The sequence below is a fragment of the Marmota monax genome, unplaced genomic scaffold (genome assembly GCF_021218885.2).
Source record: "Marmota monax isolate L192 unplaced genomic scaffold, Marmota_monax_Labrador192_F-V1.1 WCK01_AAM20220418_F8-fsc00212, whole genome shotgun sequence".
NCBI lineage: Eukaryota > Metazoa > Chordata > Mammalia > Rodentia > Sciuridae > Marmota > Marmota monax.
This window is the reverse complement of record NW_026692413.1, coordinates 840,209-984,387: the sequence shown is the minus strand read 5'-3', so window position 1 is coordinate 984,387 and position 144,179 is coordinate 840,209. Positions and strand designations below refer to the sequence as shown.

At 33.6% G+C, this 144,179-nt stretch overlaps 1 protein-coding gene, 1 non-coding gene and 1 pseudogene across 2 annotated transcripts; 1 reads left to right on the top strand and 2 right to left on the bottom strand.

Moving 5' to 3' along the window:
• Nucleotides 1-12,262: 12,262 nt before the first annotated feature.
• On the top strand, nucleotides 12,263-17,239 carry LOC124091539 (translationally-controlled tumor protein-like; annotated as a pseudogene).
• Nucleotides 17,240-50,896: 33,657 nt separating this feature from the next.
• LOC124091538 (sodium/hydrogen exchanger 2-like) lies at nucleotides 50,897-114,074 on the bottom strand. The gene is made up of 8 exons (XM_046442612.1): nucleotides 113,822-114,074; nucleotides 110,343-110,806; nucleotides 109,570-109,820; nucleotides 92,129-92,346; nucleotides 88,125-88,321; nucleotides 58,628-58,717; nucleotides 55,388-55,458; nucleotides 50,897-51,065 (listed from the first exon to the last, which is right to left on the bottom strand). The coding sequence occupies exons 1-8, from the start codon at nucleotides 114,072-114,074 to the stop codon at nucleotides 50,897-50,899; spliced, it is 1,713 nt and encodes a 570-aa protein (XP_046298568.1).
• On the bottom strand, nucleotides 51,282-51,354 carry Trnaa-ugc (transfer RNA alanine (anticodon UGC)). Its single transcript has one exon. It is a non-coding gene; the product is annotated as a tRNA-Ala (tRNA).
• Nucleotides 114,075-144,179: the final 30,105 nt, after the last annotated feature.

Sequence of the window (144,179 nt, the reverse complement as noted above, 5' to 3'; positions counted from 1 at the left end):
AGTGTCAGCATTTAATTAGCACCTTTTATGACACTGGCAGAAAGGAAAACAATGAAATGAGATGTACTGAGTATGAAATGGGAACACAATGATGACATCTGAAAGCAATATTGAATTGGAAGGTCAACCAACAAGGGATTGAAAATAACTTTGGAACATATGTGTTGGTATGGAAAAAAGTGTCCTTCATTTGAGGTTCTTAAGCTCAGTTAAACTGCACATTATAGCTCTCTCAACTCATTAAAGCAAGCCCATATCTTGTAGATGCCACAATTTTGTGGAGCTCCAACATTCCATATTTATTCCCAACTCACAGGTAATGTTTCAATTTCAGACTCCTAACTATGTAGCACATTTATTAACTCATTGAGCATCTAATATGTGTTGGCAATGTATAAGGCACTGAAGATGATAAATTAGACAGTCATATTCTCTGATTTAATATTTTTTATAATTATAGAAGCCATATGCATGTGTGCACGCACACACACACATAATTTAATTACAAATTACTAGTACTGTGAAGGAAAAGAAATACAAAATAATTTTATATGTGATAGATCTAACTTGGTCTATGAAGTAAGAAAGATTTTTATCAGAGGATAATAAAACAATTGATTAACCAAATATAAGGGAAAATTTTGCCACGTCATGGTAATAGTATGTACAAAAACTTTGAGATATGACAAAACAAATTTAAAAAATAAATATGAAAATTAGAAAGCAGAACAATGTGGTTGGACCTCAACAAGTAAATGAGAGATTAAAGCAAGATAGAGTATACATTGAGGGAGTATGGGATAAATTATATCAACCTTGGTTAAAAATTGTTGCCCTTGGAAGTAGAACAAAATTGAGCTAAGTTCCTCTGGCAAGCTTTCCCCACAGACAAACCAACTTAAACAGCTATTCACAAATAAAATTAGTAGCACAAGAGCTAAGTAAATCAGGTGAGAAACCATAGGGTCTTTTTTATAAAATTAAAGAGACATTAAAGAAGGCAGGAAAAAAAGGAGTTTTATACATCAACCCTCCCCCAACTGTAAGCAGCCCAGAATTGAGAGAGGTGCCTCCATTTGGTAGAATGAGGGAGAATTAAGTCCAAGCCTTAAAGTTGAAACTGAGTGCTGGGCTGGTCATGGTGAAACCCAGTTCCAGAAAAAAGCCTCATGATCCCTACAGCCAGGCCTGTACCTACATGCTGAGCATCTGAAAAGTATTCATCCACCACTCCTCCCCTAACTTCAGACAGCAGACTGGGGAGCAAGGTTCTAATCCTTGGAGAGTAGGGCACAAACATTTGTGCAGGGTTTTGTATTAGAGACCTGAACCACCTTTGTGGGATCAAGCACCCAGTAAAAACAGAAGGCAACATTTCGTACACCAGAGCTCATAGGGTCTCTAAGCCAGGTCCTGCATCAAGCAGAGACAGGTAGACCTGCAGACCAGACAGGAGTTTCAGATGTATCAGATTCAGAATTGGAGAGGATCCAGGGAAGATATCTTCCTCTTCAATACTGTAGAGGCTCCAGAAACTCAAGTGTGACCTGGCTTACACCAGCCTTGGAGTCCAAGGGACTGTTTCCTCAATCCATCTCCCAAAAGTAGGAAGCAGAATTATCACCAGGCTAGTGCTCACAGATATAAACTTATAATGGTCCCAGCAACAACAGAGACATGCACCCCAATGAGACATGTTCCTGCTTCCACCTCCATTACTGCCACCTATAGTGTGAGCCTCAGTGTACAACTGACAATGAGCAGAGCTTTACAGTTGGGAGACATGGGTATGACCCAGCTTAGCAACAACTAAATTGGGTAAATGGTGTGCCTTCCCACAAAATTATCCCAACCTCAGGCAACATGAGATAGCACAAGACCCTATTTACTGTGTTAGGGTAAAGTAGTACTCTTGTTACTTTGCCCTGGAACTTAGTGCTGGGTTGATTCAACCTAACCAACACAAAACAAAAAATAAAAGTAAAAATGTAAAACCTTTGGAAATTTTACAAACACATGAAAATTAAATATTTTACATTTAAATAATCAATGGATCAAGGAAAAATCAAGAAATGAATTTAATAAAAATTTCCTCGAAGCAAAAGTAAAAGGAGACAGCACACTAATACCTATGAAATAAAAAAAAAGCAGAATTAAGAATGAAGTTTATAGCAATCAATGGTCAACTGAAAAAATTAGCAAGATTACAGATAAAAAAGCGTATCACTACATCCAAGGAACTTGAAGTAAAAGGAGCAAACTAAAACTAAAATAAGTAGAATGAGAAAAATAATAAATATCAAAGCTGAAATAAATTAAATAGAGCAAAATAGACAGTATCTAAGTTATGGAACAAACCTAGATACCACTGAACAGATGAATGGATAAATAAAATGTGGTATATAGACACAATGGGATATAACTCAGCCATCAAAAAAGAATTAATTTATGACATTTGCTGGTAAATGGATGGATCCAGTGACCATCATGCTAAGTGAAATAGACCAATTCCCCCCCCCAAAAAAAAACAATGTTTGAATGTTCTCTCTGATATGTGGATGCTTGTAGGGATTCTCACCATGGAAATATATAAGGAAGCATTCCTCTGGTGAGCAAACTCCCTGGGGATAACAGGCACTCTTTTTCCCACTTTTAGAGTACCCTGAAGTTTCTCCTAAGAACTAGTAAGATAAGATAACTAATACATGTGCAATGCCTGGCTGTGCTGTAACAATGCCCTTCAATAGGAATCTCTTTATTAGTCTTATCAGCCTCAATCTTGATCTCAGGCACACAGCTCCTGGGAATAAAGGAACTCTCTTGTTAGACAACCACAATGTTTCACTAAGCCTAAATCTGTCCACATAACAGTAACTTTATACAATGGGCTTTCTTTAGAGCTATACAAAGATCCTAATATTGCACATTTCAACTTAGTAACTGAGGAATAAGCTGCATGATGTTGCTAAGTCTGTAACCTGCCCAATACTACAGTGAACAATATGTACTAATGATGCCAATGACCTAAAGTAACCTATTGATATAAATAAAGTTTGGCAGCTTGGCCTCTCTGCCATTCTGTCATCTTTCCTGCCTCTGCATCTTGTCTCTGTGTCTCCTTTTACTTACCCTTACAGATGCTAACACACAGCAAGGGTGGAGGGAATAGAATTTCAGTGTATTAGACAAAAGGGAATTAAGGAAGTGGGAATATAAATAGTAAAGACAGTGGAATGCATCTGACACACCTTTCCCATGTACATATATGAATACAGCACAATGAATCTTCTTCCTCCTAAATTATTCCAACCTCAGGCAAGAGATTATCCCAAGACTGGGATACTAATTAGAATAATATATACCCCATTTTTTTAATAAATGTGTCAAAATATACTGTACTGTCATATATATCTAAAAAGAAGAAATAAAATTTAAAAAATAAATATTGAGGGGCCTCTTTGAAAATATAAACAAATAGTCAAACCCTTGGCTAAACTATGAAAGAAAATAGATGAGGCCAATAAGTAATATCAAAGATGTAAGTGAAATATTATAACTGAAAGCACAGAAATATAAAAGACCACTGGAGATTATTATAAATAACTACAAGCCAATAAGTTTGATAATCTGAAAAGAATGGATAAATTCAGAGACACATATACCTTATCAAGAATGAATCATAAAGAAAGAGAAAACCTGAACAGACCAATTCTTCCATCAAGTAACAGCCCAGGGTTAGAATTCACTGCTGAATTCTACCAGTATTTTGAGGAAAATAAAATACCAATTCTCTTTATGTCATTACAAAAAAAAAAAAGGAGAGAAAGGAATTATTCCAAACACATCCTATGAAGCTGATATTACCCTGATATCCAAATCAGATAAAAAGAGAAGGAAGGAAGGAAGGGAGGGAGGGAGGGAGGGAAGAAGGAAAAAGAAAAGAAAGGAAAGGAAAAGAAAAGAACAAACCAAACTATGGTTCAATATCCTTGATAAACAATAGGGGCAAAAATATCATCAGCAAACTAGAAAGATTATTCACCATGATCAAGTAGGATTTAATCCAGGAATGCAATAAAGTTTCAATGTATGCAAATCAACAAATGTGATACCCCATATCAAGAGAATGAAGAATAAAAAATACATGGGAATCAGATGATATAGAAAAGGCATTTGATATCATTCAACATCCCTTCATGATAAAAACACTAAGCAACTTAAGCATTCAAGAAATGTACCTCAATGTAATGAAGGTCATTTATAATACACAAACAGCTAACACCACACTGAATGAATAAAAGCTGAGAGTTTTCTCTAAGATCTGAAACAACATGGATGTTCCTTTCTGGGACTTTTGATGGCCCGATAGGTATCTTACCAAACAATCAAGCAGGAGAAATAAATGAGGGGTATCCAATTTAGAAAGAAGTTGAACTGTCACAGAATATTACATGATCATATATAGAGAAAATTCTAATGATTCCACCAAAAAATATTGGAACTAACAAATGAATTCAAATACTTTTAAGAAACAAAATCATCATACAAAAATAATTAGCGTGGCTATATACTAACAGCAAATTATTTCAAATTAAAATTTTAAAAGCAATAACACAATACTATACACAATAAAGCAACAAGGAATAAGTTCAAGAAATGAAGGTTCAGAATTCCAAAATAAAGATATTGAAACAGTAATGAAAGAAATTAAAGAAAACAGAAAATAATGGAAAGACATACCATGTTAACGTAACATAAGAATCAGTATTGTTAAAATGTCTATGATGCCCAATGTAGTCTACAGAGTTAATGTAATCTCTATCAAAATATAAATGACATTCTCCACTGGACTTTAAAAATAACCATAAGGTTTGCATACAATGACAAAAATCACTAAGTAGCTAAAGTCATCTTGAGCATGAAAAAAAAAAAAGTCATTACAATACCAGATTTCAAAGTGTACTACAAAGCTGTAGTAAACAAAGCAGTATGGTATTGGCATAAAAAAAGCCACATGGAACACAATGGAGAGCTTAGCACTAAACCCATATATATATATACAACCAACTGATACACACACACACACACACACACACACACACACACACACTAGGGATTGAACCCAGGGGCACTCACTCAACCGCTTAGCAATATTTCCAGTCCTTTAGACATTTTATTTTGAAACACAGTCTTGCTAAATTGCTGAGGGCCTTGCTAAGTTCTGAAGCTGGCTTTGAACTTGCAATCTTATGACAAAGTTGCTAGGAACATTCATTGAACAAAAGAAAGTATGTTCACAAAAATTAACTAAAATAGTTAAAAAGGTGGCAGACTGGAGGCAATCAGCAATCAGCAATATGTGTGGCTCTATGAGAACAAGTCAAAACAACAGGGTGAGATGCTTTATGAATAGTAGGGTAGAAAGCATTGAAGAGTAAACTTTAAGAGTAGGTGACCAAGTGGAACACAGAGATGTTGTTTTATAGAGTGTTTGGAGAAATAAAAGGCAACAACTGTAAGTGCTTGGCAGGTGGCAAGGAATATTACATGTTCTCTAAGCAGACTGAAATTTGGAAAATTATTTATAACAATCTCCAGGAGTTCAGAGTCTACCCCTGGGCAAACACACATGCTAAGTGTTGTTTGGAGTTCTGTATATAAAGCTGGCATGAGAGAAGGGTTTCTCTGCACAGTGCAGTATATTCCTATGGGGCCATGGAGGAAGAGAGACATCTTAAGAAGGTCCATTGTCTCTACCCAATGAGAAACCAGAAGTCCCTATAATTTATATATATGCATATATACAATATGTATACATATATATGTATATATGTATATATATATACACAATGTATATATAAATTCTGTATATATATATATATATATATATATATATTCTGTATATATATATACATATAAATTAAATATATATCCAAGATCCAATGGCCTCTTCTCTTCAACAGACCAACAGACTCAATAGACATATACCACATGTCACTCTGGTCCCATGGAATTGAAGGTGACACAAATTATCTCGGAAATATATCCAGTAGACACTATAATCTGTGAGGTGAGGGAAGTAGAAGGCATTTTAATTTAAAATTGATGGTTTTACTTCTGTGAAAAAAGTGAGACAGTTTGTATGTGAATTTGCAAGGGGGATCATAATGGAAGTGCCATGAATGGAAACGAATTATTGCTTTGTTCTTTCAACTCCTACCCCAGCACAGTTCCATCAGCTTAGTTGCTTCCTTCATGTTCAGAGATACTCAGGTGATTCACTGTTAGAGCCTAGATATTTGTGACATCCCTTAATGTAGTACCTTAAGACCAAGGGTTTCCCAGTCCCATTGCTCCACAGGCTTGGCAGGTGAGAGGAGCTAGTAGGCTATTTCGACTCTCATCATATGTCTATCCTCGGGTGCAAGGATGAAAGTCTTAGGAGTAAATTACTCATACTGTAGACATCCTTTCTTTGGCTCACATAATAGGACAAATATGGACATAGTTCAATCTAAAATTATAATAACTAGTTTATTCTGTTTAAGCTTCAAGAGATAAAGAAAACACCAGGCTGCAGCTCACTTCTTACCCCCCAACATATGGTGGATTCCCAAATTAGTGGTCCTGAAAATACGTGTTTTTATTTTTAAAACCTCAACAAAAAAGAATTTTTTACTCATTTTGGTTGTTTTTTGCTTGTTTCTTTTTCTTTTGTCTTGTTTTGTTTCACCTCATTATTTTTTGATAATTTTATGAATTTTTATTTATTTTAAAAATTCTTCAGTTTTCTCTTTTCTTCTTAAGCATTCTAATTCCATTTTCTATAATATTGTATTATTACTTTCAAGTTCTCATATTAGTTTATCCCCTTACATTTAAAAAATATTATTAATTTTACTTTATTAATGTCTAACTGTTATCGTTTGGATCTGGAATGTGCCCCACAAAGCTCATATCTTAAATACTTTGTCCATAATTCATCAGGGTCCAGATATGAAAAGTCATGGAAGAGGTTGTAACATTAACAGGTTCAACTTCATCACTATTAATCCATTCATAGCAGAATGCACTAATGGAAATTGAAAGAAACCGTAGGAGGTGGTACCTAATTGAAGGAGTGGTTATGAGTTCAAAGCCAGCCTCAGCAAAAGTGAGGCACTAACCAACCTGATGAGACCCTGTCTCTAAATAAAATGCAAAAAAGGGCTGGGAATGTGGCTCAGTGGTCAAGTGCCCCTGAGTTCAATCCCAGATTACCTTCCTCCCCTCCAAAAAAAAAAAAAAAGGAAACTCAGTGAATCAACTCTGGGTTTAAAAAAAATATATATATATATATATATATATATATATATATATATGAGAGAGAGAGAGAGAGAGAGAGAGAGAGAGAGAGAGAGAGAGAAAATTATTTCCTGAATGGGACTCTGATGAAAAGTAATCCAATTAATATATGGAGAAACTATATGAACAGACAATACTCAAAAGAATACAAATGGCCAATAATTAAATGTAAAAGATGTTTGACAATTTCACTCATCTAGAAAATGCAAATCAAGCTTACTTTTGTATTCCATCTCATCTTAGTCAGAATGACTATTATCAAAGAAAACAAGTGCTGGCAAGGATGCAGGGGGAATGAATTCTTATGTACTACTGTTTGGAATGTAAATTAATGTGGCCACTATGGAAAACAGTATGGAGGTTCCTCAGAAAACTAAAAATAAATGTATCACATGTTCTATCTATGCCACTCCTGGGTATATACAAAGGTATCAGAGTCACATCACTGTAAGGACACTTTCATACACATGTTTATTGCAGCAATATTCACAATATCCACATTATGGAATCAGTCTTAATGGCTGTTATGGTTTATTAATTTATGGTTTTATTAATTTACATTCCATAACTGTGTTCCATGGTTCCCTTTTCTCTACATCTTCACAAGCACCTGTTACCTCTAACCTTTTGATATTAGATACAAGATGTCCTCCAAAAGCTCATGTGTAAAATAATACATGAATTTTCAAAGGTGAAAAGATTAGATTATGAGAGGTATAACTCAATCATTGGATTACTACACTGACATGGATTTATTGGGCAGTAACTGTAAGTAGGTGAGATGTGACTAGGGGAGGTCCGTCACTAGAAGCACTTCGGAGCTTATATTTCGTCCCTGGTGAGCAGAGACAGCTCCTTCTTCTTCTTCCAGACCCCACCATGAACTAACCACTTTACTAACCCTAGACCTTTTCCCCATAACATTCTGCCTCATCTTGGGCCCAGAGCTATGGAATCAGCTGACCATAGATTGAACCTATGAAACCATAAGCAAAAAAAAAAAAAAAAAAATTTTCTCCTCTACATTGTTTTTGTCAGGACTTATGGTCACAGGTATGAAAAATCTGACTAAAACAATGGCCTTCAGTGGACAAATGACCAAAGAAAATGTGGTATACATACACAATGGCGGAGAATTTATCATCCAGAAAAAGAACAAAATCATATTATTTTCAGAAAACTTGATAGCACTGGAGACCATACTAATAAGTGAAATCAATCACATTCAGAAAGACAAGTGTCACATGTTTTCTATAATATGTGGCATCTAGGAAGAAAAAAAACACAATGGATGACAGGAAAGTAGAAAGAGAAGTATTAGGAAAAAGATAGGGAACTGAGGGAAGGGGAGAAGGGAATAAAGAGGAAAATAGGGAGAGTACATACAACCAAAGTACATTATATGCATGTATAAAATTGTTACCATGGAAGTCATTGTTTTGTACAATTAATATGCACTAATAATCATAAAAATGGATTCAAAAATTAATGTATGATCTAAAAATATGAAAGTGATAGAAGACCATAAAGGAAATGTTTCAGGACCTGGTATGAGTATATATTTTTATTGGAAAAGATTTCAAAAGCACAGGAAACCAAAGCAGAAATTGACAAATGGGATTACATCAAACTAAAAAGTGTCTGCCCAGCAAATGAAACAGTCAATGGAGGGAAAAATGCAATGAATAAAATGAGGTAAAATAATTGCAATATATGCATTGGGAAGGGTTTGACATCCAGCATATATAAGAACTCCAAAAATTCAATAGCAAAAAGAAAAAAAACCTGAATCAAAATGGGCAATAAAATATTTCTCAAAAGAATTTCTACAAATAATTATTACATGCAAGAAAAAAATGTTCAATATCACTTATCATCAATAAATAAAAATCAAATTCACAATAAGATGTCATCTTACCCCTGTAAGAATGACTAATATCAAAAAGGCTAGAGGTAACAGGTGCTTGTGAAGATGTAGAGAAAAGGGAACCATGGAACATAGTTATGGAATGTAAATTAATATACACATTATGGAAAAGAGCATGGATCTCCTCAAAAAATAAAAATAGAATCACGATAAGATCTAGCAATCTCATTACCGGATAAATATTAAAATTAAATTAATTCAGTATGTTCAGTATGTCAAAGATATGTATATACATATATACATACACACACACGTACTTCTATGTTCATTGTAGTAATATTCACAATAGCAAAAATATATAAACAACTTAAGTGTCCACTAGTAGATAAAGACCTGTAGTCCATACATACAATGAAATACTATTCAACCATAAAAAAACTAGATTCATTCATTTGCAACCACAAATATGGAACTGAAGATCATTATGCTAAACGAAATAAGTCAAGCAAAGAAATATAAGTACAGCATGATCTCATTTATACATGAAATATAATATTTTTCCTCAGAAAAATTGAGACTAGAGTGGTGGTTACCAGAACTCAGAAGGGTAGGTTGGAGGGGGCAATAGGGAAATGTTGATTAGTGGGCACTTAGTTACAGTACAATCTTACTATAGTAAGAACTTCTTGTGGTTTGTTGCACAGCAGAGTAAATATATACAATGACATTGTAGTGTATAATACTGTATATTTCAAAAGCTAGAGGAAAATTTTCTGAATAACTTTTCCCCCAAAAAGATAAATGTTTGAGGAGATGGATAATTTCATTTCAATTTTAGCACTACACAATATATACATGCACCAACCTATCACATTGTAACCCTTAAATATGTACAAATTATGATTTTATGTATTAGTCAAAATAAATTCAATTTAAAGTTTAATAAAAATAAAAGAATTTGGAATAAATAATAAGTGGAAAGTTAGTATTATCAAAGGATTAAGAATGGCAAGGGAAAACCAGAAGAGGGTCTAAAAGTCATGAGATTTGAAAAATGGAAAGTTATTACTGTTTGTTTTTAAAATAGCACATTCTACTTGATAGACACACATTAAACTTTTTAAAAATATTTTGTGGTTGTATATAGACAGCATGCCTTTATTTTATTTGTTTCATTTTTATGTGGTGCTAAGGATAGAACCCAGTGCCTCACACATGTTCAGCAAGTGCTCTGCCACTGAGCTACAGCCCCAGCCCACACATTAAATATTTTTGAATGACAAAAGATAAAAGAAGAAAACATAAAAGACATAATCTTATTGAGAAATATCAGTGCAGTACAGGAAGAGTATTGAGGAGGAGAGAGGGGGGATGGGAGAATGGGGGAACAGTGGAATGGATCTGACCTAACTTTTCTATGTACATATATGAATATACCACAGTGAATTTCATCATTATATGTATTCGAAAGAAATCAATTTTTAAAAAAAAAACTTTAAAATTTTTAAGTATATAGCAGAAAGATCAGTAAAGCAGAGGGGAGTGTAAAGGGAAAAGGGATAAAGGAAGTTCTGGGTACTAAATAGAGCAAATTATATTCCATGCTTTCATAATTATGTCAAAATGAATCTTAAGGTTATGTATAACTAAAAAGAACCAACTAAAATCATTAAATTATATTAAAGCATTTAATAGTATCTTCAGTAATGTGATTAAATAATTTTCACTTCAAATTCATTTAAAAGAGATAGCTTTTTAGCTTTCCTGGATTTTCCTATGATGAAATTTGTCATAATAAATAAGGTCCCATTTTTCAAGATTTAAGATTTTTCTCATTTGGATGTCATGGTAATAAACAAAATGAAGCATAGAGTACCAACTCCAAAGACCCCTATTGTAAGATTAGCAATAAATGTGTTCAATTTTTAAAAAGTAGTAAATATTTATTTCATATAGAGTAATATCAATCTTTCCTAAAAATTTCCTGAAAAGCATTTATGCTCTCATTTTAGGATAGGAAGCATACACATAGATTATGTAAAGTCTAAATATTTTCTTTTTAAATAAATACATGGTAAATTTAATAAAATTGAAAATTGTATAAATTCTCACGCCTTGACTTCAAATTATTATTATTTTTTTGTCCTTCTGTTCAATCTGAATTCTAGTGGCTCCATCTTGTGGTGATAATAAGAATAGGTTATCTGTATTATGTGCTTTATTTTTTGTTTTGTTTATAAAAATATCTAAAATAAAACAACTGTAAAAAAAGTAAAGAAACTTAGTTATTACCGATATGTTTAAATATCTTTTCCTTGCCTTAAAACTTCATAGGTAGTAAGAAAAAAAGGCAACACAGGCAGACATTCCAATATGCTATGATTGGTATGAAAAGATAGATTTGCACAAGGGGCAGTTGCTGCAGAAAAGATTTTTATCAACTCTTGGGAAGGTCAGGTAGAAAATGATAATATGTGATTTAACTTTGAGAATTTGGGTTACATGCTGAACTATTGTTACATGTCAGGAGCCAGGTATATCTTTTGGAGGCAGAATGATAAATTTTAATTCCTGAAATTAGGGACAACAGAATGATGCAAATATCATGAGTCAAATTTGAGAGGTAGACAGCCATCAGATATCTTGAGATGATCCCAAAGAAGAGAAATAGGTAGAAATACCCAAAAGGGATTAGTACAGTGAAATGGTAATTGGAAAGAAAACAGAGGGTATACACTTCTAATCCAGATGCTATTATAAGTTCATCCTTTGAGGCACTATTTTGAACCACATATACAGGAATGTTAGGTAAAATGGTAAAAACAAAAATATATTCAGGTAACAAAGGGAAATATTTTCTGTGAATCATAAATAAAAGAGAAATGCATACTAATCAGTAAAACTAAACAATGACCTGCTGCTCTCTGAGCTCAAAACTGAGTAGTACATGTAGGAATTAATCTCCAACATGATCCTAGGAGTTGAAAGTGCTCAATATATGTAAACTGGAACTAGGAACCCCTATATGTCACATGGTCACTAATAGGAATAATGAATGGTTCTGGAAAACAAGGAATAGTAGCAGGAGTAGCCCCACTTATCGTTATGCCAAATGACCCAGTACAGTACTTTGTGTCAAATCCTACAAATCTAGGCTCATTGGATTAGGATTTCTGGATCCTACTTTATGTACTTTTGCCTGGGATTGCAGAAATCATCCCAATGAACTATAACCCACAGCTGTGACACGGCTCTTTGAGCTACTTGTGTCCAGAGAACCCCAAAATTAACCCAAGTGTGTATGATCAACTAATCTTTGAAAGGGTTCCAAGAATACACAATGGGGGAAATATAATTTCTTTAACAAATAGTATTAAGTAAAGATATATTCAGAGGTTGGGGATTTAACTAAGTGGCAGAATGCTTGCCTAGCATATTCAAGGCTCTGAGTTCAGTCCTCCACCCTAGAAAAAGAAAGAAAGAAATAGGATACATGCACACACACACACACAAAAAAAAAAAAGAAACTGACTCTTATCTTACACTAAACACAAAAATCAACACAAAATGAACCACATATCTAAACGTAAGAGCTAAAACTATAAAGCTTCAAAACAGAATCATAAAAGGAAAACTCTCTAGTATTAATCTTGGCAATCATTTCTTTTATTTAACACCAAAAGCACAAGAAATAAAAACAAAAATTGAAAAATAAGACCACATAAAACTCAAAAATTTCTGTACATGAAAGGAAATAATGAACAGAGTGAAAATTCAACTTATGTATAATGGAATAAAATTTATACAAACTGAATATATGATAAAGTGTTGGTATCCAGAAGATATAAAAATTCAAAGAACTCAATAGCAAAAATAACCTGATTTTATAATGACAGAGGACATACATTATCATACCTCCAAAAGAGATATGTGGTATATAAAAAGTCACAATATCACTAGTCATCAGGGGAATGAAAATCAAAACCTAAATAAGGTATCACTTCTAACCTGTTAGAGTGGATGTTATAAAAATGAAAGATAACATGTACTTGTAAGTATGTGGAAAAATTGGAACATTTGCATACTGCTTTGGGGAACATAAAATGGTGGAGCTTCTATGGAAACAGTATGGAGATGTTCAAAAAAGTTACAAAATAAGACTACCATATAATACAGTAATCCAAATCCCAAGTATATGTCCAAAATACTAGAAATCAGGACACTGTGTTGGTAAATTATAATTATACATAGAAGCGAGATTCATTAGGCAATATTTGTACATGCACATAATGTTATTTCATCTAATTTTCAAGTACCTTTCCTTTCCCTCCCATTCTCCCTTCCCTCAATCCACTTTCTCTACTCTACTGATAGAAAGCAGGATCTTTAAAAATATCTGCAATTCTCTGCTTATTGCAGCAGTTTTACAGTAGCCAAGAAATGGCCATATGTCCATCAATGGATAAAGTAAACATGATATACAAACACATACTGGAATATTATGATAGCAAATTTTAGATGTCAACTGTATTATGAAATACACAGAAAACTGGTGAAGTGTTATTTCTGGGTTGTATTGTGAAACTGTTTCTGGAGGAAATTGAAGTGTGATTTGTTGATCTGAGTGGGGAAGATGTTTCTTCAGTATAGTTTGTCATCTAGAGACCCAGAAAGAACAAAAAATAAAAAAAAGGAAAGGTGATTTTCTGTCTTTACTACAGCAAGAACACTCTTCTCCTGCCTTTGGACATCAGAACTACAGACTTTCTAGTCTCTGGGCTGAGGAATGATACCAGGATTTCCATGGGTTCCTAATACTTTTTCCTTGGATTATTATACCATCAGATTTCCTGTTTCTGAGACCTTCAAATTTTGACTGATCCATACTAACAAAATCCCAGGGTTTGAAGCTTACAAAAATCCTGTCATGGATATATCAGTGCCCATCATCATATGAACCTAATTCCCTAATAAATCCTCATTTTATCTATACATCAAAGCAGATATATTTCATTGATTCAGTCTATCTGCAGAACCCTGACTAAATAAAATATTATGAAACTTTTTTAAAAGAGAGAGAGAATATTTTAATATATATATTTTTTAGTTTTCAGTGGATACAACATCTTTATTTTATTTTTTTATGTGGTGCTGAGTATTATAACCCAGCGCCCCGCACATGCCAGGAGAACGCATTACCACTTTGAGCCACATCCCCAGCCCTTACGAAACTTTTTAAAAGGAAAAAATTCTGACACATGTTACACATGTTATATGAACCTGGAAGACATTATACTAATTGAAATAGACCAATCACACTTGAACAAATTCTACATGATTCTATATGTGATATCTAAAACAGTCAAATTCAGAGAAATAGAGAGTACAATGGTGTTTGACAGGGGATGGGGAGGAAAAAACAAGACACAACTGTATGTTTGTGTGAGAGATTCATCTTAAAGGCAAATATTCACATGCTTGATGTGAAAGAATTTAAAAAGATACTCACCAAAACATACTCTGATAGCAAGCAGGTGTTCCTACTCTCATATCCAACAAACCAAAATTCAAACCAAAATCAATCAGAAGAGACAAAGAGTGTCATGTCATACTGGTAAAGGGAACAATCCAACAAGGCAATAAAATGATATTAAATACTTATGCTCCAAATGCCGGTCACCTATTTATGTACAATAAACACTACCCAACATTACAAGTGAGACAAAACCCATTACAATAATACTGGGAGATTTCAACACCTCTATCACCAGCAGATGTCATCAAGACAAAAATCAGTTAAGACTCTTTACACATTAAAAAATGCTATCAAAGAAAAGGACCTAACAGATATCTATAAAATATTTCATCCAACTACAGCCAACTTCACTTTCTTCTCAGCTGCTAACAGAACCATCTAGAAATCTGATCACATTTTGGAATATAAGTCAAGTGTCAGCTATAAAAAATGGATATAAATTTTTGAACTTATCAGATCACAATGAATTGAAATTCTAAGTTAACTGCAAGAAAATCATAATGATTAGCTAAAACCATGGATACTATAAACAATCTGATTTTGATAACCATTCAAACATATCATAGAGGAAATTCAGAGAGAAATTAAGCTAATATAAAATGGTGATAGGTTGAAAATATATCTGAATATCTGGGACACCATGAAGGCAGTTATAAGAGGAAAGTTTGCAGTTATGAGTGTGAAAGTTAAAATAATAAGATCCCAAATAAACAATCTAGTGCTTCATCTCAAGGTTCTAATAAAGAAGAACAAACCATTTCCAAAAGAAGTAAAAGGCAGGAAATAATTAAGAACTGAAATTAATGAAATAAAAATAATAAGAAGAATCAATTAAAGAGAGAATTGGTCCTTCAAATACATAAACTTGATTGATAATGCCTTAATCAATCTAAACAAAAATGAAAATACTCAATAAAAAATTATATACTTAGTGAACAATGTAATGCTTTGACATATGAATGTATAGTTAAATGAAATGATTACCACAAGAAAGCTAATCTATGCATCACTTCAGTTACATTTTCTGAGAGAGAGAGAGAGAGAGAGAGTGATCATGAGCACACATGGTGAGAATACTTAAGATGTTCTTAGCAAAATTCAGATATACAATGCAATATTATTAACTAAAATCACCATGCTGTTACTTTTGGCAAATGATACAATCCTATACTTAGAAGTCCCAAAGAACTCCACCAAAGGACTTCTGGAATTGATAGATTCAGCAAAGTAGGAGAATTCAAAACCAACCTAATAAAACATTATTATGTAAACTAATAATGAATCCACTGCAAAAGAAATCAGGAAAGCAACTCCATTTACAGTAACCCCCCAAAACATAAGTTCCTAAGAATAAATCCAACCAAAGAAGAGTAAGATCTATACAATTAAAATTACAGAACAATGTATTAAAAAATTAAAGAAAACCTTAGAAGATGGAAAGACCTTCAAAGTTCCTAGATAGGCAGAATTTATATAATCAATATGGCCATAGTAACAACAGCAATCAAATGGTTCAATGCAATCCCCATCAAAATTCAGTGACATTCTACATTAAACTAAAAAAATAAAAATAAAAAACAGTCCTACAATTCATATGGAGGACCCAAAATAACCAAAGAAGTTCTAAGCAGATAAAAAGCAATGCTAGAGGCATCAAAATACCTGATCTCAAATTATACCACAAAGTTATAGAAAAAAAAAATAAAACAAAAACGTGTCATTGGCATAAAACAGAAATAAAGAACAATGTAACAGAAGTCACAAATACAAACCCACATAGAGATACATTCATATGTTCCTGCAAAACGATGCCAAAAATGCATAATGGAGAAAAGATAACTCTTTTCAAAAATGGTGCTGGAGCTCTTTTTACTGTCCGCTCCCCCCTCACCCCGACTGCTTGCTCGGGCTGCACCATGCTTGCTCTGAGCTCCAGGTTCCTACTAAGCTAGGCCACCACCATTTCACTCCAGTCACCATCATTATTATCTACCTGGACCTCATTAGCCATGATGAAATGTTCTCCCACATTTACAAGATCCAGGAGATCGTGGATGGGCTGTGCCTGGAGGTGGAGGGCAAGATGTTCATTGGACAGAGGGTAACATTGATGACTCGCTCATTGTTGGAAATGATGCACTGAAGGACTCGAGAGCCAAGGTACCAAAAGCACAGTAATCCCTGGTGTTGGTATTGTCATAACCATCACTTGCCAGAAACTAGCTTCATAAATAATCATACAAGAAGTACATCAAAAATTACATGAAATCAATCAAAGGCAAATTTGAAGAACAGAGAACAGAGTAAAACCTTTTATGACAGGGCCTGCAGAACAAATCAAGCCCATCCTTGCTAATTTCAAAAACTATCAGTTCTTTATTGGTGAAAACATGAATCCAGATGGTCTGGTCACTTTCCTGAACTACCTTGAGGATGATGTGACCCCACATGTGATTTTCTTTAAAGATGGTTTAGAAGTTGGAAAATGCTAACAAATTAGGCAGTTACTTTGGATCTATCATCTGTCATCATAACTAGTTGTTGCTTGTCATTTACATAACACCAGGACTTAAGACAAATGGAACTGATGTCATCTTCAGCACATTTATTTTTAACTGTGCTTTATTTGGAGTGGAGTCATTGTTTTGTTGTTGTTGTTGTTGTTGTTGTTGTTGTTGTTTAAGAATAATGTCATGTGGGTGGTCTAAAAATAAAGTACATTTAAACTAAAAAAAAAAAGATGTTAGGAAAATTGGATGCTCATATGTAGAAGAATGCAACTACATCCTTTTCTCTCACCCTGCACAAAACTCAACTCAAATTGCATCAACACATAGGAGTTAAACCAGAAACTTTTTGCAACTGTTACAAAAACGCATAGGGTCAACACTCTTACATTTGTTGCAGGCACTGACTTCTTTAATAAGACTTAAGAAATAAAATAATAAGAATAAGAAATAAGCATAATAAAGCTCAAGAAATAATATTAAGAATCAATGAATGGGATAACATCAAATTTAAAAAGTTGTACAGAGCAAAGTAAAGAAGAGCATGATGAGAGTACTTACAGAATGGAAGAAAACCTTTGCCAGCTAGTCCTCAAAAAAAAAAGGATTCATATGCAGAATACATAAAGAGCAAAAATCTTAATTTGTAATAATAATAATAATAATAATAATAATAATAATAATAATAAATGGGGAAATGATCTAAGTAGATATTTCTAAAAGGAAGAAATACCAATGGCCAACAAATACATAAAATAAAATGTTCCACATCTTTAGTAATCATGGAAATGCAAGAAAAACTACACTGAGATTTCCTCTCACTCTAGGTAAAATAGCAATTATTAAGAATACAATTTATAATAGTTGTTGGTGAGTATGTGGGGAAAACATATAGTTACATAATATTAATAAAAACTGCAAATTAGCAAAACCACTGTGGAAAGCATTATGGTGCTTCCTCAAAAAACTAGGAATGGAGCTGGGTGTACTCACGTACACCAGTAATCCCATTGCCTCTGGAAGCTGAACCAGGTGGATCAAGATTTCATATCCATCCTCAGCAAAAGTGAGGCACTAAGCAACTCAGTGAGACCTTGTCTCTAAATAAAATACAAAGTAAGGCTGGGGATGTGGCTCTGTAGTTGATTGTCCTTGAGTCCAAACCCTGGTACCCACCCTCAAACAAACAAAAAAAAAAAAAAACTAGGAATGGAAACACAATAGGGCCCAGGTATCCTACTCTTTGGTATTAATCTAAAAGAATTAAAAACAGCAAACTATAGTGATACATGCAGACCAATATTTATAGCAACACAAATCACACAAGCCAAGATACAGGTACAGCATATAGGTACCCAACAACAAAAAAATGGATACTGTAAACACGGTACATATAAACAATGGAGTTTTAATAAACCACAAAGAGTAAAATTCTGACATTTGCCAGTAAATGGGTGGATCTGTATAACATCAAGCTAAATGAAATAAGCCAGACTCAGAAAGTCAAAGATCAAATGTTTTCTCTTGCATCTGGAAACTAGAGAGAGGAAATAGGGGAAAATTAAAATTAAAGAATGTCTCACAAGAATAAAAAGAAGACCAATAGAGTAGAGGATGGGGATTGAAGGAGAAGGAGGTCGAGAGAGCATGAGAAAGTACTGGAGGAAAAAATCTAACAAATTTTGCTATGTGAATGTATGAATACAACACAATGAATCATATGTATATTTAATTATATATATGCACACATATGTGTATATGTGTGTGTAAATAAACAACCTTTATTTACATGTACAAATATGGCATAATGAATTCCACAATTATGAATAATTTATTGCTTCAAATGAAAATGAAAAAAAACTTAGTATCAGAAAAATAGATAACTGATTAAGTAAATGGGAATTTGAACTATATAGATATTTCTCAAAAGAATAAATACAAATGTTCAATATATTAAAAAATGTTGAATATCTCTAGCAACTAGAAAGATGCAAGTCGAAACTACATTAAGATTTCGTCTCACTCCAGTCAGAAGAGTAATTATCAAGAATAAAATAACAGGGCTGGGGTTGTCTCTCAGTGGTACAGCGCTCCCCTAGCATGTGTGAGGTCCTGGGTTCGAACCTCAGCACCACATAAAGATAAATAAATGAAGGTATTTAAAAAAAGAATACAAACAATAATACTTGTGTGGATGTAAGAAAAATGTACACATATACATTAGTGGGATTTCAAATTTGAAAAACCACATTTGAAATTAGTATGGAGATTCCTCAAAAGACTAGAAATGGAAACAGCACATGACCCAGTTATTCCATTCCTTATTATTTATTCAAAGAATGGAAATCAGCATACTATAGTGATACATGCATAACAATGTATATAGCACTGAAATTCACACTAACCACCTTATGGAAAGCCTAGATGCCTGTCAACAGATGACTGTATAAAGAAAATATGGTATACATACACGATAAAATTTTACTCAGCCATAAAGAAAACAACTATGTCACTTGCTGGTAAATTGATAGAACTGGATACTAAGAGAAATAAACCAGACACAGAAAGTCAAGGGTCAAGTGTTTTCTCTCAAATGTGGAAGCTAAAAAGAAAAATAATGAATAATAAAGAATCTTATAAAGTTAGAAGAACAACAGAGAAAAGTTAAGGGATTGTGATGGAGGGAGGAGGGTTTGGCATCGAGAAGTAATGGAGAATAAAATCCACCAAAATATGTTATGGACATGTACAAACATACCACAATGAAACCACTTTTATACATATTTATTATGCATTAATTAAAATAACAATAGAAAGTAGGACAGTAGAATAGAGAAATGTGTTCAGGGGGCAGGAGGAGGAGAGGTTAAGTGGAGGTGCTGGGGAATGAGACTGATCTAATTGACGTTATGTGCCGGTATAAATATAGCATAATCAATTCCATTTTCATGCATCATTCTAATGCATCAATGAAAAAAACACACCCTGGCAAGCTATCTTTGTCTAGTGAATCTAATGGGTCTGAGGAAAAAAAGACTATGAAGAGGTACAAATTAAGTCAAGTACAAAGGTATTGTAACTACATCTATATTAACATTTCTCTTAGGCTAGCCTATTCTACAAACAGTAAATTTGGGCACAGAAGAAAAATGATGTGAATGTGGGTGGCAAGGATGGAAGTATAGAAAATTATATAGCAAAATATTATTCTTTCTTTTCAAAAGTTAAAGATCCAATAATAATATGGACAAACAATAGAGAGACAAACAATCTTGCTCTTCAACTTCATACCACAAGATTCACATGACAATCAAAATTCTTTTACTTTTTTGCAGGATTGAGGATTGATTCCAGGGCTTCACAGATACTAGGCAAGTGCTCATCCACTGACCTATACCTCAGCCTACCATCATATAATTTTTATATTGTAAATTAAGAAACAATGCTTCTGACATTTCTAGGTCTGTCATTTAACAACATATTTCTTTTAGGGATTTGGATTTAAGACTCATAACTACCAACCCAACTCATAGTAAATTGATAAATAAAACTATCTAATATCTCACGGAAGTGAGTAAAATATGGCTCAAAGATTCCATAAGGTGAATGAAGTTTCAGAAATAGATTACTAAAAATTAATAAAAGTTTAATTTTCAGAGCAATGCTATATGTACAGTAATAATAATAGCAAAAATGCATTGAGTGCTAATTATGTATCAGAAATTAATTGTGTTACATATATTATCATATGTAATGATAAAACAATTATTGCAAGAAAAATTATTATTCCTATTTTTCAGATAAATAAACTAGATTAAAATTAAGAAAGACATTATTCAAAATCACAAATATAAAACCTGAGAGAACTTGGACTTAAACTCAGTCTAAACCTAGATTATATATGCTTAAGTACAATGCTGTACTGGCACTTATTTAAATCTTCATTAACAATTTAATGATGCAACAAGTGCACAAGGAGAGCACTGATTTATTTCTTGCTTATATATGTCCTATATTGACTGGTTTGTTTTTATCTCCTTAAAATAATCAATATGAATATTTTAGTCTATAATAGAATATTGTTCCATAAACACAAAAACTATCTATCAAACCTGTCCTGAACCTTTAATCTCACTTCTAGGCTCTGTTATCTTGTTCTGATTTGGACTTCAGGCTGCAGTTTGCCCTTAACTTTATGTTCAAACTCAACTGAGCTAGCACCTGAGCACCATCTTTATTAATAGTTTTACAAGAGTAGTTTCCTTGGGATATTGAGTACTCCAGAATTAGATACATATTTAATATTTCCAAATATGTAAGCTTGACTTTGGCTCAAGACAGCTGCCTAATTTGCTGATTTATAAGTTGGTTCAAAATATGCATAATTCTTCATAACTTCCATGCCCAGACCCATCATCTAACAATTGTTTCATACAGTTACATAATGCATTCAGTACTGTTCACAGCCCAACTTGAAACTATATTCTATTGAAGTTTGGTGTTCAACATTTACACTGGCTAATGAATGTCTGAGGTTATCAGTATGAGCAAGTCACCAACTGTGGTAGTTGTATCTATAATACAGGCTACGTTATTAGATATGCTAACTTAGCAACACCATTATTACTGCTCTAAAATGGCTTAATCCAAATAAAATGGTAATGATGTAAGAATATCCCCCTAGACCATAACATTCAGATTTATAGCTAAAAGGAAGTTTGTCTTTGTCCCCAGAGTGGCACTTACTCTACACAAATCTGTATCATAATATATTGTAATATATCAGGTAATGTAAAAAACCAAGCCCTGTTCAACATGCCTGAGAACCAATGATTCAATGCCATGATGGTATAGAGTATGACCTGCTAAATCACTTCTCACTCATATAAATGTTTTTCATCATAGATTTATTGAGCATCTATATTGAATATTATTTGAATCCTGAGTCTTTGGATAATGACCTCACTTCCTTAGCCCCAGTTTTTTCATCTGTGAAATGGGCATAATAATAGTTATGTCAAACTGAATTGTAAGGGTTACGTAATATAAAATGCTCAGAATATTGACTGAAAAATAAATGTCACTTATCACAATATCATCATCGTTACTATGTGTTAGGCAGTATTGCCAGGTGCTGGAGATAGAGTAGTAAAAAAAGACAATCATAATAACCTATCTTATGGAATTTAATATGTAGCCCACATGGACTGTACATTAAGGCCAATGAAATACTGCCTGACATTTCTCCTGGTTTCCATCCTCTACTGGGTTGAGACTAATATCTTGACTTTTACTTAAGAAACCTAAATCTTGAACTTCACCTCCAGGTTTTGCCATTGACATTTCTTGAGAACCTTTCAGGCTCCTGCTCAACTTATCTTCCTCTCTTATGTGCATCCAAAATCAATATGGTATCTGGGCATGGTGGTACATACCTTTAATCCCAGCATATCCGGAGGTTGAGGCAGGAGGATTGCAGGTTGAAAGTCAATCTCAACAATTTATCAAGGCACTAAGCAGTTCAGCAAGACCCTTCCTCTAAATAAAATATTAGGGGCCTGCAGAAGATGTCAGCACAGAGAGATCACTTCCCTGGATGCTCCATGGTGTGCAACCAAGCAGACAAGCAGCTTCTCAGCAAGGTGGGTAAATGGAACAAAATTCAAGGAGACTTTGCTGGAATTTAGCATGGACACTCAAAACAGATCAGGAACTCAGGAGATCACACATAATAGGGAAGGAATTCCCTGTAGCAACAGCCAGAGGCACAAGCCAGAACAATCCCTCTGCAAAAGCAATAAAGTGATAAGGGGATCAAAGGAACCCATATTTGGGGGAGTACTGAGGCATGTCTGGGTATGGAGAGTTTAGTGATTAAAGACACTGCCTGGACCACTGCACAATATCCTTGTACAGGAAAGAAACTACATCTCTCCCACTGGCATTCAGAGGACAAAGGAAAGAACCATTTTGCAGCCTCAGCACAGCCCTCAAGCCAACTCAGGGAGCCAATTTCTGGCAGATCTAAGTCTGCCATGGAAAACAAGCCTTGCAAACCAATTCCGCATGACAAAGAGCAGGCCAAAGTGTCAAGGACTAAAGCAAGAATGGAGAGAGGTTTACACAGAGGACATCTGGTCCTGGAAACCCATCAGATTTCCCCTTCCCCCTCCAAACCAGCTGCTTGCAGGACCAGCTGAGAGAGAAGCACCTGACTTGAAATTCAAAAGGTCAGGGACAGGAGAGATTGCATTTGGAGACTAAACCTGTGACCCAGGATCATGGGTTCTGCAGGCGACATAGAGAAATAAGAATTGGCTATTGTACCACAGGAGTGGAATCCAAAGGAGATCCCTGGGATATGTAGCCTTCTAGCATGGATGTGCAATTGGTCAGTCCTAGAGGTTTGCTGATTTAAGATCTCCATACCAACTGGCATTCAATGAAGAGTGTGAGGAATAACTAAGCCTAAACTTCACCTCCAGGAGTTCCACGTCCAGGATTAACCCTCTCACCCTAGCAACCCCACCCAGAGGGTGGAGCAAACATCATACTCCATGTTGCAGAGGAAAGGGAAGCTAAAATCTTTAACCTCCAACAAAAGCAATTTCCCTAACTTTTCATTGAGTTTTTTGTTTTTACTTTTATTCCCTCTCACATTTCTACCATTATTGAAAGCAATTATTTTTTCATGAATCAGCTTATTGAGGACAAAGATGTCTGATTAGTAAATTTCAGTTTTGTTTGTGCTCTTTTATTTTTAATTTTTCCTTTTCTTTTTTCTATTTTTAATTTTTTAAAATTTTTACTTTATATATAATTTTGTCTCACATGGTTACCTTGATTCTCTCTCTTTTCTCCTGCTAAGAACCAACCTCTATTGCTCCCTTTTCCACTCTTTCTTTATTTTTTTACTTCTATCTTCTCTTTTCTTTATTTATAATCATCGCATCCTTCACAACTTCTGTTCTCTCCTTGTCCTACATTCTAAATTGTAAACCCACTAGCAAACTTACTGTGTTTATGATAGGCAGTAACTGTACATATCATTTCTGTTTATTGTGACAAAAATAGCAGGGGCTACTTGATTTAAGGCTGTATATTATTTGAATTGACTGCTGTTATTATTTGACTCCACCTTTACAGAGAGGTAATAGAAACCATCAGGGACACAATACGTCCACATGATAGAAACTGTGTTGCCTCAGAAAGAAAGTAAAGAAGACCTTATTAGATGGAAAGAACTACCTTGTTCTTGGATAGGCAGAATTAATGAATTAATATTGTCAAAATGACAATACTACCAAAAGCACTATACAAACATAATGCAATTCAAATCAAAACCCCATTGAAATTCCTTATAGAAATAGAAAAAGCAGTCATGAAATTAATCTAGAAAAATAAGAGACTCAGAATAGCTGAAGCAATCCTTAGCAACAAGAGTGAAACTGGTGGCATTACTATACCAGACCTTAAACTATACTACAGAGCAATAGAAATAAAAGCATGGTATTGGCACCAAAATAGAGTTTTAGACCAATGGTACAGAATAGAGGACACAGAGACTAACCCACATAATTACAGTTAGCTTATATTGGACAAAGGTGCCAAGAACATATATTGGAGAAAGGATAGCCTTTTCAACAAATGGTGCTGAGAAAACTGGAAATCCATATGCAACAAAATGAAACTAAACCCCTATCTATCACCATGCACAAAACTCAACTCAAAGAGGATCAAGAACCTAGGAATTAAACCAGAGACACTGCATCTAATAGAAGAAAAATTAGGCCCAAATAAATCTCCATCATGTTGGATTAGGCCCCAACTTCCTAAATAAGACTCCTATAGCACATGAATTAATATTAAGAATAAATAAATGGGATGGATTCAAACTAAAAATCTTCTTCCCAGCAAAAAAAAAAAAAATCAGTGAGGTGAATCAAGAACCTACTAATTGGTAATAAAAGTTTTACCACATGCACGTCAGATACAGCACTAATCTCTAGGATGTATAAAAAACTTAAAAATCTTAACACCAAAAATAACAAATATTCCAATCAATAAATGGGCCAAGGAACTCAGCACACACTTCTAGAATGAGATATACAATCAATCAACAAATATATGAAAAAAAAGTGTTCATCATTTCTAGCAATTAAAGAAATGCAAATGAAAACTTCTCTAAGAATTCATCTCACTCCAGGCAGTATGGTAGCTATTGAGAATACTAACAATAAGTGTTGGCGAGGATGTGGGGAAAAAGGCACTTTCATACATTGCTGATGGGACTGCAATTGGTGCAGCCAACATGAAAAGCAGTATGGAGAATCCTTGGAAAACAGGGAATGGAACCACCATTTGACCCAGCTATTCCACTGCTTGATCTATACCCAAAAGACTTAAAAACAGCATACTACAGGGACACAACCACATCAATGTTTATAGCAGCACAATTCACAATAGCTAAACTGTGGAACCAACCTAGATATCCTTCAATAGTTGAATGGATAAAGAAAATGTGGTATATATACACAATGGAATATTATTCAGTATTAAAAGAGAATAAAATCATGGCATTTGAGGGCAAATGGATGGAGCTGAAGAATATAATCCTAAGTGAAATTAGCTAGTCCCAAAAAACCAAATGCAGAATGATTTTTTCTGATTTAAGGATGCTGATTCATAATATGCTGTGGGGGAGTTAAATAAACAATAGATAGGGCAAAATGGAAAAGGGTAGGGAGGGAAAGGCAGGTGCCAAAGCAGTAGTAATACAGTGGAATGTGATGGTCATCATTACCCTAGGTACATATGACAACACTAATGATGTGACTCTACTTTGTGTACAAACAGAGATATGAAAAATTGTGCTCTATATGTGTAATATGAATAGTAATGCATTCTGTTGTCATATATAACAAATTAAAATTATTTAAAAATGTAAATTAAAAGAATAAAATGGGAAAAAGCAAAAAAATATTTTCATACAGTTCTGGCAAATCACATACAAAAACATACTAAAAAGATCATGCACCAAGATCAAGTGTAGTTCATCCCAGGGATGCAAGGTGGGTTCAACATATGAAAACCAACAAACATTATTCATCACATCTAGACAAATGTCATATGATTATGATCTCAATGGATGCATAAAAATCATTTCACAAAATTCAGCACCCACTCAGTTCAAAACACTAGTAAAACTAGGCATAGTACAGCCATACCTCAACATTGTAAAAACTATATATGCTAAACCCAAGGCCAATATAATTCTTAAATGGAGAAAAATTGAAAGCATTCCCTCTAAAAACGGGAACAAGATAAGGATGCATTGTTTCACAACTTCTATTCAACATTGTCCTTGAAACTTTAGCCAAAGAAATTAAAAGGGTACACATAAGAAGAGAAAAACTCAAACTATTTCTATTTGCCAATGACCCAATTCCATAAGTCCCAAAGAACTCTATCATAAAAATTCTTGAGCTCATAAATGAATTCAGCAAAGTACCAGGATATCAAATTATTATACAAAAATCAATTGTGTTCCTATACATCAATGATGAATCAACTGAAAGAGAAATTAGGGAAAATACCCCATTGACAATAGTTTCAAAAAAATACTTATTTGGGTATCAATCTAACAAAGTAGGTGAGAGATCTCTAACATGAAAACTACAGAACACTAAATAAAGAAGTTGAATTGGTTTGGCTATTCTAGGATGCTTATTTTTTCCAAATGAATTTCATGATTGCATTTTCTATTTCTATAAGGAATGGCATTGGGATTTTAATTGGAATCACATTGGATCTGTATGGCGCTTTGGGTAGTATGGCCATTTTGACAATATTAATTTTGCCTATCCAAGAGCATGGGAGAATTTTTCATTTTATAAGGTCTTCTTCAATTTCTTTCTTTAGTGTTCTGTAGTTTTCATTGTAGAGGTTTTCACCTCTTTTTAAAAATGAATTCTTAAGTATTTTATTGTGGTTTCCAGTTATTGTGAATGGGGTAGTTTTCCTAATTTATCTTTCAGAGGATTCATCACTGATGTATAGAAATGCATTTGATTTATGGGTATTTACTTTATATCCTGCTACTTTGGTGAATTCATTTATCAATTCTAGATGTTTTCTGGTGGACTTTTTTGAATGCTCTAAATATAGAATTATGTTGTCAGCAAATAATGATAGTTTGAATTCTTCCTTTCATATTCATATCCCTTTAATTTCTTTCATCTGTCTAATTGCTCTTGCTAGAGTTATAAGGAGTATGTTGAATAGAAGTGGTGAGAGAGGGCATCTCTGTCTTGTTCCAGTTTTTAGAGGGAATGCTTCCAATTTTTCTCCATTTATAATGATGTTGGCCTTAAGTAAAAAGAGTGAAGCAGGAAGCATCACAATACCAAACCTAAATCTATACTACAAAGCTATAGTAACAAAAACGGCATGTTATTGGCACCAAAACAGACATGTAGACCAATGGTATAGAATAGCAGTCAAAGAGACAAACCTACATAAAAACAGTTATCTCATAATAAACAAAGGAGCCAAAACATACATTGGAGAAAAGACAGCCTCTTCCTGAAATGGTACTGGAAGAACTGGAAATTCATATACAGCAAAATGAAACTAAACCCCAATCTCTCACCCCTCAGAAAACTCAACTCAAAGTGGACCAAGGACCTAGAAATTAAACTGGAGACCCTTCTCCAAATAAAGCAAAAAGTAGGCCCAAATCTTTATCATGTCGGAATAGGAATTGTCTTCTTTAACAAGACTCCCAAAGTGCAAGTAGTAAAATCAAGAATTAACAAATGGGATGGAATCAAACTAAAAAGCTTCTTCACAGCAAAGGAAACAATCAAGAACATTAATACAGAACCTACAGAATGGGAGAAAATCTTTGCCACCTGCGCCTAAGATACAGCATTAATCTCCAGGATATATAAACAACTCAAAAAATTAACACCAAAAAAAATAAATAAATAAACCACTCAATAACTGGGCAAAGGAAATGAACAGGCACTTCAGAGAAGAAGACATACAATCCGCCAACAAATACATGAAAAAATGTTCAACGTCTATAGCAGTTAGAGAAATGAAAATTAACACTACACTGAGATTCCATCTCACTCTGTCAGAATGGCAATTATCAAGAATTCAAGTAACAATAAATGCTGGGAAGGATGTGCAGAAAAACATATACTCATACATTGATGGTGGATCTGCAAATTGTGGCAACCACTCTAGAAAGCAGTATGGAGATTCCTTAAAAACTTAAAATGGAACCACCATTTGGCCCACTCCTTGGTCTATATCCAAAGGACTTAAAATCAGCATATTACAGTGATGTAGCCTTATTAATGTTTATAACAGTTCAATTCACAATAGCTAAGTTATGGAATAAACCTTAGTGCCCTGCAATAGATGAATGGATAAGGAAAATATGGTATATATATATACAATGGAATATTACTTGGCCATTAAAAAAGAAATTATGGAATTTGCCAGTAAATGTTCAGAACTAGAGACTATCATGCTAAACGAAATAAGCCAATCTCCAAGGTCTTATGTTTTCTCTGATATGTGGACACTAAATCACAATAAGGGGGCTAAGGAAGACTAGAAGTACTTTGGATTAGACAAAGAGGAATGAAGGGAAGGGAAGGAGAAAAGGAATAGGAATGATAGAATGAATCAAACATTACTTTTATGTACATATATGAATACACAATCAGTGTAATTCCACATCATATACAATCAGAAAAAATGGGAAGTTATACTATATATATATATATATATATATATATATATATATATATATAGAGAGAGAGAGAGAGAGAGAGAGAGAGAGAATATGTCAAAATACATTCTATTGTAATGTATAACTAATAAGAATAAATTAAAAAAACAAAATATTAAAAAGGGCAGGGAATGTGGCTCAATGGTAAAACAGCCCTGAGTTCAATCTCTCATGCCAAAAAAAATAAACAATAAATAAATAGATAAATATGTTAGGTAACAGGTAGTGTTTTTAGATGAGGAATTTGAAAATCTCACACAATTATAACTATTAATGGGTTATTTACTTGGTATGAAGAGCCTAAGGTCCTGCTATCTGGTAATATTTATTTCATTGCTGAAACTGATGTCTTCCAGAGCTATGTCAATACAAATTTGTGACTATGATACTTCAGTCTTTCCACTGTGCATGTAAACACCTGCCTACTAGCTGTTTTTTTTAACTAAAATTAATATTATTTGTCTCTCACCAGAATTATAGTTGTAGAACAGAGGAATGAAACTGTCCAATAAGAGAGAGCTACAACAGAAGAACTACAAAAAGATACAATTTTAAATAAAAATATACCTCTTTTTGAGATTTATCAGAGTCACGTCGAGAAAGACTCAGTTGCAAGCTCTTGTGTCGCTGTATGAGAATTTCCTTTACTTGTTCTGCTGCTCCCATTTCTCCTGGAAGGGTGTACCTGTTATATGCTGGAGCCTGGTCAAAATTCATAACAGAGATTTCAGAATTAAAGTGCCAACAATATGAAAAAATTAAACAATTAATTTCTACTTATACATAAATGAAATTGACATCAACCTCTAATGTATGAGATCTATTCGAGTTCTTAAAAGATAAAAGAAGGTATTGATTTCTTTTATTTTTTTATATATTTCTACTGCGCTAAGACATAAGGCATATTTCTCCAGCTAAAATCACTAAAATATCTCTGGTTTAAAAAGTTCATAAATATGTAACTGACAAAATCCCTCCATATTAAATATACTCATTTTATCATTACATGGTACATTTAGAGATTTTGTGTGGTATTTTTGAAACTCTGTATACAACAAAATTTTGATGAATGGATTAGATTAAGGTTAAAAATTAATGATTATTTTATTATCTTTTCATAAAGAAAAAAATCAAAATGTGAACAACAGACTAATTAAAAATATTACTTCTAGATGGAAAGAAGAAATAGGGTGGAAGGAAAAAGAGATGAGAGCTACAAGTTTCTAAATTATCTGATATTTTACTTCAACTGCAAAACCAAATCACTATTTTATATAATAAAAGAAAATATAAAGGAAAAAAAAGACTTGAAAACAAACTGAGTTTAAGCAAAGATGAATTAACAGAGATTAATCACATCTAACCTCTCCTCTGAAACAACCAAAACATGGAAAAATATAGGAAACAATGGTTTATAATACAATTAATAAAGAAATTAGGAAAGTGAAAATAGAAAATTGGAAACAGAGGAGGTAAGCCCTACAATTACTCCATCTTTTTGCCTTGGGAATTTTCCCATGCTCTGATGAAGGAAATGAAAGCCCAGCACTAAAATGGGTTATTTTACAATGATGATTAGGTCCATTCATTAAGAAAACATAAGAATATTTAATATGTTTTATGTGTAGACAAAAAGCTTTAAAATATGTAAAGCAAACCCTGAGAGAACCATAAGTAATAATAAACAAATCTAAATAAATTCAGATTTTATAATGCTCTCCCTTCTCCTCCTCTTCCTCCTCCTCCTCCTCCTCCTCCTCCTCCTTATTTCTCTCTCTCTCTCTCTCTCTCTCTCTCTCTCTCTCTCTCTCTCTCTCTCTCTCTCTCAACATCTGATGCACTGGATAACCAGAAAATCAACAATTGAGAAAATCTGAATTCCACTATTAGTTACTTTGACCTAATTGACATATGTAGGTCACTCCATCCAACAAAAACATAATACACTTTCCTTAATGAAGTACATAGAACATTTACCAAGATACATCATATTTTAAGCCATTAATAAAATTTCAATAAATTAAAAGTATCCAAGTAATAATATGTATTCTCAGGTGGCAGTGGAATTAAATTCCAAATTAACAACATAAAAATTATATAACCAAATATTTAGAAATTGAATAGAACACACTAATAAATAAGTAATTCAGGAAATATATGATAAGGGAAAATATAAATTACTTTGAAACAAATTAAATTTAAAACAATATATATAGTGCCATTAAACCATATTCACAGAGAAATTTCTTGCATTAAGCACCTTTAACAGAATAGAAAAAATATCTAAAATGAACCAGTATACATTCTATCATATGAAACTAGGAATCAAGTGACCAACTGAAAATCAAAATACCAAAAAGGGAAAATAAAGACCAGTGTGGAAATTAATTAAATTGAAAATAGAAAAATCAGAGAAAATCAATAAAACCAAAAACTTGCTCTGTGGGGTCATTAAAATTAATAAATCTTTATTCAAGTTTATCAAGGATAAGAGAATACATGACATCACTATAAATTATATAGAAATTATATATTATGTATATTATATATTGTATATATTATATAATTATATAGTAACTAATAATAAGGGAACAGTGTGAACAACTTTGTGCTGAAAAACAGAACAACTTACATAAAGCTGACAGGAAGTTCTAGCCAGTGTAATAAAGACAGAAAAAACAAGTTTGAAATGCATGCAGAAGATGTTAAAAAAATGTGTTAAAATTTTCTCAGTTGTTTGAAGAAGAAATCATCATCTATATAGAATATTTTATGTAATTAAAAATATTCTTTTTAAATAAATAAGTGATCTTAGCAAGATTATAAAATACAATATCAATATTTTTAAAAGTTTTTTTCTATAACTTAGGAAAAAGTAATATGAGGAGATGGGGTTTTGGCTCAGTGATAGAGCGTTCGCCTAGCATTTTTGAGGCACTGGATTCAATTCTCAGTACTATATAAAGTAAAATAAAAGAAAAATAAAGGTATTGTGTCCATCTACAACTAAAAAAATTAAAAATGTTTTTAAAAAGTAATATAAAAATTAAAATTATATCATTTACAAAAGCATCAATATATGTAAAAATTGTACACTGAAAAAATCATTACCAAAATAAAGAAGACATAAAAATAGACAGATATAATATATACCATATTCATGATTTAAGACTCTATTGTTGAGATATCAGTTCTCTCCAAATGATCTGTAGATTTAATGCAATAAAAATGGAAATTCCAACAGATTGAGTGATGTCAGATAATATGCAACAAAGGCAGTTAAATGACATGCACCTCTACAAAGACAGAAAAATCAAGAAAAACTATCCAATTTTACTTTGCAAGAATTCTGGAAATTAGTCGAAGGCTCATTGCCACCAAGCAAATTGTTAATTAAGAAAAGGGCAACTTAAAAATGATAACAAATCTTTGTGACATTTTTACTTGACCTTGTTCCATTCATCTTCACATCTCTGTACTGATCTTAGAGATCAACTGACAATTTCATGGGGAACTCAGTCTTATTACATTTGGTGTTGTTATAAAATGCTAGAGACAGAGTTCTTCATATAAAAAGAAGGTTTATTTAATTCACAGTTCTTGAAGCCCAAGAACTTGGTGCCAGTTTCCTGACTGTGTCAAAACACAGCAGAAAATCATAAAGGGAATTATCCACACTCAGAAAAGCTTAAGTGTTTGGGGTTCTTCTAAGATTATAAAAACATAATCTTCGAAGAACTAATCCATTTCAGAAGACTAGCATTAATTCCATTTTAGGACAGTATCCTCACAATCTAATTATTTTCCACTAGGCCCTGCCTCTCAAAAATTTCACCACTTCTCAACAATAGCACATTGGGGACCAAACTTCAAACAAATGAACCTTTGGGGAACATATTCAAACCACATCCAAATAATATTAGAACCTACATCCTATTTCCAGAGGAAGCAGAAAAGACCTTAATCTCTAAAAATTATGTTTGCATATTCTAGCCTGTTTGGGGTTGTGTTAAGTACTGACAAAATGCAGTTGCTTTTGAATTGCCTAAATGAGAATTACACAGAGTGTAAAAGTGACTCTTCAGAGGTGATTCTCGAAATTATTGCAAGGTGAAAGAAAAAAAAAAACTGTGTCAAAAAATATGGTAGAGGGGCTGGGGTTGTGGCTCATTTGTAGAGCGCTTGCCTAGCATGTGTGAGGCCATGGGTTCAATTCTCAGCACAGCATATAAATAAATAAAATAAAGGTTCATCGAAAACTAATATATATGGTAGAGGCAAAAATTGAACGTATACATCAAAAGTGTAGGAGGGAGAAAAAACTGAGAAGATAGTTTTTGAAAGATTGAGCCATTCAAATAGCATATATTAGAGTATATAGAAAGCCACAGGCATTCACAGGGAAAGATGTATATTCAGAAAAAAACTTCTAAGAAAACACTAAGTGCTTACCTTTAGCTGATGTGTATACTTAGCGCCACAAGAAAGTGAAGGCTAAGGCATATTTATAAACAACCTGAATAAACGTGGGGACAAGTGCATATAGTACTGCATACATGCTATAAGTTAAGGATGCCTGAGTGTCAAACCACTCCCCTCGTGCTAGGCCTGTGAGCAGCAAACCGCTTACCCCATAGGCACAGCCCAGGGTGTAAGACTACTTGTTGCAGTAACAGCACTTGCTCTATGGCCCATTCCTTGATTGGTTGCTGGAAGGACAGTTGGCAAGAAATTGTATTGGTGGCTTTCTATAATCTGTTTAGCTACTGCCTGAGTATATATAAATTAGTAACTACAACCTGCTTCCAACTTGATCTCCAGAGTTCTTGATTAGTGACTCCGCAGCCACATTGTCCTCTACTCTGTTCCATGGACCTCCTCACTGGATGAGAGAGGGCCCACACAACTTAGCAGCAACATTTATATAGTGTTCCAACACAAGACCAATCCATAAACTGTGGCATTTTTCCCTCGTTTAAATTTTTTTCCTTCCTTTTTTCCCATTTATGGCATTCAGTGAAATCTCTGCCTATACACTAGCTAAGCACAGGCTAAATAAACAGAGACTTTAGAAACTACACAAGACAAAGATACCACTTTCAGAGTTAATAAAAAGAAGGAGGAGGAGGAGGCAATGGCAGCTATAACCCATAGGGGGGAAAAAAAAACAACAGTAAAGTTCTGGAGAAGGAGAGGGAAGAATCTTATTTCTAGAATTACTGCATTATAATATTTGAAATGCCAGTTTAAAAAAAGTTATGCAAATAAACAAAGAAGTGTAGGCCAATCACAAAATAAATTATCAGAAACTATTAGAGTGGAAGCATGTATGTTGGACTTAACAGGAGAAGATTTTACATCAACTGTTTTATATATAGTGAAATAGATAAAGGAAACTATGGACAAAGGAATGTTTGAAAATGGCAGAATTATTTAAAACTAGACAGTATTTTCAGAGTTTGAAATTATAAGAAGGAATAAAATAGAAATTCTGGACCTGAAAAAAAAGCTAAAATGGAAAAAAAAAATATTAAAAATGAAGGTTTTATTTTATACTAGGTTTGAGCAGGAAGAAAAATAAACATAAGACTTTAAAAGAAGTCAATTGAAATTTTCAAACCCAAGGGGATAAATAAAAAGAGAATGAGGAATTATAGTAGATTTTAAGTCCTTTGGGTATAAACCATGGAGTGGGATCGCAGAGTCAAATGGTGGTTCCATTCCCAATTTTCTGAGGAATCTCCATACTGTTTCCCATAGTGGGGTTATTCATTGTTTTTGTTTTGTTTTGTTTTGTTTTTGTTTTTGTTTTTGGTGTTAAGTTTTTTGAGTTCTTTATATATCCTAGAGATTCATGATTTATTGGAGGTACATGTGGTAAAGATTTTCTCCCAAACTGTAGGCTCTCTCCTCACATTATTGTTTCCTTTGATAAGAAGAAGCTTTTTAATTTGAATCCATCCCATTTATTGACTCTTGATTTACTTCTTGTGATTTAGGAGTCTTGTTAAGGAAGTCAGATACTAGGCTGACATGATGAAAATTTGTGCCTATTTTTTCTTCTATTAGGATCAGGGTCTCTATTGTAGTGCCTAAGTCTTTGATCCACTTTGAGTTGATTTTTGTGCAGGGTGAGAGATAGAGGCTTAATTTCATTTTGCTACATATAAATTTCCAGTTTTGCCAGGACCACTTGCTGAATAGGCTCTTTTCTCCAGTGAATGTTTTGGGCACCCTTGTCTAGTATGAGATAACCATATTTATGTGGGTTCATCTCTGTGTCCTCTATTCTGTATAATTAGTCTACAAGTCTATTTTGGTGCCAATACTATACCATTTTTGTTACTATAGCTCTGTAGTAGAGTTTAAGGTCTGGTATTTTTATGCCTCCTGCTTCACTTTTCTTGGTAAGGATTGCTTTAGATATTCTGAGTATCTTATTTTTCCAAATAAATTTCATAATTGTATTTTTTGTTTCTATGAAGAATATCATTGGGATTTTAATAGGAATTGCATTAAATCTGTATAGCACTTTTGGTACTTGTCCAATATGATTCTGCAACATGTATACTCAGAAAAATGAGAAATTATATCCCATGTATGTATGATATATCAAAGTGCATAAATGCATTCTACTTGTCATGTTAACTAATTAAAACAAATAAAAAACTTTAAAAAAAGAATTATAGAAGAGCCTAAAATACCTGTTGGACAATATCAAACACACCAACATACATGTAATGTGAGTCTTAGAAAGGAGAAAAAGAAGAGAAGGAAAAAAATATTTGAAGAAATAGTAGATAAAACATATTTGATATAATGAATAAATTTACATATCCATGAAACTGAAAAGGAGAAATTCAAAGACATTCACACTGAAATAGATTATAATCACATTGACAGAGACAGAAATGAAGTGTGAAAATTAAAAGCCACAAGAGAGGTGTGACTCATCGTGTCCAATTAATCCTCAACTATTCATAGTACATAAGTTTTAAAATCAGCCTAGATACCTATCAGCAGAAAAATAGATAAAGAAAATGTGGTATATATACAAAATGACATATTATTCAGCCATACAAAAGAATGAAATCATGTTATTTGCAGAAAAATGAATGGAACAAGAGCTTTCATGATAGGAAAACTAAGGAAGCTTCAGAAAGACAAGTATCATGTGTTTTCTTTCATATATGGAATCCAAAAAAAAAATTAAAAGACATGAAAATAGAAAGGGACTCTTAGTAAAGTTGAAAGGTATGGGGGTTAAAAGAGGGTATTAGGAAATCTGAATATGATTTAAGTACATTATATGCAAGTATGAAATTGTCACACTGAAACCTGTTATTTTATAAAATCAATATATTCTAATAATTATAATTAAATTGTTCAATTGTCAGTTGATTTCTCATCAGAAAACATGGAGGCTAGACTCAATGCTGTGACATTTTTAAATTGCTGAAATAAAATCATCAACCAATAATTCTACATTCTTGTTTATACTTTGGGCTGGGGTTGGGTTGTCGCTTAGTAGTACAGCACTTGCCTAGCACCTGTGAGGAACTAGATTCAATCCTAAGAACCACATAAACAAACGAAAGAAAGAAAGAAAGAAAAGGTATAAAAAACTGAAGAAGAACTTAAGAAATTCCCAGATAAGCAAAAAACTGAGGGACTACCCTGATAATACTCCTGCTCCTTAAGAAAAGCTGAAGGTAACACTTAAGATTGAAATATAAAAATATTAGGCAGGAATTTGAAGCCATAGGAAAAATAAAGAATTCCAGTGAAGGTGAACTACATAGGCAAATACAAAAGCTAATATTCTTACACATTTTTGTTTTATTTTTATTTTTATGTGGTGCTGAGGATAAAACCCAGTGGCTCACACATGCTAGGCAAGCACTCTGCCAGTGAGCTACAGCCCCAGCTCTATTCTTACACTTTTGATTTGCAACACCTCTTTGTTTCCTATATGACTTTAAAGAAAAATGCATAAGACAATCAGTATGAATTAATGTTAATATGTATCATACATTGTATTCAACTATTATTGAATATGTAATGTGTGGCCATAAAAAAAAGAGTTGAGCTATATAGGAACAAAGATTTTCTATGATATTTTAGCTAACTTAATTTTAGTTCAAACTAGAATGTTAAAAATGTAGATGCTAGTGGTAAACCTTATTAAATAACCAAGAAAATATATTTTAATGTGTTTAAAGGAATAAGGGAATAAAATTGGTACCCTACAAAAGAGGCATAAAAGAAGGTGGTAGGGGAGAAAATGAAATAGGAAAAGGTATATAAAGACATATAAAAAAAACAAATAGCACAATGGCCCTTTTTGAAAAAACTTTAATGCAAATGGATTAAGTACTGCAATAAAAAGTCATATAACCCAAATATATGCTCTCTAGTAGTGAATCACTTTGGATCCAAAACAAAGATGGTTTGAAAGCCACTCACAGTGGCACATGCCTGTAATCCTAGTGGCTAAGGATGCTGAGGCAAGAGGATCATGAGTTCAAAGCCAGCCTCAGCAAATTAGGGAGACCCTAAACAACTGAGTGAGACCCTGTCTCTAAATAAAATACAAAATAGGGATGGGGATGTGGCTCAGGAGTAGAGTGCCTTGGAGTCCAATTCCCAGTCCAAAAAAAAAAAAGATGGCTTGAAAGTAAAAGAATGGAAAGAGATAATTCCATTGAAATAGTCACTAAAATATAGCTGGAATAGCTATACTAATATGAAAACAAGATGGCATGCAAATGAAAACATATTGCCATTGTTAAAAATATCAAATAATATAGAAGATAAAAAATTATAAAGTTTTATGCACCAAACCAGGAAATCCCAAAATATATGAGACAAATTTTTACAGAACTGAAACATGAAATAACAATAATCTTGCAGTAATAGTTGAATACATTTGCACCCTGTTTTAACAATGAATATAATATCTGGACTAAATGTCGATAATGAAATACAGGACTTGAGCATGGCTATGAACCAGTTAGACCTAATAGCCATATATATAATATTCTCTACAATTCCTATTTTTTGCATAAGGAATTTTTTCCAAAATAGACTATATGTTACAAACTAAACATTAAAATAAATTTTAACAGATTGAAATTACACAAAATATCTTCCCTGACCATCATATAATGATATTAACAATAAAATAAAGAAAACTGTAAAATTCACAAAAATATGAAAACTAAACAACTCACTCTAAAAAAACTGGGTCCAAATAAAAGCCCAAAAATAAATTAGAACTTAATATGAGACAAAGGACAAAAAGACAAAATAAGCAAATTTATGGTATGCAGTGAAGAGTGCTCACAGAAAGAATTTGAATTGTAAGTGCCTACATTTAAAAACAAAAATGATCTCTAATCAACAACTTTAAACTATAATTAATTAGTAAAATAAGAGTGAACTAAACAGAACTACAAAAAGAATAAAAACAATATAAATTAACATGGAGACAAATGAATTAGAAAATAGAAAAAATAGATCTAAATTTTTTAATGGGTAAACCTGAAAATTATTTAGCTAGAATGAATTATTAAAATATAGAAGATATAATGAACTAACTTTAGAAATAAAAATGTGGAAAATACTAGTATCAATCTTTCTACAGGGGCTAGGGATATAGCTCAGTTGGTAGAACACTTACCTTGCATGCATAAGGCCCTGGGTTTAATTCCCAGCACCACCAAGAAACAACTGTGATAATTTTACCAAATTGGACAATCTAATTGAACACTCTGAATAAAATAACAAAGTTCCTCAAAAATAAATAGTGAAGCTTCAAGAAGATGGCAAAAGGGAGCTAGGCAGTGATTTCAATCTCCTCAAACCATAGAAAGGAGGCAGTGAAGGAAAAGCATAATCGAGAATTTGCTGACAAGATAAATGCTCTAAGACTCAATATTATAAAGTCTGAGACCTGGAGACACTTAAAGATTGGTTACAAGAGTAGAAAATAAGTGCAGACTTCTCTAACTCTGAACCCATCCCAGGACAGAGGAAAGGTGGGAGCTCAACAGAAAAAGAGGGAGCAGGTAAACACTTAAGCTCACTCACTTAAAAACATTTGGAAAGGCATTAAAGCATGATATGAACAGCAGTGTCCCTGAAGCAGATGGGTTTAATACCAAATTGTGAATAGAAATCTGGGCCAGGGTATGCAGCCATTTTGCGGATTCCTCAGCTTACTAGTCATCCCTTAAATCAACCTGGCATCTTCCCTCTTTCAGACAGCTGCGAATTATACCAGAATGAAGACCCCTCCAATAGAATCTCTCAAGAATCCAACTCAAGAAAAGTGCTAGCTACCAGTTGAAAATCAAAAATCTTTGAAATTCCCTTCCCCTCACTGCAAAAAAGTGGAGTGGGGTGGAGCAGAACTTTGAAGGGGAATGAACCTATCCCAGCATTCCACTCAGCCTCTATGAAACACAGGCAGTGGCAGAATGCTGTGTGCTGCCTCTGCAGGACCCTGGCAGAGACATAGTTTCAAGGCAGCTTTGGCCTCAAGTAGATCTGTCAGGTCTGCACTGACTCTAACCACTGATATTTGGGGGAAGCACTGAGGGAAATTGTCAAAGTCCTAAGAAGCCTAGAGGGACTGTCCCCTTTAATCACACCCACAGTCTGAGTGGGACCCATACTGGAGGGAAACTACCTGAATATGCAGTGACAGAGTTCCAGTTTCTGGATGGTGAAAGGAGCCAGCAGAAGGCAGCTAGAAGTTATCTGAGTACCCCAGGAAGATTAAAGTGAAGGTTTCCAGATTGCTGCCATAGCAAAAGGGAGGTAGTTAAGGTGGAAAGTTGCCTGGTTCAAGGCAATAGAGAGCTTTTGCTCCCAGGTTGACCCCTCGAGCTTAACCTGTGATCACAACTGATAAGTGAAACAATATTTTTGGATGCTGTCTGAACCCTGCATCAGTCATAGTCAACAGAGGGAATCAATGCCCACTGATCACAATTTGGGGGAGTAGAAAATAGAACCCAGGTGAACCACTTGAATTCCTTTACTACAGCAGCCCAAAGAGCAACATTGACTAGGGGTAGTATTTCTGCACTACAGAAAACCTGCAGAAAATCCAAAATCACTGGACTTATAGACAACCCCCAGACTCTACACCACCACAATAAGAATCATGTAGAGGGAAGCAGTTACATAGTGAAGCACAGGAACACCCAGAGCCTACATTCTGAATTCCTACACACAATAGAAACAATCAAGACAAAACACTGAGTGCTCCAAACAGCCACAGGGCCCTGAGCTGATAAACTAGAACAGGCTGGTGGGAGGTGCTTAGCAACTAGGTGTCTCTTGTGCCCCAGCAACTCTGGAGGATCCACAGCCAAAGAATAATGGACATATGCTAAATTTCCCAAACTCTAATGAAATTCAAGCAAAGATTTGACAAGAATTTTCTTCACCTTGGCATGGTTTACTATAAATAACTCTAATATCATCTTTTTGTCAGGTCGGTGGTGGTGACTTAGAACATAGCAGCCTGTGCAGGAAAGAAACATTAATCAGGAGCCAATGGAAACACCTGTCAATCAGAGGGATCTCCTGACTAACACCTGTCAATCTGCAGGACCCCCTGGCCAATCCTGGAGTTCAGCCAGCTCCCCGGAACCAACTCCAGTTAGACAAGGGACTCTAAAAACACCTTTTCCTGTCCCCAGCCCTTCCCTTCATGCCTAAGCCCCATAAAATCCCAGTCCGGTTGAGCTCCCACGCGGTTTCTCCTCAGACCCTTCTCTTGTCCACTCTGTTGGTCTGATCCACTTCTGCCCAGGAGTGATGTCTCAAATAAAACCTTGTTCAGCGACTTTTTAAAATCTGCCTCCTTTGGTGGCTGCCCGCCTTGCATGATCTTACACTTTTATATATCATTCTTTAACCTTTTTTGAAAGTTCCTATCCTAATACCCAACGTTGTAACTTCAACCCATTTGAATGTATTTCTTCTCATGGTTTAAGGCATTAATTGGAATCATTCTGTCTTTGTTTTCCTAGCTCTAGTTTATACTTGTCCTTTTACTCCACTATTCCCGGCTATTCATTATCTTCTGCTATCTCAAATACCTACCATCCACCTTTTTCTCCTTTCTACATCGGTGTGTATTATTCTTTTCCTTCTTGACCAGTCTTTCTTCTCCCCCTTTGAACCCCCATTTAACATTATAGCAATTTTGATAAATTCAATAACTAATTTTTCAACCTATTCCAGAACTTTTCTACAAGTTTATACCTGGATTTGAGGAGCTGTGGAGAACAATATGAACTAGTTTTTGTTTTTCATTTTTCATAAATTTGAATAGTAAAAAGCTTGATTCTGAAATGATTATAATAAATAGGATTCAGTGGCATCTATCAATTATGCACAGATACTGGGGTCAGCAGAGGACACACATTTAGTTAAATTATCAATATCTGGAAATTAGACCAACCCAGGGCTCTTAAAAAAAGAAAGCTCACGAAGTAGTCCAATAATTTACTCTACATGTGGTTGAATCACAAAATAATTATGCTGAGTGAAAGAAACCAGGCATATACAATGTGATTTTACTTACATAAAATTCTAGGATATGCAAAAAATGTATAGTGAGAGAAGGCAGAACATCTAATTTCCTTTCATGAGTGTGGGTGAGGCAGAGAAGGAAGGATTCCAAAGGGGAACAAGGTAATATTTAGGATTAGTGGATGTTCATTATTCTAGTTAAGGAGCAGATAGATAAGGGTGGTGGGAATACAAGGTTCTTTAAGAGAACAATTCTATAAAATGGACTCATTATGCTGACCCCCATATGCTTTGTTTGTTCCAAGAAACAATTTACCCAAAACCCTGCCTGGCTTAAGTAAACAGGATATGTCACATTGCTCAGCAAACTACCTGATAACTGCAGGAGAAATACAGGCCCATGATAAAGTTGATGGGAGGAAGCCAGGAGATTTTTGTGACCAGATCCTAAAAATCTGGGAGATAAGGATAGTTCCTCCTAACCATAAAATCGGTAAGAATTATGGTTAAGAATCCAATTAGAACCAGTTGGCAAGTCCCAAGGTGAACTAGAGTTACCATAACAGTGGGTATTTGAAAGTCTGATGTCACCCTGCTGTCCACCAAAAGTCAAGAGGTGTACACTAGGCCAGGAGTCTAACACTGAACTAAATCAACAACCCTACTCCATGTATGCATAATATGTCAAAAATATACTCTACTATCATGTAGATCTAAAAAGAACAAATACAAAAATTGTTTTAAAAAATCAAGATGTGGACTTGGACAAGACTCTCCAGAAACTTCTCTGGGATCCTAATAAAACTCAAATACACATAGGTGAATACACAACCAATGAAAATTCTGTATCATGTAAAACCAGAAAAAGAAGTTTTACTCCATCTATGTATGTCAAAATATATTCTACTATCATATATAACTCAAAAGAACAAATAATTTTTAATGGAATGCAAGAGGGGCACTTTGTCCCTTTCCTTGCTGAGAGGATCCAATTCTCTCCCTTGAGAGTATCTCCTTCTTCTTTTCCTCTCCCTTTAATAAACTCATGCCTGTTACTCTAAGCAACATGTCTGAAATCTTTCTGGACTTGATCACAGGAATCAGGGTTTGAAGAGGTTGTCTTTGGGGTACCTCAGATTCTTGGAAGGCCCCAGCTCCATAATATCCTGAGTGGGTATTTGAAATATATGTATCTATATGTAAAACCTTATAAAATGGTATACTTTAATATGTGCAGTTTATCGTTTGTCATTTGTGCTTAAATAAAACTTTAAAAAATTAACCAAAAGAAATAACCATAACCTAAGCATTTCCAAGAGGGAAAATACTTTAACTGACATGGAAACCATATTTTCATTACATCTCTTCTAAGGACTCAGCAATTATATGTAAATATTAAATTTCATTCATTAGTCTAATTGTAATTAGCAATATTTGTCTGTTACATTAGATAGTGTGAATATATATATATATATATATATATATATATATATATACACACACATATATATATATATATATATAATGTATACACATTTTACAGTTTAGGAGAAGAGATGAAATTATACAATCAAAGTTAGAAGTACTGGAATATCTTATGTTAATTGAAAATACCTGTAAAATCTCAGGAATTTTCTTCTTCTCTGTATGTATAATTTCTTAGATTTACCTACTAAAACTTTCTAAAAGTAATGCTGAACTAGTCATAATGATGCTCAGGTGACAGTCTATAAATGTCATTGTCCACCAAAAGGATTGAGAGCCTTGGGAAAAAAAGCTTGTTTAAAATCTGAATCAGAAATATATCATATGATCCTTGCATATCTTATTATAATAAATAGCTAAAAAGCTATTGAAGACTTATTGGGTCATGTTAGAAACACATCGAGGCCAATTCTGACTAGCACTCACTGACCAAAGATGAGGTTGTTTAAGCATCAATAATCTAAAAATTGAAATATATCAAATATACATCAAATGTAAAAATGCATCAAATATGAAATATCTATTAATTTATAAAAATGCTTAATGCTCTCAAGTCACCTTTGGAGGTTTCTAGTATACCAGCTCACTACTCTAAAATGCTTAAGAAAACTGAAAAAATAAAGCCTGTATCCTAACTTTCCTATAAGGAAACAGGGTTATCAAATACTTGATGAACAGTAATTCTTCTTTATAGAAGAATTCTAGCTAATAAATGTAGAAGAAATGTTATAAATAGGAAGCTACCATTTTGCAACCTTTGATGAAATAAAGAACATGGATGACAGTAATCAAATTTGATTGGAGAACTTTACAATGAGTGGATCAAACTGATAACTCTTGAACCCAATTTTCAAGTGATGATGATACCCAATTCTAGAGGAAATTATATTCCCTCTGATTAAATTCTATATGAAGTAAACATCATTACCTATAAAGTACTCTTAATAAATAATAAATAATTAAATTTGAATCTGTTTGAACATCTAAATCTATTGATTTAATAGAAATCAGAGATTAGAGAAACACGTTACATTACACTGCAAGGTCTCATTCAGCCCAATGTAGAGACTGATAAATTCTACAGGACAAATTATCCACTTTATTCAACAAATAATTGCTTATTAAAAATGTAAAGTGAATCTCTTAGATATTAAAGGAGATGAACTAGGACAACTGTGTGAACTTATTGAGTCTTGTTTCAAACAAAACAAATGCGAAGAAACAGTGAAACAATAAGGGAAAACCGAACATAAACTGTGTACTGATAATGTTAATGAATTATTGTTAATATGAGTATGTGATGATGGTATTGTGGTTTTCATTTATCTGTTAGTATACTGTAATATTTCTGAGTAAATAATATGTCTAAAATTTGCTTTACATCTATTCCAGAAGAAACAATAATTTGGAGTGGGGAAATAAATAAACATGAAATACCAAATAGCTGATAATAATTTATCTGAGTGAAAAATATTTAAAGATTCATTTTATTTTCTATGTTTATGTGTTCAAAAATAAAAATAATAAATTTTAATGATCTGCTGAGCTCATATTCTCATATATAATAGAAAACATTCTTGTCTAGTAGTTATTAAAGACTTATGAATGCATTTTAAATGTGAAAAAACAACTTGATTGAAAATTAACTTGAAAGTCATAATTAATTTGTAAGTCAAAATTAATGTGCAAGTCTCTGGATTCAGACTGTCAGGTATAAAATTTTGGTTTTCCTGCTTATTAACTGTACAACCTTGGGAAATTTATATTGGTTTTCTCAGCACTTTAATGGAAATGATTATGGTATTAACTTCACAAAGGCAAAATAAAATATAGCTAAAATAATTATTATAAACTCTTAGCACAGCACATAGCACATAAAAATGTCCAATAAAGGTTAATTATCTTTAGGCACCGTTTTAAAAGACAAGAAAACTGTTCAATTCGCTGTTTTTTTTTATTTGTAATTTTTTATTTGTTCTAATTAGTTATTCATGACAATAGAATGCATTTTGACATATCATACATAAATGGAGTATAACTTCTCATTCTTCTGGTTGTAGATGATACAGAATCACATCAGTTGTTTAATCATATACATACATAGGGTAATAATGTCCGCTTCATTCTACCATCCTTCTTACCCCCCTCCTCCCTCCTCTCTCTTCGCTCCCCTCTGCCTAATAAAAAGTAACTCTATTTGTAATATCATAGAACTTTGAACCTGTGTATTATTAGCAGAAATCATCTGGTACCTTTAGATATTTGAAGCCCAAATCACCAAAAATAATTATCTATTCATCTGAGAACATAATCTACAAAGATGTCATAAAACCTATTTTCTCTCACCTCAATAATTTGTTTCTCTGTTTTTTCCATCCAGACCCTGCCTTTTTCTCCAAAACCATTATTAGAGTTGAAAAATTGATTAGACAAAGGAGAATAAAGGGAAGGGATGGGAATACAAATAGGAAAGACAATGGAATGAATCTGATATAAATTTTCTATGTACATATATGAATACACAACAATGAATCTCACCATCATGTACATTGACAGGGCTGGGATCCTAATTAGAATAAGAAGACACTTCTCAGAAGAAGATATACATCTGATCAACAAATATATTAAAAAAATGTTCAACATCTCTACTAATTAGAGAAATGCAAATCAAAACTACTCTAAGATTTCATCTCACTCCAGTCAGAATGGCAGCTTTCAAGAATACAGACAAAAATAAATGATGGCAGGGATGTGGGGGAAAAGGCATACTCAAACATTGCTGGGGACTGCAAAGCAGTGTAACCAATCTGGAAAACTGTACGGAGATTCCTTAGAAAACTTGGAATGGAACCACCATCTGACCCAGCTATCCCATTCCTCGGTCTATACCCAAACTACTTAAAATCAGCATAATATAATAATGCAGCTACATCAATGTTCATAGCAGCTCAATTCACAATAGCTAAACTGTGTAACCAACCTAGAAGCCCTTCAATAGATGAATGGATAAAGAAACTTTGGTATATGTATACACAATGGAATATTACTCAGCAATAAAAGAGAATAAAATTATGGCATTTTCAGGTAAATGGATGGAGTTGGAGAATATCATGCTAAGCAAAATAAGCCAATACCAAAAAACCAAAGGCCAAATATTCTCTCTGATAAGTGGATGCTGATTCATAATAGGGAGTGGAGAGGCAAGGGAAAAATAGAGGAACTTTGATTGGGCAAAGGGGAGGGAGAGGAGGGAAGGTTCATGGGGGCAGGAAAGATGGTGGAATGAGATGGACATCATTACCCTTGATACATGTATTATTGCACATATGGTATGACGCTACATCATGTACAACCATAGAAATGTAAAGTGCTGCAATAGTGTACAATGAACCAAAATGCATTCTGCTATCATATATACCTAATTAAAATAAATAAATAAATTTTTAAAAAATAAAAGAAAAAGAAGTGTTCCATACTGGTATAAATATATCAAAATAGATTTTACTATCATGTATAACGAAAAAGAACAGTAAAAATTTAAATATATAAAAGTTGAAAATAAATAAAGAAACCTGGATATATTTTTTTAAAAAAGAATCTGACAATTCAGAATATATACATATATCTTCACAACATTTTGAACATTATAGTTCCTATATTAATGTAAGAAGTAGTATTTATACTGAGTGTGATGACACATGCCTGTGTTTCCAGCTGATTGGGAGGCTGAGGCAGGAGGATCACACGTTTTTAGGCTAGTCTCCGCAACCTTGCAAGGCACTAAACAACTTAGCAACACCCTCAAAATAAAAAAATAAAAAAGGCTGGGGATGTGACTCGGTGGTTAAGCACCCCCGGGGTTCAATCCTTGGTACCAAAAATCAGAAATGAAAACATAATATTTATGGCCATGAAATTCAGAATATAAGCTTATTACATTTTTTATGAGAAAATAATTTCAATTATGTATGAACTGACATAAAAATTATAATCATTCATTATTATTAAATGTTTTTGTTCTAGCTTTTCTCTCAAGAGCTCAAAGTGGTTTTCATATCCAGTCAGCTCTATTTTTAAGACTTTCCATGACAAATTAACTCCATAATCCAGCATACTATCAAAACAATATTTTTGACATTTATGTTAACTGACTCATATTTCTTTGTGTCTAATGCTACAAAATGCATAGAATCAAAAATTGTCCTAACAGCAGCGACCTAAGTATTCCATGCTTAAGTCAAACTTTTTCTAACGTAAATACTAATTTCAAAATAAGTGTGCACTTTACCACTTGAAGATAATTTTTTTCCTGTGAAGAGGGGCAAAATACAGAATTCTGATGTATTGTAATAATTTTCAGATTTCTAAATTATCAAACTAACATTAACTAATGTTCAACTACGAACATATTAAACCTATTTTTCCATGACCTAAATTTTTAAAATGTGGAGTTTGGTGACTCTCTACTAACAAAATCTGCCTTAATACTAAAACACCCACTATTTGTGATTTGAAAATACACTTTACTGTACAAAATTATATATTAAAAAATTCCTTAATCAGCACATAATGCAGTGCATATTCAGTTAAACAGAAATTGTTTAAGCACTTTCCAATGAACGACAAATCTGAATATGACTTAAACACTGATTTGTCATTTTATTTACCATGCCTCTTATTCCTATGACACTCACAGAGACAGAGATTCATTTGGAATTATAAAAAGAAACGTTTCTATATTTCATTGTGTAATTAATAAAGTTATATGCATTAAAAAATAAGTCTTACCACTCTCCTGATTTTATAAAGGTTTGTGGTCAATATTTCTTGAATATTAGCCATAACATCCTGATCAGGAGCTAAGGATGAGATTGGCATGGTTGTTTGATGGCTGTGGCTGGAAATAAAATACCTGGATTACTTATGCTCTTTCAACACACAAATATACAAATTCAAAAAACACATTCAAAAAACCTAATGAATCAATAAGTAGATGTTTTCAAAGATATTTTGAAAGGGTAATTGAGGACAGGGTGGAGAGTGTACAAAAGACACATTAAAAAGCATAAATCTGGGGCTGGGGATGTGGCTCAAGTGGTAGCATGCTCACCTGGCATGCGCAGGGCGCTGGGTTCAATCCTCAGCACCACATAAAAATAAAATAAAGATGTTGTGTCCACTGAAAACTAAAAAATAAATATTAGAAAATTCTCTCTCAAAAAAAAAGCATAAATCTGATCTTTCAATGATAATAAAATCAGATATTTAGGTAATTTCTTCTTTTAACCTTACTTATCTCAACATTTAAAATATACTTACAGTAGATACATGAGCATAATATTTAAAAGGGAAGTTCTTTTGATGTGTGCTAAAATTTTATAATTCAAATAACAGTATAATCTATATACAATGAAATATATAAAATGCTGATAATATGTTCCTCAAAATACCTTTAATAAAGTTGAAGATAAAAACCCTTTGATATTTAGTTTGAATAACTTACTCTTCATGGAAAGAAAATTACAAGTAAGATAAATATGATGACTGAGACCAAACATTAGAATTGTGCTATTTTATACTAGTATTGGAAATATTTTTGGGATTTTATTTTGAGTATGTAACACTGTAATAATACCTAAATTTAATTTATACTACTTGGCCACTTTATAATAATATTTTTATGTTAATCTTGAAATTAATGCCTTATTCTCCAAATTCTGGAACATATTATTATTAATAAGGGATATCAAATCCTAACAATTTACTATATTTCTTATCCTAATATTAATTTCAGATTTATATTATTAAATAAAAGGGAAAATAAGTGATTTATATAGTTACTTCAGATAGTGCCTAATTTAGATAAAATAAAATTCACATTTAGGGTTCTAAATTAATAAGATTTGCTATATATACTTCTCAAGTACATCAAGTTTAAGTTGAGCCTTTGATGTGGTTTTATTTTTATATATCTGGCTTGATAAATACAAATATTAATGATGATACCATTCCTAAATACATCCAAATCCTAAGGTACTCAAGGATTTTCATCATCCACTTATCCACTTATCTTTCCTACTCTATAATAGAGTAGAATATCCAGCTCTTCCACCTGCAGAATATCCAGCTGTGATGATTTATAGTAGAAAAGATTTCAGGAGTTCATCTTGTGTAGCCCACATTAAATAGGCAAGTAAAAAACCCAATAAAAATTTTATTTTTAATTAAAACTCATATAAGATAAAAAGTATTTTGTTAATATATTTTGATATCTTATTCCAGCACTTATTTCATAACTTTCTCTTAAAAAGACATGCTTTAACTTCAGTCAATGATTTAGAATTCACAACTGATACCCAGTCATGAATTTAGGATATTTTTGTTCATTTTTACCTTACATAATGTTTACTTTTAATTCTTATAGTTTCCTCTCCTAAATATATTTTTCAGGTTACAATATTAGTATATGCATACTAACAAAAATACAGAAAATATAAAGAGTAATAAAAAATCAAATAATCTCACTACATAGAGAAAACTATGATTAAAACGTGGTGTATGCATTTCCGGATTTTTTTTTATCCAGACACAGATAAGGGCAGAAAAATTTTATATTCTACAAAAAATAATCATATATATATATATATATATATATATACTTTCTTTTTAAAAATTATTATTCAATTTGATAGTGTACCACAGATAAAGGTTCATATAAATACTTACTTTATACATCTTCATCACTTTAAAAGATGTATGTTGTTCTAACTAATTATTAAATATAAAGAAAAGCTAAGTTTTAGACCTTCATTTCTGGATATTGAATAGAGAAATGAGCTATTTATTGGTTAAATATATTCCTGTAAAATCAAGCATTGATCAGTTGAGAAAGATATATTGAATAATAAGTTAGTTAATTATTTAATCTTTGTTTAAATATGCAGCTGCAGTTACTTTATACCAATTTTTAAAAAAAATATTCTTAAAGGAAAAAAAAATTGTATAATAAATTTAATCAAAAGACCAACCCCTCAAGAAAAATCTCATGATGCAGAAAAACATCAAATTCCTACTGAATCAACACACAAAATGAATAGAGTAATAGCTTTCTATTACTTTTTATTCTTATGTTTTCTCTTTTGAGATCTATCTGCTCTCTCTAAACAGTGGCCTCCAGATCTACAGCCAGGAAATCACCAACTTGTATATTTTTTCTTTATTGTTTATCTCCAACAAAAACAAATTAAACACTTAACACTCAATTAAATTCTTTTTTTAAAAAGAGAAAGAGAGAGAGAGAGAATTTTTAAATATTATTTATTTTTTAGTTTTCGGTGGACACAACATCTTTATTTTTATGTGGTGCTGAGGATCGAACCCAGCACCCCGCGCATGCCAGGAGAGTGTGTTACAGCTTGAACCACCTCCCCAGCCCTCAATTAAATTCTTAATCAACAAAAGCCTACAAAAATATTTAACCTAACATCAATCCTTACCTGAAACAAAAATGCAAAGATAATTCTTCCTTGGAGGTAGATAACCTTTTTTAAACCTTTAAAAGCTAAAAGTTTCATAGACATAATTTATTTCATTAAGCTCCATGTTCAACAAAGCAGCCAGTGATACTCAACCAAACATCCTCAATTTTATCTTAAAATTCTTTGTTTTTCCAAAATGTGATGCAAGGAAAGGCAAATTATATTTTGAAACTAAAATACATGGAAGATCTCTGTAATTATCCTGTGATATCTAATTAAACAGATTAAAACCCACACACAATAACACACTAACATATATACTTACAGCAAAGATGTACTAGATGGTGTGTGTGTTAGCTGGCCTGCTTCTGCCAGCTCAATGGCATGTTTTCTCTCAAGCTTTTCATAAAGAAGCACAATGCTGGATTTGGGCTGGTCATATTCTCTGAGCAAAATTTTCTGCAAATATCTGCTGTTGAAATATTCCAATCTGTTAATGAATCAAATAACACATAAATTCCAGGAATTTAATGCCACTATTTGAGGAGGCTTACACTTTGGAGAAAAAAATCACAAAATTGGTTTACCAACTCCCTAATCCAAACTTACTTCATTAAAATGTAAGTTTAATATGTAGTAGAGGGGGAAAAAACTCACAAGAGATTCTAATTTAATCTCTCATCTTTTTTATTATTTTTATTTTTTATAGTGGTACTGGGGATTGAACCCAGGCCCTTTTGCATGCAAGGCAAGCACTCTACCAACTGAATTATATCCCCAGACCCTCTAATTTAATTTCAAATATGTGTTATGAAAAAAAATTATTCTTTAGGGTTAACCAAATAGAGTCATTGAGGCCATGAAAATCAGAGTATAGGAAAAAAAATAAAACTTTAAGGGCAAAGACAGAAATAATGTTAAAGTAGGGTCTTCATTTCAGAAACAGCCATGAAAAAAGAGGATACTTGAAACAACTTATTTTCAAAGACTGAGAAAAGGAATGAGTCATATTTTTGAAAGCTTTGCATAAGGAGCCTGAGTTTAAACTTACACAGTAAACTCAAAAAATGAAAGAAAAATAGTGTTTATTCTCAACTTCATAACAACTGAATGGAAATGTCTGGCCTTGATTCTAGGCTTAAGAGCTCAATTTCAAATTTCCTTAGGAAGCAGGTGGCAGTATTGAGCTCAGAAAATAATGAAACAACAGGGCTGGGGTTGTAGCTCAGTGGTATAGCACTTGCGTAGCACATGTGAGGCACTATGTTAGATCCTCATCACCACATGAAAATAAATAAATAAAATAAAGATATCATATCCATCTACAATTATAAATATTTTAAAAAGAATAAAGAAACTGTAGAATATAATGATAGCAACTTTAATTGATAAAAATAATTGGACAGGGCTGGGATTGTGGCTCAGGGGTAGAGCGCTGGCTTTGCATGGGTGGGACCTGGGTTCGATCCTCAGCACCACATAAAAATAAAGGCATTGTGTTGTGTCCATCTACATCTAAAAAATAAATAAATATGATAATAATAATAATAATAGTAATAATAATTGGACACATAAATTTGTGGGGGTAGGAAAAGATGCTATTTTAGGAAAGGTGGATATTTATTTATAAAACATAAGAAGGGGAAGAAAATGAAAAGAGATTGCCCACATTTGTGCAACAATGAAGAAAAAAAAAAGCTCACTGTACGAAACCATATAGAGCATACTCAAGCAGACAGTGGAGTAATTAACTCAAACACTTTATTATAAAAAAAATGGTGTTTCTCCAAGTGTGGTCCTAGAAATGTCTATTGCAGGCTTGTCCAGGTCCTTTCTGAAAATTACTGAGATCTATACAAAATGGAGTGAATAATACATATATATATTATAAAGAGATTTTTAGAGATTCTCATGGATGTTGTGTCTTTAGACTAATTGATCAAGGACTCCTTCTCTTCCATTTTGCATCAAATTCAAGTTCAGCCATGTAGCCTTTGTTGGGGGGAATCAAGCATAAGTATGAATGGAATAGTTTCCCCAGAGTAAAGGAAATGGGGATTTGAGGCTGATGCTGGGAAAGAGAGCAGCCTAAGGAGGGATTTATCCAGCTGGGATAAGCTGATGAGGGATGGATCCCATGCACAACAGAGACCAGCACAGCTCTTTAAAAGGTAGCAGGCCATTGATGCAACTGACTCTTGGATACTATAGGACTGATCCCTGTGGCTAGGCTGGAAGTTTGTATAGATGACCTCCGAAAGGGCACTTCTTTGGCTTCCTCTCATAAACAGTGTCCAACAAATGCTCCAATATGGCATCAGAGAAAAAAAGCCATAAATATGATAGAAACCACTGCAGACAAAGACTAGACTGAACTTCACTTTTCTGGTATCATATAAGACTTCAGAGTTTTGCATAATCCACATTCTGATGTATGAATATGGCAGGTAAGTCCTGCAAGCCAAAGGCATGGCTAGCCCTCAGAAAAAAACAAGAAAGTGAAAATACTTCTCAGTCTTGTAAAGAACTAGCAATTGAGCTTCAATGTGAAGAATAAGAGTCAATTTCTTTGTTTACTTATCTTCTGTACGTTTTTCAAATTTTTCTAAGATATAAAGATATATATATATATATGTGTGTGTGTGTGTGTGTGTGTGTGTGTATTTTTCACATCTTGGGTATCAGGATGAGAATCTGTTCTTCTGAACTGACAATAGCTAGGAGCTCACGTCATTAATGGACAAGAAACAGTAAAATTATTAACATGATACAAACTGGACTATTTCATATGAATATGTAAATTATACATACATATTTTCAGATTTTCCTTTTGCAAGTGGTTTCATAAGCTTCTATTTTAACCCTCTATGTTGTATATGTTCATGTATTTATGCCTTGTAGAAAACAACAATTTTCCTCTTCTCATAGAAAATTTTTTGTTTATTTTACTTTCACCTCACAGTATGTATTGAGTCTAATAATGATAATCATTTCTGCCTAAGAAAGGGAGGAATTGAAAAGTACAAAGGAGATAATTAAGCAACGTTCAAAGTTACGACTTTTAAAGTGAATATTGTTTTCTTCTTTTTCTTCCCTTCCAAGAAATGCTTTAAGACATGCATTAGCTGTCCCTAGGAAAAAATTACTTTTGTGAAATATAGAACTTTGATAGCTGAAAAATGTAAAATAATAATGATAAAAATGTGAACAAAAGTCTCTGGGAGGAGAGAGGTACATCCAACAGTTTCATTGTTTTTCTACCAGCACCATAGATAAGAGAGAGGCAGAGAAACCTCAGGAGGAAGATATACTTGTGATTCTGGAAAGATCATTTCTCTCTTTGAACAATTATCTTAGAATGTTTGTGTTATTATGCTATTGATAAAGGAGAAAAAAACATTGTGAATTAAATATAAAATACAACTCATATAAGTAAAAAAAAAATATTGGGGGCTGTAGGTGTATCTCAGTGGTACAGCACTTGCCCAAAATGCACGAGGGGTGGGGGTTGCTGTTTGACTTGTCAGTAAAGGAAAAACAATTAGTGTAAATTCTCCTGAATTCATTGTTTACATCCTTTTCCTGTGATCAAAAATTAACATTAAAATTCAATAAGTGGAAAATATCTATTTTGTTATATCCTTTGCATTTATAATTATAGCAAAGAAATATATTATTTTTAATAGAGTTCACTATAAATTGTTTTAGTACTGGGGAAGATCAGTATAGTAATTTCTCTTGGTTCTCTTACCTTAGCTTCACTTTATAACTATTTTGGACAGTAACATAAAAGGATGCCTACAAATCATCTGGCATCAGGACTTGTGTCATGTATTTGTTGCAAAAATGAAATCTGATATTTTACAAAGTTCCAGTCAGGACTTAACATCAAATCAGGGAATTTTAATATTCACTTCTAAAGCAGCACTTAGAAAGAGATCATAATTAAATATCATTCAAATATTTGGGTTAAACTCTTGGAACAAATTCAGTATAAGCATATAATGTCCCTTTATAGTTCACTGGCACTCATTTATTTATTCAAAAATATTTACTGGCTGCCTACTGAGTAAAAGGATCTCTTCTAAGTGCTGCAGTTACAGAATTTAACAAGATAGACAAAAGTCTCCACTTTCACACAACTGGTATTTTAGTGAAAGAAAAGCATGCAAAATTATGCATTTTATATTAATTATATCATTAAAACCTTTAGAAAATATTTAATAAACATGTTAGAATACCAGAGATTTATATATTTTTCATACAATTACAATACACTGATACAATAGAGAAAAATTGAATGGTGAGGGAAGATGTCTCTGATGAGGCAAAATTTAAATTAAGACTTGAATGGCAAGAAAATATTGGACATGCAAATATTATATAAAAGTGCATTCCAGGCAGAGGAAATAGTATGCACTGACTTTAAGGTAGAAGTATTATGAGTTTACTGGACAGAAGAAATAGAATAACAATATGTCTGCAGTATAGTAAATGGCAGAGAGAATACTATAAGATGGTGTAAGGAAATTTAGTAGTTTCTTTGAAACTATACTTAATATTCCCAAGAGAAAGGGAAGGCCTGTGAATTTTATGACATAAGGTTTAGCTTTACAGTGTGGATTTGGTGTCATTTGTATACATTTCTTGGTTAAAAAAAAGTTCTAACCTTTCTTTTAAGCTGCCATTTTTTATAATATATAGATGAATAAATATCAAAAATACCCAAAAGAACCAGACATAATGAGAAGTTGACTCATTTTGTTTCTTTTTTCAACACAAATACAGATGTAACTTTTGGCAAATTCTCACCTGTCTTTCCAATAATACTGTCCCCAGTGTCCTGATATATCTTCTATGCCCGCCAGCAAATGATCAAAGAACTGAAACAGAATGAAACATGTATCTAAATACAAAGCATATATGAAAAACTTGATCAATCACTACAAAATAAAAGAATCCGTCAAAAGCATCTACAAAATTGTTGACTACTTGCTTATTTCATCCTAAAATCTTTTTTATTTATAGATATACCTGACTGTAGAGTGTATTTTTTCAGTTATCAGTTTCTTTTATTTTTAAAAGATTTGTTCTGTTTCGATATACATGACAGAAGAATTTTTTGTATGTGGTCCTGGGGATAGTAAAGTGTATTCTGATATATTATAAACTCTTTTCAGAGTAAATATAAAAAGAAGCATCAACGCTTATAGGTGACAATGTTTGCAGTATCTCTAGTATATTCATTATAAATGCAGTATTTGAAGTCAAAAGAAGTTCATATCAATTAATACTACATGACAGATTCATTCATCTATCAAGGATCTGGGCTTGGTATTATTAAGTAAACAAAAGAAGCAAAAGGCATGACCCCTACCTTTGAAGGACTTAGAACCAAACTGGAGAGGGAGGCACCACTTAGACAGAGATGAAGGTGAAATTTGGAATGCATTTTTGTATAAATGAAACATAAAAAGACAAACTTAGGAAAGAAGTAGAAAAAAAGTGGAGTTAGAGGAGGTTTATATAAAAATGTGCATTATGAGATTGACCCTGATTAAATGGGGGTATGTATGGAAAAAAAAAGAAATCATACTATGCACTGTGAAAAGCATGAGAAAATAAGGAACTTTAGGGAAGAATCATAAAAATAGAAAGCTGGATAGATATAGGCCAAGGGTTGGGCAAAAGAGAGCAGCTTACAAAATGTTTTGAATATTAAAATTAGAAGTTTAATTTGATATAACATCTCAAAATTGCATAATCTGAATTTATGTATGAGGAAACAATCAATAAATCTGAGTGATAGTCTACAAATACATATTTTGAAAGTGGCAATGTCATCAAAGACAATGAAATGCTGAGAAACAACATTAAAAATATTTTAAAAAATGACAACTAGATATAACTCATGACCTGCATCAGGAGAAAAATACTATAAAAAGCATTATTGGAACAGTTGACAAAATTTTTAATGCAGAATAATTATTTTAGATATCAGTATTGTATCAATTTTGACCTGCCTAAATTGTATAAATTGATCATGATTATATACTAGAAAGTCATTTTTCTTAGAAAATATTAATACTTGATATTTTTAGAGGTGAATTGTCAGGATATCTGCAGCTTAGTTTTAAATGACTCACTAAATGACAATAATAACATACATATATAAACAAAATGGTAAAGCAAAGGTGGCGAAGATATCAATGAACACTGCATTGAACTACGTTTGAAATTCTATAGACTTAATATTTTTAATGTTGGAAAAACAAAATAAATTAAAGTTTGATTTAGTCATATAAATTGCTTAAATGAGTTATGTCCTATATATGTAGTGTATATTATGTCATCATTAAAGTTATTAGCTCATATGGCCAGGAATAAGACAATATCAATATAAATTATCCCTAAATTAATCTAAAATGCCACTCAGTTACAATAAAAAGACCAGAAGGTTTCTTTTTATAACTTGAGCAAGTATCAAAATTGAAGATAAAAATGTAAAGAGTTTAATTAATCATGCTTGTAGAGTCTTAGACACATGAATATTAACAAAACATATATTTGATAAATAGAATGTCATCATCTGCTGAAAATGTGTCTCAAAAAATTATGCACACTGGCCAGGCACAGTGATGCAGGCCTATAATCCTAGCAGCTGGGGAGCCTGAGGCAGGAGGATCACAAGTTCAAAGTCAGCTTCACCAACTTTTTAAGGCCCTAAGCAACTCAGTGAGACCCTGTCTCTCAATAAAATATTTTTTTAAAAAAGGGCTGGGGATGTCAATCAGTGGTTAAACCCCTCTGGGTTCAATCCCCAGTACAAAAAAAAATATATGGACTCTGCCAAATTGATGTTCAAGCAAAGTAGTCTTAGATTTTTTTTGTCAATATTAATAAATTAAAGAGTATCTTGAAATCATTCTTAATATCTTCTATATTTCAGTATTTTTATTTTCATTTTATATTAGTTTATATATGATAATATTTATATTTATATAAGAGAAATGTAAAAATTAAAGTAAAAATGGGAACAAGGAGAGGAAGAAGGGGAAGGAAAGGAGAAGTACTGGGGACTGAATCAGAGCAAATTAAGAGTCCATGCTTGGGGCTGTGGTTGTGGCTCAGAGGTAGAGCACTTGCCTAGCATGTGTAAAGCACTGGGTTCAAACCTCAGCACCACATAAAACTAAATGAATGGAATAAAGGCATCGTGTCCATCTACAACTAAAATATATATTTAAAAGAGTCCATGCTTATATGATTATGTCAAAATGAACCCCAGTATTATGTATATCTATAATGCCTTAAGAGTAAAGAAAGCAAAAGCAATACAAATTTTATGCCATTAAATATCTCTGACCATCTTGTTACTTCTCATGTAGATATGAGGCATTTTATTTTCAACTCGGGGCATTTAATAAGCCCTGTTTCAAAGAATATACTTTACAAGTTGACTGTTAAAATCTTTAACTTCCTCAGACCTCAATAATATAAGAAATTCCACCAAACAAAAAAATGTCCCCCAAAACTTTCCAATTATATATTAATTACACAATTCAGGTTAAATGAAATTGCTCTACAAAACCAAATACAAAGTAAACTAAGCTACTGGATTAATTGGGCATATATTAAAAATTAGTATGATAAAGTAACCAAGAACACTGATACTAAAAATTTTAAGTAAAAATATTTATCTTTCATAATTATTCAACCAGGATGTGTCCCTGGAGATCATGAAAAACACAATATAAATTTACTGAGTAGGAAGCCAAAGTCACAATGATCTTAAAAATCTCCCAACATAATATAGGAATCTGTGTAGTAACAGAGCAAAGGTTGAAGTTCACATTCTCCGTGTTCTTAGTCCATCAAAACTGTTTCTTGACTTTTCAAATTACAGATAAGTAAAAAATAATAAATACCAATTTGAAAGTCAAAAAATTATGTCTCATTTTGTTAGGAGGACAATCCAAGAATAAAAAAGATCTTCATATAAGGGTTAGTTTCATCCAACAAGATCACCTAGATGATATTTAGACAGCTTACCCTAATAAGAATTTGTTCACTCACAGTTGGAGAGGTTTCTCTTCTTCTTGTCACATCTAATAAGTCAACAAGAGGACGAATGGTCATCCCCTATAAAATGACAAACAAAAGGTTACATTCTTTTTGTTAGCTAGCAGTTAGATATATTCAATGGATCTGGGATTTAAGAAAATACTTAGCGCAAAACTAATCAGTTAAGCATCAGCTTTGCTTATGCTGTAAGCACCATAAGGTCTGACAGGATAGCTACTTCATGACCCTTACCTAATTTCCACTCTAAAAATTATTCCTCTTACAAAAGGAGAAAGATAGACTAATTCAGGGGATAAGAACCAGAGGAAAAGGGAATATTAGCTCAAAGGGCCTAACTGCAAAAACCAAGATCCCACAAGATCTTATACCAACAATGCTGACTTAAGTTTAGCTGTCACAAGTTCCTGTGTCTGGTGCTGGAGTTGTAGCTCAGTGGTAGAGTGCTTGCCTAGCATGTGTGAGTGTTTTAATCCACTTTTTCACTGTTGTGACTAAAGGACCCAACCAGCACAACTGTGGAAGAAGAAACTTTTATTTGAGGGTTCATAGTTTCAGAGGTCTTAGTCCATAGAAGGCCTACTCCATTCCTCAAGGCTCAAGGTAAGGCAGAATATCATGGAGGAAGAGTGTGGCAGAAGGAAGCAGCTCACATCATGGTGAGCAGGAAATACAGAGAGAGGTCTCCACTTGTCTGATACAAATATATACACTAAAGCCACACCCCAATTCCCACCTCTTCCAACCACACCATACTACTTCAGTTACCACTCAGTCCCTATCAGGGGACTAAATCAATGATTGGGTTAAGACTCTTACAAGTCAATCATTTCTCCTCTGAACCTTCTTGCATTGTCTAACACATGAGATTTTTGGGGACACCTCACATCCAAACCATAATAGTGAGGCACTGGGTTTCATCCTCAGCACTATATAAACAAACAAGCAAACAAACAAATAAATAAAGGTACTGTGCCCACCTAAAACTAAGAAAATATTAAAAAAAAAAAAACAAGATTGTGTGATTCCTTGGGAAAACAGGATATAAGACCCACAAAGAAAAAAGAATCCAATTATGGTGATCAAGAGTCACCCCTAGCTAAATTGTCATGTATAAATAACCGCCAATAAATACAGTAGGTTGGTCTAGGAGGTGGAGACAAAACAAGAATTTCCTTGATACTATAAACACCTGAGCTCACGAAGAGAGTTGGAGTCAATCTCTGCAATGATCTGGACTCTCCAGTCTAAAGTTGCACTTTATTACTTTCTCTTTGCTAATTAAGGCTCTGTTTGGTGACAGAACTGTGTTACGTCTCATTCAAAATTTTCTCAGCAAGGCCACAAGAATGGAGGAGGGCTTTCCATCAGAATATATATTTGGTGTCATGACTGATCTGCTCCTTCTGAGTAAAAGGTTACTATAGCTCACCTCTTACCAGAGCTGAGTCTGAAATATTTACTACTTCACTCACTCCATTCTGTGCATATTGATAGTTTGGGGGGTTTTCATTTTCCTGATATATTGCTTTTGCCACATACTAGGTCCCTGTGCTCACTGTCAGACTAACTAGTGCTTCGTATGCATGTTTATTAAGGAGGCTCAAAGTACCCCCAGTGAACCAAGAGAATGCTTACCAACTGCCCAATATTTTATGGAGGTTCTATTGTCCTTGTAGTGCCCTAGAAGAGAGAGATATCTAGTACAACACCATAACTATTTGTAGCACATATGTTGGATTGAAGAGAGCATATGTGGGATACAAATAAAGGCAAAGGAGACCATCCTATAGTACATGAATCAAGTATATGATTTCTGAGTGCATATTCTTAAGAGTACGAAAGTAAAGAATCAACAAGTAAAAATAAAAGAGGAGTGTAAAACATATGCACGAATGGTTATAAGTATGAGCATATTTTTGGTAGGGAAGGTTAAAAAAAAGAAAGAAGATATGCTTGTTTAAGAGAGGATTTTGTATAGTGAAATAAGATTTGGTCATAAAGTAAAATGACTGGGTTTACCCAAAATGGAGAAAGTCAAATAAGAAATTTGATTATAGAAAGTCATAGAGTCTAAGTCATAAATTTTGTCAATATTAAAACAGATGGCTCGCTCTCTCTCTCTCTCCCTCCCTCCCTCCCTCCTTCCCTCCCTCCCTCGCCCTCTCCCTCTCTCTCTCTCATCACATTGACCTCCCAAAGCATTAGCTTACAGAATATAGTTATTTGTAGTTTATTTCAAATGGCAGCAGGAGAGGCCAAAGGAAGTTTAGTGTTTGTTCTTCTTGGAGCTAATTTCTTGCTATGTGACATGGCAATTCCACCATAGATGGTTCCTGGCTCACTAAGGAAAAAAAATTAACTCCTTCCCTGCAGTAGCTTTGTATGAATTTCTGTTATCTCATGTTTTTAAGCCCTGGTAGTGGAAATAGACTAAGGCTTCCTACTTCTCAAATTGCTGGCTACTCAGACACCATTTGTTTGAGGATGACAATCCCTAATGCTAGTTTTCAATTTATTCCATTTCTATCTCACTTAAGAGTTATTATTTACTGTCATGGGATACATGACTAGCAAGCTATGAGGAAAAAAATAGCCCCAACTCCTGCTCTTCACCAGCTAGGTCAGCAGGGCCTCCAGGACGGACTGATAGAATTATGAGATAGAGAAAGAGGATGGGTGCCTCATGGCCTAGTTATATGATTTTAGAACATGGAATGGAGGCAATAGTAAGAGTGACCATTAATCTGAACCTCACTTAGGAGACATTGATGGGGATGCCCAGGCTGGTCTCCAACCCAAGAGACACTGAGCTTAATTCAGATATGCCCACTCACCTGAAGATTCTGTGATCACTCTCTCTTTTTTTAGAGAGAGAGAGAGAATTTTAATATTTATTGTTTTAGTTTTCGGCAGACACAACATCTTTGTTTGTATGTGGTGCTGAGGATCGAACCCGGGCCACACGCATGCCAGGCGAGCGCGCTACTGCTTGAGCCACATCCCCAGCCCCACTCTCTCTTTTGACAAATAAAAAATTTCATGTTAGTTCCTCTCATTCTCTACTGAGCTGTATCTTCAATGACTGAAGTAAATTTGACCCTGAGATACTCAAGAAAAAGGGGTTCATTTTTTTATAACAGTGCTTGACATCAACATCAAGCTTGGGAGTCATTAATAATGGCCCCTTAATGTGAACCTTAACACATACACCTTCTTGCAGTTAGACCTTTTCTGCGAACAGGAAGACAAAAAGGGGAAGTACAGATCTTTTCCAAACTGAAGGAAGATAAATAGCTATACCAACAATGCTGGCTTGACCCAGATTTTATGGCAGACCTAAACATGTTCCCTCCAAGACTGAGAGATAAGCCGCCTATGACTCCTCCTCCAGAAAAACCAAAACCTACACCTGCCACTGTCATGGTATGTCCCAATACTATTCTTCCTCACCTAGCCCTCCATACCCAGGAGAGATGGGAATGGAATGGTCAGAAACTGAGTTGATGAAACAAAGAATGTCATAGCCTCTGGTGTGTGGGAATAGCAAAACACCTGTAAAAAGTTGGAAAAGATTTAAATCCTTTCAATTAATTAATTAGTAGCTACAGGAACAGTTACACTATCTAGTAACAGTTATTCTCCAAAATGGAAGATTCCTTAACTGTAAGTCAGGATCACATTTGTCTATATTTTCAAGAAGAATGCTGTTTTTAAAGCATTCAGTCTGGTAAAGGTACATCAAAATATTAATCAGTCTGGTAAAGGTACATCAAAATATTAAAAGGCTAGTGGATAAAGCAGTTAATCAACAGTCCTGCCTCAGTGTCACCACAAAATCTGTCAAAACAGCTATTTCATGACTATTGCCTGATCTCGGTTCTATAAACCATTTCTTGTATCTATTACAAATATTGATAAAGTCAGAGGCTAAGAACCAGGGAACAGGGAAATGTCTGCTTAAAATGGTCTAACTGTTAAAACATCTTGAACAAAACCTTACACTAACAATACTAATCATATGGTGGCCCATGATAAGCTGTCACAAAATTCTGAGCCCCTTGGAAAATAAGATACAAGGCCCTCTAAGGAAAATCAAGCTGATTAGTGACCAAAAGTCACCCCTAGATGATCAGCATATATTAGTAACTGAATAAAATAGAATAAGTGGATCTGGGAGGTAAAGATTGTGGAAAACTTCCTTATCACTCACTACAGCTTAGCTCACAAAGAGACCAGGGGTTAATCTTCTTTGGGGCAACTAGTCTCTCCCATCTGATGGTGCACTTTCATATTTTCTCTTTATTAATTAAAGTTCCATTTCATGTTACTTAAAACTGTGTGTGTCTTGTCTAAATTGTTCCAAAAAAAAAAAAAGACACAAAAACTGAGGACAGGAAAACTTTCCTGTGCAACACTTTGACATAAAATTAGTGCTTGAATATATTCTTGATGTATTTGTGTGTATGTTTATGTGTTCATGTGTGTGCATGGATACACAAGTCTATCTTCTATTTCTGGCCAAAATGAAGGGAATTTAGAATATTAAGAGTAATGATTGTGGGGCGCTGGGGTAGTAGCTTAGCGGTAGAGTGCTTGCATAGCACATGCGAGGCCCTGGGTTCAATCCTCAGCACCACATAAAAATGAATAAATAAATAAAACAAAGGTATTGTGTCCACCTACAACTAAAAAAATAAACAAAAAAAAGAGTAATGATTGGGCCTAAAATAATACCTGAGAGAAAATCAGTGCTTCTTTTTTCACAGAGGTCAATGGGAAATATAGGTCACTTAATAAAATGCAAATATACGTCACTTAATAAAAGGGTTTTATGACCAAAATTGAATTGTTAGATATTGGAGCTGAGAGACACTCTATCATGTCTTTGAATGTGATTATCCCATTGTTGATCACTTATAAAAATAAGCATATTGTGTTCCATTGATCTGTGTGTGTCCATTTTTATATTTATTCCATAATATTTAAGTTATTATAACTTTCTTGTATATTTTGTGATGCCTCCAGCTTTGTTCTTTTTGTTCAAGATTGCTTTAGTTATTTGGCATCTTTGTGGTTCAATAGGAATATTAAGATTTTTTTTCTATTTCCATGAAGAATGACATTTTAGCCCTATTCATGATAGCAAGGGTATTCATTAAATTATATTTCCATCAACAGATGAATGAATAAAGAAAGGTATTACATACATACAATGGAATATTATTCAACCATTAAAATATGTAATCCTGTAATTTATGATAACACAAATAGATATGAAGACAGTTATATTAAGTAAAATAGCAAAACACAGAAAGACTAATACCGCATGATCTCACTCATTTGGAATCTAAAAAAAATTATCACATAGAAATTGAAAATAGAATAGTGGTTACCAGAGACGAGGGAAAGTATCAGAAAGGAGGAATGGAGAGAGGATGATCAACAAATTTAATACTACAGATAGAAGGAATAAACTCTGGTTTTCTATGGCAGAGTAGAGTGAATATACTTAGCAATAATGTATTATTTATCTCAAAACAGCTAGAAGAAATGATTTTGAGTGTATCAACATAATGATTAACTTCAAAAGTGATGGATATGCTAACCACCCTAATTCAATCATTACCCAAAGTATACATCAATCAAAACATCCAATTTTTATGTGTATGAAGGAATATATCAAATGAATTCTACTTTTATATATAATTATAATCCACCATTTAAAACAAATAAATAGAAGTGAGACCAGTAGAGGAGAGGAAGAGGGTCAGGAGAATGGAGGAGAGGAAAGAAGGGAAATATTAGGAAATGAAATGGAGCAAATTCTGTTATTTGCATGGAAGGATATGTAAAATTAACCCCACTATTATGTATGATTATAATTTGCTAACAAAACAGAATAAGTCATCACATTGTACACTATAAGTAACATACAATTGCAATGTGTTAATAAAAATATTCATAGTAAATTAACATATTTCCACCTCTGCCATTAGTAATGATGAAGTAAAGTCCAAAGTTTCAGAAGTCTTATACTTAATATTTTTAAATAATTATACTGATTAGATGATAAGCTTGGAGAAGTTCAGCTCAGTGTTTCCTCTGTCTACTACTGTAGCCCAAGCATTCTGCATGCTACCCAGAAAATAAATGTTAAACAACAAATATTTTTTGAATACATCAAAAATATTAAGCAACATAAATGACAAACTAAAATAGCAGTAAAAGCACTTTACTATTATGCCATACAATTGTGTGTTCTAGTTAAAACAGAAAAATATACTATGAAGAGAACCAATTGGCCACCACTTATAATAAAGATTCATTATGAATCTTCTAATCTGGCTTTTAGAAAACAGAAGTAAATATTTATTTGAATTGCACTTATCCTAATAAGATCTAAGGAAATGGAAAAAAAGTTACACTAACAGCTTATATCTAACAAATATACTTCTACTTCTACCAGAATAGTTTGACAGTCCTTAACTGTCAGAGATTACCATTTAAAAGCAGGGGTAAGGATTGGGCTGATGAATTCTATTTATCCATAATTTATTATTAAGGACATTTCACTCCCTAGTATATCATTTTGAGAGTCCCAATGTGAACATTAACATTGATTCTCAAATCCTTAACTGGATCCATAATCTACATTCACTTAATATCTGATTTTAGGAACATATTAGTGCCTTAATATAGAAATATATTAGATAAAATACCAACTTTGAAGATTTTGAACACATTCATAACAATGCCATTAAATGAACTAACAGCAAGGGTGAGTGATGTTTGCTTCTTCACCTTCCATGTCAAGGATAAAGCAAAAATAAGAATAACAGAGTAAAGAAAGAAAATGGAATGCTAAATATTGTCCAAAACAAAGTTTTTTTTGGTTTCTAAAATCAAATTGTGGTTAAGAAAGAATTGATATTTTCTCCAGAGACTAATGGAGGAACAAGAATTTTAAAGAACAGATATAAAACCCAGTGTCAAAACCCTGAGGTGACTGGGGAAATCGTTGGTAATAGAAAACAAAACCTATTGCTTTCAAATGAGCTTTTGTACTACTTAGTCATTTCCAGTGCATTTTTGAAATGCATCTTCATAAAGTTGCTACTTTCATCTTAAAAACACTGAAAAAATGCAGTAATTTCCATTAATGTTAAGGTTGAATCTTAGATACTTAAGGAGTCCTAGCCCTTTATCAGCTTTTCAGCTCCTTTAAATGACAGAAATACCTTACTGTGCCCCTGTTTTTTTAAAAAAAAGAAATATCACCCAAAGAGCTTCCTTTCTGACTTGGAACTATGAATTTTTTGTTGTTGTTTTGCAATTTGCTTCTGAATTACCCAAAGTCAGGGGATCATCTTATTCATATGGCTTCCATAAGTAATTTAATGTAATTCCTGCTTTTTACATAATCTTTGAGTTCTGGTATTCCACTAATTCATTCTGACATTTGAAAACTTATAGTACAATGGAATTAAAAAAAACACATCCTTTTTAATCATGCTTATTACAGACAAAAAGCTCCTCAATGTAAGTAGATCTGACTATGACCTGGTCTTTTAAAAGGCTGACTTCACATTTGCATTTTTAAACTCATCTACACTACTCTCCATCTTCACTGACCTAACAATTTACACCATTCAGTCTACCAGGAATAGATCAAAATTGATGCTTATGAGCTTATGAATATTAAAATGGTAAACCAACAAGATTTTGAGATCTCCTTATACACCCAACTTAATGCATTTGATATTTTCCATTTGAAACTGTAAACTGCAGCTAAGAACCTATATCATATAAGTATATTTATACATATAATGTATATATATACAAATATACATTCAATACATGAGAATATCTGTAGTAACTAGCAAATCTGACTAAATGGAGTATTTAGAGATCAAGATTATATATATATATATATATATATTATATATATATATATAATATATAATATATATATATATATAATTATGATATGCATTGATATCTTATTTACCCCTGCATATAAACTACATTAACTATTTAAACATTTACTTTTTCACAGATGTTCATGCACATTTCATTTTGTTTAGGCAGTGTATTAGATGCTGAGTATGTAGTATTGAGAAAAGCATAAATATGGTTTGCATTCATGGAATTTACAGTTTAGTAGAGAAGACAAACATCACAAAGAGGAGAAAAAAAGCAAGTAAATATAAGAAGATAGATGGATGGATGGATGGATGGATAGATAGACAGACAGAAACTAGGAAGAAAAAAAACCTGGGGTAAAGTGATACAGAAAAAAGGGAGTTGGGAATCCACTTAGATATAATGGTCTGAGAAGGTTTCTCTGCGGAGGCAAATAATTGCCTAAGGCTTAAAGAATAAGAGGAAACCACACATTCATGGAATTAGGAGAGATTATTCTAGGTGGAGAAATCACATCTCTGATAGACTCAAGACAGGGAAAAAGTTCCTCATGTTTGAAGAAATTAAAGGCTATAAATTACAGTGGATAAGATGGAGAGTTGCTCAAAAACATGAGGTTTCAGAGGTAGAAATGAGTCATACTGGTTCCAATTTAGCCACTAAGAGATTTAGATTTTATTAAAAATTCCAAAAGAAAGAATAAATATACTTTTGGAAGGTAAATAATGAAAATTGTGTTTTGATCCATGGATTGAACTATGAAAGAAATAATGAACATTTTAAGGCAGTTCAGGAAGGAGATGATAAGTAACTTTAGAATGGTGACAATGGGAATGAAAAACAGCATGTGAATATGGATTAAACAAGGAGACACATCACCTGGCACTGGGGGCACATGCCTGTAATCCCATTGTCTCAGGAGGCTGAAGCAGGAGAATCGCAAGCTCAAAGCCAGCCTAAGCAACAGCAAGGCACTGAGCAATTCAGTGAGACCCTGTTTCTGAATAAAATACAAAATAGGACTAGGGATGTGGCTCAGTGGCTGAGTGCCTCTGAGTCAAATCCCTGGTACCAAAAAAAAAAAAAAAGAGAGAGTCACATATAGGGACATTTATGGATGCACCATTTGTAAAAGGAAAAAAAAAAGAAGGAAAGAAATCACAAATACCAATTGAAATGAGAATAAATAAAGTGTTATATAATCACAAAATGCAAAATTATAGAGAAGAGAAAATAAATGAACTACAACAATTCAGAACAATATAAATAAATATCAGTAATATAATGTTAAACCAAAAAATCCAAAAGACAACGTGTAACACACACACACACACACATATGTTTCTATAAAGTTGAAAAACTACACATTATATTATTTATGTATATTTGTCTATGATATTTCAAAATTGGTACTTAAAAGACAAGAAAATGTTAAATGATACATTCAGGATATTGTTCATGTGTGATATGAAGAGGCAAGAGATAGAATAGGGGAAAATCACTTAAGATATTATTATATTCCATTTTTAATGTTGAATGGTAGTTTCACAGCTATTCAAAGTATAATAAGAGTGATGGCAGTGAGATGGCAAATAGGAAGGGCATATCCTCATTCCCCAACAGAAACAGCAATTTAACAATGATATACGAACTGAAATATTCTTATGAGAAGTTCAGAATCCAGTTAAGAATTTACAATATTCTAAACGAGCACAAAACTGAGAATAATCACATGGAAATTGGTAAGAAGAACAATTTGTGTCAACTCTTCCCAAAACTGGCAAAGCTCCACACCAACAGCAGACTTGATCATGTAGAACAATGGATTAGTAAACTAAAAGACAGGTCATTTGAATTTACCTAGACTAACAAAAAAATGAAAAAGAGTAAAGGAAAGTAATGGAATTCATGAGGCATGATCAAGTGGACAATATGAAATTATCAGAATGATATGAGAGACAGAAACAGAAAAAGAGAGAATATGAATGGTGGGTATCTTATTTAAATAATGGCAGACAACATCTCAAATTTAGGGAGGGAAATGGAGATCCAGATGCATTAAACAAAAACAATTCCAAGAGGGATGAACCCACAGAGATCTACACTCACAAATTACAGTCAAATTTTAAAAGTCAAAGTGAGAGAAATTTGAAAACAGGAAGTTACTCATTGTATATAAGGGAGCCCCCATAAGATTATCAGTGGATTCATCAGCAGAGTTTTCACATGCCAGGAGGAGGTAGATGAATGACACAAAGGGCTAAAAGAAAAAAAATAAATAAGCTTCCCACCAATAATACTTTTACCTGGAAAATCTGTCTTTCAAAAATTAAGGAAACACTGGCCAGAGCAATTAGACAGACAAAAGAAATTAAAGGGATACACATAGGAAAAAAATTAAAGGAATACACATAGGAAAAGAAAAACTCAAATTGACACTATTTGCTGAAGATATGATTCTATGCCTAGAAGACCCTAAAAGTTCCACCAGAAAACTTTGAGAACTAGTAAATGAATTTAGCAAAGTAGCAGAATATAAAATCAATACCCATAAATTAAAGGCATTTCTGTATATAAGTGACAAATCCTCAGAAAGAGAAACAAGAAAAACTACCCTATTTACAATAGCCTCAAAAATATTTCAGAATTAATGAAAGAGGTGAAAGATTTATATAATAAAAATTACAGAATATAAAGAAAGAAGTCAAAAAAGATCTTCGAAGATGGAAAGATCTACCTTGCTGTTAGATAAGCTGAATTAATATTATCAAAATGACTATATGACCAAAAGCACTATACAGATTTAATGTAATTCCAATCAAAATCCCAATGACATTCCTCATAGAAATAGAAAAAGCAGTTATAAAATTCATCTGGAAAAATAAGAGACCCAGAATAGCTAAAACAATTCTTAGCAAGAAGAGTGAACCTGGTGGCATCACTATATCAGACTTTAAACTATACTACAGAGCAATAGTAACAAAAACAGCATGGTATTGGCACCAAAACAGATGGGTAGGCCAATGGTATAGAATAGAGGACACAAAGACTAACCCACAAAATTACAATTATCTCATATTAGACAAAGGTTCAAAAAACATGCATTGGAGAAAAGATAGCCTCTTCAACAAATGGTGCTGGGAAAACTGGAAATCCATATGCAACAAAATCAAATTAAATACCTATCTCTCACCATGCAAAAAACTCAACTCAAAATGGATCAAAGACTTAGGAATAAAACCAGAGACCCTGCATCTAATAAGAAAAAGTAGTCCCTAATCTCCATCATGTGGGATTAGGCCCCAAATAAGACTCCTATACCAAAAGAATTAAAATCAAGAATCAATAAATGGGATGGACTCAAACTAAAAAGTTTCTTCTCAGCAAAAGAATCTGTGAGATGAATAGAGAGCCTACATCCTGGGAGCAAATTTTTACCCCTCCCACATCAGATAGAGTACTAATCTCTAGGGTATATAAAGAGCTCAAAAAGCTAAACACCAAAAAAAAAATACTCCAATCAATAAATGGACCAAGAATAATATACAGTCAACAAATATATGAAAAATGTTCATCATCTCTAGCAATTAGAGAAATGCAAATCAAAAATACTCTAATATTTCATCTCACTTTAGTCAGAATGGCAGCTATTACAAAGATAAACAACAGTAAGTGTTGGCGAGGATGTAGGGAAAAAGGTATACTCAGACACTTCTGGTGGAACTGCAAATTGGTGCAGTCAATATGGAAAGCAGCATGGAGATTTCTTGGAAAATTGGAAATGGAACCACCATTTGACCCAGTTATCCCTCTCCTCAGTCTATACCCAAAGGACTAAAAACAGCATACTACAGGGATACAACCACATCAATGTTTATAGCAGCACAATTCACAATAGCTAAACAGTGAAACCAACCTAGATGCCCTTCAATAGATGAATGGATAAAAATAAGTGTGGCACATATACACAATGGAATATTACTCAGCAATAAAAGGAATAAAATTATGGCACTTGCAGGTAAGTGGATGGAATTAGAGAAGATAATGCTAAGTGCAGTTATCCAGTCTCAAAAAAAACAAATGCTCAATGTTTTCTCTGATATAAGGAGGCTGATTCATAGTGGGGTAGGGAGAGGAAGCATGGAAGGAACAAATGAACTTTAGATAGGGCTGAGGGGTGGGAGGTAAGGGAGGGGCCATGGAGTTAGAAATGATGGTGGAATGTGATTGACATTATTATACAAAGTACATATATGGAGACACAAATTGGTGTCAATATTCTTTGTATATAGCCAGAGATATGAAAAATTGTGCTCTATAAGTGTAATAAGAATTATAATGCATTCCACAGTCACATATAAATAAAATAAATAGATAGATAGATAGATAGATAGATAGGGCTGGGATTGTGGCTCAGCGATAGAGCACTTGCCTAGTGCGTGCGAGGCCCTGGGTTTGATTCTCAGCACCACATATAAATAAATAAATAAAAAGAAAGGTATTATTTCTAACTACAACTAAATTTTTTTAAAAAAAATAAGGAGATAAAGACTTTTTCAGAAAAAAAATAATGCAGAGGGAGTTCATCATTATCAGAACAAACTTTAAAAATTTTTTTGAAAAGACATTTTTCAAGTTAAAATTAAAGGAAGCTAAACATCAATATGAAAGCAAATCAAGCATGAAATCTATCACTCTTTAATATTAAATACAAATTTGATAAATTAGACAAAGAAAGAATATACCTCACCACAATAAAGGCCATATATGACAAGTTCATACTTAGTATCATAGTCATTGATGAAAAAACGAAAACTTTTTCTCCACAATTAGTAACTAGGCAGGGATGCCTCTTGTGTTATTTCTATTTAATATAGTACTGCAAATCATTGAGTAATTAAGCTACAGAAAGTAATAGAAGTATCAGAATCAGTAAAATCATAAAAGCAACCCAACTGAAAAAAGGACAGATGTTGAGAGCCACAGCCGAAGGGGCCCCAGCAAACTTCCAGCTGCCAGTAAACTTCCAGAGGGTGTAAGTGTCCAACCAACAGCACCACCTCTACAGGAGACTGCTACTAACACCTTTCTATCACCAGAGGATGTAAGTGTCCAACTAACAAGGCCACCTCCATATGCTGGGAGGTCCCCAACCCCCGCAGTTGATAGTTGGGATCCTGAGACAAGATCTCAAATATTAACATGCCCTGTATTTGAGGCAGGAGGGCAGCGATTTTACCAAGTTTTAAATTTCAAAACAGTGAAGCAGCTAAAAGAGGCTGTAACAACCTATGGTCCTCAAGCACCCTTCACTGTAAGCATGGTCGAATCCATTAACAACTTGAACATGACGCCAGCAGATTGGGCTAATATGTGTAAAGCTGTGCTAAATGGAGGACAGTACCTGTTATGGAAGGTTGCCAATGAGGAATTTTGCAAGGAGACGGCTAGGTGAAATGCAGTAGCTGGTTATCCTCAGAGAAATCTAGATATGTTGTTAGGAAAGGGACCTTATGAGGATCAGCAGCAACAAATTGCATATGATCCTGGCGTATACGCACAAATTGCTGCAGATGCAATTAAGGCATGGAAGACTTTACAAGGACATGGAGGTTTACAAGGTCAATTATCTAAGGTAATACAAGGAGCTAATGAACCTTATGCTGAATTTGTAGATAGGCTTATTCAAACAGCTACCAGAGTTTTTGGGAATACAGAACAAGCAATGCCATTACTAAAACACCTGGCTTATGAGCAAGCGAATCGTTGGTGCAGAGATATCATTAGACCATGGAAACATGAAGATTTAAACACATATATTAAATTATGTAGAGACATTAATGAACAAGAGCAAGTTGTGGCAGCTGCAGTAAAACAGGCTTTAGATGCCAGAGACATTAATGAACAAGGGCAAATTGTGGCAGCTGCAGTAAAACAGGCTTTAGATGCCAGGCCAAGAACATGCTACAATTGTGAACAAACAGGACATTTTAAAAGGAATTGCCCCATTGGAGGAGGGTTTAACAACACTAGGTATCAACGGAGTAGAATACCAGGTATTTGCCCACGATGCCGTAGAGGGAGACATTGGGCTAATGAATGCCGTTCTCAAACCACCATAGAGGGTACTCCATTATTAAAAAACGAACAAGGACCAGGTGTTTATCCACGATATCGTGGAGAAAGGCATCGGGCTCCATTGCCAAAAAATGGACAGGGGGGCCCAATGCTCCGGGGCCCAAAACCACAAATATACGGAGCACTGGAGGAACCCAGCAACCCCATCAGGGTAGTGCCCAGGACACATTGTCCATCAGATCCCTCATCAGACAAACCAGAGGGAGCGCAGGGTTGGACATCTGCGCCTCCGCCAGAGCAGTACTAACTCCAGAGATGGGAGTTCAAATCATTCCCACAGGGGTGAAAGGACCTCTTCCCAAAGGAACAGTAGGCTTATTATTGGGACGCAGCTCTTCTACTCTAAAAGGACTTATGATAAGTCCTGGGGTAATTGATCCCGATTATGAAGGTGAAATAAAAATTATAGCCAGTTCTCCAAAGGGTATATAAGTAATTTCACCAGGAGATAGAATAGCACAGTTACTAATAATACCCAGCCTACATGATAAATTTTCCAGTCATACTGTAGAAAGAGGTTCCAAGGGATTAGGCTCCACAGGTGTAGATTGGGCTATGCTTTCTTTAAATTTAGATTCTCGCCCCATGCTAAAACTAAATATTCAAGGACATGAATTTAATGGGCTACTGGATACAGGTGCAGACCTTAGCATCATCTCTCGTCAAGAATGGCCAAAACATTGGCCATTACAACAAGCCACTCAAACGCTTCGAGGCCTAGGAGTGGCGACTAATCCCCATAGAAGTGCAATGGTATTAGATTGGAAGGATCCTGAAGGATGTGAAGGAACTATACAGCCATATGTATTGGATCATCTTCCTATAAATTTATGGGGACGAGATGTCCCAGATCAATTAGGTTTGACATTAACAAATAACATCAACCAAAATGCACCCACTATTATGACTAGACAAGGTTTTAGGAAAGGAAAAAGTTTAGAAAAACAAGAACAAGGTATAGCAGCACCAATACAAATAGATCAAGGAACAGACAGACATGGGTTGGATTTTCAGAAAGGGCCACTGAGACAATAAAAATTACTTGGAAATCAGAAAGACCAGTATGGGTTCCTCAGTGGCCCCTGACTAAAGAAAAGATACAAGCAGCCCATGACCTGGTCAAACAACAATTAGCAGAAGGACATATACAACCTTCTGTATCTCCCCATAATACTCCCATTTTTGTCATCAAAAAGAAATCTGGTAAATGGAGATTATTGCAAGTTTTAAGAGTCATTAATAATGAGATGGTTATTATGGGACCTGCTCAATCAGGGATTCCTCAGTTGTCTGCTTTGCCAAAAACCTGGTATGTTTTAGTTATAGATATTAAAGATTGTTTTTTTTTTTCAATTCCAATTCATCCTGAGGATAGTCCAAGTTTGGCATTTACTATCCCTGCACTGAATCATGAAGGTCCTGATCAGAGATATGAATGGAAAGTACTCCCTCAAGGGATGGCTAACAGCCCAACTATGTGTCAAATGTATGTTAACAAAGTAATCCAGCCACTTAGAAATCAAAATCCTGAACTACAAATATTTCACTATATGGATGATGTATTATTAGCACACAAAGATAAAAACACATTGCTAGAATGTTATGCCACACTTACAAACTTATTAAAAAATTATAATCTAGAGATAGCAATAGATAAAGTACAATTAAATTTTCCAATTAATTATTTAGGAGTTCTATTATCCTCAACCATGGTCCGTCCACCAAAAATTCAAATACGAGTAGATCAACTCAAATCACTTAATGACTTTCAAAAGTTATTAGGAGACATAAATTGGATAAGGCCTTATTTAGGTATACCAACAGGAGAGTTGGGACCTTTATTTGATATCCTAAAAGGTCCATCAGATCCAAATTCACCCCGCATGTTAACGCCTGAAGCAAGAAAGGCATTAAAAATCATTGAAACATATATGGAAAATATGCATTTGGATAGAATTGATATAAGTTTGCCTTTATTATTCATTGTACTACCAACAAAAAATATTCCTACAGGAGTATTTTGGCAAGAAGGTCCATTATTATGGATACATTTATCTTATTCTCCTAACACTATTCTTACTAGGTATCCTGAGGCTGTAGGACAATTAATACTCAAAGGAATAAAAGCAACAAAGGGAGTGTTTGGAATTTCTCCCAATAAAATTATTACTCCATATACTATGAATCAAATTGATGAGTTAGCTAATGAGTTAAATACTTGGGCAATAATCATGTGCAAATCTAATGTTTCATTTGATAACCACTTACCATCGAATCCTTTATTGTCTTTTTGGTCATTGCATCCTGTAATGTTTCCAAAAATGACAAGAAAAACACCTATCATGAATGCTCCAAATATATTCACTGATGGGTCAAATAATGGTACAGCAGCAGTAGTTACCCCTGATCAAACTTTTACATTTTTAGTACCCAAACAATCAGCTCAAAAGGTAGAGCTTAATGCAGTTTTACAAGCTTTTGTGATGTTTAAAGATTCTGTATTTAACTTATTTTCTGATAGTCAGTATGTAGTTAATACTATAGTATCTCTTGAAGATGCTGGTGGGATTTCCCCTTCTTCTACTGTTTTCTCTTTGCTTTCCACTATACAAAGTCTAATCTGGGACAGAAAAGATCCATTCTTTATAGGACATATCAGGGCACATACAGGATTGCCTGGAGCCCTTAGTTTGGGCAATGATTTAGCAGATAAAACTGCACATGACATACATATTTTCTCTACACTAGAAGAAGCTATAAATTTTCATAAAAAGTTCCATGTCAATGCTAATACTTTACAAAAGCACTTTAAAATAACTAAGGAACAAGCTAGACAAATAATAAAACAATGTCAAAATTGTGTGACCTTTTTACCACAAGTTAATCTTGGAGTCAATCCTAGAGGATTGATACCTAACCATATTTGGCAGATGGACGTCACACACTTGCCAGAATTTGGAAAATTAAAATATTTGCATGTTACAGTTGACACTTCTTCTGGATTTTTGATGGGCTCCCTTCATGCCGGAGAAAAAACTAAAGATGTTATAGCTCATTGCTTACAAAATTTTGCCACTGTGGGTGTTCCAAAACAGTTAAAAACAGATAATGCCCCTGGTTATACTTCTACCTCTTTTAAACAATTTTGCTCAACATTTGGCATTACTCATATAACAGGAATCCCATACAATCCACAGAGACAAGGCATAGTTGAAAGAGCTCATCAAACTATTAAAATGTACTTATTAAAGCAAAAAGAAGGAATTGGGAAGGGGTATATATTCCCCAAAGATAAACTTAAAATAACCCTTTTTACTCTAAACTTTTTAAATTTGGATTCCTCAGGACTTAGTGCTGCGGAAAGGCATATGTGTCCAAAAAATGTACATAAGCCCAAGGTACTTTGGAAGGATATTCTAACAGGACAACGGAAAGGTCCTGACCCAGTAATTGTCTGGAGTCGGGGGTCTGTTTGTGTGTTTCCACAGGGAGAACAGCAGCCGATTTGGATTCCAGAGAGATTAACCAAGGTCCTGACCCAGTGATTGTCTGGAGTCGGGGGTCTGTTTATGTGTTTCCACAGGGAGAACAGCAGCCGATTTGGATTCCAGAAAGATTAACTAAAGCGATTTCTACAGACCAAAAAGAAGATGATTTGGCTCAAATCCATAACAACTGATATCCAAAACTCCAGTTTGGCTATTCTTACATCTGCAACAGAACCAGGATGCTTTTTTCAATATCTATTTTATTATTGCCCTTTGCCATATCATGAAGATCTATTTTGTTTTTTGAGCTCATACAGACCTAGGTTAATGTTTTGCTGATCAGTTCTATTTTTTGACTATAGAGTTTTTAAACATTGCAATGGAGATTTCACCTGTAAAAAGTTATAAGGCCTTTACTATAATGTTATGTGTTGTATGTATTATATTATGTGTGCACACTTGTGTTTTGTGTTATATGTTTGAATGTACGTATGTCCATATATCATATATGATGAGCACTCATGATAAAATGGATCCAAATATTTTGTTTTTTCATGTGATTTGTATGGTTTAATTTAAATTTGGTAAACAACTGTTGAGGATTGTTTTAATATGTAAACAAAAAAGAAGGTTAACAGATCTGTTTGTTTACTTTCACCTTTCCTTTTCATTATATTTAATAATTCTCTTGAAGACAATGTAAATTGTTAAGAAAATTGTTTTCTTTTAGTGCCTTCTGTAATGTTACATAATTTTTTCTTTAGCCATTATTGCCAGAATTCCTATCTTCATCCCAGTGCTGGTGAAGTCAAAGATAAAACCAATCTACAGCTTCTGCAATAGCCATCACTGAACTGCTTGCAGAACTTGCCTGGACACATTGTGAGCTCACCTGTATGCATTGTGAACTATCTGTTGGTGCAGCGACTTGTGGTAGTGTTGGGGTATTTTTGCTGATGATGTCATTGGTGGTACAATTTTTCCAAAAGGAGCCGTCAATTGGCTTGGTGTATCTTCCTCCCTTCTGCTTGTCATGATCGTCCAGCTAAAATTTGGGGGCCAACAGAGGTGAGGCAAAGAACCTCACCCCCCCGCTGGTACAAAGACCTCTCCACAGGTGTGGCTGTATACTGGACCGGTAGTCAGTGACGGGTAAGATCCAATTGCAATGGTACCAACCTAAGGACCATATGTACTATTGGACAACCTAAGGCAGGCACGGTCCCTAAGCCACATGCTTGTTGTTTAAACAGAGAGGGGGAGATGTTGAGAGCCACAGCCGAAGGGGCCCCAGCAAACTTCCAGCTGCCAGCAAACTTCCAGCTGCCGGCTGATGATTGGCTCACAGCGGCCCCAGCAACATCTAGCTGATTGGCTCCTCTGCGGTGATGCTCATTGGGCTGTTTCCCTGCCCTTTCAGACCACGGAGCTGCTCATTGGGGGACTTTTTTGGCTCCGCCCACGTGACCCAGCCAATCGGCCTCAAGAGCAGGAGGATTGTGGGAGGTGGAGAGAAGCTGGTGTGAGAGAGAGAGGCTTGTGGAAAGCCGGTGGTGGCAGTTGAGGCTCTGAGGGTTTTTCCTGAGAGGCTGTTTTGTTTGGCGTGTGTGGTTCTAAAAATAAAGTTAGTTTCTTTTGACAAGTGGCTCCTGATTGTGCCCAGCCAGACTGCGGCAGACAAAACTTGAACAGACATTTCTCCAAAGACATAAAAATGGCCAACTGATATATGAAAATATACTCAACATAACTAATTATCAGGGAAATATATATATATATATATATATATATATATATATATATATATATATATAATATCACTTCATACTGTTATGTTTATTATCAAAATAGTAAAAGACAATGTGAAATTGGAAATTCACATGGAAAAATTGAAACCCTTGTACATACGCTATTGGTGGTAATTGAAATGGCGCAACTTCTATGGGAATTATCATTGTAAATGACTCATAAAATTAAACACTAACACTACCATATAACCCAGAATTCTCCCTTCTGGTTATAGATGCAAAAAGAAATGAAATCAGGATCTCAATGCGATATCTACATTTCCATCTTCATAGCAACATCATTCACAATAACTAACATAGAAAAAACACAAATATCCATCAAAGGATGAATAGATAAAGAAATTGTGGTACTGTGTATACATATATATTAATTTTTTCTGGCCTTAAAATAGAAGGAAATCCTTCCATATCTGATGATACAGAAAAACTGGGAGGGTAATACGCTAAGTGAAATTAGCATAGTCACAGAACAATCAAGACTACTCTACAATATTCAAACTCATGGAAGGAGAGAGCAGAATGGTAGCTATCAGAGACTGGATTGATAAATATATTTCAAAATAAATGAATTCTAGAGATCTGATGTATAAGATTTTGCCTACAATTAACAATACTGTATTAAGTACTTAAACATTTGTTAAGAGGATAGATAATTTTAAGTGTTCTTACCACAATTTGAAAATTGTTGTAAGAATTTATGAGATAATTCTAGCCTCTCATAAATCAAAATTATTAACATAATCTTGTATGCTTGGACATTTTTAAAAATAAAAAAAACATTGAAAATATATTTAAATATTAGAAACCACAGGACACAATGGGAGAAATAAGAAAGGAATGAATCAAAGATGCAACTACATTTCTGACTAGTTACTCAGTGGATGTCAGTGCCATTTGCTGAGAGACAGAGAGAGAATACATATGGATGGAGACATCAAATTCAAGTTGTTTAATAGTAGTATAAGATACATATCTGGACCTCAGCATAGATGTATGGTCCAGAAACAGACATTTGGAAGTTATCAGAATTTATTTTGTGTTTGAAGTTATTAGAATGAATGTCACCTAAAAAAAAAGTGTCTAGTGATAATAGAATAATCAGTACCTAATTCTGGAGAATTCTAACATTTAGAGCTCCAGTAGAGGAGAATCAACTTGCAAAGAAGACTCAAAATTGCCCAGAATGAAAGAATCTCTGCTGTCAAGTTACATAATACTAAGAAAAAAAGAAAGTAACCTAACTTAAAAATACAGAGGTCCGTGGAAGCTTCAGCAGGAATGAATTTGTGAAAGAATAAGAACATAATCCAGACCTCAATTAAGAAAATTTTCTAGAGTTCACTCAGTCACAAGAATAATAAAAATAATAACTTATAAATGTAAAATTCTTTAAAATTTATATTACCATTGTCATTATTTAATCTTTATAATAATGCAACCCTGAAATACAGACCTTGTATAATGTTTCTATTTTGAGGATATTGAATAAACAATGACGTATAAAATTAGAAGACTAGTCAGAAATGAAGTTGTGATTAGAACTCAGCTCTTCTGAGTTAGGGACAAACCTTGCCATGTGCCAAGCCCTGGGTTCAATCACCAGTATTGGGAGGAAAAATAAGCTTCTCTAATTTCAACTCTTGTTCTGTTTCTTACCAGAAGAAGAATCAAGGATAAAATAAATAAATGTTTACAGAGTATTTTCCAATACATCAGAGACAAAAATTCAAAAGAAATATTCTGATGGTGGACTTGGCACTATTAAAGCACATCATGACAATTCATCAAGCACCAATATGTAGAATAAAACACAGAACAAATTTTCTGTTGATGGGCTTTGATTCGTAAACAAAATGAAATTTTCTGCAAATATTTTAACCACTAGATGGTAGTGTAAAGACATGAAAGATTCTCTATTGCACAATGTCTCTTTGATTGCAATCATTATCTACTCAAAACATGTGAACCTCATCAAGTCTTAAAATGAATAAAAGAATTGCCTGCTCAAGTCTTAAAATGAATAAACGAATTATTTTCAGTAATAGGGAAACTGTAAATGTAAACTGATAAGGTAACTGAGAGTGGAATGCATTTGAAATATAAAATTAGAGGAGAATATGAGTGTTATGGACAAATTATAATCAGAGAATTTTGAAAGGTTGGGGAAATGGAAATTAAATCAATAACCTGGCTTTGCATTTTGAAGTGATATTTTACTACCTGACACATTCATTTAATTGAAGGCCAAGTGTTGCCTTAAAAAAATAAGTTTGAGGGTACTAGTTTAATACAAATCATTATTTTAAAATGAGAAAAAATGTTAAGTTTTAAAATATTTACTTAAAAATTGTCCTGTAATCCCAGAAGCTCAGGAGGTTGAGACATGTGGATCACAATTTCAAAGCCAGCCTCAGCAATGGTGAGACACTAAGCAACTCTGTGAGACCCTGTCTTCAATTAAAATATTAATAGGGCTGGGGATGTGTCTCAGTGATTGAGTGGCCCTGAGTTCAATCCCAAGTTCCCTACCAAAACTTTAATAACTAGGAATTTGTTTCATTCATTTTAGAGGAATAATTATTTTTGAAGGGAAGTTGGGTGGACAGAGCAAGATAGCAACTAAGATACTCTGGCAATTGTCTCCAAAGAGACACATCTAGTTGTATTGCAATTTTTATACTAAACTGTCTTCTTAAGAGCTAATTAAATCAGCTGAAAAATCACGGTGCCTGTTTTTTAGTATAATAAAACAGAGAAAATACACATATTGAAGAAAGAAATAAGGCAGGAGTTCCCATATTGCCCCTCACCAAAGTTTAAGTAGCACAACTTAGAGAGGAGAGCTCCCATTTGAGGGAGGGAGAGGGAATTAAGCCAAGGCCTTAGTCTTTAAACCCAGTACCAAACCCTCCAGAGTGAGACCAGCATTGGGTAGAAATCAAAGGTCCTGTACACAGGACATTGTTGATGGATGTCTAGACTGGCCCCGGGATCAGGTGGAGACCTGCTCACTGATGGGACAGACTTGAGTTTTGTCCTACATCATTCATTGCAAGATTTTTAATGGATCTGAAGCATGCACACACACCTTCCCCAATGCTGCAGATCCCTACTGCAGTAAGACTAAAGTACAATTCATCTTAGGATAAGCCTTGGTGGCAAAGCGACCGACTACCACCCATCCCCATTTTGGCAGCACAGCTATTACAGGATTAGTGCTTGCAGATTGAGCTAGAACTATGCCTGCACTAGGCAGAGACCTGTGCCCTAGTGGAATGGACCTAGGTTTTGGCCTATATCACCAGTAGCTGTGTTGTGATCTTTGCTGCACTTCTGAGACAGTGCAGGTCATTGTGGTTGTAAGATTCAAGTTGTATCCAGCCCAGCATCAGCTCATATGGCAAAAGGAATGAATTCACTTATACTATTCCAATATTGAGCATCATTTCATGGTGTTAAGACCCTATTTTCTGGGGGTAGTACAGTGTAGAAAACACAAGATTTTGCCCTGAAACTTAATGTTGGGCTGATGAAACATAACACTGGTCAGAACCCAACAAATCTAATACCAAGGCCTGCCTGTGGATGGAGCCACTAGAATAGCACCTGTGCCAGGTGAAGACGTGTTCCCAATCCATCAGACTTCTATTCTAGTTATCATCACCTGCAGCTGATTGAAGCACTCTTGTGGCTATGAGTTCATTTCAGCATTAGGAAACCCATAGTACTATAGGCCTTGACACTTATCCAGTGCTACACTGGCCTTAGTGTTCTTTGGGATCAAGTTGTGACAAAGTTAGCAGCATGGGGCTGGTCCATCCATGGTGATTCTGTCCAGAATTCCACAGTGCCTGACTAGATGGCTAACTGTGAACTAGATCTTTAGTCCTACTCCAATGCCAGCAAGAGGCAAATGGGGATGAACTACACTTCCTAGAATCTCCCCAGTCTCACCTTAAAAACATATCAACTATGGATTAAAAATAAACCTTTACTTCAGTGGAAAAGATGAAGGGGTATGAAAGTAAGGGAGGGGAGATGGGAACAGGAAAGACAGTAGAATGAATCAGACATAACTTTCCTAGGTTCATATAGAATACATGACCAGTGTAACTCCACAACATGTACAACCACAAGAATGAGATTCTACTTAAAATAAGTTATATTTCATGAATGTATAATATGTCAAAGTACATTCTACTGTCATGTGTATCTGAATAGAACAAATAAAAAAGTAAAACAAGAATAAATCTAGGCTTGGATTACCCTCTAATAATGAGATGGTGAAAACAAACCAAGAGATAATTCCAGTAAAACCTGGACCTGGGAACCTGCACTACTGAAATAGTGGAAGTAAATACAGACTCAGGGAAACTATGCAGCCAACTTAAAATTTCCAGAGAGGCAGGCACAACCAAAGCCAGATTAGGAAGACTGGAACAAATATCTAATCCTTCAAAACCTGAATATCATCGTACACCAAAAAGCCTCAAGAACTTTCAGGAAACCATGACCTCATCTAATCATTAAAATGGCTGACAGAAATTGACCAGATAGAAATATATGGGAGATCTCACAGAGAGTTTAAGACAACTAGTTTAAGGGAACTCAATGAACTTGAGGAAAACATGTAAAAATATTTTAATGTTTAAAAGAGAAATTTAACAGAGAAATCAAATCTATTAGGAAAAAATGTACTCAGATAAATGAAAAACATGATAGAAAGCATTAATAGCAAGATAGATCAAACAGAAGAAAGAATCAGTGAACTTGAGGATGAGATATTCAAACATTCACTGTCAAAGAGGGAAAAAAGAATGGAACATATTGGGAGAGTATTAAAAGAAAATATCTGGGTTGTAGTGTTTCAAGAGTAATTTGAGAATGCAAAAGTGTAAAAATCTTATTAAAAATGATAACAGAGAACTTCCCAAGACTAAATGATATAAATATCCAGAGTCAAGAAGGTTAAAGGTCAATAATCAGATTTAACACTAAAGAGTCGACCCCAAGATAGCTTATAATCTAGCTCTAAAAGATATTTTCAAGGCTACAAAAGTAAAGACACCAACTATCAAAGTCCCTCGGTCCACCTGAGAGAAAACATGTGAAAAGAAGCCTTGTGGGCCAAAAGAGTGGCATGAGATTTTAATAATGCTTAAGGAAAAATAAACCTGCCAAATAATAACACTGTACCCAGCAAAACCATCCTCTAAAAATTAAGAATAGATAAAGACCTTCCTAGCTAAACACAAGCTGAGAGTATCTTTAATATAGCTGTCCTACAAGAAATGCTAAAGGAAATTCTTCAAATGAAAAAAAAATAATAATAATAAAAGAAGAAGAAACAATAATGAGTAAGGAGAAAAAGGTAGAAAACTCAGTGTTAATATTAGTCATATAGGAAATTTCAGAATGTTCTAATATCATGAATATGGTGAATAAGTCAGTATCTATACTAAAAAATCTAAAATAGCAATTAAAATTAATATTACCAAACTTAATATGTGTGCAGGCTTGCTATCCCTGCTACTCTATAAGATGAGGCAGGAGGATACCAAGTTTAAGACCAGCCCTAGGAAATTTATGAGACTCTGTATCAAAGTAAAATAAAAAAGGCTGTGAATGTAGCTCAGTGGTAAAGCATCCCTGGGTTCTGTCACCAGTAATTTTAAGAGATAGATGGATATAGAATGTAAAATGGAATATTAAATATTCAAAGTATGGAAAGAAATGGAGTGTAAGGGTACAGTTTCTTTCTTCCATATGCTTATTAATGCATTATAGTTGTACATATTTTCTTCCCTCCTCAAATGAGATTTGATAGTACATATTTGCACATGTACACAATACAAAATGTAACAGTATAATTTGGCCAGTATCACTCCCAGCACTTCCCCACTCCTTCCCCATCTCCCAACTCTTGGTAAATTTCTTCTACTGATCTGCCTTTGATTTAGATGAGATCCATCTCCACCTTTTTTTTTTTCTATTTTTCTCTCCAGCTTCCACTGAGAATAAACATCCCTGGAATTCTACCCAGCCACAAAAAGAATGAAAACATGACATTTTCTGGCATGGAACTAGAGAAACATAATACTAAGTGAAGTAAGCCAAACTCAGAAAGAAAAGGGTTGAATGTTTCTCACATGCAAAAGATAGAGAAAAATGTGGAATGAAAAAGAGGGGGGATCTCATAAAAATAAAAGGGAGAGGAATTGACTAGGGGAAAGGGATAAAGGGATAGGGAGGAGAGGAGGGAGGGAAAAGGGAAGTGCTGGAGAATTAAATGGAATACATTACATTATGTGCACATATGAATATGTCACAATGAACCCCATTATTAGGTATAATTATAATTCACCAATAGAAGCATTTTTAAAATATATCATTAGAAATAAATGCACTAGAAGCTAAAATCTAACACAAAATATCAATGAAACAAAGGGCTAGCTCTTCAAAAATATAATATTGACCAAGTCTTAGCTAAACTAAGAAAAAGAGAAATGACTCAAAGTCAGAGATGAAATGGAAGACTTAACTAGCACCACAGAAATGCAAAGGATCTTTAAAGAACTATACACCAAAATATGGCAACCTAGAAAAAAATGGACAATTTCCAGGACACCTACACTTTATCAAAATTGAATCGTGAAGAAAGAATTCATCAATGTTGCATGATACAAAATCAATATAACAACATATTAGAAATATTGTTCACCATTATCAAGCAGTATTCATGCTAGGGATGAAAGGATGATTTAGCATATGTAAATCAATAAACATGGTATACTACATCATCATAATGAATAATAAAAACCATATGACCAAAGGGAAGGGGTATGAGGGTAAGAAGATAATAGAATGAATGGCACATTATAATCCTATGTGCATATATAATTACATGACCCATGTAATCCTACATCATGTACAACCATAAGAATGAGAAGTTATACTCCATTTATGTAATTATGTATCAAAATGCATTCTATTGTCATGTATAACTAATTAGAACAAATAATTTTAAAAAAATGATATGACCATCTCAATAGATGAAAAAAATTCAGCTTATAATGTTCATCATCTCTTCATAATAAAATCACTGAACAAATTAGGTGTACTGTTAATGTCTTACTAAATGAAGAAAAATTGAAAGTTGCTTAAAATTGTGACCAAAAAAATGATGCCCACCTTCATCACTTTTATTGAATGCAGTGGCAGAAGTCCTAACCTGAACAATGAGGCAAAAGAAAGAAACTGAGAGCATATAAGTTGGAAAAGAAGTCAAACTATCACTGATTATAGATTATGTTATCCTACATATAGAAAATTCCAACAAACCTACTGAAATTATAACTATTAGAACTAATAAATGAATTCATCAATGTTGCATGATACAAAATTAATATACAAAAATGATAGTGTCGCTATATACCAATCGTAAATTATTTGAAATAGAAACTAATAAACCAATCTCATGTAAAATAGCTACAAAATATAATATTTAGAAATAAATTTAAGCAGAAGTGGAAGTTCTCCATAATAAGTATCATAAGACATTAATGAAAAAAATTGGAAAGAACACAAAAAGGATATCCTTTGTTCATAGATTGGAGGAATAAATATTGATATTAAACACATAAAACCCAAAATGATCTGCATATTTAATGCAATCCCGTGGAAATACTATTTGCATTCTTCACAAAACTAGAAATAACAATCTCAAACATTTATATAGTATTTCAATACACTTCAAATACCCAAAGCCATCCTGAGGAAAAGGTTAAGCAGGAGGCATTATACCACTTGAGTTCAAAATATACTACAAAGTTGTAGTTACTGAAATTACATGATATTGAAATATAGATACATAAACAAAGAGAACAGAGTAAGAATCCAGACATAATCCACAGTGAATTGATTTTCCCCAAAGTTCTAAAAACAGGCATAGGAGAAAGATAATCTTTTCAACAAATGATGCTGGCAAAAAAATTGGACATCCACAATGAAAAGAATAAAACTAGACTTTTATATTTCACTATTTACCTAAATGAACTCAAAATAAATTAAATATTTAAGTGCAAGATCTGAAACTAGAAACCACTAGAAGAAAACAGAAGGGAAACCCTTCAGGGTATATAGTTTGCCAAGATTTTTAGGATAAGACCCCAAAACACAAGAAAAACTACCAAGATTATACAAATTGGATTAATTCAAACTAAAAATCTTAGCACATCAAAGGTAACACTTAAAAGAGTGAAGAGACAAACAATAGAATGGAGAAAATACTTTCAGCCAAGAAGAAATTGACACCTAGATTATAAAAAAGAAGTCCAAAAACTCAATATTGAAAAACCAAATAACCATTTAAAAATGGGAAATAAATGCAAATAGATATTTCCCAAAGTGGGACATATAATTTGGCAATAGGTATATAAAAAGGGGCTCAACATCACTAATCACAGAGACATTTAAATTAAAAAAAAGTGAAATATCACTCTGATTAGCTATTCTCATAACGTCTAAAGGTAACAAATGCTGGTGAGGATATGGAGAAAAGGGTTGGTGGAAATAGAAATTGGTAAAGCTATTATGGAAAATATTATGGAGATTCCTTAATTAATTAAAAAATTAATTAACATGAAATCCCACAATTCCACTACTGAATACACTTCCAAAGGGAATGAAATGTTGTTGAAGAAATATCTCCATCCTGTGGTAATTGCTGCATGATTTACAATAGCCAAGAAATGGAAAAACTCCAATTATTTGTCCATAAATGAACAGATAAAGAAAATGTGGAACATATTTATGATGGAATACTATTTGGCCATAAACAGAATGAAATTTGCAACAACATGGATGGAACCAGAGTTATTGTGTTAACTGAAATAATACAGGTACAGAAATACAGGTGCTATATGATCTCACTCATATGTGGAATCTAGAAATATTTATATCAGGGATGCAAGTTTAGTCCAGTGGTAGAGCAGTTTTTCTACCATCCATGAGACTTTGGGTTCAATCATCAGCACCTTAACATAAATTTAAAAAATAACTAGTTTTTCATAGCAACTGAGAATAGAATGGTAATTATCAGAGGCTGGGGAAAATAGGAGTGTTGAAGTGATTGGGAAAATTTGGCCAATGAGTACTATTTTAGTTCACTAAGAGTAAGAAGTTCTGTTGTGCTATTGCATCAGCTGGGTGACCATAGATAAAAAATAATGTACTTTTTATTTCACAAAGCTGTAAGAAAAGACTTTGAAGATCTTTACCATAAACAAATACTAAATATTTGAGAAATATTTGAGAAAACTTATATGTTTAACTTGATTTAAACATTTCACAATGTATGTATTGAAACCTAACTTGTATGTATGTATGTATATATATATATATATATATATATATATATATATATATATATATATATAGTTTTATATGTATCAACTAAAAAAAAACTTAAAGAAAAATTAAAGGGAAGTCTACTCAACTCAAATTTCCTGACTTGTCTTACCCCTAGCACACATACATGTACACATGGAGAAATATCCACTGTCATTATTCTAGTAAAAATACAATTTGCCAAATAATCATATACAATACCATTTAGTAAATGAATATATTTTTATACATTTTTTCTAAGAATCTTTATAATAATTTTGCAAAACTAAAGTAAATTATATTAGAATTTAAGACAAATGATCATATGCAAATGGCCAAAGGGTAATTTAAGAACAGAATTTTCATAGAATTAAAATCTTAAAATATTTTATTTATATCCCTGTCTGCCCTCAACTCCAATCTTACCATTTTAAGTAGCTAAATATTGGTTGTCATCCACTTGAAAAAAAAAATGCTGCATCCTCCTCTTCCCCTATTGAATTAAAATCAATTTCACTTCAGATTCTGTAAAAGTCCAGCTTTAGTTATGATAGAAGCTATTTCACATATTTTAATTGTCTCTCTTAAATCTATAATACCTAATTTCAAGGTCCTAATAGAGAACGTTGGTTTTGAATTTTTTTGTTTTTTGTTTGTTTGTTTTGTTTTCTTTATCTGAGTGGAAGACTTCAAATTGCACTACTTTAGTAGTTTGTTTACCTGCACAAAAACAGTAAAAAGGATAACAACTGTAGTTGCTGCAATGAAGAGCTTCTTTCTGGAAAATTCTGGAAGCAGGAAAACAAGAGAGAAGCAGATTGCTCCCCTAAGTCCCCCATAGGCTATAATAAACTGGTCCTTTCTGGTCACTGTATTCATATGACATTTGCTCACGAAGAAAGTCAACACAAGAACTCCTAAATGTTTCAATAAAAAGAGGAGAGGAGCTAATTAATCAGCAGAAATAATGTTAAAATTATGTTGTAATAAATTGGTTTTGAACTAGTTTAGAATTCTAAGGGCTTGTGATCAATAATTTAAAATCTTAAACTAATTAAGCAACTTAGAGGTTTAGTTTATAAAATTACATTCAGAGAGTTTACTTTAAATAGTTGCATTTTTGTTTTGATTTATTTTGTTGTTTTTTTTATTCTTATCATTCTTGGTTTTTAGAATTTAAGCCATACTTGTTTTCCTTGGGCCCACAAGGATTCTCTAGGGTACACTTTAAAAGCAATTTCCAGGGGCTGGGGCTGTGTGGCTCAGTGGTAGAGCACTTGCTTGGCATGTGTGAGGCACTGGGTTCGATTCTCAGCACCACATATAAATAAATAAAATAAAAGGTCTATCAACAACTAGAAAATATTTTTCAAAAAAAGCAATCTCCACAAACAAAATGTAACATTTCTATTCAGTCTTATAAATGCTACTGATCAGATACAAGCTTATGAACTAAAAGCTAAAGAATGTGACCTGTGCAATAATTCCATATAGTTCAAGGCTTTCAATAAGGGTGTTTTTTTTTTTAAACAACCACCTAGGATCCAGGGTTCTGAGAACCTCAGCTAAAATTTTTACTTACTCACATTTCATTATCATCTCAAAATCTAACCTTGGCGAAGATAGAAGTATTAGATCATGTACTAATACAATTTGAGACCCAAGTGAATCATATGTCCCACAGATCATATTATACTACTATACTTGAGTTATATTTCACTCCTTTTCCCTCTCCTTTCAATATGCAGTACATCTTGAACATTTTTCTGTAAGTAGGTTTATCAAATAATTTATTTCAAGACCAGAAAGAAAATACAAGATCCCTTGACAGGAGTACTGAAAATCGGGATTATTTTATGCAAATTTTTAATTATTCGTTACATTAATGCATAGTATTGGAGTTCATTCAGACATAATTATACAAGAATGGGATACAATTTGATCCAATTCAGTCCCCAAGAATTCCTCTATCTCTCCCGTCTTCCCACTCCCTGTTAGTGGAAAGCACAGATTCTTACAGAAAATTTGAGCTGAAATAAGTTGTTGGACAGACAGTTCTGACTAAATTGATTTACGTTAAAAAAAATCTCAGATTCTCTGCCTTTGAGTATAGCAATTTAAGGTGCCATAGGGTTGATTTGCAACCATTTGTGGATGATCAAAAAATTTATCTATTTCTATTATTTAAAACATTGGAATTAAATTTAAGTATTTTTTACATGGTGAAATGAAAATATAGTCAAGCCATTAGAATAGATATAATGAAAATAATAACTAAATTCTCTCAAAAGTCCAGAGACTTGAAAAATGTAAATTTTTTTTAAATTGTTGAATTCTTTTTAGCTCTTTTAATTCACTATTTTGTTACTACAAAAGCAGAAGGAACTCTTAGAGAAAAATTAAAATATGCAAAGAAAGAACATAATACTCACAATCTCACCCATTCTAAGAAAACAATTGCTAATACTTTAGAATAAAACTTTCCAAATCCACATGATTATGTTTATATTATTATTTTTCTAGTAGTTTGTTTTAACCACTCCCTTATTTTTGAACATTTAGATATTCCAATAAATGTCTAAATCTATATAATACATTCTTATTCTGTATTGAAATTGACAGTACTCAAATATAATGACACTATAATCATTTTGAACCAAATTACAATTTTATCCAAGTTGACATGTAATCTAGCACACTTTGAGTCAAACTACATTAAGTCAACTTAGTTGATTATCTTCAACTAATCAAAATTGACAGAAATCTGGTGTTTTAGTTTTGATTTTTACTGATCTCATATAGGCACCCAAATCAAAAGGAATAAGAATATTCTGATGTACCAACTACTAATGTGTAATTTCAGAGACTTGAAAAAATAACATTTAACATAGCTAATTTCCAAAGGGAAAAGAGAATATGGCCTACAGCTTACCTCTTCCATTCATTTATAGGCACAGCCTTAAATCAAATTGTGATGCCAGGCTTATGTAATTACAGATTCCTCACTGACTATGTTGTAAGAAGCATTTATGTATTTCCTCATACTAGATGCAGTGATCATCTATATATTATAGTTCAGAAATAAGAAAATATTGGAAACAGGATCTATTTTTTTTCTTCTGAATTTTCACAGAAATCAATTTATACAAACCTATAGAAATATTGACCTTCTTCTCTAGTTGTAGCTTTTTTGCTAGGTGTTAACATTTTTAAAAAAAAAAAAACAAAACATTCTCACTTATCCTTGGTATTAACCTTGGTATCCTCTTTCCTGTGAGTTTTTATCATAGCATATGGACACAAAGTAGATTTTTTAAATCTGATTTTATCTTAAAAGTTGTGTAGGTTTTTTTAAAGAACATTTTAAAACTCTAGTGAGATTTTCCAGTGGGCTAGACTAAGCCATAAATAGCCTTCTATGAACCTGTATGACATTCACCTGATAATTTCACTGTTAATGTCTAACCTACACACATTTTAATGGATAATAAAGCATACCCTGACCTCTCTTATTATTCATCCTTGAAACCCTAAGCAATTTTCCTAATGTGCCTCTCAGTATTGTTAAAGTAAGTTTCATAGCCTCCAACAAAAAGTCTGCAATGATTTTGTTCATTTGTGGAGGAGGAGACATAAATGTCAAGAAAAGATGATAAAGTATAAACTGAATTCCCATGAAGACTGTAAACCATGAGATTAAAGAGAAATCTCAGTTTAATTAGCAATGAAGGTGTGATTTTTTAGAATGAAAAATATACTATACATGCATATTTCACCTTGGTACAAATGGTATTTTTTTACTATAAGAATTGAACTGAGAAATATTTAGTTTCACCCAACAGTAAAGTCATATATCAGGTAGGACTTGGGAGGACACTAGATGTCACTCAGCTTCCACTAGAGTTCGAGTAAAAGATGAAGAATATATATAGACTCAGCATTCCCCAAGCCATAGCCAGTACTTCAATAATACCGATGAAACGATACCAGCGTGCTACATATGTACATGAAAGAATGAAAAGTTAAAACAACAGTGCCGAAAGTTGTAGGTGACTTTATCCTTTCTTTGTAATTTGGGATGAGGCTGGCAGATGTAAACACTCAGAAAAGAATCATAAAAACTGCTCAGCTTTTATCCTAGCAATAGCAGTAGTACTGGGTACAAATTCTTAGTAGTATTTCTTGGAGCATTTGTATTTTGTTATATTATTACATATTATAACATCATTATTACTAATAATATTCAACTTCACTGCTGCAGCTGCAGCAATTGTTAATAGTAGTAAAAAAATACTATTAGTTTTAATTGTTAATAGTAGTAAAAAACTAATAGTAGTAAAAAAACTGAGAGCTTTTAATATACCTGGTTCTTTGCTAACCTCTTTGACTGGATTAGCTCATGTAATTCTTATAATGGCTGGCAGAATTTGTTAGTATCAACACCACTTGCAATTTAAAGTTGAAGAAGCTAAGGCCTAGAATGATTTTATAAATTTGTCAAAGCCACAAGGCTCGAGGGTAAAACTAGGATTTTAATTGAGGTAGTCTATTTCCATAGCCTGTTTCCTAATATTGCTATTAAATTCTTCCTACATAAATGAAAATATATAATAGTCTGCCTATAGAATTATAGAAAATAAGCATATTTAAATATTTAATTCCATGCTTCTAGCACAATCCAAAGTTTAGTCAGCGTAGTTTTATGTAAATAACATTTACCGTACCTGATGCTCTCCATATAAGACAAAAAAAGACAGTGAAACAAATGTAAGGCCAATTCCATTCATGGTTATTTCCAATGGTAGAAACACCAAGGAAGATGAAGATAAGAGTGTCACTAACACTGCTCCACATCTTCATAAAATACTTGACAGTAGTATGGGACTTCTGAGAAATGTTAGCTTCCACATAACGTTTCATGCTCATAGCACAAGTGATAATTCTAAAGAAGGAAAAATAATGTGTGAGAATAGCACTTGCATTTAACTATAATGCAAGGTAATCATACAAACATTATTGAAGAATCAGAATTTCTGTTACTCAAGGTACTTTACTGTGTTACAGAATATGAAAAGCATGCCAGTTTCCAAGTTTTATACAATAACGTTTCTAAGACTATCAAATATTTAGCTTTCAAAATAGGTGACAATTTCTATGTCCTTTTGTGTGCTGAGAGCAAGTTGCCGGCTTTATCATTTTTGACATTGTCTAATCTCTCCTACTCAAATAAGATTACATTGATAGTTTCTAATCATTAGTTGGCAGTAAATCACTAAGAGCTAAATGCTAAGAATAAAAACTTGATCCTTATAGATTCTAAAGTGCTGCAGTGTTATTAATAAAAATAATATTTTATACTCAGGGATGTTTTGACTATTGTATTCTATCCACCACATTTTCAAAATTATGATTTTTCCTCCTGTCTAGTAAGCCTTTCCAGTCATCCTCAAGAGTATTTTAACACACTTTTCCATTCACCAAAATGGTTTCATTCCTACAAGCTTTTATTTCTATTTTTTATCATTGTGGGGAAAGATATTCAGACAACAACTTGGAGAGGAACAGCAAGGGACAGGGATAGAGAGAACATTGTACACAAAATGAACAACAACCAGTTAGTTCCCCATACTAAATTATTTTAAAATAATTCTTTACTGTAGGTGTGGCGAAAAGTGGTAGTCATTCAAATAATCTGCACAGAAGTCAGAATCTACAATAAAAACAGAAATTCTGCCACCTGTAGTAAAACGTTTTTTTTTTCCTAAATGCAGAAATCCTAGAAAATGACTCACATTAAAAACCAGAAGGGTCATAATGCCAAAGGAGAAATGTGGGAATCACACTAACTAACCTGTAGGTCAACTATAGATTTGCACAGGGCCAGTCAACAAACAACTAAATCTTGTAATCTGACACTCTGGGGCATAGAACCATAGGTTCTTAAACCTTAAACTAATTTTCCCTTGAAATGTACCCTGGAAATGAAAAGAAGATTACCCTATATAAAAACAAAAATAGTAGGTGAGGCAGAGATCTGCAAAGAACTGGGTTCAAGTTTCAGCCCTACTAAAATCCACAATCACAAAGGGGAGAGGTTCTGGTTCAATCCCTAGCAACAAATCAAGACACTTCCCCTCCCCTTATTTAATAACAGTAGGAATTTACTGACAATTTTCCTTAAAGTTACTGCAAGTTCTCTGATATTGCTCCACTCAAATTAAACCCATGAAATACACTTAGAGTCTAATGGGCTTAAGGTCATTAATGATTAAAAAATGTCATTCAACAAGCTTAGTTTATAATTTTTACCCACATATATCTATTTATATAAATTATAACTAATATTTCTTCAGTGCTTAATCTTTATAAGTATGTATCCTAATTGTTTTATGTATTTTTCTCAAACTCTCATTTCCACTGTTATGAAACACTTATTATCTCCATGCTAGCGATAAGGGAGTTATGGAGATTAAATAAGCTGCTCAAGACAGTAAGCTGCAGAGCTGTCTCCAGATCTGCCTCTAGACCCCATTCACTTAATCCCCTGGATATATATTTGAAAACACACACAAGGTATTTATTTTACAAATTCTGTTTAATACTTTTCAAGAATGGCACATTCAACCAACATGATATTTTGCTTTTCAATTTCTTGAAAGTTACATTTCCTACCTGATTTGCTTTTCTCTATTTCCTTTCATTAATTGAATTCTGAATTAAGCATCAATTCAATATAAATTCTCCCATTACTACTTTTAAAGAAACATTGGTGGTGAGTGATGGCCTGTAATACCAGTGAACCTGGAGGCTGAGGCAAGATGAGCACAAATTCAAAGCTAGTACTGGGACTTAAGCAGACCCTCAGCAACTCAGCTAAAATAAAAATAAAAAAGGACTAGGGACGTAGTTCAATGGTAAAGCATTATGGGTTCAACCCAGTACCACCCCCCAAAAAATGGTGGCTATCTACTCTGGAAACAACAGAAGGAAGAGAAGAATATAACAAATTTCTCTGATGTTTCCTTTTTCCTCACACCAAATCAAAAAGAAACACTTTCTGGTGATTATATCTATGTTTGAAGGCTTTATTTCAAAGTATTTCCTATACTTAAAATCAAATTGTTACATATATGTGTGTGTGTGTGTATAACATATATGTACATAGGGAAATATATATATAATTTTATCTGTCAAATTGTATCTTCTCTCTAGTCAGCTTAATAATAAAGAACTCTCTCTCCTGCCATTGTTACATAGTGTTGCTTCTTTATTCTCTATCATTTTGGAGCTCCTTCCAGAAACTGAAAGATTTCATTTTGATGTACAATGTTTCAAAATATAATTTTCACATATTTTTAATTTGACTATTTTCATTTTAATCTCAGCTAATAGATAATCTTTTTAAAATACTTTTTTAAATGATTATTTTTTATGCTCTGCTAAGGATCAAAACCAATGCCTCACACATGCTAGGCAAGCACTCTGCCACAGAGCTACAAAGTAGATAATCTTAATCAATTATTAAACAGTATTTTTAAAATGTGATAGCCAAGTATCTACTTTCAATTTGTTACAGAATTATTTTAAGTTGTAGTTCTATGTGCAAATTTTGAAGGTGAGAACTGAGTTCCTGTCACAAATTTGTCTCATGAACAACAATTTTTATTTGTCCAGTGAAACTTTATCTATTTTCATATTTTAAAATTCCTATATCATAAAAATACTTAAAATTAGGTAGGTACCAAAAGTTTTAAATGAATTGTCAAATGCTAATCAATGCCAAGAGAATACATGTTCTTATTATTTTCACTGTTAAATAATCTTTTTATTGATTATTTTTAGCTATACATAACATTAGAATTCAATTTGACTATTATAAAAACATAAAATATAATTTCTCTAATTCAGTCCCTTGTACTTCCCATTTTCCTCCCCTCCTCCCTCTCCCTGTTCCCTTCTCTCTACTCTACTGAACTTTCTGCCATTTACCCATACTTGTTTTTTAATTAATTTCTTGTGAATGTGCATGATGGTGAGATTCACTATAGTGTATCCATATATGTACATAGGAAAGTTAGGTCAGATTCATCCCACTGCACTTTCCTTTTCCCATCAATTCTCCTTCCCCCTCAATCCTCTTCCACTATCTCACTGATCTTTCTTCTATTTTGATGAAATCTCCCCTTCCTTTTTTTCCCTCTTTTTTCTTATTAAACAATACCTTCTAATAAATAGCTTTTGGTGACTTGATATTTATATTCAATTTCTTGTTTTCCTATCTGTTACCAAGTAGGTATTATTTTCATTTTCTATTCTGGAAAAAATTAAAACAGTTCAGCATCTAAAAATGTATTCTCCCTCAGGTCAATTTTTGATTGTTTGAGTAAATGGTATAATAAAATCCTCAGGGAGCATGATGAACATTGATCATCTGCTAAAATTCCTGAAATACTATATGCTTCCTGATGTCTGAGTAAAATATATTTCTTTGTTTTCAGCTTTGAGTGTCTTAAAGATGTTAACTAATTAAAATATTACCAAGACAATATTACTGCCATAATAAATGAACTATGACTGCATACTCACACCTGTTCTTAGGCAATTTCCAATTGCATCAGTTTAATACTTCTTGAGAAATATGGTGTATTGTGTGGTTCCCCTCCCACCATGGTGTGATTCCTGTTTTCAATCACTTTATGATCTAAGGTGACCTGACATCATCCTAAGAGTACATATATCAAGCTAATATATAATTTGCATGTTTGCGGATTGTTTCAAAGATTAGTTATATTTTACTTTCTATTCTGTTTTCTAAGTATAGATATACCACACATGCACACACCTTCAGTTGCCAGATTAAATATGAATAAAGTATCCACTGTTTTGTGTTCCCCATCTTAGGTCATTTCTAATTCATTTATAAAAATGTTACCACAAAAAAAAGGATTAAGAGAGGTGAAGAAGAAAAATCTATTAAGCAAAGATCAGAAATATTATTTGATTGTTTCCTTTAGCCAGGGAAACAACAGCTGATGAAGAAAAATCACATCACCAACACTTGAAACTGCTAATATTTGAATGCCAATTATATTCCAATTACTTTTCATACATTATTACATTAAATTTTCACAATAACCTCACAAGAATGCATGAACCACAAAAACATTAACTGGCCCAGTATAGAACAACTAGTATTTTACACAGCAGTTATTTGAGCGTAGCTTTGATTGAATCCAGAGTTTATCGTCTTTGTGTTGTATGATTTCATTTCATTGAAATAGACAAAATTTTCCCTAAATAGATATTCATATTTTTCAAATTTTAAAAAGTTCTTGCCTGGCATGGTGTCACACACCTGTAATCTCAGCATCTTGGGAGGCTGAGGCAGGAGGATCGCAAGTTCAACACTCAGCAATTTATCAAGACCCTGTCTCAAACAAACAAAAAATAAAATAAAATAAAAAACCTGGCTGGGGATGTGGCTCCGTGGTTAAGTGACTCTGGGTGCAATACCTGGTACCATAATTTTTTTTTTAATTCTTAATAGCATTCCAACAAAAATATGTTACTGTAAGCACCCCAGAAGAAAGATCAAAATGCTTAACACAACAAAATATATGGTAAATATTAGACACAAAATTTTCCTGGTATGTTTTACTTTGTATATTCTGCACATCTTATGATTCGCCTTGACACAATAAACTGTATGCATTACAATGGTAAATTGATATAAAATCCACTTGTAACTATTCGCCTTTCTGGATAATAGCTACAAATTGAACCCATAATTTGAAACACCTATCAAAAAAGGTCTCCTTGTCAATCACCAGTAATTATTAGGTATGGTCATAAAGTTATCCTTCAAAGCAAATGATGTCTGCCTGAGTAAGTCAAATTCAGCTTCTAATACTACTATACTCCCCATGCTCTAATTTGGCAATAATTCTCATCTACTTTACAAGGTTTCTTGTACCTACCTATTTCTTTACTTTCCCCTCTGCTATCACCCAACATTTGCCATTTATAACATGGGAATTCTATTCATCAAATTCAGACATTTGTTTGCCCCTTTTTCTTTTTATTCCTTTTTTATTCACTATGGTATTTGAAAATTTTATTTCAGTATTTTTTTAAAAAAAAAGTAGATTAGTATTATTTTTAAATTAAAGCCACTTAAAAATCAAATTCTTGCCTCGCATGCACAAGGCCCTGGGTTCAATCCCCAGCACCACCAAAAAAAAAAAAAATCAAATTCTAACAAATTTGATTTTTTTAAATGTTATAATTAGGATTTTAAAGAAACTAGGAATTTATTTGTTTTCTTTTTAGACCGTTTATTAGACCATGAGTTTAGACCTTTTATTTACTTCATCATTACTACATAGTGCTAATGTATCAATAAGCTTTCATAGTTAAAAAGGGGGGGCTGTATTTCTGCACATTTTTATGTAACACCAAAAACTATAACTTGGGATAGTAGCCATTTAATCAAGAAACAAGATAATTTTTCTACCAGTCCCCAAAATATTCTTCCAGTCTATTTTTCCCTGTAGGGCACAATAAGACAAATAATACCAATAATAAATGAAATGATAAATAAATAAAACATATGTTCAATAAATAGTTTGACTATAATAAGTGAGTTAATGAATAAAAAAGAAAAATGTGAAAGGTATTATTACTGTCCTACAGGAGTTCACAACTCTGGGGATTGGAGATTCATAAGAAAGTGCTTACCAGTGCAAAGGATTAAAGAATAAAAGTGTTTCTTAGACACTTACTGGAGGATCAAATAAATAGCTAGTCACAAATTTCCATAAATGCCTAAAGTAACTAACATGAATTAGAAGTCTGTAGAATCTAATGACATTGAAGATTAAAATAAGTTGTTATGAAAAGCAAGAGGAACAGGAAGAAAAGTCTACAGCCTCTAGATTTTCAATGTTGAGGGAACCATCCCCTTTACCTTTTCTACTTACCCACTTTTTCCTTTTCCTGAGTAAGTCAAATTTGGCTTCTAATACTACTGTACTCCCCATGCCCCACCACCACCACCACTGCTTCTCCACATGCACTCTCTCACAAGTTCAGACATTAATGTAGTTAAATGTTCTTAGTTGTTATAGACATTGTTTCCTATCCTTCTTTGTTGTCAACCTATAATTCCATGTAATCATGTTTTTACCTCATTAGGTAAATTTTAAAACCTTTGAAAGGAGATCTTGTTTAATGTTTTTTATCTCCTACAAAAGTGAGAATATAGTAGAAGTTCAAAAATGTGTTTACTGTTTGAAATAAAGTGTATTTTGGAAAGATTTAAAAATGATTGGGGCTGGAGTTGTGGCTCAGGGGTAGAGCACTTGCCTAGCACATGTGAGGCCCTGGGTTTGATCCTCAGCACCACATAAAAAATAAATAAATAAAATAAAGGTATTGTGTCCAACTAAAAAATAAATATTAAAAAATGGTTGACTGAAATCCATTCTAATCTCAGTTAATTCCAATCAGTTTGGCTGTTTATACTATGGCCCAAATAAATTCCTAATGATAGAAGTAAAAAAACGAAGCTAAGTGAGAAAATCAGAGTATGCCTTTGGAAAGCTTCTTTGAAGTACTAATTAAAACAACTATACCTAAAAGGTTCCTCTTTGTATATTAATAACCAATCAATACTTGTTTTTCTTAGGTTTCTATAATGGAAAGTTAAGGAATATTTATGAATGATAGTTTCATAATGATGTTAAAATTTATTTTAAAAAACAGAAATTAACTCTTGCATTGGAAATGTGCAAAATTTATTAAACAAAATATTAATTCACATGGACTGTGCAAAGATTTTATCTCTTTAGTATATGAAAAATAAAAGAGATAATGACCTTATTTAACAAATCTTCTATAATTCCTACAACAGTTTATCTTTTACCTTTTAAGTATAATTTTACATAGCATTTGCTAGGATTCCATATTTTCATAAGGCACAAATTTAACAACTCTCATCCATTCTTTACTGCTTTACATCTTAGAGCTGTCATTCCATGAGTACAAAAAAAACTGAGACTTTTATTAAAACAGCATAGGCTTTTAGATTCAAAAAGATGATTTAAAAAGGAAAGGATGGCTGAATGTGAATATACTTAACACTACTGAACTGTATGTTTAAAATGGCTTAGATGGCACATTTTATTTTTTATTTTTTTTTTTTTTTGGCCAGAATTTTTTTTTTTATTAATAACAGCAATTTCAATTTTTTTCTTTACTAATAACAGCAATTTCAAATTGCTTTTTCTTAACTTCTTCCTTTTGGGAGGATGTCCAGAATAAATAACTTAGACTTTATTTTTCCTACTGTCAAGTTGGATTTCTTGAATTAATATTAATGACTTACATAAAATTCTCACCCTTATAAAATTATTAGAACCAGGAAATCAAAGGATTATATTTCCTTACTAAAATTGTTCTAAAATGTAATTCTAATTAATTTTTTAAATCACTACCTAGCTTTTTAAAATAAAACTTTTTGTGGGAGATAATTAGAGAATCACATGTAGTTGTAAGACATACTTCTGAGAAAATTCACCTATTTAATCAAAATAATTTCAATATAAACTGAATATTCATGAAATAATATTGGACAGAAATATATCATGTAGTATACAGCATCATCTCTGTCCATTAGCTGTTTGAACTCCATTTTTATTACTAAGAGACTCTGTGGTTCTGTCACTTCTACTTGAATTCTCTTCTTGATTTTACATGCCATTCCTTGTTTCTGAAAGTCCTAAACACATTACTCAGATTAACTTACATTTTTTTCTATAGGCTCAATACTTGTCTATCATTTTTCCCCAAATTGCTTTCCTTTATATGCATTAGTGGAGATAGGCATTTCCTCCTATTTGTTTCCTTTTTTTTTTTTAATTTTTTTTATTGGTAGATGGCACATTTTATTACATGATTTTTGCAACAACTAAATTTAAAAAAGATGTCTTTATAATGGATTGCTCTACTCTCAGACTCTTTAAAAGTGAAAGACTTTCTTATGTGTTGAAATTACTTTATTATGCTCCTGCATGGAAAAAAATAAATTATGTGATCATTTACACATCTTTCCGGGCATCCATTTCCTCATATGAAAAAATGAGGGGGTTGTGTTGAATGATTCCACAAGTTTCCTTTCAACTATTAGGTTGTACTAATTTTGCACTTCTGCTATTAGTTTTTGAAGAAGAGTAATAAGAAATGTAAAGGGAATAGCCTGGAAAAGCACCAGATTATTATCAGTACACAACTAAAATCAGACAATGGTCTGAATGTATATTCAGTATGCCAACACATTAAAGATAAATGCAGTAATTGATTATTTACAGATAAATCATTGCACAAGTTTAAGAAAAAGAAGGAACTGGGAATTCCTGTGCTTCTATATTAATAAAATTTTAATCTATGGATAAAAAGTCTTTTGGATATATATATATTATTGCTTATAAATTATAATATATATATTATTGCTTATAAATCATAGATAATTCATAAGCACTTCAATTCACCAGTTAAAAAATAAAAATACCAACCAAAAATAAAATTTGCCTAGTAAAAAAATTTATAATGAACCAAGTGTTTTTCAGTGTGAAGAGAAAAATTAAAGCCACCAGTCTCAGGAGCTCAGGAGACTCTTATCAGTCTTTGCATAGACAAGCCACTCAACTGGAGAAAGGTCACTGTGATGCAGTACTTTATGCAAATATATTCATGGTCCCATTGCCTTAAGAAAGGGAAAAGAGGAGGGAAAGGAAAGGAGAGGTACTGGGGGATGCAAGTGACCAACTTATATTACCCTATTGTGTCAAGAGCCATCCCTGGGCTATTTGTGGTCTACATTGGCATCACAGCCTAGTGAATAGGAGAATCTGGTGTCTGGAAATTTCCAGTTGAAATTTCCCAGACACATTGTGAGCCCTATTCAAGCTCTGCCTGGTCCCACAGAGCACTGGAGATAGGGTGATCTGCTGCAACCACACAGCCTCTCAAAGATGGGTGTGACCTGCCAAGATGCATATCAACCTGCTGACTATGAGACATCACAAAGCAAAATTCCACCCCTGAAACCATATTCTTGCTTTTGATGTACCCCCTAAAATAAACCACAGGAGCCATATTTTAATTTTCCAGCTCCAGCTCCTGTGTGGGCTGGATCTATCAGGCGCTCTACTTTAAAACTATAATTTTGATTCTTTGTCTTTTGTTCTTCACTAATTATTTCTGACTTATTTTCTCCAGTGGCTTATAACCTCCTGGGCAGGAAAAAAGACACCCTGGCAAGGTACTAGAAGCCTTTCCATACTATTGTGTGTATGTATGAATACATAACAACGAATCTCACTATTGTTCATAATTATAATGCACCAATTCTAAAAAAAAAAAAAAAGAGCACCAAAAAACTGAACAGTGCCATGTGCTGCTCTGAAATTGATAAGCCTTCTTTTCTGTTTTGTAATGGATTTTTCACCAAGCTTCTTTTATGCTACATAAATATATAGAAAAATTCCTGAAAAGATCTTCAACAAAATATTACTTATAATTTTATCTGTCTGTGTTTGAACATAAATAATTTGTTTTAAAATCTGAATTTTCTGAATATTTTAAAATGAGCATGAGTAAGTAACATATTTAAAAAATGAAAATTCTTTTCAGTTACTTAGTACAACCCATATGTATTTCTCAGCACTGTACATAGACTTAGCATATTGAAAGTCTAGAATAAAGAGAAAATCTGGGAGACAGAAAAGAGTAAGATATCTGTTCATTACATTGAAGAGAATACAAGTATCACATATTATTATAGGTGAAAAGGAAAGAGAAAATAATAATGTACACATTGAGCTATCATAAAGGGTTAGATATTTTGAAGAGTTCTTTATATCTCATTTGATATTCACGACAAGGGCACATAGCTAATAAATAGTAAATATGGGACTTAAAAATCTGTTTAGTTTCAAGTCCTATGGTCTTAACCACTACCCTAATACTACAATTCCTACAGTTTGCTCTTAGTTTAAAAAAAAAAGTTCATCACATTTATAATAAATATAATGTGTAATGTTCTATTTTTTCAAACATAAAACATAAACACAAATTTTTGTGCAATTGTTGTTTCATTTATAGGAAAATATTCTTCAACTCTCCTAATTCTAACATCTCCAGACATATCCAGTTATTGTTTATGGGACTTGACCTCAAGAATACATACTTACATGCATAACGGTGCATAAATTATAGTCAAATCAGTTGACTACAAAGACAACTACTAATTATAATTTATTTATAACACAAAACAATCCATGGTCCTCAGCCACACTTCAGTTTTCTAATGAATTAGATATGAGAAGTTTTAAAATTTTACATTTATTAATGAGATACATTCCAAAGTCTATTATTTAGAATGTGAAAATGCCAATATTATGAATGGTGATTGTACTTCCAAACAGGAAACCTTTTGAACCCAAAACATAGCTAATAAGTCATGCCAGACTAAGCTATACATCCTTTCAACTAGAGTTTTTTTAGTGTTGGATGTGGAAGTTTTGCCTTTGGTTTTATTAAATGAAAAACTAGACTGGAGCAAAACATCAAATGGTTTTGCATCATCAACCAACTTCATCTCCTCTAGACATATTATTTTGTCTTTTTGTATCACACAAATTGAAGATCAATTTGGAAGTAAAGATGACTATTAAATATTTTCCCTTTGATTACACTTGAATAATTGGCTCTAACCTTAAAGATGCATGTGTTTAATCTAACAAATTCACTTTTAAAAGACTTCTACAATCCTTTTTATCTCAGTCTGAGAAAGTTGAAGAATTACTTAAATATTTTATTTATTTATTTATTTAAGTTGGGGGGATTGAACCAAGTAATGCTTAACCACTGAGCAACATCCCTGGCCCTTTTTACTTGTCTTTTATTTTGAGACTGTGGCTCATTAAGTATCTAAGGACCTCACTAAGTTGATGAAGCTGGCCTCAAACTTGGAATCCTTTTGCCTATCAGCCACCTGAGCCCCTGGGATTATAGGTATATGTCACCACACAAGGTTTTCATTAATTTTTTATTGAACTTTTCTTCCCTATGGCATTTTAGCAATATATTTCAAGAAAACTGAAGAGCTAACCACCTAAGGCCAATAAGAATTATAACAATTACAAATTCTTTTTGAGTGGCAGTTTTTATGAAAAGTATTTTTGTAAATAATAACTACTCATAATTTACTGAGTTCCTTTAGGAAATTATAACCTTGAAAATAGTTTCATAAAATCAAGCATTTCTACTTTAAGTAGTCTCTTTCTACCATTCTAGTTGCTCAACTCATTCTTCAACCACCTTAAATGTTTGTGAAGTCTGCATCACTCAGAATTCATTTGCAATTATAATATGACTTTTATAATACCTGTCCTGTTTCATAGTTGTTCATATGGATGCTTCTCATTCTCATTCCCCAAAAAACATTCACTAATATTCATCCTGTATAGTAGGCAGGATTCATGTCACTTTATGGACATTAACTTTCAATCTTTAGAGCAACTGCATCAGTTAGGCATTTATTTAAGCCCATTTTACAAATCAGAGAGATTAAGTAACTTACCTAAAGTTTGAATAAGAATAAGAGCAGGGATTTTCACTTACATCAGTCTGACTACATAACTTAATGATTTAACAACCACACTATAATTTACCACCTACCACCCATTCTTCTCCACTGCATTCATACAGGTCTCCACCTTATTCATTTCTATATGACCAGCTTCTGATATGGTGCCTCATATATTCTAAAAAACTGCCCATATTAAGGTGCCAAATGACTATTTACAAAGCTCATTTTGGTCTAGATAAGGGACTCAAATTATCTGAAATGAAAGGTCAGTTTCTGTTAATAAAAATAAGAATTACTAGAAAAAAGTGGAATAAAAATGAGACATACAAAATACAAGTCCCTATTGATTATTGTGTTTAGCAGAATATTGGACATTGTAAAAATTATCAATTTCTATAGTAACCAACAGTTTATAGACCAGAAGATGTTCATGGGCCACAATTTAAATATCACTGACCTAGATAAAAATGAAGCATTTCACACTGTTAAAACACATTTAATTAGCTTATTAAAATCCCTTTTTGCAAAAGTCACAGCATGGCACAAACTCTAGATCATTCACAGGGGAAGAAGTAGAATCCAAATAAGATTTTAAAAAATAAAAATCATAAACATCTTCTTCTCATAATAGAATTAGTTTTGTTTTTTATGTGCAAGCTTAATTTTTATTATTTTCTTGATGGAAATTTTTCAAGTCTTTAAGCCTAGACACTGAATTTTAATTAAAGTTTCAAGTATTGATTTGCCATAGGAGTAAAAGAGTTTCTCAGTAATTAAATTCCAAAATGAAAGGTCATGTCTGTCATTGACTCATTACAGTTCTCTAAGAAATTCACATTAACTTCTTCCTTAAGTAGAGATTTCTTAAGAATGTCACTACTCACTTCCTAGATATATTTCTCTATAGAGCAAGCTGTGCATGATTCATTGAGGCATGATTAACACAAGTAACTCATTTTACAGAAGTGGTCTCATGATGTCTTATCTAAAATTCCCCTAGTCATTTATGTACTCTTTTTTATAATCTTTCAAAAAGTGACAACTGAGGGTCCACAAGATGTAAGTTGCTACAGCTCTTATTTCCTGTATTATTCTCAGTAAAATGTAGTGATTCTTTCCTGAAAACTGTGTTGGCATTGCAATTCCAGAATTGAGCAAGTTAGGTGAACCACAGAAACTTTCCTGAAGACTCATCCAGCAGAGCTTCTAATCTTGGAAAATTTGAATTAAAAAGGGGAATTGGGGAGGAAGAACAGTTGTATCCAGGGAGCAGGAACAGACTACCTGTTTGTTTGTCCATTGATTAAGTATACAAGTATCTTTCAGCTAGGACAAAGGACTGTAAGATGGCTAGGTTTCATCAATTTCAAAGGAAACAAAAATATTTCATATTCTATAATTCTCTTGATATCTTTAAGAAATAAACTCAAACTTGCTATGCTTATCATTAAAATGAAATATATGCTATAGCTAAAATTTCTGATTTCATTTATTTTGAACAAGGACTTAACTTAAATTTAAGCTTAGTATTTAAGTTTTGAAACTAGTATAGAAAGTACTTATCTGGAAGCTTCAGGTAATGGTGGTAACAGTTGCCAGGTAAAGACATCTATATGTTGGTGGGATAGAAGACAAATTCCTTCCAAATGTGAAAGAGCTCTTAGCTCCACAGACACATAGCATTCCACCATTTCAGCTAAGAAAGTAGAACATCTAGTAGATTCACACAGTTAGAAAGCTAAGCAACGTCATGATAAATTATTGAAATGACATTATATAGGGTGTTTTATAATGCTTTGTATAACTTTCTTGGATAAAATATTATCATATAGTAATACAGATGAATTATGCAATTTACCAACCAATTTAGTTAAAACTCATCATAAATGAGGAGACCTAAGATAGAATATTCTTAAATTCAGGGCTTTGATTTTGTAGTTCACTTTAAATGAACAATAATAACTTCAAAGTGTATTTGTGATATTACAATAATACTGCTTGTCACTACACAAAACATCGTTCTGAATCCTAACGTTCTATTGGATCCTCTTTCTTCCATAACTTATGCATTTTTTTTCTTTTGGTCAGAAGAAGAAAATAAGAATATAAAAAGAGCACCCTTTTGGGATACTGGTGTAGCTCAGTGGTAGAGTACTTACTTAGCACGTATAACGTCCTTGGAATCCATCCTCAGAGCCACAAAATTTTTAAAAAGGAATTAATTTTGAGTATTTTAGCTACAATTAAAAATTCAGTTTTAATTTTAATATAATTTTTTTAAATTCACGAATAGAAATTATAAGATTATTACAAAAAGTAATTTTCTTTAGACACAATAATCATTTATCTATAGATGCTTATGAGAAAACAATATGAGAAATTTGCCTGCTGCTTTCTGTACTATAATTTTTATATAATATTATTTGCAGAGCCAATGAATAGTGTACTTCATTAATTATAGTTTTTAAGGTTTTTATTATTTTTTAATTTATTTTAATTAGTTATACATGAGAGTAGAATGCATTTAAGCACTATGAATAGAAGTGATACCAGACAAGAAGAAGTGTCAACCCAACCTTTAAATAACAATGACGACTATTTTCTGAGAGTCTCAAAAACAATGTTAGACAGAAGTGGTTGTTTGACCCAACCACACTTAATTAACAAACATTGTTCTCCTACCTACACTAGTAGGCAACAATAGCAAAGTAGCAGTTTTCTAAACAAAATACAGACCTATTTGAAACCTGGGAAAGCAAATTCATATTTTTGCCAAGCTTTCAAAAAGGTAACAAAAATATAATGGTGATAAAAAGCATATTTTCAAGTTTCTAAATGAAAATCCAAGCTTGATTGTTAATCTCAAAAAAGTACTAATATAAACAGATGTATATATTCAACAATATAATTTTTATTGTAATAAAACCACAAAATTTTAGCATAAAATTTAAATATAGCAATTAATAGCACTGATGGGTAGAATTTTTATCAGAGAAAGTCCCAAGTAGAAGGTAACTTGTTTTAATAAAATTTATGTTTGAAATATCAGTACCTGTGGACTTATTGACTCCAGAAGTAATGCATTATTGAAAAGGAACAAAATTAGTTCCAAATGGATGCAATATACTACTGTTAAAAGCAGCCATCATTAAGAATGGATACTTTATAGTCTTGGGCTAAAAACAGTGCTCAACCTCACAAATCTCCTACTTGACTTTTAATTACTTTTCATGCATTATGCTTTCTTCCTTTCTTCCACCCTCAACATATTCACACAGAAATCAATGATGTTATTGACCATTCTGAGAACTAATAATCTTTTACGTAGGAACTGATTCATATGCAACTCATTTCTGAAAAAGCAATCAATTCTTGAATGAGTGCAGGTGTTTTCATGCCTCTTTTCCAAATTATTGGACAGTGGAATAAAATAGAAGGAAGAGAAATCTTCCCCAAAGCAACATTATATCTATGATTGCTGCATGCTTAACACAGTAATCCAATCAACAAATAACAATGACAAAAATTATTTTTTTATATTTAAATAGCACTCAGTTAATATAATATATTTATTGCAATCATACTGTAAAATAGATATTATCATCCACATTTAACAGATGAAGGAACTAAAGCTCAGGAAGTTTGGGAGAAGCTTTTCTGTTTCCAACATATAAAAAGATAAAATTTTAATTTTTGAAATATATTTTATTTTTAAATCTATGAATTGACTGTTACTTAAATTATTCAATCTAAATTATGCATTATTATTATTGTATTTAATTGTTTGTTCATCATCATCTATATGCTATGGTCTGTAGGTGACCAGTGCATCAGTGCTCAATTTCTTAACCAGTATTTTCAGCCTAACTAATTTTCAAATTAATAATTTGAAATTAATAATAAAAAATAATGTCTAAGAAAAGCATTTTCTTAAATATTTTAAATCATGTTTGTGCTGTTCTTGTTCAACTACATTCAAAGTAATTACAGTAAATACAGAGATTAATATATAAACGCAATTTGCTTATTTTTAAAAAGGGTATTAATACAACTTTTAAATAAAAATTCACCTAAAGTCCTATGTTAAAATACCTAAATAAAAATTTAAATTATTTAAATGGATTTTATAAACCTATCTCCAAAGAAATTAAGGATAGATCTTTTTTCCATTATCTTTTTCAGTCAAAATAAAAAAAGATTATAAGATCATAGCCCGAAAGGATACTTGTAATCATAACTGAAAATAAAGGTTCTACATTTAAGGAAGTTAAGCTTCAGGATATTTCAAAGGAAGCAAGTAGATTTGGCAACATTGTTTTTCCTAGGATTTATTCTTTCAAGACTCAACGGAAACCTGCCAACAATCTCCATATTGCAAAGTTTTGTGAAAGCCTAGTGGCTCAAAAGAAGGAAGCCACTTTAAAAATACCATTGTAGAATCTCTGAACAATGCCCTGAATTAGAATTAAATTTAAATTGTTTCATTCAATTCCACACATTTCTTAGCTCTTTTTACCTGTCTTTCATAAAGGGTAATGGCAGACAATAAAACAAAAGACAATTGAAAGCCCAAACTACATCTCTTAACAATTTAAGGTAAAACCACCCAGGTCCATGATAGAATTCTTACTTTCAATTTAGAATATTTTCATTTAAAACGAACTAATTCTAGTCACATTACCATGACATTTATTATTCACAGCAAATCCTTTTAAACCCTAGAGTAACCTAGAGGCATTAGTTCTTTGGAAATTAATTTAAATCAATCTTTTCAATTTTTTCTATCTAAGCTTCTGGAAAACCTGTAACATTTTATTTAAGTATTTCATTACTTTTTTTCATAATATTTTAAATGGGTTGATCTATCTAAACCTAATGCAAAAGCACTTATATGCTAATACTGTTCATGTGAGCATTCAGCCTTTGCAAGTTAACTATTAAACATGTAGGATTATCATCACTGGTTAGTGCCAATGATAGATAATGGAAAAACAGCATACACTGTATAGTTTACAAAAGAAGTAATAAAAATATTCTTTGTTATTGCAGAAAGTTCACCTATGCCAGAACAGTAAATGTCAAACTTACTTAAGCGATATGCTGTCTAACTACACCCAGGACTGCTATTATGCTCAGGCACATCAAATCTATTAGGGAAATGATTCACCCGTTCAAAGATAGAGAATTGGCTCAGGGAGCTCCATGTCCATAAAATGAGGGATTCATTTTGGTTTTCCAGCCAACTACTTCAATATAGGTAAAGTAGTTGAGGTGTAGCAATTTAACCTCTAGAAGGAGCCCATAAACTTGGTCCCAAAATAAACTTAGAGTACTGTGACTAAGTGACTCTATTAGAGGTATCAGGAAGAGAATAAAGGGAGCATCCTGTTCCCATATCTAGGAAATGGAATTTTCTCGATTTCTGGTATAAAATGAGACTCAATCCCTAAAAATATAGGTAAATAGATACATAGGCAGACAGACAGACATATCAAGTCTTATCCAGATACTTACGCCACAATCCCTGAGAGATGGAACATTTCTGCTGTCAGGTAGGAGAGATAACTATATAAAAAGACAAAAAGGGGTTCAATGACCCGGATGGTCTTCGTAAAACGTGTGGTAAAGGCAGCAAACATTCCAAACAGGAACCCAATGAAAACTCCTCCTATTCCAACCAAAAAGAATTTTCCCATTGCAGCCAAAATATCCACGAGTTTGATAGATGGCATTTCATTGAAAGACTTGAACAGCTTATATAGTACCTGCATAAGAAAGATTACAGCAAATCTATCAATTAAAAAAATCCCAAATTCTACCCTATCTGCCCTTCTAACTTGTGAGTTACTCAACTTTGAAGTTCTATAACTCCTAATGCCACTGAACATAAGTCATTAACAGGCTTACCCATACCAATATTTCTACAGATCACAGATCACCATCCAACTATACATGATTATGTTTGAAATTTTTCTGATGTTCTGTGAAGACAGCTTTCATGGCTAAGATTTTCTTAGTTGGCATGACTAAAAAGATCATGGCCTGCAGAAGATTTATCTCACTTTTCAACTAGTAAACTAATAGAAGATAAATACAGGGTCAAGGAAGTCTTGTCACTTTCTAAAGCATATTTGTGACTGTTAAAGCATATTCTTTAAATTTGTAGACTTACTTCTAGAATTAACTTTCTCAATTATGGCCTAAATTAGGACTTAATTCTAAATTTCAGGGGTGATCTTAAGGGAACTTAATTCATTGCCCAGAAATTCCATGCCTAAAATACTTACAACAGTAACAGCATCATTTAGGAGGGATTCTCCAAATACCAAAATATGAAGTTTCTCATTCACGTGTATTTCTTCAAATACAGAGAGAACAGCTACAGGATCTACAGCAGCAATCAAACTACCAAACCAAAGATTATGAAGCAATGACACATCTTGAAGGTTGAAGTACTTCACCTGACATAGGCCATAGAGAGAAAGACCAATTCCAAATGCATTCCACATGGTTCCAACTACAGCATACAAGAGAATGGTTCCTATGTTCTCAAAAAAGGGACGACTGGGCATAAAATACCCTGCCTCAAGGACTATTGGTGGGAGTAAGTACAGAAAAAATATATCACTGTCCATTATTGGTGGGGATTGATCATTTAAACTATAAATTAGTCCTCCCATGATGAGACCTACGAATATCAAGAGGCAGCTTTCTGGTACAACAGTGGGCATTTTATTATAGACGTGAAATCCTGGAAAAGAGAGAAAAGATACGAGTATTACAACATCATTATCAATCACCCCCATATGTCCAACGTCCTTCTAGTCAAGCCTCATGATTTCAGGAAAATAGCTTCTTAGTCATTTCACATTTTTCATTTTAATAATGTCTAAAAGGTGCAGATGCATGGACAAAGACATTTATCTCTATAAAGGAAAAATATTTGCTAGTAGAATAATGGCACTCACAGTTAAAAAGAGGACAATAATTCATATGTCTACCAGATCCTTTTCAAATGTAGATGCATATTTTAAAATACACACAAAACGTGTTACCAGCTAGATATGTTCTTCTATTCTTCTCACAATCACAGTGATATACATCAAATTATATATAGTTGAGAACCATAATTTTAAAAATTTGTTAATTGATTAAAAGTAATCTGTTATTTCCATTATGCCATGCTGTTTCCCTATACAGAATGATTTTTTTCTTCTTTATATTGAAATAATTTGAAAGTTCCTCAGAGTACAAATGAAGTCTTAGTTCTACAGCCCATGGACCCACACATAAAATATGCTCAGAAAATATTTGCTGAATTAATTAATTAATGCTAACAATGGAGATTTTTGTTTACTAAACTTATGCCCAAATTATTTTCCTGAAATGGTGCAATACAATCCTATTCAAACAACTGTAGATGGGTTACATAACAGAGAACTAGGAGCTGATTTTTCTAAAAGCACTGACTTGTCATTTGGGACTGCAAATGCCCAGTGGGTAGCTAAAAGCAGAATAATGCTTGACATTTCTGCCTTCATTTTGTACCTGTCTTCAGATTACTGATGGGCTCTGCACATAGTCATGTTAATCATTTAAAGAGGGCTCATCTAAACATTGGTAATACATGGTTTATCAGCCCTAAGTTTACATATCCTACTTCAACCCCTTTTAAGACTGAGGATACCAAGGTAAAAGGTATTTTCAAGATTTGCAGGCACATTCCACTGTCAGCTTTGCAGATCACCTGGATTGGCACCTAGAAGTCTTCAGTCATTGCCCTACATCTTCTAAGAAGATCACAACCTTGCCAATAGCTCACCACATGGTGAGACTGCACCCCTAAACAAGAGCAATCATCTCATGGGAGCCAAATTTCCCTCATCCAGGATCACATGTCTCATAGGTAAACATTTTGAGAATCAAATGGAGATTGCCACCTCAGGTAATAAGTACTTCATCAGAGCAACCTCATAGAACTATAATAATCAGACCACAGTTTAACCAAGACTGCTTAATTATACATATCTTTCATCTCCACCTGACTCAATTCTACTTCTATTTAAAGCTAAAGTTCATGTAAGTATTCCTCAGTCTTTAAAAGGGATGAAGTAGGATAGGTAAACTTAGGGCTGATAAACCATGTATTACCAATGTTTAGATGAGCCCTCTTTAAATGATTAACATAACTATGTGCAGAGCCCATCAGGAATCTGAAGACAGGTACAAAATGAAGGCAGAAATGTCAAGCATTATTCTGCTTTTAGCTGCCCACTGGGCATTTGCAGTCCCAAATGACAAGTCAGTGCTTTTAGAAAAATCAGCTCCTAGTTCTCTGTTATGTAACCCATCTACAGTTGTTTGAATAGGATTGTATTGCACCATTGCAGAAAAATAATTTTGCCAAATGTTTACTTACATGAAAACTTACATAAAATCCTTAATCTCACTTTGCCATCCTGATATAGCTATACTGATTGAAGTTCCTTTCCCACTTTTCACTACTAGTTTATCCATTTGATTTGGGGGGCAAAGGATGAGACCTGATTCATTGGACCCCCAGAGTCAGACATTCAGTTTTAGGTAGTAACATTTGCCCTCTTGTCCTCACATTAATATTTACTTATACATTTTTGCTATCAGTATATCTAGTACTGAAAAATATAAAATATAAAAGACCTTAACTATACACATATGAAAATTATTGTCACCCAAGATAATGAGTATTTCTGATCAAGAAGGCAGCAGATGAGCATTCTAGTTCTGCTCCATAAACATGGCAAATTATCTTTTCTCTCTAGCCTTCAGATATACTATCTATAAAAGAGAATGGATGAAAAAATGGGGCTGGGATAAGAATGACTTCTGAGGTTTTTCCTAGCTTGGGCAATCATGCTATGAGTCTTTGGATCTTGTATATATCATAATCAGTCAATATATTTTGTTAATACTGAAAGTACGTTTATAAAGTAATTTAAACATTGTAATGCTAAACATGATTTATTTGGGAACTAATAAACTTGTTTTAAAATAACAAAATTCTGTAGGATGCCATATTTGGCATTGTTTTTGGTTCTGAGCCTATAAAAAAGAAATAGTTAATAATAAACACTTTGAACTTTTAAAGGGCTCATAATTTTAACATTACCAAGGTAAAAGCCAGATATATTATAAAAGAACATAAAAGAAATAACTGAACTCCACTTAGGAAGTTTATAATACTAGTAATTCAGGGTGTTCCTATAGTTTAAATATGTTAAAAAATTTTTCTGTTCTATTTGCTAGGCTTCTCTTTTGTGATCACCCCCTAAAATGCTAAATGGGGGTAAAAAGGAATTTCTTTTTAAAAAGGAGATAATCTACCTGGAAAATATAACAAGCTTCCTATGAGGGGGGAAAAGGGATACATAAAGACTGAGGCCAGTTACTGTCTAGAATCAAACTAATAACATTCACCTGTTCTTCTTTTAGTGTTATACCATCTCCATATATCCCTTGAACAACTGCAACCCTTTTCATTCTATACCAGGCTGGGCTTATTCCCACCTTCAGCTTGGAGACCACCACCATAATCTGGATATAATCACTTTCAAGTGGGGATTTATCTATAAATAAAAGATCATTCTGGAAGGCAGCAGGAGGCAAATGTTCCAGCTTGCTTTCTCCAGTATTTCAAGCAAAGAGCACCTTTCTTACCATCCAGAAAAGCCCAAAGAGTTCCTATCAGAAAACTTTATGGGAGAGCCTTAGGCAGTCCTTCACTTACCTATCTTTGCCAGAGAGGCTAACATAATCCAAAGTGTGATCTCAAAAGGGACCTGCACATGCTGGTAATCCAGGGAGAAGAGGAGTGTGTGAGCCGACACCACTGAGTCATTATCCTGTGTTTCTTCTGGCTCCCAGCTGCCATTGTCTGTCTGCGGGTCCAGGTGGTGCTGCATACTATTCCCGAAGGTTCCTAGAAGCTGGGAGCAGAGCTGCCCCAGCAGCAGATGCAAGAGCCCTAGCCCACAGGCCATCAACAGCTCTGCGAGCTATGCTTGCTAAAGCAGTTTAATATTATCTCCAGCCTCTCCTTCTCTCAAATGTGGTTTGCTGTCTCTAACCCTTAGACCCACTGCCTAGCACTTAGTAGATCAGTGAACACTCCAGCAGCTCCCTGGAGTCCCTGCAGATAAATGATAGGTTGCAATACCCTGGAATGAGATTAGAGCCAGGAGCCTGCAAAGGGAGGGTGCTGGGGGAAATGATTGATTGACATGGAAAAAAAAATTAACCTCAGTCCTAACTCTCAACTAAGGGAAACCCCTGAAAACTAGATTCTAGCCACTTAAAAATTTATTTTCTTACCATGAGATTTCTTTATTCCCTGTAGATCTGTAAAAAGTATTCAAGTGGAACTCCTATACCTCTTGAGGTCTATCAAGGTGTCTGCACACAAGAAACCTAACTAGCATGCTTTGGGCAGGAAAAACCTAAAAGTAGCTTAGTTTGCTTTAACAGAGAGAGTGGAAGGATTGAAAAACATTAATCAGCTGCTCCTAAAAATTCTAGGAAAAATAATTTTCATTATTCTGAGTATATGGCAATGTACTTAAGAACAGGGCAAAGAATATTATTTTACTATAATTCCTGTAATCCATGTGATGTCTTTTGATAGAGATTTCAAAGCCAAGAAATTTGTGCTCCCACTTTCAACTCATGGGAATTATGCTCCTTTAATTTCCTTGTCAAATTATTCAGTTTTCATTATGACCAACATGAACTGGTTTCATGAATATAAAACTTAGTGATATTTAATCAGTGAGGCTGACCTCTTGAATAGTTGCAAATCTGTATTATCATGACCTTTCCATTTTTCCCAGATTTATTGAGGTTTAGCTGAAAAATAAAAATCGTATATATTCAAGGTATATACTACATGATGTTTTGATATTTATACATTGTGAAATGATTTCCATAATCAAGCTAATTAACATATCCAGACACATACATGCATACACTTATGTACTATGGCATGATAACAGAGATAATGGATTTTGCTTACTACTATTCCAACTTTTACTAAATATTTGTATTTATTTTACATTACTATAACTGTATCTTTAGCTTCTAAACTTAAACCGAATGTTTTGCTTAATGTAAGGATATTTGAAATAAAGCAATGCTTTCTGGAGGTACTCAATGAAAAAAAAAAAAAACACAGGAATTTGTGATGGATATTTTATTTTACTGTAATTCCTGAAAGCTTTGTGTGTGCTTTGAGCACTATGACAATATAAATATATGTGACACCAGGAAATTTATGCTTTCTTATTTTCTGCATGATCAGAACACTGCTAAATTACATGGTAAATATGGGGAAGTATTTTCCTAATTTTTTTTATTTTTAATAAACATAAAATTTACCTTCATCAAGAAAGCTAAAGATGCAGACAGAGAGATAAGGAAGAGGAGGGTAGAAAAGAGGAAAGAAAAAAGGATGAAAGGAAAAAAGGAGGAAGGGAGAAATATCCAAAGTAAGTAAATAAATATTTCATAAAATAAATGCCTTAGTGTTAACAACATGCTTGACTATTCACAGAGAACATGGGTAATTAAAATATGGGAGCCTTAGGCTATTACATAAATCAATGACCCAATTTTTTCTTAGCTGCCTAAATACCATCCAGCCTAACAGCTAATGATAAATCAATGACCCATTTTTCATCAAAGAGGGGAAAATTTGGAGACAAAGACTCACCAATGCATATGGTTTTGATTTGTCCACAGGAAGTCTTCATTGAAAAGTAGTTTAGTTTTTAAAAGTGAGGCATTTTTTTTCAAACCTGAGAACTTAGTATTATATTCTCTATAAACTTTTCAATTTGCAATTTCACTTACCATCAACCCATACCGAACATTGAGCTATTCACTTTAGTTTTAGAACAGACCGCTAATTTGAAACTGACCACTATTCTAAGTAATTATATTCTAAGATTCCATTAGGCCAAATTCTGGAGTAATCACATCAGGCATGGAATATTCAATATTTATGTACCTTTTTATCTAGGTCAAGCCTTTTATGCCAGAATCATATAATGTTATCCTTTTAGGATCTGTGGAAAGTCATCCATGCATGATTAGAAAAATATCTTTCCATTCCTTGTTTTTATAGATGTATAACTTACATTTAATGAATATATAGTTTTACATTGCTCAGTTTGATGAGTTTTTGACAATTAATATGAACCTTTATTAGCTACCACCCAAAAGTAAATATAGAACCTTTATCTCATACTTCTTTTAAACTATTCCTCGCTAACCCCCAGGCAACTACTGTTTTGATTGTGTGCAACATAGATTGTTTTTTTCCAATTCATGAACTTCATATAAATTGAATCATACAGTATGCACTCCTTTGTGTCTAGCTTCTTTTATTCAGCACACTACCTATAGAAATTATCCATATTTTTATGTGTACCACTAGTTTGATTCTTTATGGCTGAGATGGATTCCATTATGGACATATGCAACAATTTGTTCTTACATTCTCAAAATGATGGATATTTCAGTTGTTACTAGTTTGAGGTGATTCTTTAAAAGGATGCTATGAACATTGTTGAATATAATGTGTATGCTTGCATTATTTCATTTTTACAATTTTTATGCTTTATTGAGATAAAATTTATATGACAAAATTGCACACACTTAATGTATGTATTTTGATGAATATGCATATATGTGTATATCCATGATAACATCACCACAATCAAGGTACTGAGATTACCCATCACTTTGAAAATTTTTCTTATATTCTTTGGATGTGTGTGTTTATATTTGTGTATGTGTTTGCATTTGTGTGTGTGTATGCGCATGGTGACAACAATTAACATGGAAAGCACTGTATTAAGATACTTATTAGAGAACAATATCATATTGTTAATTTTATGTCATATGTTGTAGAGCAGATCTCTATAATCTTATATAACTGACACATACCTGTTGAGCAACAACTCAACATAATCTTCTTGCCCAAATGCCTAGAATCATCATTCAATTTTTTGCTTTTACATCTACTTTAAATACCATTTAGAAGTAGTATAATGAAATATTTGGTCTTTGTTACAAAATTATTTTATTTAGCATAATGTCTTCTGGAGGCACCCATGTAATGACAAATGATATTATTTGATGAAAAATAATATTCCATTGTACATATATATCACATTTTCTTTTGATATAATTATAATTAACACATTATTTGTACCAACTAATGGGTTTTACTGTGCCATTTCCATATGTGCGCGTATTGAGTTTTGATCATATCCACCATCTTTTCTTCTATACTGTCTTCCTCTCCTCCTTTTGTCCTCACCCTCAAGCACCCTTCCAACCTTTAATAATTCTTCATCTACTTTCAGTTCATCCTTTTGTTTTGCTTTGATTTTATTTTCTACATGTGAAAGAAACCATGTGATTTCTTTGCTTTGCTGAACATGAGACTTCCACTTAGATCCAGTTTCCAGCAAACAACAGAGTTTCATTTTTCTGATGAGCGAAGCACTATTGTGTATATATACCATATTTTCTTTATCCACTGTCTGTGTGCACTGATTGCTGATTCCATACCTTGACTACTGTGAATACTGTGGCAATAAATACAGGCATGCAAGTATCTCTTTTGTATGCCTACTTCATTTCCTTTAGATATATACCATGGTGTCATATAGTTAGATCACAGATTTGTTCTACTTTTAATTTTTAAGAACTTCCATACTATTTTCTATTTTTTGCAATTATCTTTTAATTTTTTATTGATTTTAAAAAATAAATGACAGTGGAATGCATTACAATTCTTATTACACATATACAGCACATTTTTTCATATCTCTGGTTATATATAAAGTATGTTGACACAAATTCATGTCTTCATACATGTACCTTCGATAATGATGTCTATCACATTCCACCATCCTTGCTAACCCCTGCCCCAACCCTTTCCCTCCCACCCCTCTGCCCTATCTAGAGTTTGTGTATTTCTCCCATGCTCTCCCTCCCTACCCCATTATGAATCAGCCTCCTTATATCAGAGAAAACTTTCAGCATTTGTTTTTTGGGAATGGCTAATTTCACTTAACATTATATTCTCCAGCTTCATCCATTTACCTGCAAATGCCATGATTTTGTTCTCTCTTATTGCTAAGTAAAATTCCATTGTGTATATATGCCACGTTTTTTATCTGTTCATCTACTGAAGGGCATCTAGGTTGGTTCCACAGTTTAGCTATTGTGAATTGTGCTGCTATAAACATTGATGTGGCTGTGTCCCTGTAGTATGCTGATTTTAAGTCCTTTGGGTATAGAACGAGGAGAGGAATACCTGGGTCAAATGGTGGTTCCATTTCGAGATTTCCAAGGAAACTCCTTATTGCTTTCCATATTGGCTGCACCAATTTGCAGTCCCACCAGCAGTGTGTGAGTGTACCTTTTCCCCCCACATCCTCACCAACACTTATTGTTGTTCGTCTTCATACTAACTGCCATTTTGACTGAAGTGAGATGACATCTTAGAAAAGTTTTGATTTACATTTCTCTAATTGCTAGAGATGATGAACATTTTTTCATTTATTTGCTGATTGATTGTATATCCTCTTCTGAGAAGTGTCTGTTCAGGTCCCTAGCCCATTTATTGATTGGGTTATTTGGTTTTTTTGGTGCTTAGTTTTTTTTTAAGTTATTTTAGTTGTCAATGGACTTCTATTTTATTTATTTATATGTGGTGCTGAGAATCAAACCTAGTGCCTCACTCATGCCAGGAAAGTGCTCTACCACTGAGCCACCACCATAGCCCTTGGTGCTTAGCTTTTTGAGTTCTTTATATATACCCTAGAGATTTGTGCTCCATCTGATGTGTGAGGGGTAAAAGTTTGCTCCTAAGATATAGGCTGTCTGTTCACCTCACAGATTGTTTCTTTTGCTGAGATGAAACTTTTTAGTTTGAATCCATCTCATTTGTTGATTCTTGGTTTTAATTCTTGCGCTATAGGAGCCTTATTAAGGAAGTTGGGGGCTAATCCCACATGATGAAGATTAGGGCCTACTTTTTGTTCTATTAGATGCAGAGTCTCTGGTTTAATTTCCAGGTCCTTGATCCACTTTGATTTGAGTTTTGTGCATAGTGAGAGATAGGGATTTAATTTCATTTTATTGCATATGGGTTTCCACTTTTCCTAGCAGTATTTGTTGAAGATGCTATCTTTTCTCCAATGCAGGTTTTTGGCACCTTTGTCTAATATGAGATAATTGTAATTTTGTGGGTTAGTCTCTGTGTCCTCTATTCTGTACCATTGGTCTACCAGTCTATTTTGGTGCCAATACCATGTTGTTTTTGTTTTTGTTACTATTGCTCTGTAGTATAGTTTAAGATCTGGTATAGTGATGCCACCATGCCTTATTTCACTTAATATTTTACCGTTCAGGTTACTGCAAATGACATGATTTCATTCATCTTTATGGCTGAATAAAGTAAAATTCACTGTTGTATACTCATACCTATCTAAGAAAGTTTCATCAGATTCATTTCACCATTCATCCTTTTTCCCATACCTCTCCCCTGCCCCTCAATTCCATTCCTCTACTATTTGATCTCTCTTCTTATTTCATCAGATGCTTCCACACCCACTCCTCACTTTTTTCCCTATAATCCTTGGTTTATTATAGCTTCCACATATGAGAGAAAACATCCAACCCTTTACATTCAGGTTCTTGCTTATTTCACTTAACATGATATTTTCCAGTTTTATTCATTTACCAGAAAATGCTATAATTCCATTCCTCTTTAAGATTGTGTATATATAGCAAGTATTCTTTATCTGCTCATCAATGTTTTTAACACAAGTGGATGCTGAATTTATTTGAAGTCTTTTCTTCTTTTATTTAAATGATCATGTGATTTTGTCCTTAGTTCTATTTATCTGATATTTTATGTTTACTTATTTTCATATATTAAACTAGCCTTGCATCACTGGAAGGAGGATCATGTTGTATGATCTTTTTGGTGTGATGTAAAATTCAGTTTTCAAGTATTTTATTAATAATTTTTGCATCTATGTTCAATAACATTGATCCCTAATATTCTTTCTTTGATTTACTGTGTTTGGTATCAGGGTGATACTGGATTCATAGACTGAGTTTGGAATCATTTCTCCCTTTTAATTTCATGGAATAATTTGAATGGCACTGGTTCTATATCTTCTTTAGAGGTCTGGCAAAATTCAGCTTGGAATCAATACAGACATGGGTTTTTCATTGCTGGGAGGAATTTTTGTTTGTATGTTTGTTTGTTTTGATATCCAAGATTGAATGCAGGGGAAATTAACAACTGAGCCACATCCCCAGCCTGTTTTACTTTTTATTTTGAGACAGGGTCTCACTAAGTTTTCCCAGGGTCTCACTAAGTTCCCCAGAGCCTCGCTAAGTTCTGAGTTTGGCTTTTAACTTGCCACCCTCCTGCCTCAACCTCTTGAGATGCTGGGATTGCAGTTGTGCACCACAGTGCCAGCCAAGAGGCTTTCTATTGCTACTTTGATCACATAATTTATCATGTTTATTTTAAATTTTAAAATTCATTGGATTACAAATCTTCCATATTTACCCAATGATTTTCTAGATTTCATTAATGTCTATGTAGTATCCCCATTTTTGTCTTGGGTTTTATTAATTTGCACTTTCTCTCTTTTTGTTAGTTTGACTAAGGGTTTATCAATCTTTTTTATCTTTTCAAATAAACAAAATTTTTCACTGATATTGTATTGATTTTTCTGTTCTCTATTTACTTTACAACATTGATGTTTGTTATTACCTTTCCTCTACAGGTTTTGGAATTAGTTTGTTTTGTTTTCCTAAAACCTAGTGACACATGATTAGTTTATTTATTTATAATCTCTGTGACTTTTTATGTAGACACTATAAATTTTACCTTACAACCACCTTCACATAGTCCCAGAGATTCTTGTATGTGTTATCTCTATTTCAGATTTATTCTATGAATTTTAGAATTTCTCCCATGATTTATTCAATGACCCATTCCTCATTCAAAAGTGTATTGTTAAATCTCCATGTGTTATTCAGTTCCTGTAGGTTTTCTTGCTGTTGCTTTCTAATTCAATTCCATTATGATCTGATAAAATGTGAAGAATTATATCAGTATTATTGTATGTGCTAAGACTTGCTCTGTGGCCTAAAATATGATGTGTTTTGGAGAAAATTCCATGAACAGCTGAGAAAAGTATATTCACCTGTTGTTAGAAACAATGTTCTATATATGTCTGTTGAGTTAATTTAATTTATATTGTGTTTTTGGTCAGAAGTAACTCTGTTGAGTTTATGTATATATGATCTATTTATTGGTATGAGAAGTATACTTAAATCATGAACTATTATGGCATTGAGATCTCTCTGATCATTTATGTTGAGCAGCTTTGTCTTGTATAATTAAATGAGCATTTTGGACATATATATATTTAATATCACTCTATTGCTGAATTTTTCCATTTATGATTATGAAGTAATGATAATTTTCTCTTCTCATTAATTTGGCTTGAAGTCTACTTTTTAAAATGGAAGAGTAACTATACCTGTTTGCTTTTAGATTCAATTTGCATGGGATAACAGTTTCCATTCTTTCACTTCCTGCTGTGACTCTCTTTTCCTAAGAAGTTTATCATACAGGCAACATATATTTGGGTGTTGATTTTTAATCCAATCTGCCAATCTACTTTTTTAATTTTTTTTAAGTTGGTGATGGACCTTTATTTTATTAATTTATTTATATGCAGTGCTGAGAATCAACCCAGTGCCTTACACATGCAAAGCAAGTGCTCTACCACTGAGCCATAACTCCAGCCCTGCCAATCGACTTTCAGTTGGAGTTTTGAGACTATTAGCATTCATTGTTATTATAGAAAGGTTTTAATTACTTTCTGCCACTTTGATTGATTTCCGGTGTTCTATTTTATACAAATTCTCATTTAATTATATAGTATTCTAAAATGTTTATAGTTTACTAAGTTTTCTTGATTGTTATTATCTTCCTGTTCTGCTTATAGGATTTCTTTAATTATCTTCTGCAATTTTGGCTTACGAATCATATATTTCTGATTCCTCAACTAATGCTTATTTTGGAATTTTTTATTATTATTTCTTCTTTCATTTGGAAGAATCGCTTTGCTGGATACAGCAATTTGGGCAGTCATTTTTCTTCCAGGGTTTGAAACAATTTATACCAAGTACTCCTGGATTTTAGTGTTTCTCCTGAGAAATCTGATGTTATTTTCATCTTATATTTTCCTCCAAATGTAGCCCATCATTTCTCTCTTTCTTTAAAATTCTTTCAATCTGTAATTTTGGTATTTTGATTATAATGTGTGTTTTTATCACTTTGCAACAATGTAACCATGAGATACAACATGAACAACTTAAAAGAGGAAAAGTTTATTTTGGCTCATGGTTTCAGAGCTTTAGTCCATAATCAGCTGATTCCCTAACTCTCAACCCGAGGTGAGGCAGAATTACACGGCAGAAAGGCATGACAGAAAAAAAAAGCAGCTCAGGACATGCCAACCAGGAAGCAGAAAAGGAACTGTGCTCCCCAAGGACAAAATATAAACCCCAAAGCCAATCCCCAAGTAAATACTTATTCTAGCTACATTCTACCTGCCTACAGTTACTGCCCAGTTAATTCATATCAGCGGAATTGATCCACTGATTCATTATCACGTCTCCTAATCTAATGATTTCTTCTCTTAAAATTCTCGCATTGTGTCACATGTAAGCTTTGGGGGGATACATTATAACTAAATAATAACAATGTTTCATAGAGAAGTTCTTTTCAGGTCTTTGCTATTTGGAGTTATAGATGCCTCCATTTTCTGTATGTCCTTCTCATTCCCAAGGTTTGCAATATTTTCTGCTATTTTTTTCATTGAGTAGGTTATCAATGCTATCAGCATATATCTCTGCACCTTCTTCTAAGCCTATAAGCCTGAAAATTGTTATTCAATACTCCAACAACAGTTTTTATCTTCAATAATGTCTGAATGTTCAAGGCCAGCCACCTTGTCTTCAAGCTCTCAAGTTCTATCTTTCACTTTGTCTAATCTATTGTATAGATTTTCAACTGAATTTTTCATTTGATGTATTAAATCTTTCATTTCCAAGTTTTCTATTTGGTACTTTTTCAAAATCCCCATTTCTTTATTAAAATACTCCTCCTTATCCTGTGTTTTCTCCAATAGTTCATTCCCTAATCTTTTCATTTGTTAGTCATTTTAATGATCAACTTTTTAATTGTCAAGGATTTTATACATTTTTTTTTATCTGTAGATTCAAGTACTATGGGGAATAACAAATATTTGAAGGTGTTATATTGGCTTATTTCATTGTCTTGATGAAAGTTTTTTTGTTTACCCTCTTTTGTGATGGAGTCTTCTTTCATTATGTAAATGTCTTTCAGTGATCAGTTTTCTCTTTACAGTCTACCCTAAGTTGGTACTACATCTTGGTCTCAAAACATCAAGTTTCCACAATCAATGTACTATGTTCAACCACCATTACCAATTGAGAGGTGAGAGTAATTACCATTAACAATGGTAACTTAAAAGTTAACCATTTTCTTTATCAATTCATCCATTGAAGGAGACCCAGGTTGATTCCATAGCTAGATTATAGTGAATTAATCTGCTATAAACATCAATGTGGCTGTGTCTCTGTAATATGCTGATTTTTAGAACTTTGGATGTAGACAGAGGAGTGGAATAACTGGATCAAATGGTTGTTCCATTCCATGTTTTCTAAGGAATCTCCATACTGCTTTCCATAAAGGTTACACCAATTTGCCATCCCACCAGCAATGTATGAGTGTGCGTTTCTCCCCACATCTTCACCAACATTTATTGTTCCTTGTATTCTCTAAAATTTCCATTCTGACTGGAGTGAGATAAAATCTCAGTGTAGTTTTAGTTTACACTTCTCTAATTGCTAGAGATGTTGAACATTTTCATATATTTTTCAACAAAATTTCAACAAAATTCAGCACCCATTAATGTTAAAAACACTGATGAACAGATAAACAATACATGGAATATGCACAATAGAAAATTACTCAGCCATAAATAAGAATGAAATATGGGGAGACCAAACGCTGAGTTCTGCCCCCTCCTTACCAGGAAGCAAGTAATGGGGTTGTTAACAATTTCAGAGCAGAATCTCCCTTCAATATCACTGTGTTATTGCAAACAGGCATCCTGCAACTCTCACAGGCACTGCTGGCCAACTCTCTTACCTGAGCAGCCAGTGGACTGATCTAGATGGCACCATGAACTTTGTTTGATAACTTCAGTTTGTGTGCTTGTGGAATGTGTGTGGGAAGTGCTCAGGTTATGTAAGTACATCCTCCATAACTTTCTTGGCATTAAGGGAGTTTGTGGGACCCACAAAAAGATGCTGTTGGTAACTATTTTCCACTCAACCCTGAACTGTTCCTGTCCCACTGCCTATTGGCCTCATTATCACAGAGTTAATACTGCCAATTTTAAATGAGAGTTCCCTTCCCTCTTTTTCAGTGTGCAGACTCAGTGACTGGAAACCTTGGCCTCCATCAGCACCCAGAGCTTCCCCAATATCTGTGCCAAAGTCTCACTCATGTGCTTAGATTGACCCACAGCTTGTAGTGAGGCAGTGTTAATTCTCATGTCTAAAGCATATATTTCCATGCTTGCTATATAGCAGATTCTCAACTAGCTTTGAACTAAACACAAAACCTTTTTTTGAAGAAGGGGAAATAAAGGTTCACAGAGTTTTAATAAATCATATAAGATCTAACAACTGAGTTCAAAAGGGATTCCAGGTCTCTTAATCAATACTCCATTGTTTTGTGTTCACCAAGTCTCTCTTATTTTCATCCTTTAGCATTTACAACAAAATTAAAGTCATAACCATATTTTTAAAATGTCTACTATATACATTTTAATAATGTAGACTATAAAATTAAATACTTTGGCCTGCATTTTTCACAATGGTGGGAAGAACTAACAACTACACTTATAAGTAATTACCTATAAGGAAGGTCAGAATACACAGAGTGGTGTAGCCACAAGGAAAAATAGTATGACATTTCCTCAAGAAACTAAAATAGAATTACGATATGATCTGGCAATTCCACTTTGGGGTATATATCCAAATGAATTGAAATCATCATGTCAGGGCTGGGGATGTGGCTCAAGTGGTAGCGTGCTCGCCTGGCATGTGTTTGGCCCATGTTCAATCCTCAGCACCACATACAAACAAAGATGTTGTGTCTGTCAAAAACTAAAAAATAAATATTAAAATTCTCTCTCTCTCTCTCTCTCTCTCTCTCTCTCTCTCTCTCTCTCTCTTAAAAAAAAGAAATCATCATGTCAAAGAGTTAACTGTACTCCAATATTCATTATGTCACCATTCACAATAGCCAATACATAGAAACAATCCAAATGTTCATTGGAACATGAATATCTAAAAGTGTTATATAGATAAGGATTTGGGGGAGTAGATGGCAGAATAAAGGCACCCAACAATTGCCTGCTCCTCCAAAATATAGGGGAAAAAAGCAACATGTTTCTCACTGCTTGAAGAAATTACTGGTTGTGTTTGACCACTAGAAATTGACAGTAAAGAAAATAAAACCTTTTGAAATCCAGAAAAAACAAATCAAGAGAAGTGGCTCCAACACCTAGGGCTAGGCACTTCAGTCAGGAGAAGGGAACTCTGCTGTCAAGGGAGCAAAGATGAAAGAAAAAGAGTGAAAACAAGAAGCAAAAGGCTATGCTCTGATTTGCCAGACATGATAGCACATGCCTGTAATACCAGCAGCTCAGTAGGCTGAAACAGTTGGATTGCAAGTTCAAAGCCAGTCTCAGCAATCTAGTGAGGCCAAAGCAACTTAGTGAGACCTTGTCTCAAAATAAAAAAAGAAAAAGTGGGGGGATGTAGCTCAACTACTAAGCTCCCTCAGGTTCAATTTCCAATACAAAAAAAAGTATGCCTTGCAGACAAAGAGATAAGTGACCCAGAGTCTGCACAAGAAATTTTTTATAGAAAATAAATTTCATTGCATCTCCTAAAAGCCTCTCAGAGTACTATAAAAAGGAGTCTTCTTGAGAAGGGTCTTATATATCTGAAAATTTACTGCTCTGAAAGTCAGAAAATCTAATATAACCTGTGGACAGCCCAATACATGGACTGGGTAGGTGGTAGCCATAAAAGACACTGTTGAATTGGGACGTGTCTCTGACAAAAACTTGCTACTGACAGGGAGTGCGGTCTGTGACAGAAAAGGAAGCAGTGGGCAACTAAAAGAAGAGAGAGATTTAAAATATGATAGTAAACTAGAATTGTTATTTTAATACCTAAAATGAGACAGTTTTTTTTTATGGCTTGAGAGTGACCAGAAAGACATTGCAATCTGTCTGGAAGGTGTAACTTCATATTGGAGTACTTTGACTAGGATGCAAAAAGTCCTGGGAATGACACCTTAGGCTTGGGGAAGTGAAAGATAATTAAGTCCAATCCTCAAATTTTGACTCCACTATCAATCCCTCCACAGTGAAACCTGCCTGAATGACAAATCACACAAATTAAGCTGCTGAATTGTTTTGAATCAGAGATTTAACTGCTTCTACCATCCCTCCTCCAATATTTCTCCCAAGTGCTAAATTAGGGAGAAAGACCCTACCCATTGGGAAATAAACAGCTTACAAAAGCTGGTCAAGTCTCTGAGAGCATAATGGCAAGACTACCATGGCCAGACCCAGCACTGAATAGAAATTAAAGGTCTTACACACAGGCCAGAGATCACAGTGGGCTAGACTAAAGTTTGGGACTCCATCATGGCCAGCTTTGGAGTGAGACTTAGGCATAGATCCCACAACCCTGAAACTATGCAAGTCCCTACAGATATGACCTCAGGTACAATGCAGCTTAGTATAAGCCTTGTTTGCCAAGGATCTGTCTTTGCAATTCATCCCCCACCTTTATGCAGCATAGCTATAACCAAGTCATTTCTCAAGAATGGAGCTCTAGAACTTTCCTGGCACGAGAGAGAAACAATTATTACAGTGAAACAGTTTTATCTTTTAATCACCAGCTATAGTGTAGGCCTATGTATGCCCTCAAGATTATACAGTTTCCGGGGGCTGTGAGACTCAGGTGTGACCAAGTTTAATGACAGCCTAGTAGGCCAAGAGACTGCCTTCACAGACACTACACCAATGCCAGGCAGCACAGAGTGGAACAAGACCCTATTAACTAAGGATAGAACAATAAGTGTATTGTGCTGTGGAAATTAGTGATGGGCTGCTGAAACTTAATACTGAGAAGATCCTAATGGTACCCATCCTAAGGCCTGTGTGCAGATGGAGCCTCTGAAATGGACCTCATGCCGGCAGAAGACAGGTAACTTTAGTCTGTTGGACATTTATTCCTTTCAGTATCACCTATGGCTGAGTGCAGTGGTCTTGGGCCACTAGTCCATCTTAGAAGTAGGCAGTACATAGCAGTGTGGACTCTGGATCTATACCAGTGCTCCATTTATTTCATCAGGCTGTGGGCTCTAACAGAGCCCTAATTGTACCCTAACAGAACATGAGAGTTTGACTGAATCATTGGCCACAGATGTGACATACAAGCCTGAGACTTGTCCATCTATGGTAATTTTCCCCAGAGGTAAGCAAAATCCTATAGTGCTTGACATTTTTTACTTGTCTGGATCTGCCCTGGTCCCAGAGTGAGACCTGTGAAGGGGCAGACTACATTCTTTTGTATATTTTCCTGTTTCTTGCTATTAAACACACCAAGTATAGATTTAGAATAAACCTATGTATGGATTGCCCTCTAGTGATAAAAGAGTGGCAAGACACCAACAACCCACTCTGGGTAAACTTGGACCTGGGCATCATCCAGTGCTGAAATAGTAGAAATGACTACAGATTCAAAATAAGCAGTTAGCTTAAATTTTTGGAAAGGCAAACACAAACAAAACCAGACTAAAACAATTAGAATACACACCTGATCTATCAATGGTGTTGCATTCCAACAAGCATCAAGAGCTTTCAGAAAATCATGACCTCACTTAACTCTCAGAATAATGTGCAAGAAATGAGACAGAAAGTAATCAACATAAAAATTTCTGATATAGAATTTAAAACAACCTTGTTAAGGAAACTGAATGAGCTTGAAGAAACCAGAGAAAATATTCACTGTGCTATTTGAGAAAAAACAAAAAGAGGGAAACATCTAAAACATTTAAACAAAAATTCTTGAGCTGAAAAATATGCTCAATAAAATTAAAAACATGACTGAATGTATCAATGGCAGGATAGATCAAACAGAATAAATATTTCTGAATTCAAAGACAGGATATTTGAAAACACACTATCCAAGGGGGAAAAAAAGAGAAAACAAAGAATAAAAAGGAACAAAGAAAGCTCAGAGAAACCTTGGGGCAATAGGAAATTTTTTGGAGTTTTAAAAGTGACTTGAGAATCCTAATGGAGTAGAAAATTTATACAAAAGAGTAACAGAAAGCTTCTCAACTCTAGATAAGGATATAAATTAGAGGGTACAAAAAGACGAAAGTACACCAGTCAGATTTAGTTGAACCAAGCCTACCACAATGTGTAGTACAATGAAACTCTCAAAGGTAAAAGGCAAAGAGAAGATTCAGAAAGCTGCAAAAGAAAAAAGACAAGTGGGGTGTCCAATTCAGACAGAAGATCAACAAAGAAACAAAAGAGTTAAATTGTACCCTAAAACAATTGAACTTAACACACATATACAAAATATTTCATCCAACTGCTGCAGAATTCACATTTTCTCATAAGCACATGGAACATCCCCTAAGAAAGATTTTGTGATTGGCTACCAAGCAAGACTCAAAAAAATTTTAAAAACTGAAATCATATTGAACATCTTTTCTAACCACAATGAAATAAAACTGGAATTCAATAAAAATAAAAATTGAAATCTACAAGTACATGAAAATTCCATGGTATCCCCCTGAACATTTTATGGATCAAGGAAAAAATTTTAAGTTTTTAACACCAATAAAAATGGAGACACCACATGTCAAAAAAGGGATGTTATGGCAATCAATGTCTATATACAAAATGCAAAATTATTATAAGGAAAGAAACAATAAAGATCACAGGAGAATTAAATGAAACAAAGCCTAAAGGGGCAATAAAGAAAATGAATAAAAGAAAGAACTAGTACTTGGAAAAGAGAAACAAAATAGACAAACCCTTAGCTATAGCAACAAAGAAAAATAAAAACCTTAAATAAAAAAAAAAGACTAGGAGACATTGCAACTGATATTAGAGAAATATAAATGATAATTGATATTATTTTTAAAAAGCGTAAGCCAAAAATTTGATAACTTAAATGTACTTGACAAATTCCAGGACATATACATCTCATCAAGATTTAATTATGAAGAAACAGAAAATTCTAACAGAACAATAACAAGAAGTGAGATTGAATCACTAATAAAATGTCTCCTTTCTGATTAAAAAATTCCTACAGGTAAATGAGAACACTGATACAATATATCGAAATCTCTGGGACACTATGAAGACACCACTAAAAGAAAAGTTCATTGCATGGAGTTCATTACTTAAAAAAAGAAAAAGTCAACAAATAATTGATCTAACATTACATCTCAAAGTCCTAGAAAAAGAAGAACAAATCAACACCAAAAACAGTAGAAAATAGGAAAAAATTGGAATCAGAGCTGAGGTCAATGAAATTGAAACAAAAGAAACAATTGAAATAATTGACAAAACAAAGAGCTGGTTCTTTAAAAACAAAAATAAAATTGACAAACCATTAGTCATGCTAATGAAGTGAAGGACAGAGAAAACTCAAATTGCTAACATCCATGATGAAAAAGGAAATATCACAACAGATACTACAGAAACACAGAACATAATGAGAAATTAGAAAATTTGTTCCCCAATAAAATAGAAAATATCAAAGGCATCAACTAATTCCTTGAGTCATATGATTTTCCAAAACTGAATCAGGATGATATTACCAAGTCAAACTGATCAATTTCAAGCAATGAAATAGAAGCCACCATCAGAAGTCTACCAACCAAGAAAAACCCAGGACTAGATGGATAAACAGCTGAGTGCTACAAGACCTTCAAAGAAGAACACCAATACTCCTCAAATTAGTTCATGAAATAGAAAAAGAGGGAGCACTTCCAAACTCATTCTATGAGGCCAATATCACACTGATTCCAAAACCAGACAAAGACACATCAAAGAAAGAAAACTTCAGACTAATATCTCTAATGAACATAAATGCAAAAAATTATCAAAAAAATTCTGGCAAATCGAATACAAAACATATCAAAAAAAAAATAGTGCACCACAATCAAGTGGGATTCATCCCAGGGATGCAGGGTTGGTTCAAGATACAGAAATCAATGGATGTAAGTTATCACAACAATAAACTTAAAGATAAGAATCATAATTGTTTCAATAGATGCAGAGAAAGCATTTGACAAAATACAACACCTTTTCATGTTCAAAACACTAGAAAAAATAAGGACAGTAGGAACATACCTCAGCATTGTAAAAGCTATATATGTTAAACCCAAGGCCAACATCATTCTAAATGGAGAAAAATTGGAAGCATTCCCTCTAAAACCTGGAATAAGACAGGGATGCCCTCTTTCACCACTTTTATTTAACATAGTTCTTGAAACTCTAGCCAGGACAATTAGACAGATGAAAGAAATTAAAGGGGTACATACAGAAAAAGAAGAACTCAAGTTATCACTATCTGTTGACAATATGATTCTATACCTAGAAGATCCAAAAAATTCCACCAGAAAACTTCTAGAACTAATAAATGAATTCAGCAAAGTATCAGGATATAAAATCAACACCTATAAGTCAAAGATATTTCTGTACATCAGTGACAAATCCTCTGAAAGAGAATCTAGGAAAACTACCCCATTTACAATAGCCTAAAAAAATAAATAAATAAAGTACTTGGGAAGCAGCTTAACAAAAGAGGGGAAAAACCTTCACAATGAAAATTACAGAATGTTAAAAAAGAAATTAAAAAAGACGTTAGAAGATGGAAAGATCTCCCTTGTTCTTGAATAGGCAGAATTAATAGTGTCAAAATGACCATACTACCAAAAGCAGTGTACCAACTTAAAGCAACCCCACTCAAAATCCCAATGAAATTCCTTATAGAAATAGAAAAAGCAGTCATGAAATTCATCTGGAAAATAAGGGGCCCAGAATAGCTAAAGCAATGCTCAGCAAGAATAGTGAACCTAGTGGCATCATTATACCAGAACTAAAACTATACTATATAGCAATAGTAACAAAACAGCATGGTATTGGCACCAAAATAGACTTGTTGACCAATGGTGCAGAACAGAGGACACAGAGACTAACCCATACAAATACAGTTATCTTATATTTGACAAACATTCTAAAAACATACATTGGAGAAAGGAAAGCCTCTTCAACAAATGGTGCTGGGAAAACTGGAAATCCATATGCAACAAAGTGAAATTAAACCACTATCCATCACCATGCACAAAACTCAACTCAAAGTGGATCAAGGACCTAGAAACTAATCCAGAAACCCTGTGCCTAATAGGAGAAAAAGTAGGCCCAAATCTTCATCATGTCGGATTAGGCCTTGACTTCCTTAATAAAATTCCTATAACACAAGAAATAAAATCAAAGATCAATAAATGAGATGGATTCAAACTACAAAGAGTCTTCTCAGCAAAAAAAAAAAAAAAAAAAAAAAAACAATGAGTGAGGTTAATAGAGAGCCTACAGAATGGGAGCAAATTTTTGCCACATGCAAATCACATACAGCATGAATCTCTAGGATATATAAAGAATTCAAAACTCTTAACACCAAAAAAATAATAATAACCCAATCAATAAATGGGCCAAAGAACTGAACACACACTTCTCAGAAAATGACACACAATCAATCAAAAGTATATGACAAAATGTTCAACATCTCTAGTAATTAGAGAAATGCATTCAAAACTACTCTCAAGATTTCCTCTCCATTTGGAATGGCAGCTACTAAGAATACAAACAACAATAAGTGTTGGCGAGGTTTAGGGAGAAAGGCACACTCATACATTGCTTGTGGGACTGCAAATTGGTGCAACCAATATGGAAAGCAGTATGGAGATTCCTTGGAAAACTTTGAACCACCATTTGACCCAGCTATCCCACTCCTTGATTTATACCCAAAGCACTAAAAATCAGTATACTACAGTGGCAAAGCCAAATCAATGTTTATAACATCTCAATAGCTAAATTGTGAAACCAACCTAGATGTCTGTCAGTAGATGAATGGATAAAGAAGCTGTGTTATATATGCAAAATGAAATATTCCTTGGCATTAAAAGAGAATAAAATCATGGTATTTGCAGGTAATTGGATGGAGTTGGAGAATATTATGCTAAGTGAAGTATACTAATCCCAAAAAAACCAAATGCTAAATGTTTTCTCTGATATAAGGTTGCTGATCCATAATGGGGATGGGGAAGGAAGCATGGGAGGATCAGACGAACTTTAGATAGGGCAAAGGGGAGGGAGGGGAAGAGACGGGGGTAGGGGGTAGGAAAGATGGTAAAATAAGATAGACATCTTCATCCTATGTACATGTATGGACACAAATAGTGTGACTCTATTTTGTAAACAGAGACATGAAAAATTGTGCTGCATATGTGTATTATGTATTAAAATGCATTCTGTCATATATAACAAATTAGAATAAATAAATAAATTTTAAAAATAATATATTAAATATTTTATTTTGGCTCAGAAATAAAATGTCTCCTTTCAAAAAAAAAAAACTATGACTAGATGGCTTAACTACTCAATTAAAAAAATTAAAGAAGAAAAAATAAAAATTCTCTGTAAGTTTACTGCAAAAAAATAAAAGAAGAAGCAACACTTAAAAGCACTTTCTATTGGACAATACTGTCTTGATACCAGAACAAGAAAAGCACAAAACTCAAAAGAAAATTATAGGCTAATGTCTTTGATTAACAAGAATGCAAAAATCCTCAACAAAATACTAGAAAACAGAATACACAAGCATATTAAAAATATTATTCACCATGATCAATTGGAATGCATCCCAGAGATTCAAGGATGGTTCATCATATATAAAGCAGTAAACAAGATACATCAAATCAACAGAATGAAGTACAAAACCATATGATAATACATGCAGAAACACCATTTGATAAAATTCAACATAATGAATTAGATATAGAGCTAATATGCTGCAAAATAATAAAGACCATTTATAACAAGCTAACAGCTAATTCTATATTGATTAGGGAAAAGCTGAAATTTTCATTCTAAGATCTGGAACAAGACAAGGATGTCCACTATCACCATATTTACTAAACATAATTCTGGAAGTCCTAGCTAGAGTGATCAGGTAAAAGAAAGAAGTAAACACATCCAAATTTGAAAAGATGTATTTGAATTGTCAAATAGTACAAAAATTAAAAACTCATCAGGATACTGTTAATAAATGATTCAAAAAAGTTTCAGGATAGGAAATCAACATGCAAAAAACAATAGTGCTGCTTTATGACAATAACAAATGATCTGAAATAGAAATTAAGAAAGTAACACAATTTATATTACCTACAAAATACCTAGGAACAAATTTAAACAAAAATGTGAACTGTATCTACAATGAATATTATGAAACACTGATGACAGAAGTTGAACAGAACATAAAAAAAAGTAGAAAGACATTTCACAATTATGGATTAAAATCAATAATATTGTTAAAATGTCCATACTACTTAAATTTATTTACAGATTCAATGCAATCCTAACAAAAGCCAATGACATTCTTACCATATTAAAAAAAAAATTAAAGACTTCCAAAAATCCTAAATAGCCAAAGCAATTTTGAGGGAAAATAACAAAACAAGACATATTATGTTACCTAACTTCAAAGCCTACTGCAAGTTTATAATAAGCAAAATAGAATAGTATTGGCATAAAAACACCCATATAGAAAAATGCAATTCTTAGACTAATAAAGAGCCCATGCATCTACAGCCAACTGATTTTTTACAAAGGTGCTAAGAGCATTCATTGAAAGATGAATAGTCTAAATGATGCTGGGAAAATTAGACATCAACCTGCAGAATGAAGCTAGATCACTATCTCTCGCCACTTACAAACGTCAATTGAAATGTGGTTAAAGGGCTGGGATTGTGGTTCACGGTAGAGTGCTCGCTTAGCACGGGTGGGACCCAGGTTCGATTCTCAGCACCACATAAAAATAAAGGCATTGTGTTGAATCTATCTACAAAAAAATCTCTCTCTCTCTCTCTCTCTCTCTCTCTCTCTCTCTCTCTCTCACCCCTTAAAAAAACTTTTAAAAAAGTGGTTGAAGACTTAATTTCATGAAGACTTGAATTGATGAAGGTACTAGAAGAAATTATAGGGGATATTCTTCAAGACATTTGAATAGGAATTTATAAACAGAACTCCCCAAAGCAAAAGTGAACAAATGGTATTATATAGAACTAAAATGATTCTATATATCAAAGTAAACTGTCAACATAGCAAAGACAACCTACAGAATGATAGAAAGTATTTGAAATGTGCTCATCTGAATAGGGCATTGATATCCAATATAGAAGAGACATCTTCTTTACCTTGTTTATTGCAACACTATAGTCAATAGCCAAAAAAATTGAAACAATGTGTCCATCAACTGATGATGGATAAATAAAATGTGGTTTATGTACACAATGGAATAATCCTCAGACATGAATAATGAATTAAATCCATTCATTCACAACAGCCTAAATGGAACCAGAGATCACTATGCTAAGTGAAATCATTCAGGCCCAGAAAGATATTTACCACATTATCTCACTCACATGTGGAATCTAAAAATTTTTACCTCATAGAAGTTGAGAATACACTAGTGGTTACCAGATGCTGGGGAAAGAAGAGGGTGAGGAGGAATGGGAAAAGTTTGACACATGGGTAGAACATTATAGTTAGACAGGACCAAGACACTTTGGTGTACTACCCATATTGCAGTGACTACAGATGATGACTATGTACTATACATTTCAGAAAGTTAGAAAAAGTATTTTGAAAGTTATTGACACAAAGAACCATAAATGAGGAGACGAAATGTTTCACCTGACTTCAACATTAAGTAGTATATGCATGTGTCAAACATCACATGGTACCCCATCAACATGTACAATTTGTTTTTATTTATCAGTTAATTTTTTTTAAAAAATTAAAAAGCTGAAAAATATTGAAAAAAACTGTGCAAGGCAAATTGCTTTGAAAATTATAAAGAAATATAACAGTGTATCAGATTTTTAAAATTAAAAAAAATATATTATATATAGTGTTTTGAACTGACACTGATGTCAGGAGACCTCAAATGTTCTCATTGTTTTCTGGATAGGATGCATATTTATGGTAACTGATAACTGGAATTCTGGTCCAATTTCATCTGGCTGTGGATCCACAAGTTCCATAGATGAATTTTATGATTATTTCCATAGTCTCCATGTAATAAGTTGAAATACTCAACACCTGGTAGAAGCTTGCATTGGTTTCTTTCCGATAAGGGGAGGGGGAATAGTAGAGGATAGGAAAGGCAGCAGAACACAACAGACACTAGTATGGCAATATGTAAATCAATGGATGTGTAACTGATGTGATTCTGCAATCTGTATATGGGGTAAAAATGGGAGCTCATAACCCACTTGAATCAAAGTGTGAAATATGATATATCAAGAACTATGTAATGTTTTGAACAGCCAACAATAAAAAATTTAAAAAAAAAGAAAAAGAAAGCAATACAAAAACAGATGGTTGTATTTGAGTGCTGGAGGATGTAATATACCACAGTTAGAAATCCTGTTTTTACCCATTTATCAAGAGATCAAAAAGGCACAGTTTTGATAACTTGGTACAGTAAGGGAGGGTATTTTATTCTGGTCATGATGGCTACTAGGTGAGGCTCAGGTTGGGAGGGTTACTTGAGTCCAGCAGTTCTGGGATATACGACACTACATCCACTGGTGTTAGTACTAAGTTTGGCTTCAATATGCTGACCTCCCAGGAGCAGGGGTCTACCAGGCTGCCTAACTAGGAGTAAACTGGCCCAGGTTAGTAACAGAGAAAATCAAAACTACTATGCTGATCAGAGGATGTTTTATTTGCCTCCTATTCACTTATTTTGTGAGAAATGCTCTAGGGTTATGGGGCTATCCAAAGACACAACAAACTTGATGCAAGACAAATGACATAAAGTGAAGTTTCTTAGTTACATATATTTATAGCCCAGGAGGGAAAGATACTATGTGTCCCAGATGGTCACAGCAATGTAGCACTTGGAAGAGGGGATTAACAATAGAACTATGGGAAGCAGACTTTATAGTTTCAAGAAAACAAGATGGCCAAAAGTTCCATAAGAAGATGAGATTAGATTGCTTGAACAATTCTGCAGGTTGGAAGAGAACTGAAACTTAACACTCAGCAGTAAGCAAGAACTCTGCCTGATCCGCTTGAAAAGAAGAGTGGCATGGCTAGGATACTGTTAGGGTTTATACAAGATTTAAAAAAAACAAAACAAAAAAAAAACTCATGTGCAAGACAATGAAAGAATTTTCAGAGATGAAATGAGCTACAGAACTTGTTTTCCCAGATGGATTTTGGCTTCCTTTGGTCCCATCTCTTCTTTTTATGCCCCTTTTTCTTTCATTGGGAGTGGAAATGTTTATTCTGTACCATTATACATTGGATATATGTAATTTGCTTTTGACCTTTACAGGAGAAAACATTCATGACTTGATCTTGGGTCAGATGAGATTTTGAACTTTAACTTTGACTTTTGGATAATTCTGGGGCTGTTAAGACTGAAGGAATTCTTGAAAATGGACCAGATACACTTTGTAGTGTGAGATAGGCATGGGATTTGGGGCCAGGAGCAGAATACTATAGTTTGAATCTGAAATGTCCCCCAAAAGATCATGTGTGCAACAATGCAGGGATGAAATATTTGGATTCTGAGAATTGTCATCTAATCAGTAGATTAATCCAGTGATATAAATTAACTGAGTGTTAACTGGGCAAGGTGGAATGTTATTGGAGGAGGTGGGTCATTGGGGCATGACTTTGGGTTTTCTAGTTTCTCTCTGGTAAGCAGTGTTTCTCTCTCTCTCTCTCTCTCTCTCTCTCTCTCTCTCTCTCTCTCTCTCTCTCTCTCTCTCTCCTCTTCCTGATTATCATACCCTAAGCTGCTTTCCGCCATCATGATGTTCTGCCTCATTGTAGGCCTGGAGCTATGGAGTTGGCTGAAATGGACTGAACCTCAAATATTTCTAAGTTGTTCTTGTCAGGACTTTTGGTCACAGTGATGCAAGAACTAATTAAAGCACACATTCTCCATTTTGGAATGGAAATGTTTATTTTGTGCCATCATAAATTGTGACTTTTGTTTTTTACCTTTACATCTGAGTTTTCCTTGAGTCTCAGACTTAAACTTGGACTTTTGGGCAATATTATATCTGTTAAGACTATGGGGACTCTTGGAAATACACTGAGTGTATTTTGTATTGTGACATGGGCATTTGGGGGGCCAGGTGTGGAATGTTATCATTTAGATATAAAGTATCCCCAAAAAGCTCATGTGTGAGAAAATGCAAGAATTTTCAGTGGTGAAATGATTAGTTTAGGAGAGGTAGATGAGTTCACTAATATGATTTAACTAGGTGATAATTGTAGGCATGTAAGGTGTGTCTAGAGCAAGTATGACACTGAGGAATGACTTTGAGATTTATATTTTTGTCCTGATAAGGGGAAATCACTCTTTGCATTCTGGTTGTCATGTCCTGATCTGCTTCCCTCTGCCATGCCCTTCCATCATGATGTTCTTCCTCAACTTAGGCTCAGAGCTATCGAGTAGGCTGACCATTGATTAAACCTCTGAAACCATGAGCCAAAACATACTTTTCCTCTAAATCATTCTTGTCATGTCTTTTGGTCACAGTGACACAAACCTGACTAAAACAGAGACCCTATCCCTACAGGCAGATTAGGGAGATGAACATTGCAGTTAGGTCTTTTGTAGTGTTATAACAGCAAGGACAGTAGCATGTCCATTAATCTCACACACTGTCTTTTGTAGTGATTTTAGATAGTTACCTCATTATAAATTTAATAGAGGAAAAGAAGGAAAGAGAAATTGTTGTCATTTTCTCCAGTATTTAAACTGGATTAAGTTTCCCTTCTTTGTGTCCCATATCACACTATATATGCCTCTATCACTGAAATTCATTCTCCATATTCATAATATCTGTTTTCTTGATTGTTTGTCATCCTACACTGTGAACATTTTTAGAGTAGTAACTAATATTCATTTACACATCTCCATTTCTTAGCATAGTGCCTGGTATATAGCAATTTTATATATTTATTTAACCAAATTGCTAAATTATTTGTCTCTGAAAACTTAATCTTTTACCCTTACCTTCAATACACACTGTACTCCATTTTGGTAAACTACTTCCTGTTTTCTAGATTTTCTGTCTCTTTGCCTTTTCATTTGCAATGTATGTGTTTAACCAAATGGGCTAGGTTTGAAAAGCTTTACCCAGCCATCACTCTGGTGAATTTTTACTCATCCTAATCATGTGAGAGAACGTAAGTGATTAAGTGTGTGGGTTATGGAGTCAGATGCCTTGGCATTTGAATCCCACCTCCAACACTTTAAAACCATGTGATTTTAGGTAAGATATATAACTGCACAGTGGTTGTTTTCTGATCAACAAAATGTTAACCCTAATGGTATCTGTCTCACATGGTTGCTAGATTATTCAAAGAGATAATGTTATAAAACACTTGAAAGCAGTATATATTAAATAGTAAATGTTCATTTTGTGTGTCATTATTGAAATTGCTATTCTTTAAATCTAAACCAAAGTTTATAAATTTCTTTGGTTGAGCTAACATCATCACGTATCTTTGGAAAATACCCTAAATGCTGGGTTTTATTGATTTCTATGGCCTTCTTCAATTTAACCTTCATATTGTTTCTATGTTTCCTTCCCAACCCTAACACCTCTGACTTCTGTATAGAACTAAGCCAGTGGTTTATAACTGGGGGAGATCTTGCTTCAAGAGTGACATTTCACAATATCTAAAGACATTTTGACTGCTAGAATTTTGGGAAGTGGCACTACTGGCATCTAGAATGGAGATGCCATAGTGCTGCTAAACATCATGAAATTTTCAGGACAGCCCTCCATAGCAGATTTAGCCTATCTCTTCCAAACTAATCATTTCACCACTGAACCTGAGGAACACTTACCTATTCCATTTTCAGTGCAGTTTTTAAATTTTTCACTCGATGGTTAACATATTCTCCTTGTATTACTCTCTTAATGACTATTAGTTTGTCTCTAAATGTTAACTGATTTTTTTGGGGGGGTACCAGGGAATTAATTCAGGAGCACACAACCACTGAGCCACATCCCCAGCCCTATTTTTTAAATTTTGTTTAGAGACAGAGTTCACTGAGTTGCTTAGAACCTCTCTTTTACTGATGCTGGATTTGTATTCGTGTTCCTCCTGCCTTAACCTCTGGAGCCACTGAGATTACAGGCATGTGCCATTGCACTCAGCTGAATGTTAATTTATTTCTGTCTGTAAGACATGCTTTTTTGTTTGTCCTTCAAGAAGAGGATTCTCACTCCCCCACAACTCAGAGCTTGTTGTAAACATTTCCTTAGTCTCCAGTGGCACACAAACCATTATTTTTACTCTTTCATACTAAATCTCTCAACCTTAGGAACGTATAACATTTGGCATATAGTACATTCTCATCATTATATGATAGTCTTCTAATAGTTTCTTGTAAACACTACCATATTGAATCAGAAGTTGAGAGACTGGTGTTTTAGGTTACATTTCTTTTTAGTTACTGCCATCTTTCCAATTGTTTTAAACGTATATTTATATTTCCATCCAACACTCAATCCTCAGAGCTATTTATCTTTTATGACCTTCATAATCTGTATCTTTAAAATCATCCATTTCTGAGGTCACGCTGTGGGCCATGTTTTCATGTACTTCAATTTCATCTCTGATATATTACACACTAATATTACACCAGCAAGTAATACAACACTCTCTTGGAGTTACTGCTCATATACTTGATATTGACTTTATTTGAGACTACTAATTACTTGAACTTCAATTTTCTCCAACTTCATTAGGTCTCTGTTACTTTCAATTCCTGACAATTAACTTTGCCACCCTCTCACTTAGGCAACGTTTTCAACCAATGTCCTCAACTCCCAACTCCTCTTGTCCTTTAACACTGATTGATTAGAAATCAACTTCGGATCATTGTTAAAACTCCTTGTTCAAGCCTGATACATGAATGTCGAATACTGCTCAGAAAATTCCACAAATCTGCCAGGTATGGTGGTGCAAATCTCAGTAACTTAGCAAGACCCTGTTTCAAAATAAAAACTAAAATGAGTCTATGGATGTAGGTCTACGGTAAAGCACCCTTGAGTTCAATTTCCAGTTCAAAAAAATCAACAAGAAGATCAGTGATACAATTTTAGTTTACAGAAAAAGTTGAGTCATTCATATATTCATTAATTCTTTTGCCGTTAGTTTGTTCTATCTCCCAAATCTTTCAGGACCAATTTTTGAACGATCTTGCTTTCCACTTAACTGATAATTTTAAGTAAATTAGTCATGGGACACAAAATCAGTTCCTTATTTTTCTGTCTATAAACCTATTCATATTTAGAACCATATTTTCCTCCTTATGTGTAGTGTTATAAGTCTTCTTTTTTGCTATTTCAGAGTAATTTCTTTACCCACCAATTGATTCAATCACATCTTATATTATAGGCAGGTTTTTACCACTTACTATACTTGATCATTCTCCTACTATGTTTCAGTCTCTTCCTATATGCCTTTTCTATAGCTTACAAACATACATATATCTTTACTATTCCATAAAAAGCCCTCCACTCTTAACTAAATCCTATTACACCCCTTTATGCAAGTATCCTTCCCCCTCTTCTTCCCTTAACAGCCCACTATAGTGTTTTAATTTACTTCCTGAATCTTTCTGGCTCCTACCATCTCCTTTTCATTGACATTGCTCATAACTCCTTCATTGCCTAATTCAATAAACACTGTTCAGTATTGTTCTCTCTTTCCCATTCAGCAGCATTTCACATTGTAGATAATTTCTTTTTTCATTAAGGAAACATTTTCAATCTTCTTGGTTTCTGTGATACTCCTTCAATCTCTGTAGTCATGTTTACTTAGATTTTTTTTCTTTTCAGTTATTTCCCCCATCCAATCATTACCTGACACCATTCCCTAGGATTCTGTTCTCATGTATATTGTTTCACACAAAAGGATTTCTCATGCATTATCATCTCTCTCATGGCTTTAATCACATCTACTATTTTTCTACTGTCAAGTCCTAAACTCAAAGACCCAGGCCTTCTTATAATAGCTCCCTCTAAGAGAAATCTATTTTGATATACCACAGACAACCCAAATATAAATTATAAGATTACCAAAGGTAAGAGATTTTCTAACTATAGTTCTTGTCTTTAGTCCTTAGTATAGAAATAGTACCTGACACATTACATATATTTAACATATTTGCAAGAAAATTATGTAATAGCTGTTTTTGCCTAACATTATATACGTTTTTCTCCAACTAGACTGTACACTTCTTGATATTACATTTTCTCTCATTTATCTCTGAATTGCCAGTGTTTACTTTTTAAAATACAAAGATATACAATAAATTCATGCTAAATTATTCATAAATGTTGTTTTAGTTATCTATTTCCAAAACTCAGTAACTTAAAAATCAACATTTGGCAGGATTGTTTCATGAAGCCAGATAGTAGGTAGTTTTAGGCGTTGCATGCAGATGATCTTTGTCACAACTACTCAACTCTATCATTGTCATGTAAATCAATCACACACAAAAAATGGGTATGTTCCAACAAAACTTTACATAAACAAGCCAATTTGGCCTTTGAGAAACAGTGTGTTGACCTTTGGCTTAAACCCACCAGTTTATTTTGTTTGTGATTTTGTGAGTTGGGAATTAAGGAAATAAATAATGATTATAATTTCTGACATAGACTAAGTGTTTCTAATTTATTTGATATTCTTGATACTGTTCATATAATTTTCACATTCATGCATGGGATCCCTATTATGTGTGGTGAGCCGCTTCTGCCGTTTCTGCAGACTATGGTCGCCATTACAAGATGACGCTGGCTCCGCTGTGGTCTGTGACAAACAACTCCTTATCTGGGAAAGTTGGCACATGATTTTTCACCACCCTGTGAGAAAGCTCCACGCGGCAGCTTTGCATTGGGGCTTGGGATGCTTTATTAAGGCTGGGAGGGGCATCCGAGAGGAAGAAGAAGAAATATCAAGGGCCTGAATAAACTGCTGAAAGAAGATTCCTGAGTTGCGTCTTCCTTGCGGGCAAGGGGTCGCGACAAGTGGTGCCGAGACCCGGGAACCAGAACTTTCAGCAGTCAGGGGTGGTGCACCGGTTAGTCCCAGGTAAGTGGGATCCGCGACCAAAGCGGGGTTAGTCCCAATAAGTGGGATCCGCTATCAAAGCGGGGTTAGTCCCAGGTAAGTGGGATCCGCGACCAAAGCGGGGCAGCTCCTCTGTAAAGAAAGAGAGAGCATTACATTTTATTGCAGCTGCACTATGTACTTTCGCTTTTGTTTTCTGTGTTTCTTTTGCTGTGTCATTTCGATTTTGTTTTTTGTGCTTCTTTTGTTGTTGTGACGACAGGGACGCTCCCCTGTAAAAGGAAGAGAGCGGGGATTTTTGTACTTTCACTTTCTTTATAGTTCTAAAAATATTATGGGTGTTGCTTCTTCAAGCCCAATTTTGTTGGCCCTAGATGGGTTGTTACATTCAAAAGGACTTAAGATAAAGCAGAGCACTTTGCAGATGTTTTTGAGAGAAGCTGATATAGCGGCTCCTTGGTTTGCTTTTTCAGGGAGTCTTAGGATTCCTAGCTGGGACAAATTAGAGAAAGATCTAGATTTCGCTCATGAGCAAGGTACCTTGCAGGGTGGCATTATACCACTTTGGAAGTTAGTTAGAGGATGTATAACAGATGGTAAATGCCAGGAAGCTGTGAGTGAGGGTCAAGCTATTCTTGAGCAACTGCATGAGGAAAAATCTGAAGGATCATGTAGTGAAGTGGCAGAGAGTATTAAAAGTAACAGTAGTGAGAAGGCAAAAGAGCCTGAAGATAAAAATAGGAGAAGGCTCTACCCAGACTTGACCGAATTAAAAACGCCTGAGAACACAAGCGACTCAGAGAGTTCTGAGGACCTTGATATATTGTTACAACAACTACATAAGATAAAAATGAAAAAGAAGAAAAAGGAGACACAGGGCACGCAGGCCTACTGTAAGAAGGGGAAGGGAGTTAACATCGGTCAACAAAACTCTGAGGAGGAGGAGGTAGAATATCTAGAAGAAGATATGGTGCCGATTGCCCCACCTCCGTATGTGGGGGGAGCCAAGGTTCCGGGAGATCTTTTCATGCACAAGTTTGGAGGACAGTTAATACAGATATGGGACTTGCATACCCTGTATTTCAGGGTATCATGAAAGATATCATGAGCCTTTAGACTTTAAGATAATTGAAACCTTGGCAGAATCTGTCCGCACTTATGGCATAGATGCCGCTTTCACTCTCACTCAGGTGGAGGGACTTACTAGATTTTGCATGACTCCCTCAGATTGGGCTAGTCTAGTCCGCACTTGTGTTTCCCCAGGGAAATATTAGGAGTCCAAAGTTGGCTGTTTAATGTTTCTGGCAGTACCCAAGACTCGGAGCGAGGTAGGAGGCTTAAAATTTCTGCAAATAATTCACAATTATCTAATGCTACATTACCCTCCGCAGCAGTCCGTCTCCAATCTCCGTTCCTGTTTCTTTTGGCTAATGT

Excerpts from the sequence above, each read along its gene's own strand:
- LOC124091538 (XM_046442612.1), bottom strand. The coding sequence starts at position 114,074 with ATGGCCTGTGGGCTAGGGCTCTTGCATCTGCTGCTGGGGCAGCTCTGC. Across the intron at positions 110,807-113,821 it reads AGCCTCTCTGGCAAAGATAG|GATTTCACGTCTATAATAAA; the intron begins GTAAGTGAAGGA and ends TCTCTTTTCCAG. Across the intron at positions 51,066-55,387 it reads CAGTATTATTGGAAAGACAG|ATTGGAATATTTCAACAGCA; the intron begins GTGAGAATTTGC and ends ATTCATTAACAG.